The sequence below is a fragment of the Apodemus sylvaticus genome, chromosome 4 (genome assembly GCF_947179515.1).
Source record: "Apodemus sylvaticus chromosome 4, mApoSyl1.1, whole genome shotgun sequence".
Lineage (NCBI taxonomy): Eukaryota > Metazoa > Chordata > Mammalia > Rodentia > Muridae > Apodemus > Apodemus sylvaticus.
Window position 1 is genome coordinate 66,640,949 of NC_067475.1, and position 143,037 is coordinate 66,783,985.

Below are 143,037 nucleotides of genomic sequence, written 5' to 3' on the forward strand. Positions count from 1 at the left end.
TTGTATGCAAACAGAAGCGCCTGTATACTTTGTATATCTTTGTATATGTAACAGGAAAGAGGCCTGGGTACTTCCTGTTTTATTTGTAAAACCTACCTCTGCCTTTCTAGCATGTACAGATAGAAATACGTGCATCTTTGGAAAACTGTACTCTGTCTGGAGCACGCTTTCTTCGACATTATTTGATTTAGGGTCCACGGGAGTTATTCTTCAACTCTGTAAATGGTAGATAACTGGTAACTTTGCAGAATAATTCTTGTCTGCGGACATGCAAATCCTGCCCCCTTGTAGTACAGGTGCCAGCGCCTGCTCTGCCCTGCTGTGCGCTCTCACTTCAGTACTTCTGACTATCAATGAGTCTGTTCTTTGGATCCTCCTGAATAAGTTATAGATAGCATCTGCCTAGTTCCTTCATTGATTGAGTTTAATCAAACCTCTGGTTTGTGTTCGTTTAAATTTGTGCCACGGTAGAGATTCTACTTTCTTTTTAAATTCCCCTTTAATGGAGCATTCAGGCTTTAGGTGGTCGTGTCTGTTCAGCCTGAGGTCAAGTGTAATGGAATGGGCCCCTCCACATAAAGGGATTCTCTCTGGGTCAACTTTCTGCTGCTGCTTGTTGAGAAATCAAAAGGAGGAAAGGATGTCATTGGGTAATTATTTGAATCCTTGTTCTGTGATAGAGCCTTGCTTCCACAGCACCTGAGAGCACCTTCTACTACAGTTCAGAAAAACCTGACGATAGAAACATTGACCACACTAATTAAAAGAAGACGCCCTCAGCTCCAGCAAGAGAGACTACTACTGCCCGGTGGATGAGAACCCTAGGTGTGGACCCAGCTTGATGGCTAATTAGCAGTGCCATCTTAACCAAGTCACTTGGCACCCTCAGCCTCAGATTCCTTAGCTTTGCATTTCTTTAAGTCAATCTCTCTCTCTCTCTCTCTCTCTATCTCTATCTCTCTCTCTCTCTCAAGGAAACTTGCACACAGTCCTAATTTGCAAAGGAAGGCACAGTCCCAATTTGCAAAGTGAGGCTGCATCTGCTTGGTGTCCAGTCCCCCACCAAGGTGGCCTCCAATTATAAGGACCCCATGGAACTCTAAGGGTTCTGAGCTGCATAACCTGAGAGACAGAACCACCACGACCCTTTGGCCTCCTCCTAGGGTTACGATGTTACAGTCAATTATTTTGTCTCTGGGTTAAGAGTCTGAGAGAGAAAGAGAGAAGGGGGGACAAAGAAAAAGAGAAAAGAGCTTTCCACTAGCACTGAGGCAGGAGGATTTTATGTTCAAGGTAAACCTGGGCTATACAATGTGAGATATCCTGGCTCGTAAAACCAAAACTAAAAAAGCAAGCAAGACATCCTTTCTCCTTTCCCAGCTGGTCCATCCTTTTCATCTCTGTCCTTTTCCAATCTGCAGGCCATCTCTATTTATCTCTGACCTACAGAGTCCTTGTTGTATCCTAGGTTCCCTCAATTTCTGTGACTCGCAGGATGGCTTCAGTGCAAACGTATCCACTGTATTCTAATAATCTGATTACCTGCTTGCTCTAAGAAGGCGAATCCCCTGAGTCAGAGAGTCGAGTTCTGTCCTCACCTTTGCTCCTTGGGCCCAGCACAGCTCCCGGTCCTTTCTGAGCTCAGTACACCAGCCCCAGTTCTCTCCCCCATTCTTCCTTCTCTGCCTCCCTCAGACCTCAGCCTCAGAACTTCAGGCTCCCATGCACAGAACTTGCCTGGCAGCTGAACCCTTTACACCTCCCCAGCTCTTCAAACTCAATGGTCAGGAACTGAAGGTGGCTTCTAGTCAGTAATCGTGTCTTCCTCCTTGCAAAGTCTCAGGTTATCCATGGCCAGAACAGAAATTCCTGCTGCTTCACTTTCTTTTATTCCCACTTCGAGCAGACATCATACCCTTCAGTTCCCCTTCTGACGAGTCTTGATTCATCTGTTTTTCCATTTCCACAACTGTTGCTCTAATTCAGATCACAGGGGTAACGTCATTCTAGTGACACTCCCAGCATGCCAACAGTTGCAAAACATAGCAAGACTCCCTTCAGTCATTAGCTCCCTTGGTGTCCATCCTACTCTAGTCAGGAAGTTGAAAGTTAGAAAGAACCATCCGGGCTGGTGAGCTTCATAGCTGACAATTTGGTTTCTTCCTAATGCTAGTATGGTAGCTGTACTGGCTAGTTTCATGTGTCAACTTGACACAGGCTGGAGTTATCACAGAGAAAGGAGCTTCAGTTAGGGAAGTGCCTCCATGAGATCCAGCTGTGGGGCAATTTCTCAATTAGTGATCAAGTGGGGAGGGCCCCTTGTGGGTGGTTCTACCTTTGGGCTGGTGCTCTTGGGTTCTATAAGAGAGCAGGCTGAGCAAGCCAGGGGAAGCAAGCCAGTAAGTAACATCCCTCCATGGCCTCTGTATCAGCTCCTGCTTCCAATCATGCTTGAGTTCCAGTCCTGACTTCCTTTAGTGATAAACTGCAACATGGAAGTGTAAACTCAATAAACCCTTTCCTCCCCAACTTGCTTCTTGGTCATGAAGTTTGTCAGGAATAGAAACCCTGACTAAGACAAATTGGTACCAGCATAGTGGGGTATTCCTGTAACAACCTGACCATGTTTTGGGGAGGACTGTGGAAGAACTTTGGAACTTTGAGCTAGAAAAGCTGTGAAAAGTTCTGTAGGAGCTTGGAAGACAATGTTACGAACAGTGCAGAAGATGGAGGCCTGGCTTGTGAAATTTCATAGGGAAGATTAAAGACTCTTAAAGTGGCCATGTTTTGATTGTGAAGATTCTGTGGTTTTGGTTAGCTGGGGCTGAAGAATCAGCTATAAGTAACAAGATACCAGAACCACTAAAGCAAACCTTTGTGTTACCGGGCCTATTGATGCTGGTTAGCTGGAGCTAAGAAATTAGTGGTGATTAAGAAGAGACCAGCATCACTGAGATGAAATCTTCTTGGAAGTGTTTTCTGAGAGCACAGAGAGTGTGTTCCAGAGATATCCACAGTTGTATTTTGTGCTGTGACTGGACTTGGTACTGTGTAAGAGTCACCCAGATGGTACTGGTTTTGAAGGCATGAAGGGGTCATGAAGAGCAGCTGAGGCTCTTGGCACAGTGAGAGGTCACAGAAGGCCATTGGTGAGGGTGCAGCTTTAGTTGCAATTGATGGCCCAGGACTTGAAGGGGTCATGCATAGAAGCAGAGGCTTGTCACCCTGATGAGAGCCTATGAGAGGCTATTGGTGAAGCCTAATTACAGTGGAAGATAGCAGTGTTTTGGAGATGCCAGTACCATGTGATGACCACCAAGAACAGCAGCAGCAGTGGAATACAGGCAGCTGGAGCCTAGAAGACAAGCTGTGTGCTACAAAGGGCAGAGCTGGAGAAGTGACCCACGCCCTTGGAGGAGCCCAGAATATCATGAGTTGGATCCCAGACATTGAACCACTGGAGTTTGAGTTTTGCTTTTGGTTGTGACTGTGTCCTGTTACGCTTCCCTCTTGAAGGAAGAAAGTATTTTAGTGGAGCCCACAGTTGAGAGACTTTGAATTTTTAAAAGACTTTGAATTTTAAAGATATTGGATATTTTAAGGTGATTGAACTTTTAATATGTAAAGACTGTGGGACTTTTAAAGTAATTTAGATCTTGGGGATGAATAAGAAAGTAAGGGTTGAGGCTTAATAGTGATGTGTTTGTGTGTCAAGTTGACAAGGGGTCAATTGTACTGGCTAGTTTCGTGTGTCAACTTGACACAGGCTGGAGTTATCACAGAGAAAGGAGCTTCAGTTGGGGAAGTGCCTCCATGAGATCCAGCTGTGGGGCATTTTCTCAATTAGTGATCAAGTGGGGAGGGCCCCTTGTGGGTGGTTCTACCTTTGGGCTGGTGCTCTTGGGTTCTATAAGAGAGGAGGCTGAGCAAGCCAGGGGAAGCAAGCCAGTAAGAAACATCCCTCCATGGCCTCTGCATCAGCTCCTGCTTCCAATCCTGCTTGAGTTCCAGTCCTGACTTCCTTTAGTGATAAACTGCAACATGGAAGTGTAAGCTCAATAAACCCTTTCCTCCCCAACTTGCTTCTTGGTCATGATGTTTGTGCAGGAATAGAAACCCTGACTAAGACAGTAGCTTAACAGTACACCACCCTGGAGACGTTAGCCAATGCTAGGTCCTTCTGTCTATCTTTCCCTTTGGCTTCCTTCTGCCTATGACACTTGGGTTTTTTATTTATTTTTTTTCAGAATATGAAAATTTATTACTGTGTTTCCATTGTCAATTTTATGATCTTGGTCGTTCCTTCTTGCCTTTGTATAGAGCCAAAAGAGACACATTGGCCACTTTCACCACCTTAAAGCGGACTCCGGGGATATCACCTACAGCATGACCTTTCCGACCAAATCCAGCAACCAGAACTTCATCGTTTTCCTCAATGAAGTTCAAACAGCCGTCATTGGGCACAAACGCTGTGATCTTCTTGTCGTTCTTAATGAGCTGCACCCGGACACATTTCCTGATGGCAGAATTAGGCTGCTTGGCCTCAACCCCTACTTTTTCCAGCACAATTCCCTTTGCATGAGAGGCACCCCCAAACGGATTGGCCTTCAGGGCTGTGCCCAAGTGGGCTTTCTTGTACTGTTTATCATGCCACTTCTGGTCCCGTCGGTGACTGCGGAGCTTCCGGGCAGTACGGAGACCACGACACTTGCCCATCTTGCCGGCGCCACGGGCCCAAGAGCGGGCTTTTTATTTTTAATTAAAGTCTTATTGTGTAATTTCTACTTAAAGCTCTTCATTATTTTTCCTTTGCTTGGTGATACAGTGCCAGCCTGGGAATAGGTCGTGAGCCTTTCATCACCTTCACCACATTAAGCCGCTCTCTTCTTGCCACTGATGCCCCTGGCTTCATTAAGCAATCTGGGGAGCTGTACCTCAGTATCATCCATCTAGATTTGATTTTTTCTTTCACTCTGCCTTGCAAATCCCTTTCCTCACCTTTTGCCCACCTTTTTTTCCTACCCGTCCTGACGCCATGACCTTTTAATACAGTTCCTCGTGTTGTGGTGTCCCCCAGTCATAAAATTATTTCATTGCGACTTCATTTCTGCAGTCTTGCTACTGTCATGGATTGTAATGTAAATATCTGATGTGCGGGCTATCTGCTATGCGACCCCCCAAGGGGAATTGAGACCTACAAGTTGAGAAACAGGACCCTAACCAACCTTAGACACACTCCAGGTCTCACCTCCACGGAACACATGATAAAGCACCCCCATTCCAGAGCACGGTGTGTCTTCAGTCTGTGCCACTATTGCTGGACACTATGACTGCCTGCGTGCTTTTCAGGGGAGGAGGCTGCCTGATTGATTCCGCAATACCCTGGGTCTACTCAACAGTGATTTATTAGTGGACGCTCCCAGACAGACTAGGTAGAAATAAGGGACACAGGACTGGGCAAGGGTCCAGCCTCATCCAAATCTTAGGAAGGGCTCTCAAGCTCAGATCAGACCAGATATGCCCCAGCTGAAGTCATAGAACAAATGAGGTTTGGTTCTTTCCTGTTCCAACCATCAGTCACTGGCCACAGCACGAGCTGACAGTGTTTGTGGTGAGAAGGGAAACACAAGTCACCCCACTGGAGAGTTCTTGTTCTAGCAAAGGGAGCAGCTTAGAGACCTTAGCAGGCATGGGTGTCACCACACAATGGGAACGATCTATACATCCATAGCCAGAATACATCGCCCTTGACAGCTAGCCAAAGGAACGAAGGGCAAACATCTTCATCCACTCACTCTCTGGTTCTTTTATGCCCTGCTTCATGATTTCTCCAGGGATTGAACTCCCTCATTCTGCCAGTCGTGACTCTGAGAGGCCTCTCCATTTTTCTCAAGCTTCCCCCAAGATCTAACCACTTCTCAGGGTTTTCTAGCTTGGGTGATTCTAGTTTCTTACCTCTTGTGTTTTGTTAAGAAGTAGATGAAGGCCTGGTGAGATGGCTCAGTGGTTAAGAGCACTGACTGCTCTCCTGAAGGTCCTGAGTTCAAATCCCAGCAACCACACGGTGTCTTAAAACCATCCATAATGAGATATGATGCTGTCTTCTGGTGTGTCTAAAGACAGCTACAGTGTACTTACATATAATAATAAAAAATAAATCTTTAAATAAAAAAAGAAAGAAAAATACCAATTTAGCCAGGCAATGGTGGCACACATCTTTAATCCCAGCATTTAGGAGGCAAAGGCAGGTGGATTTCTGAGTTCGAAGCCAACCTGGTCTACACAGTGAATTCCAGGATAGCCAGGGCTACACAGAGAAACCCTGTCTCAAAAAACAAAAAAACAAAAATAAGTAATAGATGAAGCCAGGTGATGGTGGTGCACACATTTAATCTCATTACTTAGGAGGCAGAGGCAGGCGGATTTCTGAGTTCAAGGCCAGCCTGATCTACATAGTGAGTTCCAGGTCAGCCAGGGCTACACAGAGCAAGCCTGTCTCAACATCCCCTTACCCTAAGAAAGAACTCAATGAGCATGACTGTGGTCATTGATGTTTCCACAACTTAATCTATTTTCTAAAGATTGATTCTTATTAATTTTATTTGCATGCATGGCCTGTGTACACTTGGAGGTTGGAAATGGGTATTAGAGTCTTAGGTCCTGGAGTTACAAGTAGTTGTGAGCCAACTAACAGGTGAACTCTGGTCCTTTGGAAGAGCAACATCTGTAGCTGCTGAGCCATCTCTCCAGCCCTTCCTTTCTTTCTCTTTCTCTTTCTCTTTCTCTTTCTCTTTCTTTCTCTTTCTCTTTCTCTTTCTCTTTCTCTCTTTCTTTCTTTCTTTCTTTCTTTCTTTCTTTCTCTTTTAAATTGCATTTGTTGGGTATCTTGTTGCAACAGTGAAAAAAGTTAACAACTTCCCCTTACCACTCCAATATTAGGGAAGCACCAAATACACACTTTTCAATGTCAAAGGCTTACCTATTATAAGGCAGTGAGTGTTCTCAACCTACGGGTCAAGACCCCTTGGTGGGTCACAGGTGCACATGAGATATTTACATCACAATTCATAACAGTAGCAAAATTACAGTTATGAAGTAGCAGCGGAATAATATTATGGTTGGGGTCACCACACCATGAGGAACTGTATTAAAGGGTCACAGCGTTAGAAAGATCGAGAACCTCTGCTGTAGGGTTAGGGACTGGCTGCTCAGGCTCTTTCCTGGAAGCTCCTTGGAACCATGTGGAAGGGAAAATATGGTTTCAGAAGAAGGTTCTCTTCTCCAGTAAGCCTGTACCCTTGGCTTATTTGTTTTTAATTTTATTTTATTTTGAGACAGGATTTCATGTATCTCCAGTTGAACTCAAGCTTCCTACATAGCAGAGAATGGCCTTGAGCTCCTGATCTGTTTCTACCTCCTGGATGCTAGGGTTACAGGTGTGCACCCTCATACCCGGATTGTGCAGTTTGATGCTGGGACTTCATGCCCACTAGGCAAGCACCTAGCTACATCCTCAGATCATTCCCCAAGCAAAGTTTCTTTCTGGGGAAAATTCAAATTAACCAGACTCAGTCAAAAGCTGAGCCTGGGGACTGGTGAAAGCACCTCAGAGGGCCAGAGTGACAGTCTCAGCTTAAGCAGCTCAAACCGCCTACAACCCCAGCTCTGCAGAACTGATACTCAACTCCAGCCTCCGTGTGCACCTCCCCCCTGCCCCGAGACACAGACACACAGACACACACAGACACACAAACACACACACACAAACACACACGCATACACACTTTAAATTTCTTTAAACCAGTTTTTTTTTAAGTTGAGCTGTAAGAGAAGAGATTGCGTCTAGGTCTTGTTCCTATTTACATAAAACTAGTAATGTTTCACACTAAACTGTTACACGTGCTTTCACATACAGTATCTTATCTGACACATATATGCTCACACACATACACACACTTTTTTAAGTGAAAAATGAATTAGTGTTCTCATTTCACAGAGAAGGAAGCAGATGTCTAAAAATGGAGAGACTCCTTTAAGGCTACACCGCAATAACAGGATGCAGGAATTGAACCCAGGATTTCTGGTGCCACCTATGAAGGTATTTCTAAGAACCTTGTGGTGTGGCTCAAGGTCGGTGTGCCAGGCATATGCATTGCCTTTTTGTTGAGTCAATTGCCCATGCCTTCTGGTACTCATGGCCAATGTTCTTTTTCTTTAAGTAACAAGGAGTTACTTGGTCTAGGTTGTTAGTTAATACATTGTGGGGTCAGGAATGTTGGTTTAGCTCCCCCAGAGTTAACGCACATATGTGTGGTATGGGGACACTTTACTGAAGGCAAAAACTACCAATCTCCTCAGACATCTGTCAAGTCCTAGGCTAGGACTGGAGAGGGTGGGATGGAGAGGAAAAGGGGGAGGGGGAGAGGAGAAAGAGGAAGCAGAGAGAGGAAGAGATGGAGAAGGGTAGAGGGGAAGAGAGAAGAGGGAGAGAGACAGAGAGGGACAGAGGAGAGACAAAGAAACAGACAGAGAAAAAAGGGGGGCAGAAACCTTCAGCCTGCCTTCTGCACTTTGTGGGGGTCTCCTGCCCACATCTGCTTTTTCAGGTTCCAATCCCAGCTCTTGTTGGGGAATTCCCTGCTGACAGGCGGGGGAGACAGACCATTGGGCCCCATCCTTCCTGTCTTCCTCAAAGGCTCCCACTCAGAAGGGTAGGCAGCCATCTGGCTTGGTCCTGACAACGTGGGGACTGACTGCTGCTGCACATAGACCTGGTAGAGTTGCCAACACATGACCACCAGAACCGTGGGGGTTTCTACGGCAACCATGGGGCTGAGGGTTTGAGAAATGTGGAGGGTTGAATCCTAGAGGAGCCAGGCCACTGAATTTAGAGAAAAAGAGGGGGTGCAAGACCCACCCTGCCCAACCCACGGAAGGGAGCAGTGTGTGAGAGAGGAAGGCAAGACAGAAGTTTCCCCTTGTGAAGAAACTGAAGCCTTGAATTAGATAGATAGATAGATAGATAGATAGATAGATAGATAGACAGACAGACAGACAGATATGGATGGGTGGGTGGGTGGGTGGGTGGGAGTGGATGGGAGAATGTAGAAAGGAGAGTGACCAAGCAGTTTGGGTGCTGTTAACAAAGTGCTCAGTCAGTCAGAGATGTGTTCGGCAATCCACAGAGTCAGTGATGGCTGTGGTAGACTTGATGCTCTCAGAGATCCTGCTGGTCCTGAATGCCCTTATCAAAGGTAAATTCTACCTTGTGCAGGGGAAGGCATTGGAAAGGAGGAGAGAGGTCCTCAGGAATGAGGAGGTGAGGGACAGCAGCAGGAACTGCTAGGCACGCCTCCGTGTCAGGGCAGTTCCCGTTGCCGCCTCCAGCACCCTCACGCCTCCCTTTGGCCTGTCTTCACAGACAGTAGAGGTGCCGATTTGGAACCCTGGCTTTGGAATCAGGACTGAGGGACCCAGAGCCGCTGTTTACAGAGTGGCTGATCCTTATTGGACAAGCACTTATCTTCTCTCCAACCTCAGTTTCCTCATCTACAACAGAACACCAGAAAGGCAAGGGCTTTGTTTGCCTTAATCACAGAAGTAGATATTCTAGAGACTCGTGATGTATCTTCAAATATATCTGTGGATAAATCAATAAATGCATAAAGCCAGAATAGTCCTGTCGCACTCCAAAGGCCAAGAGCCACAATGCTAAAGAGCCGGGACCCTGGAGCCCGCCTGGCTGCACTGAAGTGGGGTTCAGGGGCTGTGGGGTGGCTCAGCAAGTTAAGTCATTTGCTGTGAATAAGGACTTGTGTTCGATCTCTGTCACCTGCAGTAGAAGAAGAGAAGCAGATCCCCCCAAGCTGCGCTCCTACCACACATACCACAGCATGAGCAAGCCATGATCACACACATACACAAAAAATATTTAAATGCTAGGATTCGGCCATTTCCCATCTCTTTAACAAGGTAGATAATCTTTCTGTTTCCTTATTGGTAACATGGCAACCCTGACAGCACATTTACCCTAAGAGGTTGCATTGAGGCTTAAAACACTTTACTATAACTAAAATACATAAAGCCATAGCTGACTGAATATGGTGTCCCACACCTTTAATCCTGAGAAACAGGAACAGGCAGATCTCTGTGAGTTCAAGGCCAGCCTGAGCTACATAGAGAGTTCCAGGCCAATCAGGGCTACACAGTGAGATCCTGTCTCAAAAACAATTGCAACAACAAAGAATCAAAACAAAAAGGAAAAAAAAACCCCACATATCTGGGGCTGGAGAGGTAACTCAGTAGTTAGGGCCCTTGCTGCTTCTACAGAGGATCCCATGTGGTAGACCACAACCACGTCTAACTCCAGTTCCAGGGTGTCCAGTGCCACCTTCTAACCACTGTGGGAGCAAGGCATGCACAGCACACGGGCATACATGCAGACAAAACTCTCACATACATAAAAATATACCTGGCTATGTATTTTAGCTAGTGTCACTATTGTAAGAATGTACAGGCTCTGCATGTCATGTTGACTCCTAATCGTCTCAACTACCACACTTCAGCCTGCTCTGGTAAACTGGAACCGAGCAGTATTAGTTTCAAATGTAGAGAATACTTTTCAGCAGCTGCCTCTCAAGCAGCTGAATGCCAGCTCACACTAAAATGCAGGCCATCCCGTTATGTCTGGAGTCATTGCGACCTTTCCAGCCTTGCAGGATGATGACAAAGCCAGGGATTTGCCTTCCAGATTGGCGCAGGCGCAGGCGCAGGCGGTGGGGGCGGAGGGAAGGAAAGCTCCCCAGGAAAACTGCTGCTGGCGTGAGTTGAATGAGCGAGTGGGAGCCGCTGACGGTCGTCGCGTTCAGCGTAGCCGCAGGCTATAGAAACAGACTCGAGACTTGAGTAAGAGCAAACAGGAGAAAGCAGCGCCGTGAAGCCGGCTCGAACTGGTTGTTAATGCACCAGACCAATTTCTTCAGTACAGCTACTTCCACGCCTGGTCAGAGGGGCGGGTGCAATTCTTCAAGAAGTATTTACTGGTCTGCTCCGTTTCCCAGCGCTGGCAAGAGCCGGGTGAGAAAAGGGAAGGCTGGCGGAGGCCCTGGTTCTTGGGCTTACGATCTCTTGCTGAGAGAATCCATTAGATACTAAGGCAGGATTGTTTATGGTTATACCCGCAAACAGCTAACTGCAAGGATCCAGTTAAGCAAAGAAGACATCACTTCATTTGTTCACCCTTATACATACAACATTCATTTACAGACTTGTATGTGCGTGCATGCATACAAGTCTGTGTGTGTGTGCATGCATGTGTATCTATGTGCATGTGTACACTCAAGGATGCACGACTGTGTGCATGTGTGTATGTCTCTGTGTTTGTGCTTGTGTGAGTGTGTGTTTTACCAAAGAACAAACCCAGGTCCCTGCACCACTATGCTACTGTCCCACTGTATTGCTTTTCTGGAATGAGATTTCATTTTGGGAAGACTATCCTTGAACTTGCTGTGAAGTCCAGATTGGCTCTGAATTCACCTTTGCATCTATCCATCTCCATCTCAAATGCTGGAATCACAATCCTGCAACTCCACACCTGAATACAAACTCCTCCTTTACTTACAAGAGCTCATTAGTGAAGCTGTGGCACAAGGCCATGTCTGGTATTCAGTGTGAGGACGCTGGCCGGCCGGATTGTGAGCATGTTCTAAGAGGCTAGAGGCCGGGTTGGTGCTCACAGGCTGAGAGTGGCCCTTTTGGGGAGAGTGTCACTGTGTATCCCTGGCTGGCCTGGAACTCACCATGGAGACCAGGCTACTTTGGACTCACTGAGATCCTCCAGCCTCAGCCTCTGAGTGCGGGGAATAAAGGCAGGTGCTACCAAGCCCAGCTTGCATTTTCTTGATTAAGGACTGAAGTGAGCCCACTGGAGATGGTGTCATCCCTGGGCTGGTGGTCCTGCGTGGTGTAAGAAATCACTCTGAGAACATGCGCCACGAGCAAGCTTATAATAAGCAGAGTTCCTCCTTGGCCTCTGCCTCAGCTCCTGCCCTGACTTCCCGTCATGATGGACTAGTCCATCATGTAAGAATAAACCTGGGTTCTTCTTTGATGAGATAAAGTTCTTCCTGGGTTGCTTCCCTTTGTTGCGTTTCTCGGAGCTGTAGAGAGCAAGCTAGGACAGAAAGCCACTTAGAGAGCAGAAGATGGAGGCTGAAAGAAACCCAAGGATGTGAGCAGGGGTGGGGGATAGGAATTGCCATCCTCTATCCCCCCAAACACCGCACTGCCATTTATAAAGACCGGATTTTGAGAGAACTGCTTAACAGCGTTTAATACAGTCTGATGGTGTGCAAAGAGGACAGTGGAGTGGGGACACCAATCCAGATATTTCTGTAGTGGTAGCACGGTGTACACTTTGGTAGAACCCACAATGCACTTCTCCCTTGGCCCTCTCAGGACTCTGTGGCATGGTTCTGTGGTGACCAATTTACAGGTCCGGCAGCCCAGGGAAGGGAGCAAACACTAACCTAAGAGTGTTTGAAAACCTGGGACTTCTCCCCAAAAGCCTCTGAGAGAAAAAGCAAGCCTCCTGCAAGTGAATTCATGCCCTCCCCCATCCCACAGAGGGAGGTGTGGCTCCAGGGAATAGGGTGTTAGCAATGCCAGCCCACAGGTGCCGGTGAAGGCTCAGGCTTCAGAGGAGATCCCACAGGAAAACAGAGCTGCACCACCTGAAAGGGTTCCTCTGGGCTTTGGAAGGGACTTCCCACCGGGAGCTGCTTCCGGGCACACCGCACCAAGCCTTCCTTCCACTGGGTTCCCGCATAACTTCACATAAAGCCTGCTCCAAAAAAGCAGTCCTCTGATTCCCGCTGAATGAATTCCTGGCATGCACTGTCAGAATGTGAAAGGCAGGTGTAGCTCCCCTGATGTTTTGAGTAGGTACTTGTTCAAATCATGTAACCTCTCTAGGAATGGTTTCTGAAAGGAGTGGTGTATAATTTCTCCTCTGTAGCTGTAGTGAGGGGGTGGATTCTGAGGAGGAAATACTGAGAAAAGAGGCATGGAAAGAGATGCTATCCTGGATCTGAGCCGGAGAGATCAAAGGACGGAGTGAGCCTCACCTCTGGAGATGGGAGGCTGGAGGGTGGAGGGGTGGGGTGGGGGTGGGGTGGAGGGGTGGTGGGGGTGGAAGCCAGTTAGGGGAGGGGAGAGAAAGGAACTAAAGGTGTGTGGGAAGGGGGAGACACGGTTTTAGATTCTCCAGAGGATAGCTGGGAGTCCGGGCTTCCTGAAGATGCTTTTCAGGATGTCTATAGGCTGCTCCTCTGACCCTCCCTCCCCCCATCTCCACCCCCCAGCACCCCACCCTTTACGCTTCAGGTAGCAAGCGCCTTCCAGCCTCTGGGTACTGGTTTACTCTCTAGGGCATCCAGCCTCTTGCCTTTGTTCTACCTCATGCAAGTGCCAAATGCCCCAGAGTCTGACCTGCAGCCGCCTCCACTGGTAGGTCTCAAACTCTAACATCAGAATCGCTGGCAGGGCACAATGCTTGTAGTTTATAGACAGAATCTCAGGTAGCTCAGGCTAGCTTCAAACTTTGGAACCAAGGATGACCTTGAACTCCTGATGCTCCCGTCTCCATCTCCCCAGGGCTGCGATTGCAGGGCTATACTACCACTTAATCCGTGCTGGGAATCAAACCCAAGGCTTCCTGAATGCTAGGTAAGCAAGTGCTCTACCAACTGAGCTCTGCCTACATTGAAGGATGCTTTAAGAGAGTTTGCTGGGCGAGCCTCTGAGAATTTACACTGCTGATAGGTACCCAAAGGATGGGGATTCTCATGATCTGAGGACCCTAGCCTCTACTGTCCATTCAGCCTTAGTCATCCACTGCCCCCCACCCCACCCCCGTTGATACTGTAGCAGTGTTTATGGGAAGCTGTGAGCAGCCTGAAGATAGGTATATACTAAGTCCTTAGCTGTCTCCTCCACTGTAGCGAGCTTACTCAGAACAGGGATCCTCCTGCTGGACAGATCACAGAGCATGATTTTTTTTTTTTAAGGTACCATTAATGAAGCAAGGAGATCTGTCTTCAGGAACATTCCACTTTTTTTTTCCTTCCAAACCTCAACCAACTTCTGGGGCTGTCCAGCCTTTTCTTTCCAACAAACATATGTCTTCTTTAAATCTACGAGCTCTCCCATCTGTCTATCAAACTTCATAAGTAATTCTTTTATAAGAAGTTTGGCAGAGGAGAGAAGTGAGGTAATCAGTCTCTGCAGAGGTGCAGGGCCCCAGAAGGCCTGGTATTGTCTTGAGTTAGGAAGAGAAAGGCTTGAGCTTATTTAAATACCCATGGAGAGAAGCCAAGAAGGAGGCTAATGTGGGAGAGTGGCAGGGGCCCTTGAGGAGCCGGATCCAGAGCACAGGGACAGAAAGAGCTGCTCCCACCAGGGCAGGACACATGGCCGCTGTTGGGAAAGAGAAAGATGGGCTCCGACGCAGGAATAATGGGGCTGTAGACTTTAGGTGACTCCCAGCTCTAAGTCCTCGGAATTAAATTGCCATAGTGTCACTGGCTTAATATGTCACCTCTGCGTGGCAGAGCTCTAAGCCCCAAGAAATGAATCTTCCATGAGAGTCTCTCAGGCTGGAAGATGCCTGCCAGTGGAACAGCAGGGACTCCCCAGTGGCCCAAAGGTAGGATAAATGCACCCAGCTGTGACAAGGGGGGGGGGGGCCAGAGCAGGGTCTCATGCCAATGGGTGCTGGGGTCAGATTCAGAGTCCTGTGTAAGCCCCAAACCCGGCTGTCCGGCCCAACCATTCACACTCTAACCACTGAAAAGTGCAGGGAGCAGGGGGAAGGCACACGAGGGAGTGAGAACAGCTTTGTCCGAACCCCCAGGACCGGAAGTTGGGGTGTCATGGTCTACCCCTGACCCCCCACAGAGTCCAGTCCATCTCTGGGGCACCTGGACCTACAAGGAAATAATAAAACTCTAACAATTTGCCAGATACCTCCTTATCTGAACTGGCATGCAAAGAAGTTTCTGGATCACAAATGCAAGTCATACCCTTCCTCCTCCCCCTCTTCCTCCCCCTCCCCTTCCTCCTTTTCCTCCTCCCCCTCTCCGTCTTCCTCTTTCCCCTCTTCTTCCTCTTCCTCACTATCATTGTCTTTATTGGATGCCAGGGACCATTCTAGCTAATAGAAATACTTCATTTTAATTTTTACATGGTTTTCCTGACTATAAAAGTAACAGATGGTCAGTGTTTAAAAAGAAAAAAAAAAAAAAACTCTATAACAAGATGTGTGTTCCTAACCTAAGACAGACTAATGGGATGTGGTGGAAGGGGGAACACCAGATTCAGAACCCGTTGACTCACACAAGGCTTCCTTTCCTCTGTTTCCATATTGCTAAACGAAGGCAATGATGCTCCCTCACCCCCACCCAATGGTGCTCCCCCCGCCACCAGACAGGGTTTCTCTGTGTAGCCCTGGATGTCCTAGAACTCTGTAGACCAGGCTGGTTTCGATTATAGAGCTCTGTCTGTCTCTGCCTCCTGAGTGCTCTGATTAAAGACGTGTGCCACCATGCCTGCAACTTTTGCTTGGTTTTGTTTTACTTTTTTTTTACGTTTTAGTTCTATTTTAAAGTAATATGCATGAGTGTGGACGTCTGGATTTAGAGGTTATGTGCCCTAGAGTACAGGTTTCTGAGGAGACTAGAATAGGGAGTCAGACTCCCTGGAGTTAGTGTCACACACAGTTGTGAGCTACCCAACTTAGGAGCTGAGCTAGGCTTCTCTGCCAAGAGCCATTCCTCCACCCTGGAAACAACAGTTCTTGGAAATTTGAAGTAAGATGAGAGTCATAAAGTACTGCCGACAGCACTTGGAGCATGTCTGCAGACAACGTAAGATGGTCACTATTGAGGTAATTGCTGATATTTCAGACCCATCTACATAGCTCGGGTCTTAGGAGTAAGCAACCAATGGTAATAACCCACAGAACACTTTTTTTCAGACTTTGTGCCGGTGACTTTCATTTCAACTTGACACAAGATAGAGTTATCTGAAAGGAGAGAGACTCAGCTGAGAAAAAGTCTCCATTTGATCCAACTGTAAGGCATTTTCTTTTTTCCTTTAAATTGATTATTTATTTTTATATCATGTGCATTGGTGTTTTGTCTTCATTTATGTCAGTGTAAGGATATTGGATCCCCTGGAACGGGAGTTATAGACAGTTGTTAGCCACCAAGTGGGTACTGGGAATTGAACCCAGGTCCTCTGGAAGAGCAGCCAGTGCTCCAGCCTGTAAGGTTAGTTCTTAATTAGTGATTGATGAGGGAGAGGGCCCAGCCCATTGTGAGGGGTGCCATGCATGGGCTGGTGGTCCTGGGTTCAGGAAGAAAGCAGACTGAGCAAGCCATGAGGAGCAAGTCGGTAAGCAGCACTCATGGGCTCTGCTTCAGCTCCTGCCTCCAGGGTCCTGCCCTGTTTGAGTTCCTGTCCTGACTCTCTTGGATGATGAACTGCGATCCGGAAGCTTAAGCTAAATAAACCCTTTCCTCCCCCAGGTTGCTTTGGTCATGATGTTTCATCACAGCAGTAGCAACCCTAGTTCAGTCAGACTAGTCAAAATGTACACAAACACACATGCATACAATTTCACACGTCCTCTTCACTTGCCAAGTATTACGGACCACTCTCACAATGATCCCATGGAACTGAGGCTATAGCTCTGTGGTACAGTGCTTGCTTAGGATGTGCAAGAACCTTAACTCCATCTACAAGTATGGACAATTACATAAATAATCCTAGAAAAGTGGACATGCTATTTTGTCTTTGCCAAAAAGCGTCTTCACATCATAAATGTTCAGAGGAGTCAACTGAAGGCTGCTAAAGTGTAGAGCATGGATCAGCAGCTTTCTCTGCAAAAGACCAGGCAGGAATAGTTGAAGCTCTGCAGACTGTATGCTCTCTGTTGCAACTACTCACCTGTGTGGAGAAACAGCCAGAGTCAACACTTGGATGAAAGAAAGCAGAGAAATCTTATAGCCTTAGTTTTGGAAATTGAAATTTGAGTTTCATGTAACTTCTGCATCATGAAACACTACTCCTTTGATTCTTTTCTTTCACAACCATTACTTAGCGATCTAAACACTATCCTTAGCTTGTAGGCTGTACTGTGCAAAAGGCACCAGGGTGGATTTGGCCTGAGGATGAATGGGAGCAAAGCTACCTGCCCTTCTGGAACCGAATTGAGGATTATAGAAGCGGCAAGTATAAAAGTGATGTCTTACAGTTCCCTTTTTTCTTTTACTCCTTCCTTCCCCCTCCTTCCCTCCCTTCCTTTATATTTTATTTGTTTATTTGTTTGTTTGTTGTTGTTGTTGTTGTTGTTGTTGGTGGTGGTGGTGGTGTGTGTGTGTGTGTGTGTGTGTGTGTGTGTGTGTGTGTGTGTGTGTTTTGAGACAGGGTTTCTCTGTGTAGCCCTGGCTGTCCTGGAACTCACTATGTGGACCAGGCTGGTCTTGAACTCAAGAGATCCACTTGCCTTTATTGGAATTAATGGTGTTCCACCACTGCCAGGCTGGAAGCAATGTCCTAATTCGGCCTCTGTGCCTTCTCATGGGAAGTGCAGGGTCCTCCAGTTGTATGGCAGATCTGTTGAAACCTGACTTTTACATCATACATTCGCAAGCTCTGTGAAAGGTTCCCCAAACTCCCCAGAGAAAAAAAGGCGGCTTCTCCTCACTTCTCTGTACCTCTTTTTGGTTCTAGAAACAAACTTCTACTTTCCCCCAAATTACTACCAGGGCACCGTAGTGAGAATTTTAGAATTTTGGTCTCTCTCTCTCCCTCTCCCTCTCCCTCTCCCTCTCCCTCTCCCTCTCCCTCTCCCTCTCCCTCTCCCTCTCCCTCTCCCTCTCCCTCTCCCTCTCCTTCTCCCTCTCCCTCTCCCTCCCTCTCCCTCTCCCTCTCCCTCTCCCCCCTCTCTCCCTTTATCTCTCTCTCTCACGACCAACTTCCCTAAGGACCCCACCTCCTCACCCCCACCCCAGGGAGACGGAAGGGCGACCCCCCCCCAGGAGGCTTAAAAACCTCTGTGCCAGAACTTGACAGCTGGGTACATGGACAGGAGTGGGCTGGACACTTGAGGCCAGAAAGCAGGGCAGAATAGACAAACCCACTGTCTCACTGACCCACATGCGACAAACGCTCCAGCACCTTAAAGCTGGAGCTGCGGTCACAGGAAGGGTAAGCGTGCCCCAACCACTGCCCAGGATGGGTAAAAGGAATTTTGGTTTCTTAAAAAAAAAAAAGATCACACACACAGAGAGAGAGAGAGAGAGAGAGAGAGAGAGAGAGAGAGAGAGAGAGAGAGAGGAGGGAGAGAGAGAGAGAAGAAGGGAGGGAGAGAGAGAGACAGAGAGAGAGAGAGACAGAGAGAAAGAGAAATATTAGAATATGTTTTTGTTTTAAACACAGGTGTGGGGATATAGGACTGCTCCAAAGCAGCTGACTATGATTTGCCTGTGCTATAGCAAGGGTGTGATTTTGCCAACTGCAGATAGTTTCTGCAATTGTGTGATGTTTGGAATTCTGGGGACTCTTCAAAGGTTATAGAGAAATTCTAGGGCCCAGAGAGGTGGGATGGGTTGTTGTTTGTTTGTTGTTTGCTGTTGGTTGCTGTTTGGTTGTTTGCCGTTGGTCAATATTTGTTAAGCAGTAGTATGCAAAAAAGAAACAACAATATGAAGAAATTAGATACTGCCAAGATTAAACTTGCCCAAAGGAACTTGAAGTCCCTAATCAGCAGGAAGTAGAGAGTATTGCCCCCTTTCCCCTCTATCCTTTTTTCTCTCCTATCTAGTGTCAGGGGATTGAAAGGGTGGAAGAAAGCAGAACCCACCAAGTAGCTAAAGTCTGCCCACATGCCACAGATTCCTTGTAACAAGTTGCGGTTCTCAGCCAAGGATCCGGAAGTGAGGTGACAATCAGTGAGCTTCTCCCTCAGTGTGGGTGCCAGACAAGGAAGCAAGAGAGTTGGACAAAGAGTTGGAAGGAAGACTATACAAAGGACCCCTCTTCTCTGCCCTTCCCCTCCCCTCTCCCCTTTTCTCTCCCCCTCTCCCAGGACACTCCCTTAGAACAAAAACACTGCCTTACTCAAGGTAGTTCCTGGCAGCAACCTGGGCATAATGATTTTGATTAAGAGGCAATGACAAGCATTTACCTAACTAAATTCAAAACAATGCTTTTGGTTCAACTTTTAATGTATCTTTCACCCTTATGAAAGATACTCATTTCATTGCAGGGTAAAAGATGTGATAAGAAAGGTGAATTTCCTTTCCCTGGCTTTTGTCCCTTTTCTATCCTTATTAAACTGTGTTTCACAGAGATAATTGCATGATTTCCATTTTGGGTGTCCTGAGGTCAAGCAACCTCAGGTCCTGAGGAACTAGGAAGGAGGCTAGAATATTTTGGGAGCTTTTCTCTCCTGGCTATTGTATAGAGCAGAACGACATGAACCCTTGAGCCAGGCTGGTCCAAGATCCTTCTATAAGTACCCATCTCTCTCAGAATGATTGTAGGTTGAACTCAGAACTTTGACTTAGCTGTCAGTTAGTTGTAGCTAGTGACCCGGGTAGCCATTATCCAAATAGCCCTGAGAGCCCCGAGAGGCCCAGGTCAAACCTCAATCCTTTTGGCCATTCAAAGCTGCTGTAAGCTCATGTTCAGGGCCATGATCAACCAACAGAGGTAGTCTTTTTTTCTGGCTGTCTCCTAGAACTTCTGGAGTCTATTGTGTCTCCTCTTATCTGGTCCCTTGGGGAAGTCGCTTTGTTTGCCAAAACCAGTCGCTCCCTCTGGTAGCTAGCTATGCCTTGCCTTTCTGATCTATTGAGCAGAAAGCATGTTCCAGGGAAAGAATGTTACAAACCCAGGCCATAGTGAAGGTGGTGAGTTCTAGAGTATGCCAGCCTTACCTTGGTTAATATTGTAAGCCTGTCCCAGGGTTTTCCACACTTTGTTTCACAGGAGAAGAAAAAAACCAACATGGCGTTTCTGACCAAAAAGTCCATTGTATTATTAACCGTACATTTACCTTGGTTATAATAACATGTTAAGAGCTTCATGTTTGGGTTACTTCACAATGTTCTCCCTCAGTGGTATGTATGAAAGTACACCTGTCTTTGATGAAATTTGCAAACTCCAAATTACTATTAGTTAGCCTGTCCAAATAGCATTACCCGCATGAATCATCCTCACAGGACTTGAGCAAAGCTAAATCTCTCTGCCCTTTAAGTCTTTATCAGGGCTTTTGAAAGTCTTCTGCAGATCTTTAGTAGGAATTCAAATTATCCAGAGTCTAGTTGGCCAGAAAGACAGCAAGATAAAAACTACTTAGGAAAAAAATGGCATATCAATCTCATGGGCATTGAATCTTTTGGCTGACATAATTCCTTACTCAGTCTACCCTGAGTGAGGCTGTTCTCAGTCTTTGTAGTTGATGAGGAATGGAGAAGCTGTGTTCACTTATGCAGAAAGAAATATTTTTACCTGCTTCCTCTCGCTGGGGCTTAGTTTTCTGCATCTCTGCTTAAAACATATTTTTAGTTTACTTGTCTTCTTATGAATATTTTCTTTCTTTTTTGTCTTTGGAGTGTGTGTGTGTGTGTGTGTGTGTGTGTGTGTGTGTGTTTGAGACAGTGTTTCTCTGTGTCTGTCTAGGAACTCACTCTATAGACCAGGCTGCCTTTTGAACTCAGAGATTCACTTGCCTCTGCCTCTGCCTCTGCCTCTGCCTCTGCCTCTGCCGCTGGAGCACTGTGACTAAACATGCGTGCCATCACCTCCTGGTGAACATTTACCTTTTTATTTGCTTGTATAAACCATGGTTTTCTATCTCGTCACTTTCTGGAAGAGGGACAGTGTAGCATAGTTTTCCAAACATCTGGTCCTTCTTGATTCCACACCAGCACGTTCAGCCGCTTGTGATGCTCTTTATTGATGTGTAACCTAAAGAGAAGACAAAGTAATAACTTGCAAGGCCTAAAAACCATGAGTTTGAGCCAGGTAGTGGTAGCACATACTTTTAACCCCAGCACTTGGGAGGCAGAGGCAGGTGGATCTCTGAGTTAGAGCACCCTGATCTACCTAGCACATTCCAGAACAGCCAAACAGCCAAGACTACACAGAGAAGTCTGGCTTCTTTCTTCTAAGACACTTGGCATGGAAAATATTTTTCCTTGAATGTTTACGCTTACAGACTAGAATTCAAAGGAGGAGCTAAGGTCTCTGCAGTTGCCTGTGGTCACAGAAATCTATGGCAACATAGTAGCAAAGATCAGGGGATTGGGGTCAAACAGAACCAAGATCAGGGGATCGGGGTCAAACAGAACCAAGTACGAGTCCCTCATATTTATGAACTGTGTGACCTCGGGCTACTCACTGATAGCATCTAACATTTGCAGATTGGTTTGTGTGCTCTGGGCACTGAGCTAAATTTGCCAGATGCATTCATTACCTCACTCCATCCTTAAAATAATCTGTAAGGAAGGTGGCAGCAATATCTTCATTTCACAAATGAAAAACTCAAAGCTCAATGGGTTGGGCAGTTAGTCCAAAATCACAGACACTAGGTTTCAAAAACAAAGCATTCAATCGCAGTCCTGTTGATTATACTCTGCTTACAAGCAAGAGTTGTAGGGACTGAATGGATGACGCACTTCAAGAATGTGTCTACACATTCCTATTGCTGTTCCTATTCTGTAGTGCTCTCTGTTTCGTTTGTTTGTTTGTTTGAGACGGGATCTCCCTATGTAACCCTGGCTAGCCTAGAGCTTACTATGTAGACCAGGCTGGCCTCAAACTCACAGGGATCCACATGTCTCTGCCTCTCAGTGCTGGGATTAAAGATCTGTGCCGTGACGCTGGGCCTTGTGTAGTATTCTCACTTCACATCGCCCACTAGTGTTTGTCCAGCACTGTACCATGTATAAAGATAATTTGTACAGTCAGCCACTAGAAACTGGCTTGGCGACATGACAAAGACAGATGTACAAAATAAAGCCAGGCGGGGGAGACGGCTCAATGGGTAAAGGCACAAGTCACAGAAAGCCTGGTAACCTGAGTTCTGTCCCACAAACCCACTTAAAGGTGGAAGGAGAGGACCAACTCCACAAACTTGTCCTCTAACTTCCACACATATGCTATGACATGCACAACCCATGTGTGCATCGCATGCACGCATGCATACCAACTGGCACGCAATCATAATAAATGAAAAATTAAAAATGTAGCCTGGGTCATTTGGTTTGTAAATACTCTTTTAGTCCCAGAATGCAGCAACCCTGTACAACTTTCAATCCGTGTGTGTGTGTGTGTGTGTGTGTGTGTGTGTCTGTATAATACCCATGTATTATTATGAGACATGGCTATATTCTTAGGTGTATTCTAGTCCTATCTGCCTTTACATTGCTTCCTTAGCTTGGCAAATCTGAAAACTTTTTTTCTTAATTTTCAGCCTGATTCTCTCCTTTCTGTCAGACAGCTCTCCTTCCAGCGATGTGGAGGAGCGAGAGCCCATTTGCCTGACACCCACATTCTTTCCCCAGCTAAATATATATGCTGGTATGTAGACGTCAAATTATAAATGGACTTGTTTTGGTTAATTTATAATTTGGGTGTTTGGAAATCTGAGGATTTCCCCATGTTCTGAGTGGGACTTGAGTCCCACAAGGATCCCAGAGGAACCTCTGTACCAGATGTAAAACCAGGAAACCCAATGGAGAAAGATAAAGCAGGAGTCCCTCTTTCTGTTAGCCAAGGACATTAGGGCTGAGTGAAGCTTACTGAGCCTGCACTAGGCACAGGGTTTGACTCCAGGCACTGGGAGGTGGAACTAAGGTGATCTCAAGGTCATGGTCAAGGCGCCTGCTCTACAGAACAAGTTCCAAGAGAGCACACGCGCACATGCACACACCCCTTTCTAGTCTTTGTTTCAAATAAAAGCTTGTCTTTGCTTTCCATAGCCCCTAAAAATTTTCTCCATCTTAAGGATGTTCTTCATCTTTCTGTTATTTTGAGCAGCCTCCACATTAGAACTCGCTTACACCAGAGCCTTCTAAGTTGCCTGCTTCCATCTTGTTCCTCTAAGCTGAATGGCTATTTTATATAAACTAGCTACTTGTAGCAAAGTAGAGTAACAAAATAATTCACACTGCAGTAGGAATGGTTGATTCCCTTTACTTTCTTCACAGGTATTTGCATTTTAAAAAGACTGTTTTCTATGCAAATGAATGTGTAATTGGTGAGAATTCTCTCTGGTGACCCACAGCAAAATAAAGTAGCAAACGCCCATTAGACAGAAGGCATTTTGGGGAGCAGTGAGCTATAAGCTAAGTAGAACAACTGACCAGCCACATGAGCACTAGCATCCCTGTCTCCTACCCAAGAGTCTAGGGCCTTTGCTCTTGTACAATACTTAGCATTCAGAGATGCTATGAAGTACTCTTAGGAACATTCAACATCTTCATCCAGAAAACAAGCCCTGAGAGCCCATCCCTTTTTCTAGTTGTTTCACATGTGTGTGTATGTGTACCTATGTGTGTGTATGTGTGAATAATGTGTGTATATGTGTATGTTCCTATGCATTATGTATGTACATGTGTATGCATGTATCATGCGCAAATACATTTATGCATTTATGTGTATGTATTATATGTTTACGTGTTTGTGCATGTATTTATATTATATGCACATGTGTGCATGTGTGTGTGCATGTGTGTATGTGTGTGCATGTGTATGTGTATGTGTGTGCATGTGTGTGCATGTGTGTGTGCATGTGTGTGCATATGTGTCCATGTGTATGTGCATGTGTGTGTGTGTGTGTGCATGTGTGTGTTACTATTGCCATTACTACCATCTACACTTTTGCAGGTGTTTTTACTTTTTTAAAAAAATTTTGAAACAACGTTTTGTTGTTGTTGTTTAAAAATGGACAGCTTTCTGGTCTCCAGAGCCTTTCTCCATTGCAGGGCCATCTATGACTGGTCACTGAAGGTTATGGTGACCCTTTATGCAATTACTGTCCAGGAGGCCTCATTGTGTGCTGTGAGTCACCACTGCTCAGAAGTGCAGGGTGACTCAGTAGCCTATTAGGGAGAGGTTAGAAACTCCCCTAGATTAATGTTAAAGGATCCAAACCCATGGTCCAGGAAGAAACAGTGCACTTGCTTGGGCAGCCAGGAAGCCTGGCGTGCCTGATTATGAGGAGCCCTGGAGACTGTGGGCTTCTCCAGCGAGAGAGCACAGTGTGGCCAGGAGGGCTGGAGCTTTGCAGTCACATAGGAGCTCAGTTTTAATTTTACTTCTGCTCTACTGTGGTCTCAAGGCACTACCCACTTTCTCTAAGCCTCATTTTAAAACATATTTATTTTTATTATTTTAAAATAATGTATTATAATAATAATGTGTGGAGAATATATGAATATGTATGCATAGTATGTAAAAATAATGTATGGTGAGTTATGAATATGTGCACATGTACCCAAAGAGTCCACAAGAGGGCATCAGGGCTCCTGGAAGTGGAGTTGCAGTTATGAGCTGCCACATAGGTGCTGGGAATAAAGAGCCTGGACCCTCTGAAGGGCAGCCATCTCCTCTCCAGTTCCATCCATCTGTGCCATGTAGTGTGTGTGCGCGTGCGTGTGTGTGTGTGTGTGTGTGTGTGTGTATGTGCATGTGTGTGTATGTGCATGTGTGTGCACCTGTAGTGTATATAGACACATTTTCTGGCCTGGTAGTACCAACACACAGGAGGCAAGGCAGGTGGATCTCTTTGAGTTTGAGCCCAGCCTAGTCTACATGCATAGTGAGTTCCAGGCTAACTTGAGCTACATAGGGAGATCCTATCTCAAACAAAACAAAGAAATCTATCTGTAAGTGAAAATGGTTCCTCTTAATTAAAATTACCTTGTGATATAAATGCTTGGGCAAACGTTGAGAAGCAGAAAGGTAATTATAATTCCTATCACCATCATGATTGTACATTGGCATCCAAATACACACTTCCCAGAATTGGTAAGAATGGGGACCACGCTAAGGGGAGAAAGCTACAGGGCACAGATGTGTTTGTCATGTTTCAGGCAGGGACAAGCCGTTTAGCTGGGTCGCAGCCTGTGAAAAGTCACCCTTACTTCTGACTGTGCGCCTGTCAAGGGAGCAGTCATTTGTGTCCACACAACTTCCACTTTGGAGAAGAAGATTCTGGGGAAGGGGCCCAAGTGACCTTCATGCAAAAACAGAGCTCAGGCTGAGCCGTGGTTCAGCAGGACAGCCATGTAGGCCTGGCTCTGTGAGACACCACGGAAGCCAGAGGTATGAGTGGGGTGACCCTCTTGTCCCCTTCCCTCTCTCCACCAGCCGTCCTGTTTACAGGTTCATGCTGCCTCCAAACCTTTGTGACCCTCATGTCCTCCATGGGTCCAAGCCTTTCTCTGCTGCCTCATGTTCATGGCTCGGTGTCTGCACTTCCATTTCTTTTCCTCTTTCTTTTAAAGCAGCCTCAGCCTCTCTCTCTCTCTCTCTCTTCTCTCTCTCTCTCTCTCTCTCTCTCTCCACACACACACACACACACACACACACACATACTTTCCACCTCCTCCCTCCACACTAATCACATTCCTGCTTGCTCTCTAGCCCCGTTCATTATCCTACCTCACTCCCCTTCATTCCTAGAAAACAGCTCCCCCGCACTCCCCCTCCCCTCCCCCTCCCCCCTCCCCTCCCCCTCTAGCTCATGCCCACCTTCCATAAATTCCAGCAGCCTGGCAATCAGTAACTTCAGCATTACACCTCACAGCTCTCTGACTTTATACTAGTTACTACGCTCCTCGCTATGGCTAAGATTTGGGCTGTGGACTAGGGGTGGGGGCGTGGGGCTTCACTTTAAAAAAAATTCTGGGCACAAGTTGAACCTACAGTTAGGTTGACTCCAACATTTCCACGGTTATTTTTTTTAAAAAAATCAGTAGCTGGGGTCTATGCTCTGTAACATGGTGAAAGACGATCCTTCAGGGGACAACGGGGAAGAAGTAGAAGAGGAAAACACACACACACACACACACACACACGCACACACACACCCACCCCACACAAATATAGGATATATATATCCTAACCCGGTCCACACAAACATTAGCCCTGGGTCCACCCACAGCATCTCCCCACTCCCTCAACTCCAAGCTCAGGACCTTGGCTTTTTTCCCTTCTGGGTCGTTCATTACACTCCTTCTGAGCTCAGATGGCCTGAGTCTGTGTGTGTGCACACATGTGTGGCCACTTGCTGGCTTTCCAAAGGGCTCACCTCTCAACTGCCATTTTGCTAAGGCACCGCTCCTTCGGATCTTTCTCTCTCTCTTTCTCTCCCTGCCCCCAACTCAGCCTGAGCCTTTCCTGTCTCTTAACTCCACCAGTGCAGCAGCAACTCGCTGAGCTACTGGCGTGCGAGTGAGCGAGTGTGAGTGTGAGTGTGTGTGTGTGTGAGTGTGAGTGTGTGTGTGTGAGTGTATGTCTGCGTGCGCAGCTAGGCCAAGCCTGCAAGCCTGCCTGTCACTGGAGAGTTTTAGTTTGCATTCAGAAGAAAGGAGGAGGGGAGACAAGAGAGAAGGAGGAAAGGTGGGGGGGGGGGAGGAGCAGTGAGGGGGTGCGGAGAACGGAGGGAGAATGTCTTGTTTGTGGCTTGTCAGCAATTGCTTGAGACAAGCTTCCATGTGTGAAAGCTACTTGGCATGAATGCCTGGGCCGTACCAAGTGTCACCGCAGCAAGAGGGGGAGACAGAAGAAAAACAGATCAGACCAGAGCAGACAATAGGCCCCTAAAGTGTTCCCCCTAAGTTGCTTTGATGTTGTCCTGGTGTCTTGATACCAGGAGGCCAGGGATTGCTGGAAAAGGGTCTTTTTTGTCCTCGCTCACTTCCCCTCCAGTTTCTGCAACGATTCTCCAGAATCTCTGCTCATGAAAAAGGTAAGCACTCTAACAATTCCTTCTCCCGTGGCAAGCTTGCTCGCCCGTGCTGGGAAGTGGGGGTCTCATTCCTGCGCTGCTCAGGAGAAGCGCTTGGGTCCTGCGATTGGAGCTGCTGCCGCTGTGCCCCTGAAGTCTTTCCCAGACGCTTAGGGCTGGGATGGCCCCTCTTTCCAGGGAACCCCAGTAACACGATCTGTGCCTCTGGGTTGGTGGGGGGGAGAAGGGGTGGAAGGAGGATGGGAGGGTGGAGGGCGGGAGGGAAAAAAGAGAGAGGGAGAAGAAGCCTGGAAGAGAGGAAGAGAAGGGCAGAGCCCTATTTCGGAGAAGCCCTACCCCGGAGCCCAAAGAGGCCTGGGGAGCTCTGCGCTGCGCCTTCTCAGGCTGAGCGAAGCTGTCTGGAGCTACAGTCAGTGACTGCAGAGATTGCATGGCGCTTTGTGTGTGCGAGTACGCCTGTGGGTCTGGGTGTGTGTGTGGACCTCCCACACACTACCCTGGCGTGTCTCATAGTGAAGGGGAGGTACCCCAGTCCTGATCACCCAGCCCAGACTCGTAGGAAGAGAGCGGCATGGCCGGCCAGAAGGGTGAGCGAGAGGACTGGCCCGAGACATCCGCAAACTTTTCCAGTTTCGGGGAATTCTCTGCTCCGAGACACTATAAAGGAGTTCTCGGGTGCTCCGGGCCTCAGTTTACCCAATCTGTGAAAGCGGGAGAGCTGACTGGGGATGCTGCATGCCTCCCAGGGGTAAAGCCAAACAGAGCAGCCCACTCCATGTAACTGTGTGGTGAAATCTTCTGGCTGGCAATGCTGTGGAATCACAAAGTGGAAGTGTGACCATTATTCCTGATTATCGCCATCATGACGATAAAACCATCATTAAAGACACCGGGAGACAAACAGACCAGCGAGCACAGATCAAGTGTCTGACCATTTCTAATGAAACAAAAACCCCTTTCCACCTGTTGGCTTCTGTCCTTTTCTCTTGTATCTTTTCCTTAGATTTATTGGCCGATTTGTAGAGAGAATAGAGTGGGAGGGGTTTCCTCCTCCTTCATCATGCATATATATGTATTTAAAGGTCAATATAAGATTCTCAAAGGGAAAACGTGCCTCCTGTTAAAGCTCTTTATTCAAGACCTTGTGTTTTCTGGCGCTGGCAGGGTGTGCGTGCACATTTGTAAACTACCTTGGAGGTTAAAGATTTTTATTGTGGCTTTTAAAGATTAAATGAGATTTATTTACAATTGCCATTTATCAGAGAGTAAATATCAGTGTGGAGGGGTAAGAATGTGACGGCTGTTTATTCTCTGGTGGTTTTGTGAATAAAACCTTTTGCTTTCTTAAAGTGGCGTCTCAAGACCTGGGAGGAAGGGAGGCTGCAATCAGTATCTAATATCCATCTTTCACATGGTTGTTTGGAGAAAAAATGTCTGCTAATGTTTTTGAATTGTGGATTTCTTCTGTCTTTACACGGTTCTAGCCCTCTTAAAATTCCCTGAGGGCTTTTGCTTGCCTGGTTTTAGGTTCTCTGTGGTTCTGTTTTACTGTTTGTTCAAAAGAGAAATCTGTGGAGGTCTGTGTGGCTGCGACCCCTTCTACCCTAACTCAAATGTTTCAGATGGTCTGTGATAGCCCAAGATGGAAGCAAAGAGCCATCCCTGGCTAAGAGGATTTGTGCTCTTCCCACAGAGACCTGGAAACCTGGGTGTTGGGTGTGGGAGAGGGGGAACGGCACTGGGGCCTCCATCTGGCACGAAGGGCCCAGAACTTCTTTATTCTATTTTAACGTCTTACATCTTCAGGCTTAATCGTCATCTGCTGTGAAGAGTGAGCTATCCAGCTCCCTATGATTTGTCTTTGGCAAGCTTCTGGGTCCAGATATCTTTTTTAAAATGTTAGCATTTCAGAACTGCAAATGAGATGAAAGGTTACTTGTTGTGTTTTCGGGTGAGGGTGACGCCGACTGAAACACAGGGTCCCAAGCTCCATGAGGGTTGTCACGCCGTCCACTCCAGCCTTGGCACTTGCTCTAGTACACGTGAGTAGGCAGGCGCCTTTCCCCGTTCCACTCACGCACGCACGCACGCACGCACAGGGCTCGGCCAGCACCCTCAGGTTCACATCACCACAGGACACAGACACAGGAGGCGTTGGTTGCACCGCTGATTTGCATCGAGCGAGGTTTTTGAGGATGGAGGAATGTGTGAGGTGCCCATGCCCAGGCGACGTCCGGTCTTGTTAGTATGATCCACATGAGACACAGAATCACACAAACCAGTAGTTCCAGCACTGATAATGCATATTAAACAGCACATAGGCATCACAATGCAGCATAAAACTGTAGAAGTTATTGGCCTCCCAAACTGTCGTTTCTGTCCACGTGACTGAGGTCCGCTGTTCCAGTCTCACAAAGCCCAAGAATCCCAATGGCGGAAGAAAATGCCCACCCCTACCCCTGCACCTTGTACACACGGTACACGAGAGACAGATAACATCTGTTAACCCTTATTTCACACTTGTTGTGAGCTGGCCTCTCTAACAGTCATTATCTGGGTAATTGCCTTCCCTGTAGCCTCTTTGTGAGCCCTAGTGGGTGTGGAGGACTGTGGTCAGTGAGGTCCCCTTTAGTTCTCCCATGGTTCCTGGGTTGATACTAAAGACTGAGCTACAGGAAATTCCACCATTATTACTGTCGTTTTGGAATTCCAAAGACAATGTTGCAATAAAATGGTCTTCCCCACCATAGTTAGATAGAGAGCCTGCTATCTAACTGTACAAAAAAATCTTACCCAAAACCAGTTCAGCCAATCCCATTTGGGGTCAGGTTATTAAACTCTTACTGGTGATGTCAGAAGTACCCCTACTTCCTCTTTAGAGCCTGCCTTGCAAAGAACACACACCCATGCTGCCAATCACTTTGAAAGAGTCGCTTAGCGCTCATCCTAACATCTTCCCCTCCGTGTCTTACTCTAGTACTCAGGGTAATGTAGTCTGCAGGGCTGTCAACTTGCTTCATCTTTTTAAAAGATTAACTTAATGGTTTAAAAAGAAGACAGACATGCCCTCCGCCCCACCACCACCGTACACACAATCACAGGTTCGGTGCCTACATTTCAGGAACCCACACACATTGTGTGGTTAAGTCACGTCACGGGCAAAATGAGAGTCATTTCAATGCACCCGGCGTTGATGCGCAGTGACTTGCTCAAGCCCACGTTGTAGCAGCAACCTAAATCAGGAGCATGTCGCGGCTGCGTTTGGAACCTGTGGATTAGGTCTTCTCTCTCAGCAGGATTCATCGATTCGATGTCTTTGATCACTTCCGGACACGCTCCCCTAGGCGTGTGTGTCACCGAGTGTAGTGGGACCTGTGGGGGAGGCAGCTTGAGTTGGCACTGGGGAAGAGTCACCCAAAGAGAGTAAGGGAGTTGAAGGATGAATAAAAGGGGGATCTGGGTGGAAGAGCTATGTAGCAGGCAACCAGAGAGCAGGTGCACAGGCCAACCTCCCATCCCAGAGAATACAAACAGGCTGTTCGGACATTTTAAAATGGTCTGTGTACAGACACGTGTATTAATTGCCTCTAGTCACACTACATGCAAAACCAACACCGTGCAAGGTGTTGCACCTAAACTCGTTAGTCACAAATGATGTTTTTGCATGGAGTTTTAAAGAAGGAAATTGGTGGGTCTTCTCCCTACAAGAGGTAAAAATATAAGATATAAAGTGGAAACATCATTTCCATTAAGCTTTGTCATCTCAATGCGAACTGAGACAGATGCTTAGCCCTCTGCCTTAGCAGCTCTCTGGAATAGATGCCGTTGTTAACCTCAGGTTATATTTAAGTAAGGTTCTGTGAGTCATCCAAGGAGTGGTAAGGTAACCCCAGGGTGAGATGGCTAACCAATTAAATGGTCCTGTTACGCCAGCAGTTTGGGTTGTGACCCCTTTGAGGGGTTCTGGGGTCTTCAAAGATGACCCCCTCAAAGATGTTTACATTGCACATTATAACAGTAGCAAAATTACAATTATAAAGTAGCAACAAAATACATTTATGGTTGGGGGTCACCACAACATGGTAAACTGTAATAAAGGGTTACAGCCTTAGGAAGGCTGAGAACCACTTTGTTAGAGCATCTCCTCAAGAGATGGGAAACAGAAATGAGGGCCATACAATTCAGATCGAAGGCTCTGTGGTGATAGGACAGATAGAGCCTTAGTTTGAGCATCCCACCCCCGACTTTTTATTTTATTTTATTTTTTTAAACAAAAGAACAAAATTCTAGGGATTTTTAACAATAGTTTTAGTTCATCAGAGAAAGAGATTCCTAGTCCTGACCTCACAGTGACATGTTTTCTATAAAGGGCGTCACACCAGCTTTTGGCTTGGGTTTAAGAGAACCCTTGTTCTTCCACTCGGGATTCTTGTTGGAGTGGAGGATTTGGACTAAGTCATATTTATTTCTCCCTTCAGTTCTGCTAGTTAGTTGTTTCTCTGATTCTGTGAGCAGGCTAATGTGACAGTCTAGCCATCTACATGAGGCCCGCTTCAGGAGCTGCGGTTGCCAAACAAATACAGCGGGCTTTGTGGATATATAGAATAAATGTATAATACACACATGCACCCATACAAACTATATTGACATTTTGAAGTGAAAGCACGTTAGGAAAGAGTGGAATTTTAATTTATGGATTGCAAGAGAATTTGCCAGTCAGCATGCAGGCACATGTGCAAGCGACTGAAGAACCATTTTCAAAAGAATAAGCTGTTTTGAATGCATGTCTTCCTGTATAATAAGTATGAATTTAAAATGGATGGGCACTGCGTGCGGCTCTTAGCTTCGCTGTTCTCACACGCTCTCTCATGGCGACCCCGCTCCCTTCCTTTTTGTATTGTGGTCATGTGCTGTTTTGAGGGTGCAAAGGACCCATTTAAGCAACTGGAGTGCTGACTGTCCATGCTATGAATTCTTACCCACTCTGCTCTGGAACATGGCAGACCTAAGGACAGTCTTTATCATATGCAGCTCACAAAATGTTCGTGTGGAAGAAGAACCTGCTGCTAAGTCACTTGCAGATTGTGTGTGTACCTGTGTAGTCTATATGCCTCGCTTAGGGTGTGAGTAACAGAATGATGACTGAGATCCAGACAGAGGCTAGAGAATAAATGTTCTTTTCATTCATTATGTCCCCTCCATGAGTAATCTCAAGAACTATGCATTTAGAGTTGGACAAACCTTTGGAAGATATCATTTAAAATTTTTACATGATAGTAGCTCTTTTAAAAAAAGAAAGGGTTATCTATTTTATTTATACACGACAGTCCATAGCAACTGTAGCAGGTTGAGAGCCACCATGTGGTTGCTGGGAATTGATCTCAGGACCTCTGGAAGAGCAGTCAGTGCCCTTAACCACTGAGCCATCTCTCCAGCCCCCATGATGGCTCTTAATGCAATTTTGAGAACCCCAGAATAAATTCTTCTACCACATTTTAGGAATATCATCTTGCTTGTGGCAGGGGAGCCCATTTCAAGTCTATGTTGACAGTTAGTAAACCAGAAACTCTTTTAATTGGTCCAATTTTTATCTGAAAAAAAATATAGTGTATAAGATATAATTACTTTCTAACTTAGAAAGGGGATTTGAGGAGCGTGTATAATTATGTTTTACTTATTCTTTTATTCAGTGTTGTTAAAAATTCCTAATAGTGCATTTCTTGTTTATTTCGTAATCATCCTAAAATGTACATAATAATAGAAATATATTAGTGACTTCAGAGGCAGAGAAGCTGGGATGGATTTATCCGCGAGTGTTTTAGGCAGCATGATTGTACTCTGTAGACATGTGTAGAATATTTAGTTGTTGATGGATGCTAACAGGGTAATAAACAAAAAACACTCTATGTATCCCGCTGCTCAGGTCACAACAGCCGCAGTCCAGGCAGTAACCAAGTGCTTTTATGTCACTCACTTGATGATTAAAAATACCTTGAAGTCTAAAACTTTGGAGAGCTTTTATAATTCCACAAAAATAAATAAATAAATAAATAAATAAATAAATAAATAAATAAACCATAAAGACTCCGTTTTGTTTTTCCTGAAAAATAAAGAAAGAACCCAAACAGCCATGCCCCACTGGCTAAGAAGGGAAGCTTATGCCCCTGAGGCCGCTATCCTGTCTAGGTAGGCTTGCCTTTGTTGTAGACGTTGGCTGGGGCAGCTAGGGGAGAGCTGTTACTAGGCGTCTTTGGGCACGGAACAGGCTGAGTGGATGGTCAGGAGTGTGCTGGCTCTCCTCATGGCTGGCTGGTGGTTTACTGGAGGGAGGACACAAGCACTCAAGGATCCAAGGCTGCATAGTTAGAAAAATCAGGACTTGAACTGGCATGTCAGAGCCCAGGATCCCTTTGCCTACTCTGTCTTCTGCTTTGTCTTTTTCAAACTAGATCCCTAGACCCAAAGCTACTGCATCCCTTCTGGACCACCTAGGGAGGGCATGTACTTAGGCAGTCGTGCCCTGGGTTCATCTGCCTACACCCTTAGTCTGTTGTATCCTCAAGGGTCGGGATAAGATTTTAGACTTTGTACCTTAATGCCCAAGGCAGGGTGAAACAGAACAGGGAGAAAATCAATGCTGCTTAATAAACAATTTTCATTAGGAATAGCATCTTACGGCACTGAGGAGATGGATCAGTGGGTAAAGTGCTTGCCTTGTAAGGACAAGGAGCTGAGGACCCAAGTTCAGATCCCCAGCACCCATGTAAAAAGCCGGACCTTGTAATATGTGTCTGTAGCTCCAGCACTGGACTGGGGTGTGGAGGGGACGGGTGGAGCATGTGGAGATAGGTAGCTCTCCTAGGTTCTCTGATTCAAAAAATCGAAAATCCAAGGACTTTCTTTTGGTTTTGTGAGAGATCCTGTCTCAAGAAGAAGAAAGGTAGAGAGTAGTAAAGACTCTTGACAGCCACCTCTAGCCTCTACATGCATACACACGGGTAAGTGCACCTTCACACACAGGTGCACACACACATCCATCACGGACACACAAAAAGGGGGAAAACACACCTTCTGAATAACTTTTTAAAAAATGATTTGTTTAGTTATATGAGTGCTCTCTTTGCATCCAGAAGAGGGCATCTGATCTCATTACTGATAGTTGTGAGCCACCATGTGAGTGCTGGGAATTGAACCCAGGACCTCCGGAAGAGTAGTCAGTGCTCTTAACCACTGAGCCATCTCTCCAGCCCTGCTTACAAATAATGTAACCAGCCAAGTGTGGGGGGACATACACCTAATCTCTGCACCAGAGAGGCCGAGGAGGTGGATCTCTGTGAGTTCAAGGGCTGCATAGTGAGACCCTGTCTCAAAAACCAGAAGAAGAAAGTAAATTATTAGTTTGAACAAATACAAAAGATAATGGAAAAGATATGAAATCATCAATGGTGTATATATCTCATCAAAAAAAGGAAATGTCTCATTTGGTATTCATTCTTTTACAAAAGAATGTCACCAAAGAATGAATTCCTCGTTCGTCCTGAAGTACTGGGATACCCCAGCCTATCTTTGTCTTATGGCTATTGCTCTAGCTTCTCGTTCTTGAGACTTGGAATTCCTGCTAGGAGGGTTTTTTGTTTATTTATTTTGTGCATATGAATTCTTTATCTGCATGTATACCTCTATGCCAGAAGAAGGCATCAGACCTTGTTGTAGATGGTTGTGAGTTAGCATGTGCTTGCTGGAATTGAACTCAGGACCTCTGGAAATGCTGCCAGTACTCTTAACTGCAGAGCCATCTCTCCAGCCCCAAGAGTTTATTTTTTATGTCAAAAAAAAAAATTGCCGCTCAGTGCGATGGTTACCCTTTCCTGATGCTTTGTAGGGGCATTTACTGATATTTAGGCAGTAGCTAAAGAGATGTTTCCTGAGGAAGTCAGACAGTAGCAAGGAGAATGCCTGGCCTCCAGACATCTGGACTATCAGAAATAAAAAAGCAATCTGTGCTTTAATTTTCTAAGCATAGGTGTAAGTGCAGAACCCTTCAGACAAGGGCTTTTAGCTGCAAGGAACTGACTCAGTCAAGTCTCCTCAAGTAAAGGGGCATTCATGGTGAGGATGCTCACAGCCACGTGGACGTCAGAACTGGATGCCTCTCCAGGACTGTGCCAGCCCCGAGGACAGCCACCTGCCAATCTCAGCATCTCCCTGCTGCTTCTCTGTCTCCTTTGGTTCCCTGTGGCCTTAGGCTTTTTGCTTTATTACGAGAGCACCTTTTAATTTCATAGCTCTTTTTGCTGACGCCTAACTGTTACTTCTTAGACTTTCCTGCACTCCCGTGTCCAGCTTCTAGGAGCCTTGCCCCCTCTGTGGCGTCCTGGTTCACAGTCTTTCGGTTGTACTTTTCCTGATGACTGCTGTATTCTCTCAGAGTCTTTTCTTCTTAGAGGATCCAGTTGGTCCCTTTTATCTTTTCTTTGTCAAGCCTGTACTTCTTGGTTGAGTGTGGGTATAGTTGTTTGAGAGTTCGAAGTTCTCCCATTGTATACAGAGGAGGGAGGAGCAGAGCTGGTTCTGTTTGATGTAAGCAGAGAGGCTTTTTGGTAGAAACTATGGAAGGGCTCCCTTGCGTACCGTGTGGTTGGCAATGACATGTTTGACATATCTAATATAAGCCCATTATGAGAGTCTAAGTTAAGAATTACCAGGTTATTAAAAATTAAAATGTTTCATCGATGGTAATTAGTATAACTGTGATAAGGAAGCCATGGAATGAATAGCAAATTCATAACCGAAGAAGAAACGGGGAGACGAAAGGGAGTTAGAGCTGGCCCTTGGGTATCACGTTGTGTGCTTGTTAGACAACAAGAGTCAGCCAGTGGTGAGTGGGAGCTTGTGTTGACACGGACCCCAGAGGCTAGCTTACAAAGCACACAGAGCCCTGGAATTGAAGACCAGGGGGACAAAGAGAAATATTAAACTCTGTAGGGAGTTTGGGTCTGCACGTTCTTCCTGTGTGTTTTCCCCTAGGCTTCCTGTGTCTCTTCCTGATCCTTTTTATCTGAAGTTCTGAACAACCTGAACTGAACCGGTGATTTCAACCGTGGATAGATCATTCTCTCTCCAACTCACTTCACTCCCCTGTCAAGTATGGACTGTAGTAATTATTTCAATACCTGATAATATGAGTTAAATTAGATGGGACCATATCTTTAAAGTGAGTAATATATTACCTGGCATTAATAGGTCCTCGTTTGATTGTAGCAATTACTCTAATACACAGAAAGGAAGGAAATGGCGATGAGATAATATGCCGAGGAAAATTTCACTTGTTACATCATTGACTCCTTGGAGTAGCCCCGAGAGACTTGTGTTTCTCCTTTATGAATGAGAAAACAATAACAATGTTTCTGAGGACGTAGCTTAAGGATGGGACATTTTTCTAGCATATACAAAGCCCTAAGTTTGACCCCCCCAATACCCCACCCACTCCCGTAACAACAACAAAAGCCACAAGAGGGAAAGAGTATATAATTATTTGTCATGAGCCAAATGAGCTTAGCTTAACTTTTTCATGCACTGCTGTTATTTGATATTTCCGTGTCATAGTTGAGGATGCTGAGGTCCTGGGACTGTAATTTGCCCAAGGTCCCACAACTAGTAAGTGATAGTCACAGCTGCAGTCTATGTCTTTTAACAACTAGTAAGTGATAGTCACAGCTGCAGTCTGTGTCTTTTAAATCCAGGCAGTCTGGCTCCAGATGTTTCCAGAGTTTCATATAACTGAGTCACGGTACAGGTCTTATTAAAGGTGCTAGTTCAGGTCATTCCGAGAGATGTGTGCGGACTGAATGCAGGGCTGTGGTAGACACACATCTGGAATGCGCGCCTGAATCCGAGTCCTGTGATGCAATAGGCAAGGGTGACTTCTGGACGGGTACAGACAATTTTAAAAATAACTTGAACATATCAAAATAAGGCCTCTGAGATCCGAGGAAATGGTTTAACATACGTGTGAAGGACATCTGTTGTATCAGGCAACCAAAAGTGAGCATGATTTGGTGAGGAATTAAAGATGAGTAAGGCTTGAGCCCCTACCCTTAAGATGTGTTCATCCTGGAGGATGGAGACAGATAATGGCACTAATTATAAATCGTATAGCAATGGACCGAAGAACTGCAGCAGTCAAGGGAGAGACAGATTAATGTGGCAGTGATGAGAATGGTAGAGGAACCGGGGAAGGCTTCATGCAGGAGATGACATTTGCAATTGTCCTTTAGGGACAACTTTGGAAGTACCAGAGCTTTCTATAATTTCTTTTTTCCTCACACTAGTGATTTTCTAAAGATAGTATTAAATAGATAGCTTTATATCGCAATATAGTACTCACAGAATATGTATGCAGTGTTTTCTAAGATTAGGTTCTTTGAGAGAACATGGAGAAATAGCTACTCTTAATACTCATATGACAGTATTGGTATTTCCCCGGTCTGCACTTATGCAGATACCTATTAATGGAGTCAGAAAATGGAATTGTCCAGTCTGTGTTTTCAAGGTTGTGGCTCCAAGGCTGTGCCACAGCTGCCCAGGGCCCAAATGGTTATTTGCATGTTCTCAGTAACACTAAGGAAGTCCTAGGGAAACCCAGACGGGCCCTTTGTCTCTTCTTCCTTCTCCTTAAGGTTTATTTATTTATGAGTGTTTTGCTTGCATGTATGTTTGTGTGCCATGTGTCTGCCTCAGAGGTCAGGAGAGAGTATTGGATTCTCGGAAACTAGAGATCTGGATGGAACTGTCTGAGCTGCTATGTGAGTCAGGGAAACCAACCTGGGTTCTCCTTCAAGAACAAGTGCTCCTAATCACTGAGCCATCTCTCCAAGCCCCCATTTATCTGTTCTTTGATTAGAGATTTTAGTTTGTAATTAGAAATTCCCAATTTTCATTACATTTAACACCAGGTTTTCCGGATTTATTTTTTAAGACCACACCAATTTGAGATATCCTGTGCTGTCTCCATACATATACTTGTGATTGTTGATCTGCGCCTTGTGGTTGTTGATTACATTGAGTTGCTCTGTCCCAGTCTAGATCAAAGAAGCCGCCACACAGGCAGCTGCTGCATCTGGTTTCAGTTCCCTGGCATATTCAGTTCTGCACTGTGAAACAGAAATGCCAGAAAGAGCTCTTGACTGGCTTGGTGGGTCCTCAGTTCAAGCCTCTTCTCCCCAGACTTTTGTTGATAAGCAAGTATACACTTCCTTCTTCCAAAGACCCAACTCAAAGGCTATGTTCCTCAGTTCTTAGAGGTAGAGGAGCTACAGTACCAGCGTGCCCACGTTATCTTCCAGTTTCTTTCGAGTGGCCATCGCAGGTTCATGTATTTATTACCACAGATCACTTATAGATAGTACAGAAAGGAGCTGGTGTGCTGGTTAATTTACTGTCAGCTTGACACAGCTCCAGGAAGAAAGACCCTCAACTGAGAATACACCCCCACTGAATTGTCTGTAGGCAAGTCTATTGGGTATTTTCTTGATTAATGATTGATGTGGGAAGACATTCCGGGCAGATCCGCTTCTGGTCAGGCCGTCCTGGGTTGTATAAGAAAGCACACTGCTTAAGTCATGGGGAGCAAGCCATTAACCAGTGTTCTTTCACAGCTTCTGCTTCAGTTCCTGCCTCCAGGTTCCTTCCTTGACTCCCCTCATTGAGGGACTATGACCTGGAATCTGGAAGCCAAATGAACCCTTTCATCTCCAAGTTTCTTTTAGTTATGGTGTTTACTGAAGCAATAGAAAACACAGCAGGATTTTAGGTTCTATGCATCCCATAGACCACAGAGCCCCAAAATGGTAGCCTTGACTAGCAAGTGCTATTCAAAATTGCTTATTGAACTCAACCAAATTGAATTTTTGCCTTGGTTGTTTGGATTTGGGCACAATAACTTGGATGTCTGTGCTTCGTTTCTCTTTAGAGGGAAGAAGTATTGCAAGCCTATCATGGTAGCTCATATATTACCTGTATTGCCAGCATTCGGAGGCTGAGGCAGGGGAATTGCTGTGAATTTGAAGCTAACCTGGGCTATTTAACAAGTACCAAGCCATCCTGGGCTACAAAGTGAGACCTCTAGTTACAAGCAAATAAACAACAAACAAAAAATGTCAATGACTTTAGGATGAAAGAGATCACACGCTGTTACCATTTATTGTAATTATTATTAATAAGCGTCAACAAAGCAGTGTGAAGTGATAAAATTACTTCCTTTGCTTGCTTTTGCAGGCAGAGTTGGAAGGCTTGATAAACTAACTGGCCCCTTCCATCTTTAATATCTATGATTCTTTGAAATCTTATGTAGACAAGTGCAAGCTAATGTACACTGGAAGGAACAATTGAAGCAGCTCATCCTCGCTGATGGGCTCTGAATTACTCTACTTGTAAGTGCTCAGGAAAAAGATCTCAGATTCATTGTGGATTGCTCAATGGAGACATCTGCTCGCCGTGCGGCAGCAGTCAGAAGAATGAATGAGATATAATAGGCTGTATTAACTTTGAGAATGGAATAAAGAAGAATGCAGAAAATAATATAGTGCACATAATTTGGCATTGACTATTTCTGTAATTACAATAAAACATTTTAATGATATACATTGATGTTGTGACTTCACCTTAAAATCAGAATTCAGCACCGGGTCCTTTCATTTCAAAGAAAACAAAGCAGAATTATAAAGGATCCAGAGAAAAACAACAGACCCTCTCAAGGATGCGCAAGGGACTTGCCTATGAAGAGGAACCAAAAAGACGAGGACATTTTAATTTGGGTAAAGGGGGGTAGTGGTGGATGACATTGTATAAATTTATTTAAAATTAATGAAAGTTTCAGAAAATTGCTAGAGCTAGCTTCTGATTATCCTTGGTAATGGAAGTCAGAGATAGTCAGGATAATTGAAATCCCCGATTATCTCCAACCTTCATTTTAGCCATTAGCGGCAGCATCCTGCCCCGGCACAGTCTTGACAAATGAGTAAAAATGGGAAGCCCAACAGCCCAGGGTTTGTGAAGCGGACAGCCATGGGAAGGGCAGCCTGGGGTAGTAGGCTACTGTGCAATATGCCACCGGGAAGCCGGAATCCAGTTCCTGCTCTCAGTCTGTCATCTGCATAACCCCATGCCTAGCGCTGCTGGAAGATCTAAGTGGGCTGCCTGGGAGCGGTGGTGAGCTACACCGCTTGGGCAGTGGGGCAGGGCTGGGGCAGTCAGCTTGCCCATTCGGCACGCCAGCCTCGGGATCCGGCATGGCTCCTAGCTCCCAGGTCTTACTCACTCTAGTCCCTCCACTCAGCATCCTGCTCCTTATGCTCTTTGAAGGTGATTTCAGGTCAGGGAGAAGATGCCGTTATCCTCAGAAGCATCCTTCTCGACCCTGGTGCCTGGGGAGCCTGGAGGGAATTTTGCATGTTGTTTTCATTTTATTTTGCGATCCTCATACATAATCTTCCCAAAAGTCCACCAAGGTGGGGAACCCTCCTCTCCTCCTCTTTCAGATGTAGACCCTGAGGCACAGGGGACTTGTTTTAGGACCATGGCTGTTACAGAATAGAGATGACACTGACGCTGCTGGCTCGGTTCATTTACAGAGTTTAGAAAGCTCATTACGTGTGTCTGATTCAGCCTTTCCTTAGCCTCCTGGAGGATCCTGTGTCATTCCTCAGCATTCAGTGCACGACTCACCCTTCCCTCAAACCCTGAGCCTTCTCCTCGCCTAAAAGAGCAGCATGTCTGCCCAGGCACCCCCCACATCGTAGTTCTTAACATATATTACTAAGTACAGAAGCCCCTGAACCCAATTCAATAATAGTCAACTCAAATAATTCAAACCCAATGCAAATAATAATCAGCGGTTTTCGTTAAGCAAGCTAGTTAGGACAGCAGTCATACAAAATGACGAAGTCATTCTGTAAGTCTTTATTTTAGCTTAAAACTTCCCTTGGGATTTTGTTGTGGGCCAAAGCTTTGTTTTTACAGTTCAGGATTTCCCATGAGAACCCTGCTTCTCTTGTTTGTTTTGTTTTGGTTTTATTTTGTTTTTTTGAGACAAGGTTTCTCTGTGTAGCCCCAGCTATTCTGGAACTCACTCTGTAGACCAGGCTGGCCTCGAACTCAGTGAGATCCACCTCCAAAGTGCTGGGGTTTAAGGTGTGCACCTGTTGAGAATCCTGATTCTTAATTCTGTGTAAGATCCAAGCATTGAAGTTTTCTCAGTCTTCTTTGCTTGTTGTTTTCAAAGTAGAGTAATATCTGAAAGAGACTGGAGAAACAATCAAGTTTTCTTTCAGATGCTGACTCTCCCACACTCCTGATGGCACACCGTTTAATTTTAATTGTGTGTGTTGTTGGGAGGGGATGATGTGTGTACATGAGTGCACGTGAGTACACGTGTCCCAGGAGGCCAGAGGCATCAGGTCCTCCAGAGCTGGACTTTCAGATGGTTACAACGCGTGTAAATAGGGTGCTGGGAACTGAAGTCTAATCCTCTGCATAAGCAATCTGCCCCCTTAACCACTGATTTTCCCTGCTAGGCTTTTAGCAACCCACTTTAAAGGCCTGTCTCATACTTAAAGTTATAGACGTGGTTTCTTTCTTGCACCTATATTTCATTATTTCAAGTACATTTAGTTAAATCGTGTTATAGTAATGCAAAGAACCAGTGCAGATAGTCTGCAAACATAGACTCTTGATGGGCAGGCTCCTGCAGCGGGCCATGTCATGGGGTAACCTTTTGTGAGCAGAGGCAGCTCGGCGTGCCGTGAACCTTCGACGTGGACATCGAGAGGCGATGGAGGCCACCGATGATGGATCAGCCTTCACTGGAAGGTGCCCCAGATCATCATGGCTTCTGTGACATACTTCTGCCCTGAAAGCCATTTCCCTGAAGGTAGTAATTCCTTCTTTCACTTTCTGTAGTAATTCCCAGAACCCAGCTTGGTGATGAGTGTGTATTGAACCATTAGTGAACACTGACTAACCAGCCAGCTAACAGGCTAAACCAAAACTCAAATAGACCACTATATATCCTCTGGTGGGAATATACCAAGCCTCGAGCCACTGCGTAGAAAGAGCTGGCGAATGAATTTCAAATGTTGCTTCAAGATTAGCTCATGTATACTTTTCGATAGTTAAATAATGTAAAGCAGATATTAAGGAGTGGATTCCGTGTGATATGTAATTAACCTAGGTAACTCACCAATGTAAAATAACAGCAAGGCAACGCCTGATAACATTTCATAAGGGATTAGGTGTGTTCTTACATGGTGAAAAATCTGTACTTACAACACGGTGACTGACTACAAAAAGCCTCTGTGGTGATTATGTTCCGGGCCAGGCCAGGTCAGGAAAAGCATCTCCCCTCCCGTTGCGTTCCTGCAGCATCCAGCTTATTCTAGGCTTCTGTGGCCAAGTGAGGCATCCTGAGCACAGGAGAGAGAACTCAGACCTGAGGGATATTAAACTTGACAAAGACATTCTGTGGTAGATGATTGGTTGGGAAGATGGGGGATAGAGTGTTGGTGATGGCAAGTAGAGCCTGTTTCCTAAAATAAAACTAGATAACACATTTAGGCTTGTATGTAACAAATGAGTTTCAATTTGAACCAAAATATACTGAGCGAGTACAGTTGGGACATTACAGAATGTTTACGTGGCCATAGGAGAAATGAGAGGAGAAAGCCTATATATGTTATGTGTCCCCACACATGCTCATGTGTGCAGAATAGAAATGCTTGTAAGATTAGGCGGCTGTGATCTTTCTCAGCACTTTTCCATCCTGGGGATCTGCAGGCCGGTTTCAAAGATTAGCTCTGGAGGACCCATCTTTCCTTCAGGAGGCTGGGAGGTGGTTCTCTAGAACAACAGAAGTGGGATTAGCACTGTACTGAGTACTCCTTGGGTCCGGTCTGTAAACAGTAGCATATTTTCCTTTGAATGTAAATGTAAATGTCACTGACTTTCTTTTGTCTTTGAGGCATGTTCTCGCTATGTAACACTGACTATCTTGGAACTAACTATACGAACTAGGCTGGCCTTGAACTCACAGACCTCTACCTGGGTCAGCCTCACGGGTGCTGAGATTAGAGGTGTGCGCCACCATGCCCGACAACACCGAGTTGTTTTTTGGTTTTGTTTTGGTTTTTTTTTGCTTTTGTTTTTTTATGAGAACTGTTGAATATGCTATTGTGAAAGAAGAAACCCCACTATCAACAAAAATGACATGGATGCTGTATCTGCTGTCAATATTAGGATGTTTGAATTCTTGACTTTAGAGCTACTAAAATGTAAAAAAACATGCATGTTAAAGTCAGTGAAGTATGGTATTTCGCTTAATGCCCCCAACAACTGCTAGTCAGTGTCATGTGTGGAGGAAGAAAGTGAAGCTCAGAGAAGTCAAATAATTTGCTTCAAGTCAAACATCAGAGCAGGTGTCTAAACCCGGATGCGATCAAATCCATCTCCAAGACCTGTTCTTCCTCATAGCCCCATGCCACAGACTGAACCAGTATCTCCCCAGATCTCAGAGATACCGCAGCAGCAGCAGCAGCAGCAACAACAACAACAGCAGCACCCCCTAATATTCTGCCAAGAGCATTTCCTTTTGGATCTGGCTCCCAAACACCTCTCCTCTGAGGATGGTTGAACGACATGTGAGCCTGCCCGGGCTGTCTAGGGCTGGAAGGGAATTCTGAGTTCCTGGGGTCTGCTCTCCTGGTCAGAGCCTGAACTCCTGGTATTAACACCTCCCTCCCCTGGGATCCCTCCAGATCGGTGAGAAGACTGGTGGGGACAGGCCACTCGGGCAGCTCGGCGCCCCTTTGGCAGGGTCCTGGCTCTGTTTGTGAGGCACACAGTCCGGTTTCATCCATATTAGCAGTGCCTGGCACGTCCCGTGTTTGGGAATGGGTGTGAGGTCCTCTTATGGCTCCTTCTCTCTGGGAGGCCATGTCTAAGTTCCTCAGAGGCTGTGGTGCAAAGACTGCTTTCTCGCTGGCCGGCCGTTGTGCCAATGCACCTGCTGCTCCCCATTCCCCTTGTTTAAAAAAAACAAGGTCTGTGCTCTCTCGGAGTGAGCGTTGTCGCCTCGCTACCGTGGGTACACTCTTCCCTGGGTGCAGCCTGGGAGAACACTTGTTTGTTTTGTTTTTGTTTTTGTTTTCCAGCATCTCAACTGAATGTATAAGTACCTGCTCCCCTGGGTGGGTGAACTTCTCCGTGTCTCTGTCTGTGTCTCTCTTTTCGATCTGTCCATATGCCTCTAGGTAGGCAATTTGGACTTTAGAAATGAAATGTATATGTTAGATTTAAGCTGTTTCTGCTCTTCTCAATTTTGAAATTAATTTTGTGAGAATTGACATTTATTTATGTTTAATAGTGTGTGTGTGTGTGTGTGTGCATGTGTCAGAGCATGTTTCAGTGCACATGGACACGTTGAGTGTTGGTACCTGAAGAAGCCAGAGGGTTCTGGTCCTCTGGAGCTGGAGTTACTGGTGATTGCAACTCTCATGTGGGTTCTGAGAATCAAGCTAGGCCCTCTGTAAGAAAGGTATCCTCTCCTAACGGCTGAGCCCGGTTTGACATTTTTTAAAAAAAAAGATTTATTTATAAGATGTATATAAGTACCCTGTAGCTGTCTTCAGACCCACCAGAAGAGGGGGTCAGACCTCACTACGGGTGGTTGTGAGCTACCATATGGTTGCTGGGATTTGAACTCAGGACCTTCAGAAGAACAGTCAGTGCTCTTAACCGCTGAGCCATCTCTCCAGCCCCAGATTTGACATTTTGAGAGTCATTTGTTGTGGGTTTGCTTGCTTGCTTTTGATACCCATGTTTCCAATTTTGTAGCATTCTTTTTGTTGTTGTTGTTGTTGTTGTTGTTTTGGATTTGGTTTTTTCAAGACAGGGTTTCTCTGTATAGCCCTGGCTGTCCTGGAACTCACTCTGTAGACCAGGCTGGCCTCGAACTCAGAAATCTGTCTGCCTCTGCCTCCCAGAGTGCTGGGATTACAGGTGTGTGCCACCACTGCCCTGCTGTAGCATTCTTTAAAAAAAAAAAATTTAGTTACTTTTAACTTTATGTATGTTAATGTTTTGCCCCCCCCCCCCCGTGTGTGTGTGTGTGTGTGTGTGTGTGTGTGTGTGTGTGCACTCTCCACATGTGATGTCCCCTGGAACTGGAGTTACATAGACAGTTTGTTAATCACCATGCAGTACCAGGAATCAAAACAGGGTCCTCTGGAAGAGCAGCAAGTACTTTTAACTACTGAGCCATCTCTCCAGCTCCCAATTTCATAGTGTTCTTAAATGAGTTTTTTTTTTTTTAATTCCGTCAGCAGTTTAAGTGTCTGCTTTGTAATGAGACGCTTAGCAAAAGATCATTTCTGATTTTTATCCTCTAATGACCTATTCAAAAATCTATAGCTTTAACCAAATCATTGCTGTTCAAACAGAGCAGGGTGGGCTTGGGATGTAATCAGAAATCCTGTAGGGGCTAATTGACCAGATCACCTGATTTCACCTGTCATTCAATGTGGCCCCACAGCTCTCTAGCCAGTTTGAAAGAATGGCAGGTATGTTACATCTCACATGCCACTGTAACTGGCGTGCAGCCTGAGTGCAGCTTGCGTGCACCCTGCTTGCACCGGGTGTGTTTTCCTGATTTAGCTAGATGTCATAGCTCGATCAGGACCACCTCTACTTCCCAAATGGTAGGAAAGTACTTCCGACCCCAGTGTTGCAGTAGAGAGGCACACCTTCCCCAGAGAATCAAAGGCAAGAGAGTAGACACCTCATTCATCTCTAAGAACAGAAGCCAACACTCACCTTCCTGTTGATGTCTCAGAGATACAAAAATTGTAGAATATTTCTTGAAAAGGATTATTGTAGAGATTCCTGGGCTGTGGAACGATAGTTGGGGTCTGTAAAACCAGGAATTAGGCTGGTTGCATGCCTTTAATCCTAGCACTCAAGAGGCAGAGGCAGGTAGATCTCTTGTGAGTTCAAGGCCAGCCTGATCTGCATTGTGAATTCCAGAACTGCCAGAGCTGTGTCATGAGACCCTGTCTCAAAAAACAAAAGCAAAAAGCCCCGGGAATTAGGAGCCAGAGAGGAATCTGGCAGAAAGCTGCTTGGTAAACTTTTGGAAATATATCTTCACATACACACGCAGTGGGCACCTTCTAGGAATGAGTCAGGAAGGGTGTCCTTTGCTAAGTCATGCTGATTAAACTGCAGATTTCAGAATAAGTCACTGGTGTGAAACCAGCGGAATGGAAATGAGTGTAAGCACAGAAACTCCATCTATCTGATGAAGCTTGATCGGCAAGAGAGAGTCAGCGTAGATGGAAGTCCAAGGTGAGACGTCTCACCCCTGGGAATTATCAGCTCGCAGGCTTCTTCCTCCTGGAAGGAGTTATCCTGGGATGATCTTTGTCTCCTGGAATGAGTGTTTTAAGCTCTTAACAAGGAGTAATAACAAGGAGCCTTCACTCCATTGGTTCTTGAAGATTCACAGGCATAATTAATAACAGGTGGCTTGCAACTAAACAATGGACTAGAAGCACGTGTGATTTAGAAGGCAACAGGGCTTCGTGGCCTTACTGTCTCATTCATAAAAGAGTCGAGGTCTTTGTAGAACGTCAAGGATGGCCAACGAGGAAAGCCGAGGAAAGCCGTCAGCCTGCCCCTGGGGGCTATCCTGTGCAAACACTGGAGTCTTTGCTTGGTGAAGCTCATCAGCACCTTTCTTCCTAAGTGAAGTCGCTTAAGATAAATGAACTCTGCAGTTCCATTGATTGAGGTAAACCCCAACACACTAACTCAGGCTTTCAGGAATGCTAACACAAGACTGAAGAATCAGGGAATTAGCTGAAACTTACCTTTTTTTTCTTGAAAAGGATTTGCTCCACTCAAATTAATTGCTGAGGGAATGTTATTTTTGTTTTACTTTTTAAAAAAAATTCAATGTGAGTGCTCTGCTGCACATACATCCCCAGGCCAGCAGAGGACGTCAGATCCCCTTAGAGATGGTTATGAACTACCAATGTGGTTGCTGAGAATTGTACTCAGGACCTGTGGAAGAGCAGCCAGTGCTCTTATTCAGTGAGCCAACTCACCAGCCCCAGTAAATGGTTTTACATTATTTCCCATAAACCTACCACATTGGATTTGAAGCACTGTGAGTAGCAGGAGCCACAGACATGACTCTGTGTCCTGGGGCACTGTGAGCACGCTGTGCTATTCTTGGCCACTCCCAGGTGACCTGTTCTGATAGCCACTCCATGGAAACAATGGAGAATTATTTCCATGCTTATTTGTGTACCATGGAGCTCTGAAAACACCGTTGTCAGGTTTAAAATGTTTCCTCTTCTCATTCCCTTATGATTATTCAGTCTTCTAAAATCATCAAATTGAGCCAAGGGCCCAAAAGATGAATTTTAGGATCTTTTTTTTCTATTCGTCCATTTGTTGGCCCATCCATTTACCAAGAACCTCCCAAATGCCACACTCTAATGGGTACTGCCGGTCAGGAAGAGTGACTCCGATTCTGTCTCCATGCTCAGGAAGCTGATTTAGGAGGGGTGGAAGACATGCACACAGACAACTCTGACACCAGGAAGAATCTAGCAAATGCCTTAAACAGGTTCAGGTAAAAATCCTTCGGGAGGTCCACGTATGATCAAGCAACAGCAGAGGAAGCAACCAGGAGAGATGGTGTCACTGGACTCCGGGGAATGCATGGCACGTCGGGATGCCGACAGCTGTAATTGGAGGAACTGTCAATGCAGAGCTAGAAAATGGCACAAGGACAAACAAGCCACACTCAAGACGCACAAGTCACTACAGCGTGGAGAGAAGTGGATGGACTGATTTGGGGATCTATTCGTTCAGGCTTCTCAGTGCAGGGTTAGAGAGGTGCAGTTTGGTTTCCTGGGTGCTGGAGAGCTGTTGAAAGTTCTTGAGCAGGAGAGACGACTCAAGCAACCCTTTCTTTATTCAAGGGCTGGAATCAGGCTGCTGGCTGTACAAAGGAAAGTCTGCACTTCACTCCATAAACACTTTTGGGGCACTCAAGAGATCCAGCAACAGATTGCAGGGGTGGGGGTGGGGATGCAGGCAGGTAACTGGCAGCGTGGTGATGCTCTTACAAACCTCCTGAGCCCTTGTGCACACGCGTGAGTCTGGACAGAGGGTGGCTGGATTAAGAATAATCTTTTTTTAAAAGGCAGAGTCAATCTCATTGTTCACCTGTTTAACGTCCAAATGGCCCTCACTGCATTTAGAACAAAATCCAAACTCCTTCCTACGGGCCTAGCATAAACCCAACATGACCTGGGTCGGCTTGGCTCTCGCCTCATCCTTTAATTCTGTGTTCCAACCTCAACCGTTCAGACCCTTCAGTCCCTCAAGTGCACCAAGCTCATTCCTGCCTCTGGGCCTTTGCATGTCTTATCATCTCTGACCAGAACATTCTGTCCTCAGAGGTCCCCACTGTCACGTCTTCTGAGAGGTCTTTCCTGAAGCATCACGCGTCGTCACGGCCATTGCACACAGATAGTCTGCCGCACGGTTTCCCTTCCTATTATTCTTCTCAGAATCGCCATATACAATCTGCAGTAGGTCAGTGTTTAAGAACACTAACTGCTCTTCCAGAGGACTTGGGTTCAATCCCCAGCACCCGCATGGCAGCTCACAACTATCTGTAACTCCAGTCTTAAAGAGATTTCACGCACTTCCTGGCTTCCACAGACAATGAGTGGACATGATGGACACACAGACATGCAGGCAAAACATTCATACACATGAAATGAAAGTCAATCTAAAAACACAAAACAAAACCAAATGACAGTGGCAATGGGGGAAAAAAACCACCGAGCATAGCACATTCCAGGTACTTGATAGTTAATCAATAACTGGATCAGAGGGAGCTGTCTGTCAGGGAGTCTGGCTTTGCGTATGGGCGCACGTAATACTCAGGTAAACTAGGCAAAAAGTACTCTGGAAGGAGACGGGCAGGGCCTGGGGACAAAGTCTGACATCATTGCACAGAGAGATGAAAAGCCAGGAGCAAGGGGCCCCACCTGTGGGTCCCTGATCTATCAGCTGCACCTGCCCGGTCCCCGATCCTATCTGCAGCTGTTTAAAGCCTGAAGGGCACTTTCCCCTTCCACGCCCAAGCAAAAGCCCCTTGTCTAAAGAGGATCTTTTCCATACTACCTTCTCTGAAAGCAGTTTCTGCAGGTCCTATTTTAGAATCCACGAGAATCTGCAGTGCCTAAAATGGTGTAAAATATTAATAACTACCACTATGCCCTGGGGTTTCACAGTGTCTCTCCATTAATGTATCCCACTGCCATCTGAGATTGGAAGCAAATGGGCCCCTGGTTTTGCAGAGGAGGAAACTGAGACTCGGACATATTAAATCCTTCGAAGAGTGTCAGGTCTGGTGCTCGTTAAGCCTGAGTGGCCCCAGAGTGTGTGCTCGAGCACTCTGTAGGGTATTCAGGGGGTGGGGTGAGGGACAGGCTCTTCTTTTTGGTGGCACTGTGACCTTTGGAAACAACCAGAAGCTCTGGTACACACTCTGGCTCTGTGATCTCAAAGGAGTCTTGACTCAATAGCCAGACACAGGAACGCAGGGGATGCTGGTTTTGTTTTGTGAAGAGCCACACATAATGGGGGCTTAACTTTTTCCTCCCTTCCTTCTCTTCCAAGAGACAAAACCAGTTCTTGATTTCCTCAGGCTTTGGTTATCTGTCAGAAAGCTCCCAAATCCCGAGACTTTCCTCATGCTTCCTAGTTTTATACTTAAGCATATTTTATAATGTGTTGCCATTTCCCGGATGAAGGGCTGCGGGGCTGGGGCTGGGCCTGGGTGCTGAGGAGTCACCTGTCTGTGAGAGAAACTGGAGGAAAATGAAGTCTAGAGCTTGCTTCAAAACATTCCTTCCCTGCTCTTTGAAGTCTGTGGCCTTAGGCAAACATCTGAGTCTAGATTTCCTCATTGTAAAATGAGAAACTGTTACTCAGTTTCCTACCTCACAGAACCATGCTGAAGTTCAGACCACACCCTAAGAGACCACTAGAGAGCATAAAGTTATACATAGTTGCGAAGAACCTGTTATCACTGTCTTCATCACAAAATGAGAGAGAGAGTCCTCTTTAGAAGACCTAAAACAGTCATTGTGAAACAGTCATATTTGAAATTACCTAAATCAAACCCATGCCTCTGTTCCTTCCTAGAAACAGTTCTCAATCCTTGGTGTTACCCTTTGCTCAGTGTACCTGGTATCCCGCTTAAACAAAGCTGATGTTTGCCCTGAGGTATGATAGTCGCTGGCCACACATAATCATTTATGTAAAATAATTAGGATGAATTAGATTAAAAATCAGTATCTTAGCCACATCGCCTTCATTTTCAACATTCAAATAGTCTAATGTGGTCACTGACCACTATATTGGATGGTACATATAGGGAATACATCCATGTTTGGGAAAAGACAGTTCTGTCAGGCAGACAGACGTGAGCTGATAGCGGTCACAGAATCCAGCCTGCTTGCTCCTCAGTTGCCGGATCCCTTCCATTCACTTCTCACTGGCCACTTTATCTCAGTCCTGTCCTAACATAGTGAATAAAAGCAACTTGAATGAGGGATATTGGAGGGGACAGTGGCCATAATAGTGGGGAAGGTGTGGCATCTGGAGCATGAGAGACTGGTCGCAGTATGTCTGCGGCGAGGGAGCAGACTTGTGAGTGCTTGTGCTTGCCTTGTGTTTTTCTTTCTTCTGGGACCTCAAGGACAGTGTCACCCACATTCAGAGTGGGCCGTCCCTTTTCAGTTAGCCCTCCCTGGAAACACCCTTACAGAAGCACACCCAGAAGTGCGCCTTGCAGCTGACTCTAATTCCAGCTGACTCCCATCGGATTGACACGATCAACCATCAGGACATCAGCCATTGTCTTCCAAGGAAGCCTGAAGGGCTGGCTTTGCCCACTCCAGCCCGTGCTTCTCTCCACTGATCCCCACTGATGTTCTCGGGGTCTCAGAGGGAGTGGCAGAGGCTTCTGTCCCTCTCACTGGACTCCTGACACCACCTGCTCAGGAAGAAATGTTGCCTGAGACCATTCTCACACAGGCCCTGTTTTGCCAGGGGACTTCCTTCCTCACTCCTGGCTACATGTGGCTGCTGAGCTCTTACCATGTCACCATGGAAACAGGCGGGAAGGTGAATGTACCCACCCTCACTCTTGCCTGGGCACCTCTGTGCCCTTGTCAGCGGCTGCTCAGACAACTGCGGTTTTTGGTGACTTGGAATTGGGATAAATTCTCCATCCCCAGCTCCGTCCCCTGAGACTGGCCTTGCTCCTGTCCACACATAAGTTCAAGTCATGAAATAGGGGATCATGATGCAGAATGCCAGGAAGCTTGGGATGGGCTTGTTGTCCTATCCTATGAGTCAGGAGCACATCCAGTGTGGATATAAAAGGCTTTTGTACTGAGATCTTGGCACATAGTAGGTGCCTGGAGAGTTTCATTCTTTCCTTTCTAAATAGATCACTTCTATTCCCATCCTCATCAACTGCCCATTCCTAGATGTGCCACACCAAGGATTTAGTGGTGACATAGATGACCAACCCAACACTTGCAATTCCTTTCAGTTGCTAAAATCTCAAATTAGTGTTCCTTAAAAAACTTCTTATCCCTAAAAGTAATCCTCACCGAGAGTCCACAATCAAATGACCAGTGTACTATGAGCAATAAAGAGTTGGGAGCCATACATAGGAACTCTTGGGAGGCAGAGGCAGGCACATCTATGTGAATCAGGATGGTCTGGTCAATACAGTTCCAGAACTACACAGAGAGACCGTGTCTCAAAAATAAACCAATAGAAAATAAAAAGAAAATGTCATAAAAGTCTATTATGAAGCATTGAATGTCTTGTTGGTATAAAACCACATCAAGAGATAACAGCACACAACTTGTTAGTTAGTAGATATGCCGGAAACATTACTATTTAGTTACTCTAGTCTTCCAACATCGATCTGGACTGACTGGCTGCCTGTAGGGCCCATTCTTCATGGACAAAAATGGATGTTGGGGCCTGAAGGAGATTAACTGATTATTTGTACAGGCAGTGCTGAGTCTTGGCTGTAGAGTGCTATTTTAATCCTCTTGGGGGAGGGAGCTTCAAAAGAAGAAGAAAAAAGTTAAACTTCCTTGGGTGAGGTTCCTCAGAAGGAGGTCATGAAGGTGACAGGCTCTGAACTTAGGTGACACTGGCTACCTTCATTTCGGTGCGTTGTGTTGATGGTGTGTATGTGTGGTGATCTGAGGGGAAAGCCAGGGCTATTGCATCAGATGACCTCATTACCTCGGCGGCTTCTATGGGGTGTATAAAATCCCACCTCCTGGGAAACAGAGACCTCAGAGGATGCTGAGAGCATCCTCTTCCTTGTGGGAAGGATTTCCACTTCTGAGTGGATGGTGCTTGCAGTTTTATTTCACTTCACCAGGGAGTAACAGCTTCTGGTTTTCCTCCTTGAAATTAAGAATATATGTGTTTTATTTTGATATTTTTGTGTGCCTGCGTGTGTGCACACCAGCCCCATTTTGGATTTGGTTTTTTCAAGACAGGGTTTCTCTGTGTAGCCCTGGCTGTCCTGGAACTCACTCTGTAGACCAGGCTGGCCTCGAACTCAGAAATCTGCCTGCCTCTGCCTCCCAGAGTGCTGGGATTACAGGCGTGCGCCACCACCGCCCGGCTTTTCTCTCATTTTTACGGAAAGCAAACTGCTCCCAGCCTTCCCTCCTCGACGCTCACCAACTCCAACAAGTGGATTTTTGAAACCCATTGGCTGTGGTAATGAATTCTTATACAGGAGAGCTCAGACAGTATGAAACTTAGGAAATCATTCTCTGCAGAGAAGCGGTTGCTCTTGTTTAACTTCCGGAGCCTGGGCTTACTATCAGTCCTACTGCAGTAGCAGTAACATCCGTAGGCTTAGGAAGAGCCTTCTCTACCCTGGCCTGTTTTTCAGAAGCATAGATAACTTCCAACATATCCTAATTGAGTTGACATTTCACACATATTTGGTCTATGCCTAAGGGACATTTAGGAGGGAGAAACAAAATGGAATCCATTCATTTATTTCTGAGTCAAGTAAAAGCCATGAGAAAAACATTTTACTTAAAAAAGAGAGAAAAAAAGGAAGAAAGAAAGAAAGAAAAGATTCAACAATTAATGGTACGCAACTTTTTTTTGAAGTGTCAAACTTGTATAACTGACCCTCCATGGGAGAATTAATGTCTAACTCTGGGGAAGAAGGAAAGTGTGTAGGGAATAATGAGACCAGAAGTGAACGCAGGTAGTGCCCTTGCCCCGCCCCGCCCCACCCCCACCCAGCAATCTCAGGAGCCAATCTCTCCTCCACCTAAGGCAGAGCTCCCTTATCTGCTAAAGTGGCAGTGCAGGTGACCCTCTCTGCTCAACTGCTAGCTATCTGTTTCAAATGGAAGGTTCCAGGTAGTTCTGGCAAGTGCACTTTGGGAAAGTACGTCACAGACACACGAACCATCAGAGGCCTCCGCTGAGCTCCTCTCCGTAGCAAGGCTTGCCGCCCCTTTCCTAAGAAAGCTCTTGCAAGCCGGGTGGTAGTGGCGCACCCCTTTAATCCTAGCAGGGGGGCAGAGTCAGGCGGATTTCTGAGTTAGAGGCCAGCCTGGTCTACAGAGAGAGTTCCAGGACAGCCAGGGCTACACAGAGAAACCCTGGGGGGGGGGGGGGAGAAAGCTCTTGCAAATCAAGCTTTAGATATGCTAATGACTCCACCTCCCCAGCCGGCCAGTGCCTTCTTTGTACTGCATCCAGGATGTCTCCTCTAGACCTATTATAGACCTCAGTCATAGGATAACCATGCTTAAGGGCAAAGCATCGTGATCAGATCATCTCTGGAGACAGGTGGCCTCGAGAACTCTAAGACACTTATAGTGGCCTTTTTTTTGGAGGGGGAAAGAAAATAAAGACTAGGTGTGAAGATGATTTTCCACGAATGTAAAGACTCTCCGAACAACCTGGCCTTGATGGCTGGTGGAGCCTGTGGCTGGAAATATCCAGCTAGACGCAGTTTCAGCAGACCTTTACTGCCTTCTATGTCAGGTGTTACGTTGACCCGTGTCTGCCTGGAGAGCCATCTGTTGGTGAGCAGCAACGGAAGCTTTGCAAACCGCCCACAGAGAGCAGGTTGAACGAAAAGAAGGTCTTAGGGTGGAATTTGGGGAATCCTTGATATTTAATTTAAAAGGCAGAAGCTTCGTAAAGGTGAAAGAAGGGAGGAAAAAAATGTTAGTGCCCCTGAAGGCGTTGAAGAATCAGTGCTGCAAACCTTCCAAAGAAGTCAGGCAAGACACAGGCTGGAAGGCAGACAGGTTGCAAGGCTGGAAGGCAAGATTTGGGCTGAAAAGCACCTCATAAGTTTGCCTGAAGCCATTTGTTTCTTTAGCCAAACCAGTTTCTATGGAGTAGAGTGAGTGTGGTTTTGCATGAACTTCTTGAGTGCTGGGACTACACTTCTTTTTTCTTTTTTTAAAGATTTATTTATGTATTATATGTAAGTACACTGTAGCTGTCTTCAGACACAACCAGAAGAGGGCGTCACATCTGCTTGTGGATGGTTGTGAGTCACCATGTGGATTTGAACTCAGGACCTTGGGAAGAGCAGTCAGTGCTCCTAACCGCTGAGCCATCTCTCTACTCTTTTCAGTCCTTCCCTGGGTGCCTAGTGGTCAGGACGCAGCTCTCTCAAATCCTCCCATGTCCGCTCCACTTTTTGCTCCTTTCCCTCATTGTCTCTCCGCCTCATCCACATTCAGGGAATGCATTACTCACTGGTTTCTAATCCGTGACTCCTATACTTTCTCAGAGGTTCTTGTAGCCTTTACCACTGTCTGGTTTCCTGAGCACTGCTCACCTCTCTAGGGATCCTTACAGTTATCCCTGGGCACTCCGACCTTGCTGTTTCTCAGACATCGTCAGCAAAGAACAAACAAGCAAAGTCAAAACAAAACAAAACAAAACAAAAAACAAAAAAACAAAAACAAAAAACACCACACACACACACACACACAGAGAGAGAGAGAGAGAGAGAGAAGCCGTGTTCATTTTATTTTAGAAAAGCAGAATCACCACCCTGATTCCCTTTCCCAGTAAGTTAATAAACACCACCTTTCATCTAGTCCCTCAAGGTAAAACTCTTACACTAACCATCTGAGCACTTTCCCCTCTTAATTTCTACATCCAAATACTCTCAAGAAACTGTTGAATTTACCTGGGGAGCATATCCAAGTTCGTCATGCTCTTCTTCCACATAGTGCTGCACACCTCTTGGAGGACACCTTACTTTTAATCTTTGCATAACCCTAGTAACCGTGCCTATCATCACATCCAGAGCTCATCATCACATATCATCAGTGGAAGGAATGCTAGGACCTTTTCTGTTTGCCTCCTCCTTCCCGGCCCCTCCCGGCCCCTCCCCACCCCTCCTGATCTGATCATCCTCTGTTTGTACTTCTTCCGCTAGCTCTCTGAATGTCTGCCAACCCGTTCCCTTCGCAGTCCCTTAGTGGGAGACATGCAACTTCTGTTGGAAGAAAATTAAATGCACAAAACCAACTACTTTTGAATTTTCTCCTTCCTTCATCCTCCAGCAGAGAAAACCAGCTATCAGATAAGAAGGACCCATCACCTGCTCTTCAGGGAATGGAGGTGGGAGACAGTCACCAGAGAGCAGTTACTCCTTGTCAAGTACATGATCCTTCCCCTCCCTCAGAATAGGAACCCAGTGTCCACTGAGCAAACAAATAAGCGAATAAACAAGAGTGTGGATGCTGAGGAGAATCCGAAGAACCTATGTCAAAGAAGAGCCAGCCTCATACCATCATTGAGAACATTCTAGACTGTTTAGGAAGACTCATTTCAACACTGAACCTTCAGATAAAGCTCTTTAATAGGGAAAGTCTAGCCTGTTGGTCCCAAAGGACAGTGTTGGCTATGGATATTACTTAAATAATACCGTATCCTGTTTAATATTATTAATTAGTTTATTTAATAACACATTAATAATACTAGATTATACTTAAATAATAGTAGATATCCCTGGGACAGACATGCTCTTTAAAAGAATCCTCCAGTCATGAAGAAACCCTGCCCCCACTGAGGCTCATTCTGGCCACATGGGAGGGGAGAATAGCCAGGTTAACTTAACCAAACCCTCCCTTAGGCACGCTTTGCAGTGGCTTGGTTCTGAGTATTTCCCCAGGCTCAGGGGCCCTCTGCTCTTTGGCATGTTTTCACGGTATAAGAAGCCAAGGACCTCTGGCTATATTAAGGAATCAAAAATGGTGCATTAAACCTCTGTCTACGTATCAGAGCAGTGAGAGCTGGGGGCACGGCTTGATGAGCCACCTTATAAAAGGTTTCCTAATCTGCCAAAGCAGTTATTTATTTATTTCTTTTTCATGCTCTTAAATTAATCACCTAATAGATTTTAAGGCTTGTTCTTCAGAGAGCTTCCTGCCCTCTTTCCAGATTCCTTAAAAGCATACTCTTCTTCAAAGCTCTGTGCCCAAGGACTTCACCTGCCAAGGCCGCTCATTCTTCTAGGAAGGATGAGAACCAACCCTTGTGAACAGCAGAAAAATGAGTCAAATCCTTAGTTCCCATTGGTCTGCTCGTGTACAAATCTATCCCCCGTGGCGGGTGGGGGTGGGGGGTCCTACAGAGGCCAAGAAGATACTTTTTTAAGATGCACTGTCCCCCATGGTACTATCCAACAAAGATCCTATATGTGGTATGTGTGTAAACATGAATAGAGGCACATGTGTGTGGTTTAGTGTTAGACTGGGATGTCAGGGTGTTTGTATGGGTGGGGCATGTTATTCCCTGTAGGATGGCACACGTATCAGACACACAATAAAGACTTCATACTTGATAAATATTGCAGGCTTTATAAAGACGAAGACTGCAAGCCCTTCCGTTGCAGGGAAGGGTGAGGGCAGTCCATTGTAATGGTGACTCGGAGGGTTCTGCTCCCAGCCTCAGCATTCAGTAGCAGCGAAGGTTGTTTTTATTTTTAAGTTAGTTACTTGTTGAGGTCTCAGCTTTCTTCTCTTGAAGGGGGAGTGTTGTCGTAAGGATGCTGTCAGAAAGGGCCTGTAGGACACTCAGCCAAGTATGTAAGGAGCGCTGCTTTTCCCAGGAAGGAGAAGTGGCTTCCTCAAGTTGCATAGCTGGTTAGAGAGCAACCTGAAATTTAGCCAGGTTTCCCAACTCTGTGCCACCTGTCTTCTGCTCACTACCACAACCCAGGAAAGAATGCAGAACAGGTAAAAGCAGAATTTAGCTCAGATCTTGGTACTGCGGTACCCATGGGGGGGGAGGGAATTTAAAAATTTTATATTACTTTATCAATAGGTACCATGCACCAGGCACTCCCCCCATTCCATGCTGGAGACGCCGTTCACCTTCCCTGAAGCACCCCAGCTTATTAATCCCTGTCTTAGGGAGGGAGAGGGAGGGCTAGGCAGCAAGGGAATTGTGCACAAACCTCAGTCTGTGTGCAGAGCCCAAGCCCAGTGTGCTCTGCCCTGTGGAGATAGAACAGGAATGCAGACACAGATGGACTAGAACTGCAGGTGAGCGGGAGCCAGAATCAGGCTGCAGCGGATGGCCCTTTGCCACAGCCTCTCTCAGTGGCTGCCGTTTCCAACACATTTGTGGAGGACTATGGTAAGCTTTGAGTGGCTAGGGCTTGTTTCCCCACGTAGGATAATCTGGGAAGACAAATGAAGAAGCCATTACCGTCCCGTCCAGAATTCCATAGAACCCACTCTGAACGCACCTTGATGTCAGGGAAAGGTGCTTTATTTCCAGAATGAAAAGCCAAATAGTCCAGGAATGATAAGATCACCCTAGTTTTCCTTATGAACTCCTAGAAGTCATCTTTGTTGGTATAAATGAGATCATTTAGCCTAATTAGTTCCAAGCTTAATTAGCAGTAATTATCCCAACATGGGAGTAATATCCGAGCAGGAAGTGCCGAGTCCTCGATTAGATAGATCTCTAATTGGTGTTACAATATTGTAATTAAAGCGTGTTTGTACGCCTCTGCCGCAGCACGCGATTTGTTTCATGTCTGATTAAACAGGGAGGAACTGCAGCCTTTGAAGGGGCCAGAATTTTAGATCTGACTCGTGTGACATATTAACCCTGTGACTAAAGAGATTTGGGACCTGCTTTTGTGGTCAAGGTGATAGTCGGGTATGCTGGGGGAAGGACTGTATTCTTCCACGGTGGCTCTGCTCCTCTCTCTCTCTCCCATGGTGCATGTGCAGAAAACAGAAGTATCTGATTGGAGGGTCGCTTTGTAAGGGTTGCATTTTTAGAGGAGAGAACCTTTTTTTTTCTTTTCTTTTCTTTTTTTTTTTTTGGAGACAGGATTTTCCTGTGTAATCTTGGCTGAAACTCACAGAGATCCCCCTGCCTCTGTTTCCTGATTGCTAGTATTAAAGGCATGGGCTTCCACCACCCAGAGAGAAGATTTTTGATATAACTCAAGGAAGGCTGTAAGAAGAGGAGTGGCAGCTATCATTTATTGGGTATTTACTACAAGCCAGAAGCTGTGCTAACTGCTTTAAATATCAACACTCATTAAAACTTCAGAGGAACCCCCTGAGATAGCTTATTATAATCCCCATTTCAAAACAAGGACCTAAAAGGGAGGACGGAGCTTTCTCGGCTTAACTCTGGGTTGTCACTGTGGCTGCGAGTGAATGTCACCCTTCAGGCTGCCTCTGATTCCCAGACCGGGTTAGCTCACACAGCCAGGCAAGGTTCACTTCCCAAACAGACCAGATTAATTCCCAGAAAGAGACATGGTTCACTCACCCATATAGGCCAAGTTAACTGACTCCTGCCAACCAGCTTAGCTCCCTGAAACAGACCAGGTTGGCTCTCCATACAAACCAGGGCAGCTCCCTAATACAGAGCAGGTTGGCTCTCCTATGTAGAGCAGTCTAGGTTCCTGCTACAATGCTGATATTTACAGATGAGGTTAACAAATGCACACAGAGCAGGTTACCTCTCCCACGTATACCAGGTTAGCTCCTCCATGCAGATCCTTGGTATTCTTTCACTCTCTTTTCTGTCGTCCCCACAAAATCATGTCATCTCTGCTCCACTGCTTCCTGTGTGCCTGGCACCTAATACAGTGATCGTCAACAAATGAGAACCAAATCAATGATCAGTCACCCCACATACTAGTCCTGCCTTAACGGATTCAAACCCGGGCCTGCTGTTCTCTTGTCTGGTTCCGATGATTCCTTCCCCGAGCAGCAAACCTGACATTGCATTTCCGGGTAGCACAACAGTGATACATATGCGTCTGGGGGAAAGGGTTGGAGAGCGGAAGTCTTAATATTTCAAAATGCTGTCTTAAAAGCCTTTTAGGAGATCCTTTAACTTCTCATTTATGTTTATCTGCTTAACGCTTCAACTTTATGTTACAATTTAGGGCTATTTTTTAACCCATATCTAATAATTGGTAATTGAATCTAATAGTCCTGAGAGATTTGGATAAACCAGATAGAATTGATGTGTCTGCACATCACCGCAGATGAGAGTCTGCAGAGTCGTTAAATGTCCCTAGCACTCTCCACTTTCAGGCATCGGTAGTGACAGTTTTTGACACGTTTCATGAATATTCAGTTATCATGATCAGCGACACAAAATTCTCAGGAATTTTTTTTCCACGTTGATTTTGCTAGATGTTTAAAAAACTGTGTTACCTGATGCATTGTGGAGGAAGAGGAGGCTGGATTGGGATGAAGGCAGGAGATTTTAGAGTTTGGAAATCACTGTTCTTAACTTTTTTTTTTTAATTACTCAGTTAATGTGTGTGTGCATGCAGGTGCACATGCACCATGGTATGTGTATGGAGGTCAGAGAACAACTTTGGGGAGTTGGTTCCTGCTCATCTCCTCACTGGGCCAGCAATCTCTTGTGGTTGGTGTTACTGTGCTGGGTATCCCAGGCTTGCTGGCCGTGGTGTCCCAGATCTTCCCGGATCTGCCTCTCATCTCAACATGGAAGATCTGCAGTTACAGATGAGAAGCACCATCACACTCGGCTTTATATGCGGGTCCAGGCTGACATTCAGGCTGTCAGGCTCAACAGCAAGCACCTTTGCCTGCCGTGCTGGCTCCTGCACGGCATTGCTGTTTAATCTCCGTCCCCAGTGAAGTGTGTTCAGAGACTAGGGAATTCAATGATAACTTTTGTTTAAAACATTTACTTATTTTTACTATGTGTTGCTTAGGATGCCCCCAAACTCCTGGAACCAGACAATTTTTGCTTCAGATTCTCAAGTAACTGGGACTGTAATTACCCACCACTACACCTATCTAAAACCACATTTTCTCAACAATGAATAACAAAATCTGGTGTGTGTGAATACTATCAAGATCCACAGATGCAAAGAAAAATGAAATCATAAAATTTTCAGGAAAAGAAAGAAGGAAGGGGGAAGGAAGGAAGGAAGAAAAAACCTTCCTTATATGGGATCCTTATTTATAATATATACATGTATTTAAGTAAACATGCAAGTAGCTATAGTAGAACATGTAGAATGGAAGACAAGAAAGGATAATTTTTAAAAAGACAAGGGTCACAGAAATGGCTCAGCAGTTAAGAGCACTAGCAGCTCTCCTGGGGAACCAGGATTCAAGTCCCAGCACCCACACGGCAGTTTACAACTGTCTGCAACTTCAGTTCCAGGGGATCTGACACCCTCTGCTGGCCTCTGAGGGCACTGCATGCTCCTGCTGTGCAGACAGGTGATATGTCTGTCTCATATAATCTCCCATATAATCAAATCAAATCAATTAGAAGCAGAATGCTTAGTAATGAACGCACATAGGCAGTATACTTCCTGTAAGTCATCTGGATGGTCTCTCAAGGTGTGACAGGCTGACATTGCAGAATACCTTCTTAAACAAGATGCCTGAACTCGAGTCCATGAGTGGCTGTTACCCTGCTGCGAGACCTGGATTTCAAATTATGTCTCACACTGACTATTCCTCCTATGAGAGGCAGTTCTTTGTTAGCATTTAAAAATTTACTGCATTTTGTTCTTTAAATGAGAATTTTAGCTATTCAAACTATAGCATGTGAAGACTGTTATAAGTATTCTTTAAATATAAGTTTGGAAACTCTGAGACCACCTGAGAATGCTGATGTTTGTCTGTTTGTTTTTGTTCCTGAATTTCAAAGACTAGTGTGCCAGGAATCTGCAAACATCAAGAGATTTTTTTTTTTTGTTTTCACTTAGCATCATAATTCTGAGTTGTATCATTGCTGATGAATAAACATACTTTTTAAGTGAAAAATAAAAACGCATTTAAGAATAAAAAGATTAACATCTTAGTAGATATATACTTACACAAAGTAGAATACTCACAAGGAAAGTAGAGACCCATCTTCCATTATATAAGTGGTTCCTTATCCTCTGTGCATATGCTAATATTATATATTTGGTCGGGGAAGAATCAGCTACTGAGCCTTAGGTCTCTTACAGGCAAGCCCTTTAAAACTATCTCATACCCCCCAGCCAATATATAGGTATTAGCTTAGCTGGGGAGGGCCCAGGACATCTGCCTTCTAGACAAGTGCTGTAACACTGAGCCACACACCTCAACTTTTGAAGAAGCAACAAAGTTCATACTGAACTGACAGGTAAATTCACTCTTTAGTGTGGGCAAAAAACAGAGAGTGAGCATGATACACTCACTACACAGGAACCAAAAGCACAAAAGCTCCTAAAGACATTTTTTTTACAAAGCGAATGTGAACCATTGTGTTGACACCTGGCATCTAGGGGTGCGTTTAGATTCAGTGCTAATAAGTAAGAAGTACCACTGCTCTTGTGACAGTGGCGTCATCCAGGGTGGGGTCTGAAGTTTGTTGGGTTTTTGTTTTGATTAACTTCAGGATGATGTTTCTAGATGTTTCTCTCAATACTGTCTGGCCATAATGAGGCTGCTTCGATCACTGTTAGCAACTTCACACACTCCTGGTGTAAAGATGGATCTCAGGGATCGATTACCATCACAGAGAAGTGTCTGTTTATACAAAGGCCATCCTCAGCGCATTGTTTTATGGGGCCAGAGCTTGAAGGAGTCACAGGAAGCTAGGAAGCTCGCAAGCTGGTCTGAGCACAAAATACACACAAGGCTTTCTGCAACAATTACATGAAAGTTTGGGATTGTTTGGGCTCTTGAAAAACCATGTTAGTAAAAAGTTGTATTTGCATGTTGACAAGTAGCAACGTGGCTTAAATTCGTGCCAGTTTGAACATGATAGGGCACCCATGCAGCACACTAGCCAAAGTCATTGTCGGATGTATAATTATGTTTAGGACTTATTGAGTCCTGAAGATGCCACTGTAACTTTAATTTTTTCAAACCTTATTTTCAATGATGGTCCTTAAAGGCTTTAATCTCCCTTTTAGTCCATCACCCACCAGAGGTAATAGAAAAGAAAGGAAGGGGGTAGAGGTGGGTGGGGCGGGGTGGACTTGTTTAGAAAGGTTCTTTGGAACAACTCCCATCTGTGTTGTCTGGAAACTGGCAGTTCAGTTCACAGGTCAGCAGTGGCAGCTTGATCCACTCACAAACATTTCAGGAATCTATCAGCAATCCAGTTCATTAGAGTCTGGATAGCAAGCTCGAGTCAGCAGCAGTGCCACTACCGAGCAGAGACAGTCAGGCCTCAGTCTTGGCACAAGTCAGCAGGAGGGGCCATGAGGAACGCCAGGAGACTTCCGAAGCAAAGATCAGTGAAGACTGGAGACCGACAAGCACTGCACAGCTAGCTCTATAAACAAGCCCAGCTCAGCCCCGTCACTGTCCATGGAATTCTATTTATACACCCTCCAAACATCACGTGTGCGCCACGGGTCTTGCCTTAGCACACGCTTCTGTCTCAGCTGACGTCACTGCCCATCAGTCCCAGTCTGAGGAAGCAGCAAAAAACTGCAGCACACCACCAGAAATTTTTTTTTGGTGAGTTTCTCTCTGTGGAGTCCCAACAAATGCAGCTGAACTACACAGTGTAAGGTGGACCAGTACACGCGTGATATTAGCCAAGAATCCTTCATCACGTGTCCTTTCCTGTGTTAGCTTCAGCACAACACCCTCTCTCCTGTGTCTGCTTTAGCAAAACTTTCCTCCACGAGTCTGCCTTTGTCTTTTACCTGTGTCCACTTCAGATAAATGTTCCTTCACGTGTTTGCCCCAGCCAAATACCATCCAACACAACTGGCTTTCAAAGAACACGTAAGTTTCTACTTCACGCCAGCCCTTAGGAAGCTGGGTGGTCTGGTGGTCCTAAATGATCTCGCTTATAGATTAGATATCTGCTTGCTCTCCCTGTGACTTTTCGTTTTATCTGTGGCTCCATGCGTGGAAGTTGACTCTAGAGTCTGACACTTTTTTTGGTAACTTCAGAAAGCACTCATGGCTTAGCAAAGCATGACCTTTATGGGATGAAAGGGGATGTGGCAGAATGCTCTGGAAGCATCGTCTCAGCTCGATGTTACTTTTTATTTTTATTTTAAATACTCTTTAATTTTAATTTTATTTATAAAGTATTATAAGATATTTAACCATTGATTATTTATTATTAATAAACAAATCAAATTTTTAAAATATTTTTTAAAATGTTTAAAATATTTTTATTTTAAAAATTGCTCCATTGTGTGCACCAGTGTATTTTGTGTCTTCATTTTTGGCTTGGAAAATATAACTGACTGCTGGAATAGGCAGGTTTTAGACTAAACACTTTTTTTTTTATAGTTAATGTTTTAATTTTTTTTAAAGATTTATTTATTATATGTAAGTACACTGTAGCTGTCTTCAGACACCAGAAGAGGGCATCAGATCTCTTTATGGATGATTGTGAGCCACCATGTGGATGCTGGGATTTGAACTCATAACCTTTAGAAGAACAGTCAGTGCTCTTACCCGCTGAGCCATCTCTCCAGCCCCACAGACTAAGCACTTTTAACGTATACACTTCTAAACACACAAATCTTTTAAAAGGTCAAGTTTTGGATTTGCTATGTAGAGCTTGATTTTTGGCTTTGTCTTATTGAGGCAAGGTTTCTCTGAGTAGCCCTGGATGTCCTGGAATTTGTTTTGTAGACCATGCTGACCTCAAACTCAGAGATCTGCTTGTCTCTGCTCCCCTAGTGCTGGGATTAAAGGCATGTTGCCACCACACCCAGCTCTAGGCCTTGAATTTTCAATTTGTATCGATATTCTGGGCCAACTGCTGTCTAATGCCACTTTTGGAATTTTCTGATCCTACCAGCTGAGCTTTTAAAAGATATGTGTATTGTGTGTGTTGTGCATGTTTAAATGTCTTCATGACTCTAATCCTTAACATGACTATAACCAATATGATGGATGGATCAAATCCTGACTGTATTAGTCAGGGTTCTCTAAAAGAACAGAACTGAGAGAATAAATATATACTAAAAAGAGCCTTATTATATTGACTCATAGAATGTAGTCCTAGGTAGTCCGGCATTGGCTGCCTCCCACTGGAGAGGTCGAGAAACCCTAACTCCAGAATGCTGGATGTCTTAGCAGCCCAGATCTGATGTTGAAGGCTTGGAAGATTCTGTTGGTCTTCGGATCACAGTGGAACCTTGAAGAAGTTCATTCTAAGCCGGGCGGTGGTCCCCATACCACACCCTCCAACTTTCACTAAACTTAAAAATCTTCCTTCTCTGAGACCTTAATACAATTTTTTTCCCCTAAGTTATACCCTCTCTACATTCCCAGGCAGTGTGCTGTTGTTTTTGTTGTTGAGACAGGGTCTTTCTGTAGCCCTGATTGGCCTGGAACTGAGATATCTGCCTTCTTCTGTCTCCCAAATGCTGCGAATAAAGGCATGCGCTCTGTGCTCCGGCTCCAGCTCCGGCTCCGGCTCCGGCTCCGGCTCCGGCTCCGGCTCCGGCTCCGGCTCCGGCTCCGGCTCCGGCTCCGGCTCCGGCTCCGGCTCCGGCTCCAGACAGGTTTTCTCTGCTGTCACAGTATGTCTAAGGGTCAGCTTTTCCCTCTTGATGGCTAATGGCTACTTGACTTCAGTTCCTCCCTTAGACAATAAATTTGACTCAGCTGTCCTTAGAGTAGGGCCTGGTGATGATGCTTACTGGCCTTCCTCCCCTCTGTGTCCCCTCTGTGTCCCCTCTGTGTCCCCTCTGTGTCCCTTCTGTGTCCCCTCCGTGTCATATGCTTTGCGTATACTAGGCATTCCAAAGATGGCTGTTGAATTGAAAAACGTTTGTGACAGTCTGCACGTATCACTTTTTTTGGGGTGGCGGGGCTTGAGCTGAAGAAACCTTTCTGGACTGACTCATGTCAGACTTCCTCAGAGTTTGTGGGTTGTGTTCACTGATGTGATACTTGGTTTCTTATTTGTTCTACTTATTCTTTCTGAAGTGTAAAAGAACCAAGATTTGGAGTGAGGAAATTTGGCTCCATCTCTGCTAAGTTACTGTGGTTGGGACAATCATTTAATTCCTTTAGGTTTGATTTTTAAAGTTTTAATCCAAAGGATGGAAGGAAGGGCAGAGGGATGAAACAATATGATACCTAAAGTCTTCTTGCGACTCAGAATTCTGATTTTTGGCTCAACCCCTAGTACCGCCAGAGGGAAAATTCTGATTTGGGGTATATTGGCTCCTTGAAGAGGTCATAAACCTCTCCAATGCAGACTTCTCTTTCTGCCATGTGAAAGAGAAATGCCCTCAACATAGATGATGTTTAATAGATTCTTCAAATCTGCTACCCCACCCCTCTAATAAGGAAGTTATACCAGAGGAGGGACCTGCTATCCCACAGGGCCTCTCGGATACAGTCTAGGAAATGCTGGGCACCCGGGGCCACCTCACAGTGAGACTCATGTGCAAGGCACACTGGTGAGCTTTGGCTTTCTGAGCAGTTGTGTTTATGGTTGGTGCTGCTTGCCTCGGTGAGATCATTACCCTCAAGTAATGAGAGCTGCGTGTGACATGGTTGAAATCATGTCCCTCGCCTGAGATGGAGAACTCACGTGAGGCTGAGTGGGGCCCATTATCCCAACAGCACTCACAGGAATGCTAAGTCTGGCAAATATGAACTGGAGAGCCGCAGCAGCCATCAGGAGCCCTGCCTGCCACCTTGTCACTTTGGGGTGTTTTCTGGTTTTGTTTCCCTTGGCTTCAGTATCGCATTTATCTCTCCCTCCATTCACCCTTCTTCCTCTTCTGAAGCAAACACAGCACTCCCCCGTTTCCTCCATTCGTCTAGACCTAGAAATCCCGATGTTCTCATTCATCCCAGAGCAGAATGTGTTCCCTTTTTACTAAATGATGCACAATCCGCTTATTCATCGGTTTGCCTCTGTGCCCCCGCCTGGGCATTGAAATCACTCTGAAGACGACGCTCCTGCAGGCAGCTGCGGGTGAAATAGATGGGCTGGGAGAAGTGCTCAAAGCTTCTGCTGCTGTCTGCTGGGCTAGCTTTCCTCGGAGGAGGAGGAGGAAGTGGCGCTGAGGATGAGCCTGCGTTGGTGGGAGAGCGAGGGACCTCGGAGGGAAGAAAGCCCAACTCACATCTTCATAGATATAAAGCAAATGCTCAGACGGAATGGGGAGGAGTTGTGGTTTGGGTACAAACCGCAGAGGAAATGAAGGACATTGCCACTTTCCAGATTGTCCTTTTTAGATTTAGGCAGCATTTAGGGAAAGCCGTTCGCCCTACCCACCTCCAGGAGCACCAAGCACAGCCGTCTGTGGTCTTGTTTAGACTTGTTGTTTAAAGGATAAGCTATAAAGTGTATCCATTCCTACACCTGTTGTCTTGAAGGAGAAAGGAGAGGATTGGAGGGCTCCGGAATGAGGTGGGAGGAAAAGCCCTCTTCCCCTGTGACCTCGCAGCGGCCAGCATTCCTGGCCACTCCCCTTTGTTTTCCTAATAGAGACCTTCGGACTGTTTTGATTTGGTAAAGGTTATTAGTAGCTCTGGGTCTTTTATTAAGGGGTCTATTGTGTGCTTTTTTTCTCCCCCTTGTATTATTTCTGAGTAGTAGGTGTTATTACTGCTACTTTTTTTTATAGGTAAGAAATTAAAGCCAAAAGGAAAAAAAAAAAAGAAAAGGAAAGGGAAAAAAAAAGAAAGAAAGAAAAGAAAAGCCAGCAAGTCATCCTTTGATCTTGAACTTTGTGCTCGGGTGTATTTGAAGGGAACACTTGAGCTCTGCCTTGCCACTTTCAAATCTAGTTTTAGAAGTATTTCAGGCATCAGTGTCACACCCTTGAAATTCAGGTTTCAAATGTGGATAATTACAAAGATGACCAGGGGTGAATTATTGAACCCATTTAAGCTGCATGTGAAATTCTATGTCTGCCTGTTATGACAACCACTTGAGCCTCTTTATTGGAGACTTGTTAGGGCTGCATGAATGACAGACGCACTACCATCATACTGCCCTGAGTCCAGTGAACTCCCCAAAGTGATGCCCAAGCCTCCCTCTGTGTTCGCCTTCTGAACAAGCCTGAGAAATGCTAAACTGCCCGAGAAAACCGTCCATTCCTTAAATCACCCTCCCCACTCCTGTTACTCTCCCTCTTGAGAAAAAGGTACATGGAGGTATGTTAGTTAGCCCCCAACGAGAGAGCCCATGATTCTCAACAACAAACAAAAGTGTAGGCTGTTGAATTCCACTCCTCTGAAGTCTGAAAGTGGGAGTGGTGTTTGGGCTCTATTGTTCTGGTACTGCAGTAGGAAAAGGAGTATTCTAAGCCCCCGGCCTCCCTGTGCCCAGGACCCAGGACCCTGGACCCTCGATGCAGCCTTGCCTCAGGCTGCTCTTTCTGGACGCTTTCGTTCACTGGAGGGCCAGTGGCAGATTCCAGGCCTCAGCTGCTTTTGATCAATCCCCATCCCCCATCTCCCCCACCCCCACCTCTTCTGTGGTGATTTTGCAAGAGTTTTAGACCCCGGTGACTCTCCTTGCCTGTGTCTGGTTTTGATTGCAGTTTTATCAGGATTGTGTATCTAGCTGAATTTGAAAAGCTTTTCTTTATTTCTTCCCTGAGTGTTCTATACCAACTTCCAAATCTGGATGGTTTTCCAGATTTTTTTTTTTTTTTAGATATAATATTTGTTTATTTTCCTGCTGACAAGAGTAAGCGCCACTCACAGTAGAGAATTAGAAGAATCAATAAATGAGTAAATTGAACTTAAGAAGAACTTTTTAAAAAGAACTCTTAAAAAGCAAATAACCTGAGTTGGAAATGAAACAGGAAAACATCCCTGTTGGTGTATGTTTGCAAACCCACATGTTTGCCAAACTGGCCTAGAAATGGAAATATATTTTGTGTCCTGATTTTTTTCCCTGAGCACTTCCTTGAATACCATAAAGATTTATATCTATATAATATTCCACCTCGTGAATGTACTGAGGCTTAGTGTATTAAATACCAAGACTCGCTTTGGTATAGGGGTTAGCAAAATGGCAAAGGAACAACAGGCTGGTTTGTGTTGTGCACACCTTTCCCCCGCTTTTCCTCTGTCTACATGCTTACCAAAGTATGAAAGGAAAATAGCATTCCAGAGCACATCAGAGTTGTGTGGTATTCATGAAGGCAGCGCATCTGAGGCTCAGTCACGTTTCTTATTTACATACTGTCGTTGGTTGGGTTTGCCACGAAGACTCGGACCTGCAAGCTCCAGGTCCACCCTTTACAGAAAGCAGGTTACTGACTTGTTCCCAAGCACGCAGTCTCCCGTGCTGCCCATGAGAGTGTCCATTTGGTAACACACACAGTAGGTGGAGAGCTGGCCCTGACTGTGTGCAGCCTGGCTCAGCGCCTCAGCACTGGATAAACTGAACGTCTGGGCTTTTGCTCCAATCTTAGTGCCCCCATCTTGGAGGTTAAAGTAGAGGTTGGATACCCAGTGTCATCTTCAGACACACTAGAGGCAAGCCTACACTACCTGAGACGGCGTCTGAAAAACTCAAATATTTACTGTGTGTTCATCACATGCTAAGTGCCCATGAAAAATGAAATGTGGGTATATTTTCTTGCTTATTAATTATAAGCTTTTTTTTTTTAACACATCTAAGTGATTTCTTTTTCCTGTCAATATTCTGCACGAAATGTTAAAATTAGACTCAGGCTCAGGCCCATTTGTACTTTATTTGTATTTTTTTGTCTTTTTAGGAATTCTTTTCTTTCTTTTTTGAAGATGCATATATATATATATATATATATATATATATATATATATGGAGAGAGAGAGAGTACACTGTAGCTGTCTTCAGACACACCAGAAGAGTGCATCAGATCCCATTACAGATGGTTGTGAGCCACCATGTGGTTGCCGAGAATTGAACTCAGGACCTCTGGAAGAGCAGTCACTGCTCTTAACCTTTGAGCCATCTCTCTAGCCCCAGGAATTCCTTTCTAAAACTTTAAAAATGACACGTATTTATGCACGTGTGTGTCTGTATGCATCCTCATATGTATGTGGGTGCTCGAATGCTATAGTGTACATGTGGCGCTCAGAGGGCGACTTTTGGAACCCTTACGAGGTGAGTTTCAGAGCTGAAACTCAGGTGACCCGTCTCTGCAGCAAGCGCTTTTACTCGCGGAGCCATCTCACCAGCCCAAGAGTTCTTTATATATTAAAACGTTAATTAATTTTCAGTCGCATTTGTTGGAAAAGCTTTGTTCCCATCAGGTCCCTGCCTTTTAACTTTGTGATATTTTTCACATACAGAATTTTGCATTCATATGAAATAAAATCCGATTATTTTTTTCTTTGAGCTTATTCTAAGAATATCCATCTTTCCCTGTGGCCGAGTTTACATCAGTAGATACCTATATCTCCTTCCTTTTATTTTAATGGACTCATTTTTTTATGCCCATTTATGACTTCAGCTCTGGAAGTTGTGCTAGATGAGATGAGATCTTAAGATTTACACCTGAACAGGAGAACCATTATTGCAATATTATTTGTTAAGTAATAAGTTTTTCACTTATATGCACCTCTGCTAAATTCCTGTGTCCTTGATGTGTTTCTGCCCCACATTCCAATTACTGTCAATCTTGAGTGTGTATGTGTGTGTGTGTGTGTGCACATGAGTACGGATCTGTGAGTGTTTGTGAAAGAGTATGTGTATACACATAGTCATTGCTGATCCCTTGTGATACATACCTTATCTTTCTCTGTTAGGGCTACAGCGGGCTCAGACTCAGGCTAGAATTTTGGATTTATGGTTTGTTTTCCAGCTCCTCCCATGTGGGGGTGGTGGGAGTTGCCTCTTTGTGTGACTGTTGATTCTGATTCTCCCATTGTGATTGTGAGTTTCAGTAGCACCATCCCTCCCATTGGTCTGTAAGTCTGGAATGTAGTATAAACTTATCTACGAAAAGTACACAAACTATCAGGAGCAGTCCTACGCAGCCAGAGATAGAACAAGGGCCAGGTCCTTACATACTTGAACCAGGAGCCACTGGGCTCATTCACAACCCGTCCAGGTGATAAAGGTTTGTGCTTCCTACCTCACAGGTTAGAGGTTTTCTGGCCAAACAGCATCAACCAGCATAAAAAGAGCAAATCCCACGAATGGGCTCCCAGTAGAGCTGTTACATGATGCGGAGCCCCTAACCTTCTGTTAGCGGCTCACCCCAACCTGCCCCTGGTTCACAGTGGAGTTATTTCATTTACCAGGTGTGAAAATTGGATTTTACCACGGAGAAGGGGAGTTATTACCTACCAGGTCAGGGGAGCGGAGCTTGTGATGGATTTAGTAGGAGAGCTTTGCTATGCGTGGAACATATAATTAGAGATGTGCTTCTTCCTTTAAAACTGAACTTGCTGTCTTTGTCATTTTAGTAGTGGATCTTCTTCTTCTTCTTCCTTCTTCTTCTTCTCCTCCTCCTCCTCTTCCTCCTTCCCCTGTGTTTCTGTCTGCCAGCTACTCTGCTTGTAGACTGCACACATCCTACCTCAAGTCTGAATATTTTATAGTGCACCATTCTGCCAAGAGCAGGACCTCAGGGGTCTGACAAAGAATGTAGCTCTGGGGTGGAGGTTGCCTGTGGTGGGTCTGTGGATATTAGAGGCATAGCAGGATTCTGAGCAAGGGAAGGGATGATAAAGTAAAGTTCATGTTAATTAATTGCTATATAGTCTGGGCCTCAGTTTGACAAACGTATTAGGGTCACTCTGAGACCCTCTAATGAAAGAACTCAAATCAGGAGTTTAGATTTAATTACTTGTTGTTAGAGGCTATATAACTCAAAGTTAGTGCCTGGTTAACTACATTTGCTCTTTAAAAAGACACCTTGTTTACTATCTTGGTGAAGGCGGCTGAATTTATCTTTGTTTAGCATTTCTAGCACACTTCGCTCTCTCTCGCTGAGAGCTTTGAGTTTATTTATGTGTGTGCATCGGTTGCTCTTTGCAGCACTCCCAGGAGATGAGTGGGTGATAAGTTTTATTATTGCCTGGATTTTCAACAAGAAAACAGACCAACTGGGAGCTCCTGAGAAGAAAAGGGGGAACTCGCCTGAGTTTACAGCCCACAGTTCCTGCCTGCCCTCTTGTTAGAGGACCCTTGACAAAATGGTAATAGGTTCAGCCTGTGTCCCCTGTCATTGGACCACCTGTGCCCAAGCCCACATCCCACTAATTACAGCAGGATGCTCCCCCGAAATCGAAAGTATGACTTACTGGGCCCTCTATGCTGAACACTTCCGCCTAATGCACACGTCTTCCTTTCTGAGCACCTCAGCCCCTGCTTTCCTCCTAGAAGAACCCGTGTATTCCCAACACCCATTTCCACTCTCTGATGTTACCTGTGACTCAGCCTTCCTCCCGCTTCCTGTACTCAGTGAGGCACATTTCTCCTTTCCCTTCCCTTCCTCTGCCATTTCCACAGTCCACCCCCTTGCCCTTACATGGGCCCGTGGCGTGAGTGAGCTGAGTCTCTACATACTACGTCCTAAATTGCACTGCCCCCTCAAATCCTGTCATGGCCATGGTGATCCTTCTGACTCTGTTCCTAACCCCTTCCCCGCCCCGCCCCGCCCTGCCCCCCACCCTGCCCCCCACCCTGCCCCACCTTTCTTGTCAACCTTCTAGGCAAAGAGCTACAGGAACAACCAGTAGACTTCGGCAAGCCCACTTTGCCCACAGAGGGTCTGACTCAACAGATCTTCACAGTTTGGAAGCTTTCAGTTGAACCAATTGGCTCTCCGCTTTTGGAAGCCCGTAGCACTCTGGTTCCGTTCATGCCTGTCTCATCAAGCCAGGATACACGTTTTGCCAACCCTGTCCCCACTTGTTGAAAAATTTCTCATGATAAATTTAAGGACAAATCAAATGTATCCTGCTCCTGTAAGAGCCTTCTGGTTGTCGGGGAAGGGTCGGATACGAAGCACTTGATGTTGTGCTCCAACATATACTGCGTGCGCTCCTACATCTAGTCCCATCTCTTGTCTCATCGCCCCTCCTAACTCTAAAACTCCCAGAATCCACACTGGAGGCTCCGTTTAGGGTGTCTTCAGGAACTCTGCGGACTCAGCTTACTTCTTGGATATATTTATTACCATGCTAGGTTCGTCATCCTGGTCCCAGGAAGCTCTAAGTCACTCCCTTGTGTGCTTCCTGGACCGTTATGTCCCAATAGAGAAGCCAACAACAGCAACTAACTTGTATTTATCTGTTTATCCTCAACCCTCAACGTGGAAGGCGCAGGACCTAGCACGGGCTCAGCTGACTCCAGACTCGGCCCTTCTAGAACACGCGGGAATGCCCACCTTGCCTCCTCAGCCATCTCCGGACCAAGCTGACTTTGTCTGGGAAAAGCGGGTTTTCCGCTCTGTCTCTTTTGAACCTGTTTTATCTCCCCTGCTAGACTGCAAACATCCTTGAGGGGAGGAACCGAGGAGGATGGATGGGCTCTCTATCCCCAAGCCTGGATCCTTCCCTTGGCCGCAGGTCAATAAACGCTTGTTTAATTGAATTGTAGGATGCTGCGCTCAGCTAGCTGCTAAACAACCCCATTTAAGGGGTTAACTAATAACACTCAGAGAAGTTCTTCTCCTTCGGGGGCATTTGCATTTTAATGGGAATCTTAAAAACCCAAAGGGAATGTTCTCTAATGGTGGGATCTCAGGCATTGGGAAAGGCTTTTTTTTTTTTTTTTTTTTTTTGGTAGTCGTTCAAGATGGGGACAAGAAAGGTTCCCCTACCCTAGGGTCATGGAGGGCTTTTGTGTAATGGGACCCCAGTCTTGTAAAGCATATGAACAGAAATATTTTAAGTACTTAAAATTAAATACATGCTATTAAAAACTAATTATAGTGAAATACAACGTTCTAAATAAACAAACAAAATTTGCAATATAATAATATGTATGCTTCTGATTAAGGCATTAGTAAAGTCTGCACAGGTCCAATAACTATTGTAATATTGTCATAGTGATAACTAGTTATGGTATTTGGATTATCTGTGATTTTATTGGCAAAAAAAAGAAACAAAAACCAAAAAACCTAGACTGTTCGTTCTGCCTTGGTCTGTTATTCACCTGAGGTGGGGGATGGGGGTACAGGGGATCCACCCTACAGGCTTGTCCTCATAGCAGACTGTCCACCGCTGAGCTGTAGTCCCAGCTCTGTTACACATCCATGGCTGAGGGAAATGAACTGCACAATTCACCTCAGATTCTCTGTGAGTTGCTTCTGTTCTCAGAGTCCAGTACTGGGACCAAACAGCTTGATCCCAGAGTACAGCAGGGTCGTCTTGGTGACTGAAAACTGAGAGGACCTATCATTTTATTGCTGGGGAAAGACTCCCTAACACCGGTGTGATTACTAGTTTGGGTGTAAGTACTTTTGTAATTCTTTTAACAGCAAAACAGAGACAAATTTTCAATCCATTCCCAGATAATCCTGTATGTTTACTCACTTAGAGGTGACCTTCCACAGGCAGATGTTCCCCAGGTTTTGGGGTGGGGGTAGGGAGGGAGTGTGCACACACCCTCCTCTCAGTGAACGAGGGCTTACAGCTTCTAAAACCTTTTCTATTTGGGACTTTTTTCATCTGATAAATTTGTATGTCACCCTGGATATGTAGGTCTATAAAATAGTCATACAGCTTAAACATTTACTGGTAATTTATCATAAGAATATATTTTAAAACAGTTCTTTAATATGCATATAATTTTTACCATTTATTAAAGATGAAAGCAAATTTGCATACTAATGAGATTGATGTGCCTGTTTATTTTTATATAAAGAATTAAATCCTGGCTGAATATTTGACACTGCAGGATGTAGACCCTCCCCAGTGCTTTTCAGTGTTGATCAATATATTTGATTTTGTTATTGTCAATGCTGAGAACTCCACGTCACTTAAATATTCAGTAAATAATGGCAGAGTATGTTTAAGGCCATTTTGGTCAATCTGTCCTCATCTGAAACCAAAATTCATTTAATGACTTTTTATCATAAACTCAAGCTGCTCAGGCAGGAGGTTTTCAGAGGGTGACACGCTTTTTGTTTGAGATCGATGCACAGGAGATAAATACAGCAATGGCTGTCTTCCAGTTTTGCTCGGTACCCTCGAACTGCAAGTACTATGCTGTTTAGGAAGAAACCACACCAGTTACTAAGCTGTTACTATGAGGACAGTCAACTAGAGCTAGATTTTTTTTTTCTCAAATTATTTTCCAAGCAAACAGCAAAATCCACTTTTCAGAGTCTGACAGATCAAGTCACTTAAAGTAGCTGGGCTGTGGTGGTATACGCCTCTAGTCCAAGCACTCCTGGGAGGCAGGGGCAAGTGGGTCTCTGAGTTTGAGGCCAGCCTGGTCTACAGAGTAAGTCTAGAACAGCCAGGGCTACACAGAGAAACCCTGTCTCGAAAAACAAAAACAACAACAACAACAAAAGTTACTCAAACTAAAAGTTTGAGGATATAATTTTAACAAGTTCCAAAACAGAATGAAAATTGGTATGAACATCTGCATGCCTTTGTATTATACAGAAATGACATTTTCTAAGTGTTCCCAACTAAAAGCAACAGATAATCTGTATACTTCTACCTCTCAGGCTAGCAAAGAAAGAGATAACATTATTATACTAAATACTTACTGAATTAAGGGCATGATTAGGACTTTCTTAAATCAAATGTAGTCCTGGTCAAAGTTACACTAACTTGATATTTACATGTCAAAGAATGACAGTAGGAAAGTAGGAAAAGGTTTTCCTTTCCTTAAACCAAAGATCAGAAATCTTTGTGTGTGCAGGAAAAACCACTGCGGTTGGTCCATAACAAACATACAAGGACCTGAACTGTGAGCGGAGGTGTCAAGCCCCTTTGTTGGTATCACGTGATATGGGCGGGACAGACTAAGCATGTTTTGGGGATTAGTTGTGGTTGTGCCTTTAGAAACCCTTCACTACTGCCAATGTTTTGGTGACACCCGCCCCCTTCCAGCTATGCTGTAGTAGGCCACAGCCCACACTTTACAACGCCGGGGCTTAAAGGATGGATATAAGTGAAGTTTAATAGGAGCTGGTGTGTCCTTACCTGGACGATTGCATCTCCTCCTTAAAACTCTTGCTAATGATTATATGTGCCTGTACGCATTTAACTATTTACTATCGTGTGTGTGTGTGTGTGTGTGTGTGTGTGTGTGTGTGACTGTGAGTCTGTTTGATCTGTGTATACAGTTGCATGGGCCTACGTGGCCATGCAGAGACCAGAACAGGCCATTGAGTGTCATTCTCCGTCACTCCACCTATTCCTTGGAGGCAGGGTCTCTCACTGAACCTGGAGCTTGTGTTTTCTCAGCTATGATGCAAGTCAGCACAATGCAGACATCCTCCTGTCTCCACACACTTCAGAGGTCAGGTTATTGGCCTTAGGCAGCATGGGACAGCCAGGATGCTGGCATGTTACATGGGCGCCAAGATGTGGGCTCTGGTCCTTCCGTCCTTACGAAGTGTAGCAAGCGCTCTTGACTACTGAGCCTTAGCCCTTAAATCATGGTCTTAAAGACAGTGACACCGAGGGAGTCCCCTGGGGGGGGGTCTTCTTTTTTTCTTGCATACCTCATCCAGCCTGTCACCTCTGTGTTTCCAGACTCCTCTGTCACCTCCCCAGGGTCTCTTCTTCCATGTTCAGTTGTTCACTTGTAAGTCTAAAATGTAACTCTGTTTCTTCTTAAATCATCTTCGCTTTCCTAAAATGGCCAGTTCCTTGTGCTATCATCCACATACCACAGAATGTATACACTTTGTGCAAATTAGCCAAGGTTGTCATTATGTGGCTCTAGAATACTTTCTTCATAATCTCTGCTTGTCTATAGTTAAGAGATGCAGAGATGCAGTTCGGTAGATGATTACATACCCAGTATACAAGGCCCACGGTTTTATCCTCATACGAAATAAATAAATAAAAATAAGAACATTACCAAGGTGGTCCATCCTCATTCCTACCCACACTAATCACTTTCTATGTGAATTTTTATTTACTGGGCATTTCATATAAGTGAAATCAAGTAACATGTAGGTCTTTGGTTTTTTGTTTGTTTGTTTGTTTTTATGTATATATCTTGCCTCTTTCATTTACCACAGTAATTGTAAAGATACATTGATACATTTATACTCCAAACCACAGATAAACCATATTTGGTTTACACATACATCAAGCAAGCATTTAGGTTGTTTGCACCATTTGACTAAGAATCACCCTTAGTGATTCTTAGTTTAGTACCATGGTACTACACCCTTAGTGTAGTACCATGATTTCACTTCTCCTAGGAAGAAACCTAAAGGTAGAGTTGCAGGGTCACAAGGAAAACTCAGGCTTAATTCCCCCCCACCACCATCCAGAAAGGGTTTCTCTGTGTAACCCTGGAACTCAATCTATAGACCAGGCCCTGAACTCGGAGATCAGCCTGCCTCTGCCTCCGGAATGCTGGGATTAAAGATGTGTGCCAACGTCGCCCTGCCAGGTTTAACTTTTTAAGAAGCAAGTAAACTATATTCAAGGTGGCTGCATCATTTTATTTACGTTCCTATATGGGGGGGGGCAGAGAGAGAGAGAGAGAGAGAGAGAGAGAGAGAGAGAGAGAGGATGTCTGTCTTCGTCAACACTCGGTATAGTGTACTTCCTTTCACTGTGGTGGCATCTCACTGCAGATCGGGATATGTTTTCAAATCTTCCCTTTCTGACCACAGTGCCTTCCCTATCTACTAGTTCCTAAACTAGAACATTCAGTGTATGTTAGTGTTGTGTGTGTGCTGGGCCAGCTCCAAAATGGCCTTCTTCCTAGCAGGGTCTTCCTGCATCATCTCCTACGAGGATACCTGACCCTAGACCTGTATTTCGGCTGCTTTCTTTGCCAGCTGCTCTTTCTGCAACCTTCCCCAAGCTGCAGGTTAATAGTTAGAATAGCAACGTGCAAAGGGCAGGCGTGGGTGTGGCACCAGGAAAGTCTCGGCCTTCCCTGCAGCAGCCCTACATAGTTCCATGGCCGTGAGCTAGTCCTGCAACTTCTCAAAGCCCGGTTCTCTCATTAACCTCCCTGCGCCTCCCCCCTACCCCCACCCCCGTTTTCTCATGAGCTAATAATAGAAGCTGAGTTATAGAGTTGTTCTCTAATAGAATTAGCTTAGAAAGCCCTTAGCATGATGCCAGGTAGAGAAAGCACTCAAACCAGGGTTGGCTTAGAGTGTTAATGACTGTATTATTATAGCTTCTCTGAAGCTAGCTGTCTCCTGGTCCAGTCACATGATTTGCATAAGGATCACATGTGGCTGTAAGTGTGGAAATGCTTGGAAGAATACTATGCAAATGTCAGCCGCAAAGTCTCCCTTGCTCAAGGGTTAGGTGCTATGGGGCAGCAGCTAGAACACAGGTTTTGCCACCAGCCTCACATTTAAGTCTTGGACCTTCCATGCTATTTAACAACTGTGAGGTCTGAAAAAGTTATTTACCCTCTCCAGATTGGTTTGTTCATCTGTAAAATGGGTGCACAGTTAGAAGTCACAGCCAGAGGGATGCCATAGGAAGGAGGCTGCAGCACAGAGTTGAGTCAACTGTATGTAGCCTTCTCAGGTCTTCTTCTTTTTAATTAACAATGTATCTTTTCTATGCTTTCCCTAGATTGTTTCTTTTAATTAATTCTCATTGCATTAAAAAAAAAAGTTTTTTTAGGTAGACAGCGATAAGGCTTATGCTGTTAATCCCAACACTTGGGAGGCAGAGGCAGGCAGATCTCTGAGTTTGAGGCCAGCCTGGTCTATAGCGCAAGTTCCAGGACAGCCAGGGTACATAGAGAAACCCTGTCTCAAAGAACCAAAAAAAGAAAAAAAAGAAAAAAAAAAGAAAAATTTTTTCATTTGTGTTCATACATGTAAGTCCGTGAGGATGTAGGCCCTATGGGCAGGTGCCCTTGGAGGCCAGAGGAATGGGTAAGATTTGAAGCTAGCCATTGCAGGGAGTTGTGAGCCAATTGAAGTGTACACTTAGGTCCTCTGCAGCGAGCGCTCGGAGCTGCTGGGCCACCTCTGCAGTTGTCTCCCTGGCTGTGCTCCCTACTGACCCTAGCATGTGTCAGACAGGCTGCAGTGGCGACAGAGCCAGCTCCGACTCAAGCTGACTAACTGGCTTTAACCTCAGCTCCACACTTCCGGCTGTCAGCTTCAGGCTAGCTACTTCTCCCAGAAAAGCAGTTCATACCTCCTGGGGTTTCCTGTGTATTAAATAAGATAATATAAATTGTCTGAGCGAGTGGTTGGCCCGTGCTAACTGCTCTGTAATGTCAGCTGTCACTCGGATCATTTCTAACGCACTTCGTCTTTCTTAGTTTTTGATTCACAGCTACACATCTACTGTGTTCTTTTCCGGTGTCTGACATGGCACCTTGTCTGTCCCTCCTGGTCATCTTTTCTTCTTGCATCCACCAGGTCATATTCTTACAAGGCCATTTTAACCCCTGACCCTTCAAGAAACTGTCACTGCTTTCCCCAGACTCCCCACTCAGGATTCGTTTTCCTTTTCTCTGGAAGTCTGTGGGGTTTTTTGTTTGTTTGTTTGTTTTTTCTTTTAAGCCTTCCTGTAATTCATTTGAGGTCTTAACTGTTATTAAACATTTTTTATGGTTGTTTCTGGAACTGAACTACACGATTTCTTCAGCTTCTATAGCTGTCTCTCTCACTCCTGCCTAATTTTCCTTAATGATCAATGGTAAAAGATTAAACATGTAAAACAATAAAAAGTTCAGTGCAGGGTTCTTCAGCCATCTGTATATTGCACTCAGTTCCTGAGAGTCAAGACCTCTAGCCTGGCCCAAATGGTTTATTCTCAAACGCAGAGGGGAGCAAGGCATGGGTGATGAAGAGCCCCCAAGATCAAGGTCAGAGCTACTTTAGTTGGCAAAACTTGCCTTTCTGGGCACTAAAGAGCTTGTTTTTGTTTTCCTCTGACTTCTTGGCATCTCTCTGCAATTTCAACCCCTTCCTGCAGTCCCAGAAGGGATGGCTGCCCTCCGAGCATCTCTCTGCCTGGCTTCAATTTCTGAGGGAAGACCTCTAGGTTTCAAAATTAGCTTTTTCTTTCTTCCCACAATATTCCTTTGGTGCGGTCTGCAGCCTCAGAGGATATGACTATGATCAGATAACTTCTTAGAATAAAGCAGAGTTAACCCTTTATTATGCCCACCCCCCCCCCAGGCTTGAGGGAAGTCCAAAGGTATTTCTTTCTAATGGCAGAATTTAAAGGATCAGGCCAGGAGCATTAGAGATATCTCCTCCCCTCCCCTCTCTTTCTTTTGGTTTTTTGGAGACAGGGTTTCTCTGTATAGCCTTGGCTGTCCTGGAACTTACTCTGTAGAGCAGGCTGGTCTCGAACTCAGAAATCCACCTGCCTCTGCCTCCCAGAGTCCTGGGATTACAGACATGCGCCACCACCGCCCGGCCATTAGAAAGATCTCAATGAGTAAGGATGGGAGTAAGGATGGAGGGAACATTGTGGGGGATTTCTCAGGGCCCCTAAAATCTCTCCCTCTGACCCATCCCACTTTGGACAAATATAACAATAACCAACATCTATTGGGTAGTTATTTTGTCTACTTTGGGCAGTATACACACTATCTGTACATAGCCACTCATAGTCACTTATTCCCACAGTGCTTAATGAAGAAAACTATCATCCTTACTCCATACCAGGAGGTCTGGCACAGTCAAGTTCTTTTCCTAAGATCACGGCTTACTGACCACGAGCCCCTCCGCCCAGAAGTAGCTTTCACCAGATACGAATTTTGGGAAAGCAAAGGAGCGCCCTCTCTGAGGAAAACCTAGATGCCATCATAACAAATATAAAAAGTGCCCTGTGTGGGACACTGCATGGAGGGAGGCGTTGGCTGAGCCAGCCGTCTGAACCTCTAGTGCCTCTGCCACACTGAAGCAGGGTTTCCTTAGCCCTTCCCCTCAAATAATGGCTCTCCTCTGACTGCCATTTTGCTTTCTTGCCTCTGCGCTGCTACTTGCTTCTCGCCCTCTTTCTTGCCTTGTGGCTATTTATACACATCGTCACGCAGCTGAGCTCTTGCCCATTGCTGAGTCCTCTGCTTGGCTGACTCCTACGCGTTCCTTACGATTCTGCTTGCGTCTTTTTGCATTAAGTCTCCTGTCTACCTAGATATATTTCTTTTGCATGCATTCAGTATGCAGTAGTTATCCGTATCAGTTATTATAATTGATTATAAATGTTTACTTATCAGAATTTCTTCTAACTAGACTCCAGATCCCAGCATCAGGGAGGGAAAATGCCTTATGTTTCCCTTTCTATTTTGAATTTTTAGTATTTTGCAGGAGGCACACAGTGGGCACTTACTCAACATTTTAATTTTTAAATGAAAGAACTGTCCAAGTCTGGTGACCTCATTCCCAGGACTGCACATCCCTTAATACACCCTGCATTTAGTAGACCCTTGATAAAAAACAGCAGGGATATGTGATTCAAAAACAAAACAGACACCCAGGCGGTGGTGGTGCACGCCTGTAATCCCAGCACTTGGGAGGCAGAGGTAGGCAGATTTCTGAGTTCGAGGCCAGCCTGGTCTACAGAGCGAGTTCCAGGATAGCCAGGGCTATACAGAGAAACCCTGTCTCCAAAAAACCAAATCAATCAATCAATCAATCAATCAATAAATAAATAAACAGACATAAATGTCTGCTCTCATACTTAGGTGTAGGTTCCAGTTGTGATGTAAAGAAGTGAATTGAGTGAGGAAAAAAAGGGGAGGGTGTTGCCTGAAGTTCTTTCTTTCTGTTTGTTGTTGTTTTGTTTTGTTCAAGATGGTTTCTCTGTGTGACCTGGCTATCCTGGAACTAGCTCTGTAGACCAGGTTGCCCTTGAACTCACACAGATCACCTGCCTCTGCTTCCTGAGGGCTGGGATTTAAGGAGTGTGCCACCATTGCCCAGAGTTTCCTGGCTAAAAAGTATAGTCCAATATCCAAAGTCAGGTCCACATGACTCTGAAGCCAGTATTATTCCATATTGTTAGGTTCTCAGAGTAGACGAGTACCAGAGAACCAAGGGGCCTCAACACGGGTCCTGTCTGGAGGAACAGGCACTGTGTAAACTGGAGGACATGTGGACATCTTTAGGAAGTCGTGTTAGGAAAGTGACTGACAAAGAGAGAGCCTGGAACCAGGACTGCTGTCCAACAATCCCCCCTTGGGAAACAGAAAAATAATAAACGACTAAAAAAATAAAAGGGATTTCTGGCTGCTGGGGCTAAGAACACGCAGAGCAAGAGAGTCGGAATTACCCCCAGTGTGGGGCTGAGTGACAACACAGAGAACTGAGAAACGTGACTTGACTTTAGAAGATGGCGAATTTGGTTTTGACCTCTCCGTGGAGATAAGCTGAGTAGCTAGAAATACAGCAACAAATTCAAGGGAGGCTTGAACTAGCTAGACTGGGGGGGGGGGAGGGCAGGGGATACTGGTCATACGCAAAAAGAGATGACTGAGCTTGGGAGAAGAGTCAAAGACCTTAGAAGCATCTACAGTCTGCAGTGAGGGACACGCAGAAGAGCTTCAGTCAGTAAAGAAGACAAACCTAGAATAGCATCTCTGTGGGAACTGAAAAGGCTGGAGGAGAAGGCTAAGGTGGGAAGATAGTTACTGGTGGGTCTGGCAGCTGGGATGGGCTGGACGCGGAGGATGTATTGATAGCCTGGCTGGAGTATTTACAAACAAAGAAACCACTGTGTGGGTTGTTTTTTGGATGGATTAGGATGAAAAAAAAAAGGGAAAGAGGGAATCACTCTAGGATTTTACTAAAGAAAGAGATCCAGGCCAAACAGAAGGCAAAAACATCTTTGTCTGGTTTTCCCAAGGCGGGATGAAACAAGACAAACCTTACGGTGTAGGAGCATGAGGGACCGCACTTGGCATAGTTTCTATGGGAATGACACAGACAGCAATGAGAACATACAAGGGTCAGTAGGCAATACTGAAGTTTAATTTATGTCTCATTGAGTTCCGCTTGGGATCCATTTTCCAGCTTAAGATGGTTCTAGTGCTGTCTGGCAGCCCACATATGGAAACAAAGTCCTGTTACACACGGGGAGCAGGGACTCCCACTGCCCAGCCGGTGGTCAAGGGTTCAAGGGAGGCTGCCTGGGTAAAGACTGTCACCTGCGTGCCCACTGTAATGCTCTGCCACTCCACAGACACTGAAGAGACTGTGTGAAAGGGAAGGGCCCAAGAGCAAAAACTAAAGAGTCTAGAGAGAGAACAGGAGAGAACAGGATTGTTGAGAAATGCGGGGAAGGTAACCAAATGAGTAGAAGCGAATCGATGCTTGGGGAAGCAGTTAACAAAGAAAGTGAAATAACAAATTAGTGGAACTTGGCCAGGGAGAGGGAAGTGGGACTCTAAGGATAGGTATGAGGAAGTAGTATGGAAATGGAGGTTAGAGCCCCATGGGAAAGCCCCTGCCACCAGGCAGGCTTTAGTCCCTACCTTTAATGTTCAGCACTGGAGAATGGCTCAGCAGTTTAGAGCACTGCTGCTCTTCCAGAGGACCGGGGTTCGAGTCCCAGCATCCACATGCAGGCTTAAGACCATATTTAACTCCAGCTCCAGGGATTCCCAGCTCCCTCTTCTGGCTTCTGAAGGCAGCAGGCACATGTGGTCTGTAGACACACAGGCAGGCTACATTTCCAATCGCACTGCCCTTGTTGTTGTTTGTTCGTCTGTTTTTCTGTATGAAGATGAGGACTTTTGGGGAGAAATGGGTGAAGCGCATGGAGCACTTAGGTTGTGTCAGGTTAAGCTGTGTGGACTACAGTCAGATTGGAAGAGGAGGAGGGGAGCTTCAGCCGTTTAGAACTCTGGGACAGGGCAGGTGGAATGTCACACCACTGGAATCTTAGGGAAGTCCGATGAGGAGGCCAGAGGCGGGACCACAGAGGTTGGAGCATGAGATAAAGCAGGGTGTTACCTACCAGGGGATCTGCCTATCACCCCATGGGACCATCAGGACGTTGTAAGTAGGACTGTTCCACGCCCACTATCTGCAGACCATGGATCACTCCAGAAAAAAATACAGGAGGGAAGGCGAGGGAACAGGGACTCCAGCCTCAGGAAAAAGACAGCCCTCCATGCTGTCAGGCAAAGATGAAGCTCTGAGATTCTTCTGTGAATTTTCACGGAGAGCCATTTCTCCTTCATGGCAGCCTAAAGAAGAAATATTTGAGGCCACCTCATCACTGGGCAAGTGACAAGAAGCCATTCCATGCTAAGCCTGCATTTTTCAGTCAGTGTGACCCTCAGTGGCATTCCTTCAGCACTGAAATTCACCAGTTTTGAACAGTAAGGAGGATAATGAATGAACACAGCGAGAAGAACCTATGGGCTTGCCGAGGGCCCTGACCCCGGCGAGAGTTTGTTAGGAACGACTGTAACGCTGACCCCGGCGGGCTGAGTGGCTCAAGCTTGCTCAGGTTTAATTCCACGGCTCCTAAGGTAACTAACTGCCTGTTCTCTCTGACAGTCACTAATACTGTTGGGAATGAGCAGTTCCTAGGAGTTAGGACTGTGCTGTGGTGCACTAGACTCAAATCCTAGTTCCTCACAGCAAGAGCAATCTTGGCAAATCATTAAATTTCCACATCAAAACTGTCATCTAAGAGCATGGAGAGATGGCTCAGTGGTTAAGAGCACTACTGTGCTCTTTCAGAGGACCCGGGTTCAAATTACAGCATTCATATGGTGGCCCACAGCCTTTTATAACTCTAGTTCCAGGGTGTCTGACAGAACCCTCTGTAGACACTGCAAACAAAGATACATGCAGGTAAAACACCCATATGCGTAAAAAATTAAAAAATATGTTTAAAAAATCTGTAATCTAAGAAATAAGATGGATTCTTCTCAATTATAGTATTTAGGCATGCTCATTAGGAACTGATACACAAGAGCTTTTGTCCCTTTAAGTTGGAAATAGGTGTCTATGGCCAGGTGTTGTTGTTGCACACCTTTAATCTCAGCACTTGGGGGGCAGAGGCAGGCAGATCTCTTGAGCTCAAGGCCAGCCTGGTCTACAGAGCCAGTTCCAGCACAGTCAGGCCTACACACCATAACAGAGAAATGTTGTCTTGAAAGCCAAAAGAAAGAAAAGAAATAGGTGCCCTGATGGAGAAGCCTGGTCTGTTGAAGAGCTGTCAGACTTACAGCATCCCGGCCCGGAGGCCACTGTGTGTTTATGGTCCTTACAAGAAGCAAGATTCAGTGGGAGGAGTCCAGCTCAGTCTATGAAAAGCCTGTATTTTTAGCAGTTTTGCCATTTGGAGGAAGGAGGATTTCACAGAGTTACTGGAATACCAAAAAAACCATCATGAGACGTCTGTTTACAAGATGCTTTTTGAAGAGTATCTCCGTTATCCACTAGTGTGTATACACGCACAGTCTGTCAGGCCCTTCAACACCAAAGGCAGGCCTTTGTCCAGTGAGGGCAGATGTGCGGATGCTAGAAAATTCAGAGAGCAAACACTCTAGTGAAAGAAACTATTGAGCAGAATATATGATATTTTAAAATGCATTTCTGTCCTGTGTGTAATATAGCTAAACTAACATTACTGTAGAGCTGCTAACCTTTACATTTCCTGATTTTTTAACACACTTAAGGTCTTGTTGCTTTTGCTTGTAGCCTAGTGTTGTGCATGTGATCCTTGTCTTTATTTTCCTTCCAATTCAGTAAATAATTTTTGAACTTTAACACATGGTTGCAAGAGAGTTTAATGCCTAGCAAAGAGCAGTTGAGTTGTTTTGCTTTTTGTTTTGTTTTGTGTTAAGTATATTATTGTGACAATCTGCCCTTTAGCTTGTTGACCAGCAGCGCCCTGAACTGGAATACCCGAGTCATGCTGGCTGGTGTTACGTCAACTTGACACAGCTAGAGTCATCTTAAAAGAACTCAATTGTGAGCGTGCCTCCATAAGATTTAGCTGTAAGGCATTTCTTAATTAATGGTTGATGGGAGAGAGCCCAGCCTATTGTGAGAGGTGCCATCCCTGGGCTGGTGGTCCTGGGGTCTAGAAGAAAGCAGACTGAGCAAGCCATGGCAGGCAAGGCAGCAAGAAGCACACCTGAAGTTACTGAATCAGCTCCTGCCTCCGGGTTCCTACCCTGTTTGAATTCCTGTCCTGACTTCCTTCAGTGATGAACTACAATGTGGAAGTGTAAACCACATAAGCCCTCTCCTCCCCAACTTGCTTTTGGTCATGATGCTTCATCACAGCAATAGAAATTCTAATGAGGACAGAAGTATTTTGGCACTGGTTTTCTCTTAGGAATACAATCTATATGAGCCGAGACCCTTTCCCTTACATTAGCAATACCAAATGTCTCTTACATACTTCTAGTTTGGTTGTCTTTCCTCATATTCGCACGTGACCTTTTCTCATGCCTCTTTTACAGAGGTTCTTAGATATGTGAAATCTAAAATTTCTAAAGCCAAAAGTTGACAGCTCCCTCCCCTCCCCCCAAACCCTTCAATTTCTTTTCTTACTTGGACTCCATTTGCTCTCTGGTTTATATCATTTAGACCTACCTGAGTCTCTTTTAAATTTATAAACTCAGTCTCCAAGAGAAAATATCTTGCCCTAGTTGTTCAGATTCTAAGCCAGGGAGAAACTATATGGGAACCCACATGGCCAGTTGTGAGTTTTGAGTAGATTGGAAAGTAGTGAGTGAACTTTATTATTTAGGGTTCTATTATACCATCCTTTACAATAGCACTGTTCCTTACAAGGGCACCACAAGAAAGGTTCCCTACTTTATAGAGAGAAGGAGGCAGTAGTGGCTGTCCACGTAGGTCTTTTGGTTATGTTTCTTGCTTCCATCTTCAGGAAGACTATATCCATTCTCAAGTACACAGAATTCACTTAACTATGTTAGAAACGCTTTGGACCAGAGCACAGAGTTGCAGGAGCATCTTTAAGATCGACTCCCGCAAGTACAAACTCAGAAGATTCGTAGGGTGGTTTTGTGTGGAGGGCAGGCAGTAACGATGGCTGGTCAAGGTAGTAACACCGGTCCCACAAAATAAGGATAACAGGAATCTCAGCAACGCACATTAACCAAGATGTGAAAAAGTGCAATCTAAAGAGCTAACATCTAACTTCACAAGGATAGTGCTGAACGCGCCGCCCTCGAATTCTCAGCAACAAAGCTCTTCCAAAAAATTAAGGGAGTGATACTGTAGTTGAGTGAAGACCTGGGGCCCAGGGCAGAAGGTGCTCTCTGGAAACCATAGGTAGTGCTGGCCAGGCAGGGTGGGGCGGGGCAGGGCCCGAGGTGAAGGAGACCCTGCTCTAGCCACAGAGCCAGCAGGACCCCAGAGAGTGTTCTGGGAAGAGGGAGAAGAGTGAAAGCCGAGGGGCCCTGCTTTCCAGAGAGAAGAAAGCCCTCATTGGCAAAGGTAGAGCGGACACCGAGGGGCGGATGGGTGGGCTGGTAGCAGCAAGGCGGAATCGCAGTGTAGAGGTGTGAGGAGGTGGCATGGAGACTGGGGACTAGGCCTGGCCCTGAGCGGCGGGAGAGCGAAGGAAGACCGGTTCCTTCTGCAGCTCCCAGTGAGTTTCTGTCAAAGATGGCCAAATTCCACTCTGCCCTTCCCCCCTCCCGCGCCTTTTCTAATCCCTTTCGGTGGCTCCTAGTACTGCTGGAGGCCGTGGGGAGTCTGGGTGAGTGAGCGCCGGGAGGAGGGTGAGGAAGGAAGAGAACCTCCCCGCCACACTACCCGCCCCGTGGGTCCTGCTGGAGGAGCTTTTGGTTGAAAAAGAGGGTTCTGTGGCTTTAAACCGGGGAGTGGGCGTCACCGCGGGGGGGACCCGGTGACTAGCCGGGGCGGGGTTGGAAGGGAGGGGTCATGCAAAACAGGAGGCGTTGCCGTCGGGGCGGGGCTTCGTGTAGCGCGGGGGCGGGGCCCTGGGTGGGCGGGGCGCGGGCGGCTTCTCTTGGGCCAGGCGCGGGAGGGGGCGGAGGCCGCGGCGGGCTGGTACCATCGATCGCGTTCGGGGAGGGGGACGGGTGCCATTCCCCCGGAGGGGGCGGGCCCTGGCGGCGGCGGGGCCAGGGCCCCATTCCCCGCCGGGCGGGCCGGGGGAGGGGCGCGCCTCCTCTCGCGTCCGAGGCGGGGCCCGCGGTACCTTTCGTGGCACTGTGCAGCCGGGGGAGGGCCTAGGGGAGGGGGAAGGGGCGGGTCTGGGAGGGGGAGCCGGAAAGGGGGAGGCGCCGGCGGACAATGGAGCCTATGTGTGCCTGCGGGAGTGGGACGGCGCCGCCGCCGCCGCTGTTGCTACCGCCGGGGGGAGACGCTGCGCTGCTGCTGCCGCTGGTCCCGGCCCCGGCCCCCCGGGGCTGAGAGCAGCCCGGGACCGCAGCCCCTGTCCGCGATCGCCCCTCCCCCGCTCCGGCCCGGGGTAAGTGGCCCCGGGGAGGGGGAGGGGCGGGCCGGCGCGGCGGGGGCCGGGTCCGCGTGCGCGTGTGGCCGGGGGCCTCCCGGGTTCTAAAGGAACCTGTTGGGGGAGGCGGGGGAGCCTCGGAAGCTGTGGAAGAGACCCGGGCATCTCTCGGGGTTTTAGAGGTTGTGTCCTAAAGCTGTGCTTGGAGAGGTTACCTGAAGGGAGATGACCGTTTCGGGGTCCTGGGATGGAGGGGCGATGGAGAGGAAAGAGCGCGCGAAATTAGGAATTTCTGGTTGAGTTTGGTGGGGTCTGTAAGACCCCGAGATACGTAGAGGGGAGAAAGGGGACTCCGCAGGCCAGTGACTTGTTGAAGGGTTGGGGGAGGTGAAAGCCTAGAGGAATGTCTGAGTTGTAAAGGGTTCCAGCAGGTGAGTTGGCGACGTTTAGGTCACTGTGTCATTGTGGGGGTCGTAGAACACACCATTGGTTTTCAAATTGGAAACCTAGAGGCTAGCTGGCCTTTGAAAGTTGCAAAGACTATTAAGATGTCACTGGTAAGTGTTGGGTGAGCTTGGTGAAATGGAGATAGCCTAAGGAAAACAAGTCGCAGAGTTGGTGAGTCCAAAGGGAAGGACCAACGCCTGTAGTAGTATTGCTGGGAACTTTATATTAAAGCTGCCAAGGATGAGAAAGCTTGAAATCTGTCCTCCAAGAGCCTTGGTCTGCTGGAGGTAAGGAAGAGCGTTTTTTAAATGTTAAGAGTGATCCTGAGGCCAAGATTGGAGTCAAAGTCATTAGATAGGGTAGGGAAATGCAAAGACGCCTCCTTGGAGATAGCCCAAGGCAGGATGCTATTGATGCAAAGTTAGACTTTAGTTAAAGCAAGCACAAGTCAACCCCTGACTTCAGTGGCCATGTAAAAAGTCAGTTTTACAGTGCATTTGTTAGCATTTGGTATACTGTGGAATTAAGTGGTTGTTTTGATGACAGAGATTTGGACTCTTGTGTAGGGAACACAGTAATGAATTAGTTATAGCAGGTAAGAAGAGTAGGTAGTAAAATAGTTGAGACATTGGAAGGTAAGACTGTTTAGAACCCGTGACTTGGAAGTTTTTCAATATGACTGTCTGGTTGGTTTGAAAGTTTTTGACTGGACACTAGTCATTGGGGAGTTTATCATGAAGAAATGTTTGTGTGCAAATCTGATAGACCTGGGGACCAGTAACCAGGCTTCTTTCTTCTCTTGAAAAAGACCTATACTATTGATAAGGATGGATTAAGAAGAGATTAATTAGTTTAGGTGTTGCAAACATGCTTTGAGGAATGAGGGCCCTATTAACTGGCTGGTGCTTTGGATAAGTTGAAGAAATGTGGAGCTGTGTGTATGACATTGATAGCTTTATGACCTAGAAGTTGGATATTGAGCTTTCAGAGTCTTTGTAATCAATGTGCTGAATATAATAGTTTCAACATAGATGATAGATGAGTGGGAAAGTCACTGGCCTAAAGATGAAAGCACAATTTCTGTATAGTTTTCCATTTATAGGACAAGTATCATGGAACTGGTTCTTGAGCAAAAGGAGTTTTGTTCTTGATTCTAGTTAACCAGCACAAGCCAAAACAAACAAACAAAAAAAACAAAAACAAAAAAAACCTTATATACTTCGGAATTTCTTCTATGAGGTATTTCCCCAGGGCCTTCAGAAATATGTGCTGCTGTAAACCCCCCAAAAATGCTAGGAGGAAAGATTCAGGACTTTCACAAGCATTGTAACCAGCTGAATGTTGGGTGGTAGTGCCCTGCACAGTGGTGAAAGGCCTTGAACTTGGAATCAAGATGTTAGCTCTTTGGATGACTTACTCCGAACAAATCTCTGGTGTTTTCTGGTGTTGCTGCTTATGAAGTGACGACTGCCCACCCCAACCACTCAGGGCTGCTTTCCAGTCCAGCCCGTTAATGGCTGTCCAGAAAGTTCTTTGAATGCCTCTGAGGATGAGTGATTATGTAGTATAACTTAAAAAAAAAAAAAAAAAACCACACTTAGACTTAGTATGGTTAATTAAAGATCGAGAAGGGATGTTTTGTACACTTGTTTTGGTCTGTTGTCTGAATTTAGGGTTTTATAGAAATTTTGAAAGATTAGTGTTTAGCAGGAGGACAGTGATTTTGATGGTAATTGTAAATACTGAGCAAAAATTGGCCCCAAGCCTGAGCCGTAGATGCTGGCCTGGGCTGCAGGCACCCTTGTTGTGGCCTAAGGCATAGTTCTTGGTTCCCTGCCTGGCCAGTCCTCTCCAGCCATCGGGTAGTGTAGGTAAAGCGGTCTATTCTCTCTGCCTTCACGAATGTGATGGCAAAGTCTCTGGAAGTTTTTCTTGTTCTAACTCTGGGGTTCTTAGTGTTTTTCTGTCCCAGCACTCAGGCACTGAAACGATGCCACGTCCCATCAGAGAATGCTTCTTAAATGCACGAGATGTAAGACACAGGAGTACAGATGAGCTGTCAGTGTTCGTGGTGGTGGGGTGATGCGTGCCTCTGTCTCACACTGAATAGCGTCTAGGGAGGCTGGGTTAGAAGCAGTGATGGGGGAAGAGCATGTGTCATTATATCAGCGAATCTTCGACTGATGTGACACGGTGCTGCTGGCAGCTCAGTCCCAGCATTGCCAATGCTACACCCACTGTTGAGGGCTGCGCTAACTTCGTTACTTAGAGATTAGTCAAAATGATGATCCATGTCGTTCCCTGAAGGCTCCAAGCCACCTCTCCTCTCCTGTGTACAGATTCCTTGGGAGCTGGGAATCATGGAGTTAGAACTACCCTAGACCAACCGATTCTGATTTTTTTTTTTTTTTTAATTCTGTGATGTTTGAAAGTTAACTTAAGGCTGCTTACACTTTGGGCTTTGTGAGATATTTTTAAGTATCTCCATTATGCTAAGAACGGATGAAGAGACCACATGAAAAACCAAAAGCCCTTTTGCAGCCTGTGCAGGCCTGGCCATTCCTGGTTGTACAAAAGGATAAAAACAAGACCTCATAGGACACTTTTGTTTATTTTGTTTTTTCCAGGTTCCCTAGTCGCCATTACATATGTGGTTCCCTAGATATCCTCTCCCTTCTCTCTGACTTGTATTTGATGTTTTCAGGGGTTTGCCTTCTTTTCCCATTTTTGACTAATTTCTTTCTTCTCCCAGGTGTTCGCTTGGCCACATCACAGTGGGGAGTGGGGAGTTTTCCTCGGAGTCAGTGTAAATTTGGATATGAACTTTTCCTTTCTTTCTTGTCATCTTAGGACTTGGATGTGGGACTAACTGGTGTCACGTCACATTGACCTAACCATTCCTGTGTCACGGTGAGGTGACAGTTCTCCTTCTCTGTAAGCTCCTCCCGCCCCAATGTAGAAGACAAAGCAGACTGGACATCTTAAAAGGTAAAAACTTTACCTTAAGCTGCAACTTCTGGGACTTAAGCTTGAGCGTGTTGAATTTTTGTCTCTGGGGCTTCTGATAAGGTAAAAATGGGCTGCTCTTATATTTTTGTTTGGGAGCCTAGCCATTAGCAGCTGAGCCATCTCTCCAGCTCACTGGGCTGCCCTTGATTCTAGAAGTTTCCCAAAGTGCAAGTCATTAAAGCAAATGCAAGTCACAACTAAAAGTGCCGTTGCCCTGGGTTTTGTGTGACCTGGGCCTTGTGCTTGACTCGCTGCAGAAGGCTGAGGAGAAAGGCAGACAGGGAGAAGAGAAGCTGGTGTTTATCGTGTCCCCTTGGGTTTGGGAACGTGAGCTAAGAGGAGCAAGTGCACTGTAATATGTCGATCAACCACATTTGTTGGGTTTTGCAGGGTACCAGGTGCTAGGATGGTGATTGACACTGTCCTCCGGGAGTTCCCTGTCTAATGATAGCAGTGACACTGTTTTCGAGATGTTAAACAGTAAGGATAGTGCCAGGGCCCCTGGATGATGTACAGGGGAGTAGCTGGCAATCTAGAAAAACTTCACAGAGAGGGGTGGGTGTGTACAATGGTACCTTGGGAGCTATTATCCTTAAGGATGGCACTTTGAACATTTGAATTTTGTCAGAATTCTTTAGCTTAATATGAATTTTTGTTTCCTTAAAGTTTAGTAGCCATTGAAGGGCAATAGATAGCATTTTTGCTCTGTGGATGCTAAAACACGCAGTAGTGTTTTGTGTGAACTGAGGTTTTCTGCATGTGCCCACTGAGTCGTTTGTCCTCTACAGTCTAGAGAGAGGTCGGCTCTTCCTTTTGTGTGCCTGAAGAAGCCGTTTTGTTGTTGGCACGCCAGAAGTTAAGAATGAGCTAGGAATGGAATCTTAAGACCTTTTAGTTCCACATTCTATGATGCTGTCTGTGCCTTTTATGGAGTAGTGGTCATAGCGCAGAAATGAAATTTGTTAAACATGACATAGTTCTAATAAACTTGACTCCTTGGAGCAGGAAGGGGGAATGCATCATGGAAAGAGCTGAGGCTGGAATTTTGATTCTGAGCTCAGTCAAATTAGTTTGTGACTTTACTTGAAACTTTGGTAATCCTATAGAGTGCCCTTTTAAAGAGTCCCTAAATAATTTGGCTCTCAACCTTCTAGAACTTTGTTTTCCTTTGAAATCACAAAACTAGCTCCTGCAGTGAATGGCTCAGCCCGTAGAGGTGCCTGTGCCAAGTCTGACCATTTGAGTGACCTCTCAGGGCCAGAACACTTATGGTGGAAGGAGAGTTCTGACCCCAGCAAATCTTCCTTTGACCTCCACATACGCACATGCTTGCACACCAGATGAAATAAATAAATAAGTATAATTTGTTTGGGTCAGGTGTTATAATTCTAGTCTATAGGCACTGATGTTGGAAATCTTACAGGCTACCAGCATTCCCCAGTTCAGCACTTCACTCTGCACACAGTAGGTGCTTAGTAAAAGCACAGGGTTGTTCAGTCCTAAGCTCCTAACAAGATATGGAGACACATTTTTCTTGCCAGCTGTTGCTGCATAGAGTTGCGGCTGTGCAGGGGGAGTAGGGGTGAGCGACCCTAAGGTTGTAAATTCAGACGTACACCTGGTGTTTTGTCTATTTGTACCTTCAGTGTCCAATCTCTGTACTAGGAAGATACATAGATGCAAAAAATGTGGTCTTTCTCTTTTTTCATTAAATGCCTGGAAATTTCAAAAGTAGAAAAGTTGATCGTATTTGGACTTACTCTCTCCCCCCAAGGGCCTTGAAATAGCTACATGTACTCTCTACATCCTTTAGTAGTTGGTTATGTGCATGTAAGATGGTAGTCCCCCATTATAACCCCAGAGGAAGTTGGAAGCCGATTTTCTCTTAAGATGCTCAGGGTTGTTACATTGATATTGTTGGTGTTTGCAGACCTGCTTTGGAATGCCTACCCGCTTGATTCTTTTCTAGGTGAGGGTCACCTTTGAGGAAGGCACCCTGACTCCTCACCCCAGGATGAAGTCTGCAGTGTCGTGACCCTTGGGGTTTCGGTGAGTAGAGGCAGATGGTACCATGGGAACATGTGCCTGTCTTGGGAGTGAGAGCTTTACACAAAGCTTTAGCTTTTTCTCAACAGTTGATATTTTTCTTTCAGTCTCTCGGCCCTGGCTCCCCGCCCTAGCCTCTAGCAACTACCATTTTCTTACCTGCTTCTGAGTTCAACTTGTTAACCGGGGATGAGATCACGTGGTATTTGCTTTTTTGTTCCTGGCTTATTTAATGTCCTCCAGATTCATCTGACAGAATTACAATGTTTTTCTTTTTCTTTCTTTCTTTCTTTTTTTTTTTTTTAAAGCCAAATAGTCCCAGTGGCAGGGGAACTTGCCATAGTTTTTACATCTACTCAGTTCTTAAATCGTCAATGGATAGAAGATGCTTGGGTATATTCTATATCTTAGTTGTTGTTAAGAAGTGTGCAGTAGCTGGGCAATGGGGGCACACACTTTTACTCTCAGCACTGGGAGACAGAGAAGCAAGCAGATCTCTGAGTTCGAGGCCAGCCTGGTCTACAGAGAGAGTTCCAGGACAGCCAGGGCTATACAGAGAAACTTTGTCTCAGGGGAAAAGAATTGTGCAGTGAGGAGCAGATGTAGTGGCTCAGGTGCTTAATCCCAACCCCGGGGAGACAGAGGCAGGTGGATAGATATCTGAGTTCAAGGATAGACTGGTCTCTATGGAGAGTTTCAGAACAGTTAGATTACACAGTGATACCCCTGACTCAAGAGAAAAAAATTAGCTTCTGTGAGGATGCCTCCTCGACATACTCATTTCTGTTTCTTAAATAATAGTTTTTGAACAAATACCTAATGTTCTAGGCTCCTTAGCAAATGCTAGGAATGGAGGAAAGTAAGTTAGTCGTGGTCCCTACGTCACGGAGCTTAGAGTCTAAGAGGAATGCTATACAGGTGATCCCATAATGGTTAGAAAACTTGAGGAAAACTCTGCAGAAACCTGAGGTGCTCTGAAGACCATGATGAAGGATTTCATGTAAGTGGGTGGTTTTAAGGGATCCTTCTTTGAAGAAGAAATACTTGACCTATGACTTTATGTTAGGTAAGTGGAAGAGGCATTTAACTGCACAGGGAATAGTTTTGGAAGGAAGACTATATTAAGGTGAATAATTCATGCCCAGTCCCGTCAGTTTTGAGCCATCCAGGGAGGTGTCAAATAGCTGATGTGTTTGCAGACTTGCAGAGCACAAGCCAACCCAGATGTGTGAATCTGGGAGCTGTCAGCACAGCAGGAACTCACCGAAGAAGAAGAGAGCCCAGCGTGGACCGGTGTTGGAGTGGGGAGAGAGGGGACTCAGGATGTGTACACTCGAGGAGTAGCTGGGGAGACAAGAGGAATGGGCAGATTAAGAAGGAAGGAACAGCTTGCAAAACTCGCCACGGTGTCCAACCTTCTGCTCTCTAGTGACGACATTGTCATCTATAGAGCTCCTGCTTGAGAACCACATAATTGAGAGTTTTTAATTGAACAAAAAAGTCATGTAATGTTTTAAGTAGGTTTTTATTTTTATATTGGGCTACCAGTACATTTATAGCTACCATGTACCACACCCGATAGATGATGGAGTGAGATGTTACACCAGGCGCTGGGGGGGGACCTCACAGAAACTGGTACTGTGGTCTGGGGACGGAAGTCGATTCCTATGGCGGAAGGTGAATGGCAAGAGAACACTGCACCTCCTGTCACGTTCATAGAGAAGCTTGGCTCTGAGGGGAATAGAAGCCTAAACTGGTTTTGGTTCAGTTAACTTTCTTATTTCTTTTCATTTATCTGTTCACTTTATGTGTGGCTCTGTATGGGGAGGGGTGTTGCCATGGCACAGCTGTGGAGTCAGGACAGCCCCCGGGACTTGGTTCTCTGGGCGTGTAGGTCTCAGGGATCAAACTCAAGTTGTCAGGTTGGTGGCAAGTACCGGAGCCCTGTTTGTTTATTTTTTTTTCAGTGCTGAAAGGACACTACTGTGGTTCTGAATGGTAACTGGAAAGGGCTGATGGACACAGCAAATAGAAGGGATGGCAGAGAACAGAGTAAGAGCCCTCAGCAGGCAGTGTGGCCCTGGGCGTGAGCCGTGCCGCCTGTTGGTGGACTGCACTTTGAAGAAAAACGATTGGGTTCTGTCGTTGTTTGTTTTGAATGTAATGAAGCAAAAACGGATGGGTGCTCTGGGAAAAAGGTTTGCAGGTTTAGTGTGGGGATGTCCCTCTTGGTAAAATGTCTTCTTCCTCTTTAAGTAATAGCCAGGACCACAGACGGGAATCACAGCACTTAGGACATAGAAGCAGGAAGATCTGCAAGTTCTTTGTCAGCATGGTTTACATTGCAAGTTCCAAGCCATTTAGAGCTATAGACTGAGAACCTGCAATAAGACAGAACAAACAAAAGAAAACACCAGTAAGCCACAGCTGGGGTTAGAGAGGGAGGGAGGAAGATGGTAGGTAAATAGGAGCAGACGGAAGAGGTACAAAGAGGAACCTGGCAGGAGGAGCCCATGAGAGTTAGTGTAGCCCTGCTGACGGACTGACCAGCCCGCTTGCCAGTCGTGGCATTGCAATGTGAAGAATGCATTTCAGGCTTCGGGCTTGGGCCAGACACCAGCCCTGCCACCAGTACGGTGAGCAGTCATGTCATCATTAAGATGCGGCAGTAATAGCTGCCTTGTGGGGTTGCTGCGTGTGTTGGCGTGTGTGTACTGTGCTTAGAACAATGCTCAGGGCTTAGAAGTGTCAGGTTTTCTGGAAGAGAATCATGGGAGTAGATCTGAGGTATGAGGAGCATTCGTCTTCCAGAGAAGTCCCTCTCGCTGTGATGATCTTGTCAAAGACCTCTTCCAGTTTCACCTGTTGAGCATAATTTTATTCTGCATGGCTGTCATAAGACATTTGGTAGTTTTGGTTCGGTTATTCTCTCAGAGTGGCAATGTAAAGTTAGGCCTCAGCTCACCTCTCTTAGGTAAGGAATCAGAAGCCTGGATTTTATTCTCAGTCCTTGCATGGGGCTGAGGAAGGACAGACAGGGTCTGAGAACACTGGTTGGCTAGAGCGGCCATTTGTGTGTGCTTGAGTGTTCTGGTTATTCCAGTGGGAAATACCTGTGGATCAAGGTCAGGCACATTGAGAGAGTAAGAAATGGCATGTGAAATACCTTGAAAACCAACATGTTTTATGTTTGTGGTATCATTATTAGAAATAATCTTTACTACCAGCTCATCATAAGTGCCTGGCAGATTAGTGAGGCAGTTTGATATCTGTGATGTATTTTGCATTGCCTTGCCTGGGAAGAAGAGTACGGTACAAACGCCAGGGGTTTCTGTTCTAAGTCACTATCTACCGTAACACCTACATGCTGAGAAGTGTAGAGAAACCAGAGAACTTAAAATAAGGTTCTTGTCTTCAAAGAGCACAGCCTTCACAGCGAGGAAAATACGCACAGAGGATTGCTGAGTGCCAGCGGCTGAGCGGTAGATGCAGTCAGAAAGCACCACAGGTTACAGCAGCATGTCGAGGTGATGACTGCTTTCCTCTGCCTGAGGGAAACCTTGGCTGAGTCCACTCCGGGCTCATCTGCTGCTCCTGATTTACCAAGAAGATTTAGTAAATCTTTAATAAGATTCCTATTTTTATTAAGAATGTAGAAAAAGGTTTATGATCTTAATTTTCCACATTTGACAACTATAGTCCACCCTGCAATTTAAACTGTTCAACAGGAGGAAAAAAAAAAAGACAGAGGGTGAGAGGGGTAGAAACATGACCTTAAATATAATTAAGATCAACATGTTCTTAGGACATAAAACTGTTTTAGAATATCTTCTCCTAGCTCTCCTTCCTGCCTCCTTTATTTAAAAAGGAAAATATGTAATTGTGTCTGCTTGAAACTCTATAAATCCCCTTCACTGGCACAGGTAAAATAGTTGGGACCATTGTGAATGCCTGATTGAAGGGACTTTTGCACTTGACAATTCTCACACAAGCACCACCTAAATAATAACTACAGATCCTCCTGATTGAGACTCTCAAATGTGTGCAAGCTCTGACACTTGGGCTGTTTCTAGCTTCAGCCACCAAGAATGTACCTGACACTCTCCTCTGTCAGTCCCATCCTTGGTCAGCAGGTAGAGCGGGAAGCACAGGTCATGGTGGTTACAAAAAAGATGGCCACGCAACTCCTGGGGTACCTGTGACTTGGAGTTTACCATGTTTCCTCCCCTGCCATCCAGGCTTCCCCACATGAAAGGTTTTTTTTTCATTTGTTCCATAGCCAGCTTTGGTAATATTTTATTGACCTTTATGCTTCAAATTAGCCTTGCAAATTGGCTCAAAAATTATCTTAGCCTTCAAAGAGACTCCTTTACCTTCAAAACTGTGGCTCATTGTTATGCTTGTCCATGTCTCTGTCATTAAGGTGAGGACACAGTTACAAAATCTGCATAATTTAATAGAAGAATCATGGAAATTGGGGGGGCAGAACTGATTGTATTGATATTAGCTTAATGTTTGTTTTTAGAAGAGTCTCCTTCAGTGCCCCATCACCCTCAAGCATAAAAGTAAAAGCATCGATTATTTGCTACATAATGTGAAATTGGGATGGGTTTGTTATACATTTCTGCCATTCTTTGCCCTCACCGCCCAGTGTCAGAGGTCAATGCCCAGTGGTCTCAAAACATTATTTGGAGGAGGGGGCAGACAGCCTAAATCTCTTGAGACTGTTATATTCAGAAATAAACACAGGGGAGAATAATAAGATTCATATTTTTTATTAAGAATGGCAAAATATTAAATCCCACTTCTATCCCATAAACACAAGTTGCTTGGATAGGAGGCCTATGTGCTGATCAGAAATTCTTAGTCCTTTCAGTTGCTCAAGCACCAGAGGTAATGGCTGCACGAGGACTTTTCTCCTTTATCCAGTGGGAGCACAGGCTGCCCGGCTGGCTGTTGTCCCGACAATCCTATAGAAAGGTGTTTTCTGTGTCTGCTGTCACTCTCACCTCTTGCCTTGTGTGTCCTTCTCCTGTAGTGTGCCCTGGAGATGCGAGATTTTCCTTCAGCAGCAGGAGGCACACACTCAGAGAATGCTGGAACTTCAAGGGGGAAGGACCCACTTCCACAGCAGAGAAAAACAAAGAGGAAAAAGGCGACCAGGCAGCCAGCGCTAAGGGGCGCACCAAGCAGGCAGTGGGCAGCCGCCTCTGCCCCTAGCAGCTACTTGTGCTGTAGCCCGAGAGGAACTCGGGGAGCCCGTCCCAGTTAGTGACCGAAAGCTCAGGATTTCAATCAATGCATCCCAGTAACCCTAAAGTGAGGAGCTCGCCATCAGGAAACACACAGAGGTAAGAGGCAAGGCCTCACTCTCACCCCTCGTGCAGGGCACGTGGGCACCACACACACTCATGGCTGCATCCGCGTGTACAGTTAGAAGCAGAATGGGCACACAGGGCAAAGAGAGGAAACTTGCTGAAGTAGTAACAAGTGCGATTTTTCTGGGCTACTCTCTCTCGGCCGCCATTCCCATGTCTCCCACCTGTACCATTTCCCCACACTTTCAAAACACAAGCAAGAAGGACCTTCAAGACCAGCCAGCACCAGCTGAGGAATCTGAGGCATAGAATAATGAGCCACCAACGACCACCTAGAGCCCTTGCTGCTTTTCTCAGTACCCGGTTATTTAAAAGAATGTTTGGCATTTTCCCTGGGGGCAGAGGTTGCCTGCCCTGCTTTGGTGCTGGGTTACTGTTAGAAGGGATCTGGACACTGGAGGAGTTCCCTAACCTGACAGCTCCAGTGGGTTTCCCTTCTGAGCTCCTGGGCCTGCTGGCTTGGTCTGTGGAGGAGCTAGGTTACAGCTGTTCCTCGTCATGAGCCTGGGGGTGGTAGTATTTTGATCTTAACGATGTCTGTTTGTTTACTCTGAGCTAGTCTTAGTGTGAGAGTCACTTTCTATGTACATAGAAACGGTTGTCCTTTATTGACAGAAGCCCTAGAGATAGGTCCCCATGTGACTCTCGTGTTCCCGAGACCTGGAGGCCATTCTGTTTGATCCTCCTCTCTGTCGATAGCTCTCAGATGGGAGCCAGGGTGGCAGGACAAGCATGAGGGCAGGGTGCAGTGTGGGGCAGTTGTTCAGCACACAGGGGCTCCTTAACCCATTACAGAAACATGAATTTGTACTGACCATATCTGCGATCTGATCTCTCTTTATTGTTTGTTTCTTTTAGTAGCCCTAAGTCAAAGCAGGAGGTGATGGTCCGTCCCCCTACAGTGATGTCCCCATCTGGAAACCCCCAGCTGGATTCCAAATTCTCCAATCAGGGTAAACCGGGGGGCTCAGCCAGCCAATCCCAGCCATCCCCCTGTGACTCCAAGAGTGGGGGCCATACCCCTAAAGCACTCCCTGGCCCAGGTGGGAGCATGGGGCTGAAGAATGGGGCTGGAAATGGTGCCAAGGGCAAGGGGAAAAGGGAGCGAAGTATTTCGGCCGACTCCTTTGATCAGAGAGATCCTGGGACTCCAAACGATGACTCTGACATTAAAGGTATGTCTACAAGATCTTTGAGACTCAGAGGGAAGTAGGTGTTCCCCGGGGAAGGCTTCTAACATTCAGCCGAGGCCAGAGGCTGCTGTCAGTGAAGTGGGAGAGGAGGTGGCAGAGTCTGGAGGTCCTGCAGGTTACGATAGACCACTGCTTCTCATTTTTCTCCTCATTGAAGGAGAGTCTAGAGCACTTTGTTGAGTTCTTGCTCTTGAAGGTGTGTGGCTTGATCAGATATGTTATAGCCCTAGCCCATGTTGGTGAGCATGGTTTCTGGCCTGCACTGTGGTCCCTCAAGCAAGCCAGTAGCTTCAGTCAGCTGTGTCTGCGGCCCACACTGGAGCAGTTTCTCTGACATTCCTGCCTTGGAGAAATCCTCCAAGACTTGGGTTTTGTGTTTTCTGGGTGCCACTTTGCCAGACTGACAGACACAAGGGGAAGCCTTAATGGCCCTGGCCCTGGCCCAGAGCTGTCACAGCTGATTTCAGTGTGGCAGGAGTGAGTGGCTACCAGATGTGGTGGAAATTTGGCAGGCACCACAATGGAACTCGTCAGGGAAGAGTATTGGTACGAGGATTTGGGCTTTTTTTTCTTCCTACAGTAAAACTAAAGAAAAAAAAAAATTCTTAATGACAGGGCCAGAATGTGAAGTTACTGTCTAAGAAGTGAAAGTGAGATCCCTCAGCCCAAAATGAAAGAGCAAACCTGAGGAATCCTCCCTGCCTCTCTCACTTCCTTTCTCCCCTCCCTTTCAGAAGTGTTCTTGGGGATCCTGTTATGAATCCCAGCACTGCCCTGGGTTCTAGGGGTGCAGACAATGGGACAGATAGTTGTCATTCTCAAGAATTTGAGGGCACCCAGACAGACATACGAAATATGATAAATGCTAAGTTACTAGAAGGGAGCTATGAGTTTGATTACCAGGGGCATCCTGTCATGTCTAAAAGGTTTCAAAAAGGGTGCCCGATAGGAAGGAGGCTCATGCTAATGTGTGTGCTGTGGACAACAGAGGACAGAGGAGTGGCGGACGCATAATGAGTCATTTAGGGGAAGTATCTGATATATATGAGAAGAAGAGATCATTTCTCTTAGCAAGGAACTTGCTCTTGAAATTTTCAAGGTGGATTTGTGTTGTGATGATGCTATAAATGCTAGCAGGATGGCTGGGAGGGAGGAGCTGTCTGTTCTCACCATGACAGCGAGTCTTTCATTCTTCTAGAATGTAATTCTGCAGACCACATCAAGTCCCAGGAGTCCCAGCACACGCCACACTCCATGACCCCGTCAACTGCTACAGCGCCCAGGTCTTCCACTCCCTCCCATGGCCAGACTCCTGCTCCAGAGCCCATACCTGCTCAGAAGACGCCAGCCAAAGTGGTGTATGTGTTCTCTACTGAAATGGCAAATAAGTAAGTGGTGGCTGTGTCCCAGCCTTGAGCTTGCCCGTGTGTTTTGAGACCAGAGTTGTTGTGCTGCGTTGTCCAGGGGTGGCTACTGACAGCTTCCTTGCCTGTGCTGGGAGAGGGAGAGTAAGGTTATGTAAACACAGGTTGAATGCACAATATACAAGTTTCTGCAACCTGCATGTCCTATTTTAAAAAAAAAAAATACCCCAAACAGTAAATGTCTATAATAGGATAATGAGAAAATATAGGAAGAAAAATCTCTGGAATTCACCAAAAGTAGCTACTGTGAACATTTTGCTCTAATATTCCAAGTTGTTAGATGATGTAATGAGTTTTTGTTTACTTACCAAGAATACCTTCATACACTTTTCCCTCCTCGTTTACTCCCAAGGTCAGATGTGGATCTTCACAGTCTTACTCTAGCTCTAGGTGTTGGGATTTCATGTCCGACTTTCCTAGGTGGCTTTGAATGAGAACTTTCTATGAACCACCTAACTAGATTTGTCTTGGGCTTTTTGGTGTGTTTTTGGTTTTTTGTTTGTTTGTTTTGCTGTTGTTTAATACCCATATAGGCATTCACTCATGACCATCTTCTAACTTCAGACATTTGATGGTAAATGATAAGGATAAATAATGAAGTGTGTTTCTTTTGATTTCTTCTCATCCAAGGTTCCCAGTGGTCCTTTACCCCCATGGGGTTATTAGTCTAGAATTGCAGCTCGTGGAACAGGAGCAAATGCTAATGCGTTGTCTCGTCTGTCTTACAGGGCTGCAGAAGCTGTACTGAAGGGCCAGGTTGAAACGATTGTCTCTTTCCACATCCAGAACATTTCTAACAGCAAGACAGAGAGAAGCACAGCCCCCCTGGTATGTGGTTTAGACTTGGAATGATGGCACCAGGGTTCTGCAGAGCCTGAAAAGGTGGCAAATGAAATGGAGAGTGAACTACTCTCAGCGGCACAAGCAGTGGTCTGGGTACTTCACTCAGTTCTGGCACCGTGAGGTCTTAGGCATATCATCCGACTAGCCGCTTCTACTGGAAAAGGCGAGAGAGCATGGAAGAAAGCCAAGCTCAACCTAGTGACACCAGGATTAGAGTCTAGTGACTCTCCAAATGATTATTTGTTTTGAATCAAGGCCCATTGAGTATTTTTTTAATTGCTTGAAATTTTCTGAAGCTAGTCTGTTTCCTTTCTGGATTGTAAACAGCCAGTATAAACTACACTAGAAAAAAAGTATCTCTCTAATCTTATAGATTTCCACTTGTAGTCAAAACTTATTTGTTGTGAAGAGGCATTGTACCAGATGCAGGGAGTGAGTAGAAAGTTCTAGACAGTCTTTCCTTTCAAAGAGCATAAAGTACAGTTCTGGGATGATGGGTCTTAAACATGAAAAACCTTGAATGACAGTAGATGATGAATTATAATTCAAGATAAATTAGATGGCCTCTTGTCCAGCATGTGTGTGGAAGAGGGCTCCATCTCCAGGGCACAGCAGCACTTGGGGTTTCCTGGATTCAAAAAAGGTGCTTCCCAGTCCTGCGCCCCTCAGCTACTCAGTGAAAACCCAGCCTTGTCCAGGCTGTGCTGCAGGGCAGCCCACCGCTTTATTGACGCTGTGACAGTTCCCGACACAGCAGTCACCTCTGCCTTATCTGGTACTAAAATAAGATTGGAATAGGAGTTTAGGGAGGATTGGTAAAGACTGATTTGATTGATTTCTCTGCTGCAGTCAATTTATGAAATCAGTACCCACCTGCATCAAACTCATCGAGACTGGGAAGCAACACCAAATTGAAATAGCAGCTAAGCAGAGGCGTCCTCCGCCAAGGAATATCAGATATGGAATATGCTTTTGATGGTTCAGAACCACACAGATTCAGATCATAAACACATATACGCTTATAAATGAAACACAAACTGTTCTATGCTTAGATGCCCACAAAGATTCAGGTACACTTTTGCCCATAGGCAAACATTCCAGCTCAGCTGAGAGCAAAACCAGTGGGCATCATCCCAACACAGTGTCCATATTGTCGGTGACGGGCCTTTATCTAGGATGCAGTAGAGCAGCGGTCCTTAATAAATGATAAGCAGTCATCCAACCTGTTAAAAGGGACAGCCTTGCTGATTGGAAAAAACAGATCTAGAGACACTGTGAGCTAGACAGTCTCGGATTTCTCCACAGACACTTCCTGCCTTCAGATTAGCTTACTACAGCCAATATAAAAACTCTTATCAAATACAGAATCAGTGATCACAAACTGAAAACAGAAACCAGAGGCGCCAGGCCCATGGAAACCCCAGGAGGAAGTAAGTGGATCCTCGCTGTCAGGAGGCGTGGCACAGAGCAGGCTGCTGTCCTTTCCTGCCGCCCTGACTGGCTGAGCACAAAGCCACAAGTGACTTTTTGTTTCCTTCTTGTGGAAACATCAGCCCTTTTGATTGATAATGAGAAGTCTGTATAATCAGGAAACAGAAAGAAGGTGTTGGGTAAAACCTCCCACATGCCAAGGAACTAATCTTTCCTTAAATCAAAAGTATGTGGTAGACGTGTAATCTCAAACCTGTTCCTCAAAAATAGATTCCCAGAGGTATTCAGTAGAGTAGCTGTTGCTTGGCAAATTTATGAATTTATTGAGCCTAATTTTCAGGAAGGGAAAGAAGGGTTGACATAAGGTTTTTTAAAAAAGACAGTTATACGGGGCTGGAGAGATGGCTTAGTGGTTAAGAGCACTGATGGCTCTTTCAGAAGGTTTTGAGTTCAATTCCCAGCAACCACATGGTGGCTCACAACCATCTGTAATGGGGTCCAGTGCCCTCTTCTGGTGTCTGAAGAGAACATTGGTGATGTACTCATATGCATAAAATAAATTTTTTTAAAAAAAAAATGGTTATCCACAAGCAGTTTGAAAGGAAGTATTGCTATGGGTTTATGTTCCTGGGATACAACTTTTATGTCTTGTTTCTTTAATTGTCCTTCTGCTCAGTTCACCATTATGATACAAAGCATCTTATTTGTCTTCAGAACACACAGATGCCCGCCCTTCGGAATGACCCTAAACCTCTCCCACCGCAGCCTCCAGGTCCTGCCAGCCAGGACCAGAACTCTTCCCAGAATGCCAGACTGCAGCCAACTCCTCCCATTCAGGCACCAGCACCCAAGCCTGCGGCAGCCCCGCGTCCCCTGGACGGGGAGAGTCCTGGGGTAGAAAACAAACTGATTCCTCCTGTGGGCAGTCCTGGGAGCTCCACTCCACTGCCCCCAGATGGCACTGGGCCAAACTCAACACCCAACAATCGAGCAGTGACTCCTGTCTCCCAGGGGAGCAATAGCTCTTCCGCAGATCCCAAAGCTCCTCCGCCTCCACCAGTGTCCAGTGGTGAGCCTCCTCCCCTGGGAGAGAACCCGGATGGCCTATCTCAGGAGCAGCTGGAGCACCGGGAACGCTCCTTACAAACTCTCAGAGATATCCAGCGTATGCTTTTCCCTGATGAGAAAGAATTCACAGCAGGACAAACAGGGGGGCCCCAGCAGAACACTGGGGTTTTAGATGGACCTCAGAAAAAAACAGAAGGGCCGATACAGGCCATGATGTCTCAATCCCAAAGCCTCGGTAAGGGTCCTGGGCCCCGGACAGATGTGGGAGCTCCGTTTGGCCCTCAAGGACATAGAGATGTGCCCTTTTCTCCAGATGAAATGGTTCCACCATCTATGAACGCCCAGTCTGGGCCTATAGGACCCGACCACCTGGACCACATGACTCCCGAGCAGATAGCATGGCTGAAGCTCCAGCAGGAGTTTTATGAAGAGAAGAGGAGGAAGCAGGAGCAGGTGGTCGTCCAGCAGTGTTCTCTCCAAGACATGATGGTCCATCAGCCCGGGCCCCGGGGAGTGGTCCGAGGGCCTCCCCCTCCCTACCAGATGGCCCCTGGTGAAGGCTGGGCGCCTGGGGCAGAGCCATTTCCTGATGGTATCAACATTTCACATTCTTTGCCCCCAAGGGGCATGGCTCCCCACCCCAACATGCCAGGGAGCCAGATGCGCCTTCCTGGGTTCGCAGGAATGATAAATTCAGAAATGGAGGGGCCAAACGTGCCCAACCCGGCATCTAGACCAGGTCTCTCTGGAGTCAGTTGGCCAGATGATGTGCCAAAAATCCCAGATGGTCGAAATTTCCCTCCTGGCCAGGGTGTCTTCAGTGGTCCTGGCCGAGGGGAACGGTTTCCAAACCCCCAAGGCTTGTCTGAAGAGATGTTTCAACAGCAGCTGGCAGAGAAGCAGCTGGCTCTCCCCCCAGGGATGAGCATGGAGGGTATCCGGCCTGGCATGGAAATGAACAGGATGATTCCAGGCTCCCAACGTCACATGGAGCCCGGAAGTAACCCCATTTTCCCTCGGATACCAGTCGAGGGTCCTCTGAGCCCTTCCCGGGGTGACTTTCCGAAAGGAATGCCTCCACAGATAGGTCCTGGTCGGGAACTTGAGTTTGGCATGGTTCCTGGTGGGATGAAGGGAGATGTCAATCTAAACGTCAATATGGGATCCAGCTCTCAGATGATACCTCAGAAGATGAGGGAGGCTGGGGCAGGCCCTGAGGATATGATGAAATTACGCCCTGGTAGCTCAGAAATGCTGCCTGCCCAGCAGAAAATGGTGCCCCTGCCATTTGGTGAGCACCCTCAGCAGGAGTATGGTGTGGGCCCCAGGCCGTTCCTTCCCATGTCTCAGGGTCCAGGCAGCAACAGTGGCTTGCGGAATCTCAGAGAACCAATTGGGCCCGACCAAAGGACTAACAGCCGGCTCAGTCATATGCCACCACTACCTCTCAACCCTTCCAGTAACCCCACTAGCCTCAGCACAGCTCCTCCAGTTCAGCGTGGCCTGGGGCGGAAGCCTTTGGATATATCTGTGGCAGGCAGCCAGGTGCATTCCCCAGGCATTAACCCTCTGAAGTCTCCTACAATGCACCAAGTCCAGTCTCCGATGCTGGGCTCACCCTCGGGGAACCTCAAGTCCCCCCAGACTCCATCACAGCTGGCAGGCATGCTGGCCGGCCCAGCCGCTGCTGCTTCCATTAAGTCCCCTCCTGTCTTGGGGTCTGCTGCTGCTTCGCCTGTTCACCTCAAATCTCCATCACTTCCTGCCCCATCACCTGGATGGACCTCCTCTCCCAAACCTCCCCTTCAGAGTCCTGGAATCCCTCCAAACCACAAAGCGCCCCTCACCATGGCCTCCCCAGCCATGCTGGGAAGTGTAGAGTCAGGTGAGTAAGCTCACACCCTCACACCTTATGGCTGGAGGTTGCTCCAACCTGAGTTTGTATTTTATGGGAACTTATCTCTTGATTGAATAGTCAAAGCAGTGACCTTTGTCAAATTTTGTTGCAAGATGCATGATTGTCATTGCTTGCATAAAGTTATTCACAAGCACCCTGGCAAAGATTACATATAAGGGACTGGTGAGAGGCCTGAAAACAGACCTACGGCGATGGACTTAGTTCCCTGAATAGTTGACATTCGCATGCGGATACATGGCAGTGCAATGGCATGGTGACTGGTTAAGTGTGGCTCCCTACAGCCCTGCAGCCACCCACTTCAGCGGGTTAGCATCCAGTCAAAAGAATGGTCAGACCAAGCCCTAACCAGAGGGAGGCCCCTGCTCTGAGACCCAGGACAGTCCTGTTTGTAGCAACTGTGAAAACTTAAGCTCCTTGGTAAGCTGCTCTAGTCACACGTCAGCTACAGTTTGTTTCAGTATTTTCTTCCTAGGAGAGGCTCTGGCTTATGATGGTAGTTTCCCGAATTGGGACCAGAGGTGGTCAGTGAGGTAGCCTGGGGTGTTAACTACCGGGTTGGTGACATCTCCACTTGAGAAACACTGGAATCAGAATAAGGCAGGCGATTTACCCTAGCAAGCTAAAGTATCTCTCTGTGGGGTGGCACTTCACCAGCACAGTCGAGTGGAACCGCCAGCCGCCTCAGACATGTTTGTCATGGAAATTAATCAAGAGTTTGTGCAGAGTGATGGGGTTTGTACCTGACGTCAGAGTACACTCCTGTCTTGTTGGCATGCAAATACCTGAGTCGAATTCTAAATTACAGTTGTCCAAGGAGAGAAATCCACCTGTTCAACACCCTTCTGTGACAGTTATCTGTAAGCCTTCTTTTCCCAAAGACTGAGCCAGTATTTCTAGCACATCCCTGGTCTGCTCATCCTCACCCCTGCCAATCCTTTACTGCTCCGTCAATCTGGCCTCCCTCTGCACATAGAGCTTGGCTGGAAGACTGACCACTGCCCCAGCTCTGGCGACACTGCCTGTTTATCTGACTTGTTCTTGGCCTCGTCGGGCCATAGCCTAGTGCCCAGCACCCTTCAGGAAATAGCTAATTCCCTGCCTTACTTTGCTCTGTCCTCTTAGGTGGCCCCCCACCTCCGACAGCCAACCAGCCTGCCTCGGTGAACATGCCCGGAAGTCTTCCCGCGAGCACACCTTACACCATGCCTCCAGAGCCCACCCTTTCCCAGAACCCACTCTCGATTATGATGTCTCGAATGTCCAAGTTTGCGATGCCTAGTTCCACCCCATTATACCATGATGCCATCAAGACCGTGGCCAGCTCTGATGATGACTCCCCTCCAGCTCGCTCGCCCAACTTGCCATCAATGAATAGCATGCCAGGTAAGACGCGAGCTGGCACAAGGCAAACGGGAACTTTGTAAAGTGTTTATTCAATAGCCGTAGACCTGCAGAGGTGGAGATTTAACAAGTTGAAAAATGTGCCGGCCAAATTTCTATGTGAAGTGCCTGGCCTACAGGATTGATGCTCAGTTAGGGTGGTTCTGAGTCTGTAGAAGCGTGGGTGTGGTCAGTTTGGTAGTGTTGATCTCATCTTGTGTATGGGGCGCCTTTAGATTTTGGCTCTCCTGCAGCAGTGCTACACAGCCTTCTTTTTCATGTGCTAACTGTACTTTGATTTCTAAGTTTCTGGGAAAGCAGCTTCAGACCTCAGGTTTTTGCCCCCTGTTCTATCTTCATTCCCTCCTGAATTCACTCCTGCCAGCCTCACTAACAGGAAGTGACGTGGAATGGTGATGCTGATCATCAGAGAAGCTGTGACTTCTCAGCCATGCGTATCTGCTTCCCCTTTCGTTCTGATTGTTAGGCATACTGCTAATTTCTCAGTTACCTACCCAGTTAGCACATGTCTGTGGTTGTGAGGATCAGCAGCCTCACCGTACTTCATTTTAATTCCATAGAGAACACATGCTTACATGTCTCAGAGCCCGCAGCAGGATTGCCGGTGTTCCTTATTGTTTGGAAGTTACTGTTTCTTTAATAGTTTTATAACCTGGAGCTTTGATACCCTCTTTACAGCAATATGAAATAATACAAAATTCCACTTGAAGGATAAAAAAAAAGACCTTTTTGGTTTCCTTCTTGAGATTTGTGCTACTTGACCTTGAGAGATTCAATTAGTCCTTTATCCAAAGTAGGCTACACTTGAGCCACCCAAACAGATCCTATTCTGTATGAACCGTCTCCAATGAAGAAGACCATGCTCATCTGAAATTTAACTAAGACCTTTTCAGAGGAAATATGTCCCATGCTATCTTTAGTCATACAGTTAAAGGCTTGGTGATGCATTGTCTGCTTCCTGGTGCTACTGGCCTGTGTGCCTCCAACCGTGTCACCAACTTTTGGTGACAGGGATTCTGTATTTTTCCAGCACAGTGCACATGTGATACATAATAATTTTTTTGTTAGTGATTCGTTATCATTTTTGTGATTTGCTTTTGGTTGAGTTGATTCCTTTAATGTCTTTATTTTTCTAGGAATGGGCATTAATACACAGAATCCTCGAATTTCAGGTCCAAACCCAGTGGTTCCGATGCCAACCCTCAGCCCGATGGGAATGACCCAGCCACTTTCTCACTCCAATCAGATGCCCTCTCCTAATGCCATGGGACCCAGCATACCTCCTCATGGGGTCCCAATGGGTCCTGGCTTGATGTCACACAATCCTATCATGGGACATGGGTCCCAGGAGCCTCCGATGGTACCTCAAGGACGGATGGGCTTCCCCCAGGGCTTCCCTCCAGGACAGTCTCCTCCTCAGCAGGTTCCATTCCCTCACAACGGCCCCACCGGGGGACAAGGTAACTTCCCAGGAGGGATAGGTTTCCCAGGAGAAGGACCCCTTGGTCGCCCCAGCAACCTGCCCCAAAGTTCAGCAGATCCAGCACTTTGCAAGCCTGGAGGCCCAGGGGCTCCTGACTCCTTCACTGTCCTGGGGAACAGCATGCCTTCCGTGTTTACAGACCCAGATCTGCAGGAGGTAATCCGACCTGGAGCCACCGGAATACCTGAGTTTGATCTCTCCCGCATTATCCCATCGGAGAAGCCCAGCCAGACACTGCAGTATTTCCCTCGAGGGGAAGTCCCAGGCCGCAAACAGCCACAAGGTCCTGGACCTGGGTTTTCACACATGCAGGGGATGATGAGTGATCCAGCCCCTAGAATGGGATTAGCATTGCCTGGCATGGGAGGCCCTGGGCCAGTAGGAACTCCAGACATTCCTCTTGGTACATCTCCATCCATGCCAGGCCACAACCCAATGAGACCACCAGCCTTTCTCCAGCAAGGCATGATGGGACCGCACCACCGGATGATGTCACCAGCACAATCCACAGTGCCCGGCCCAGCTGCCCTGATGACCAATCCAGCTGCTGCTGTGGGCATGATTCCTGGCAAGGATCGGGGGCCTGCTGGGCTCTATACCCACCCAGGGCCTGTGGGTTCTCCAGGCATGATGATGTCCATGCAGGGCATGATGGGACCCCAACAGAACATCATGATACCCCCACAAATGAGGCCCCGGGGCATGGCTGCTGATGTGGGCATGGGTGGATTTAGCCAAGGACCTGGCAACCCAGGAAACATGATGTTTTAAGCTGCTACGATTGGATGTGCCGATCCTTGTCAAGATGAGATTCCAGGTCCTGTGAGCTGCTTTGACGGAGCTCCAGGAGTCCTTACTGTTGGTCATGCAATAGGAGAAGAGGGACCCGGGGCTGCTTTGAGGGAGGAGGGAACCAAGAATGTATGGATTTACCGGAAAACAAATTATCCATTTAATCAACAGGTGTGTTTTTTTTAAGATTTATTTTTTAAAAATTATTTTTGTGGACGTGGGGATCCCGTGATGGCACCTACTTTTGGGAATCCATAGCCGTGTTTGAGAATCGCCATCGGTCAGTCGTGCGTTGTGCCGTTCTCTGTTTACGTCCTTTGGACTGGCTTCTCCCAGGATTCTTTTCTGTTTTTTGACTTTTGAGTTGGGCTTTATTTTGTGTGCCTGTGTGTATGTATGCATGTGTGTGTGTGCGTGTGTGCGTGTGTGTGTATGTGTGTGTATGTGTGTGTGTATACTGTACTATATTGTAAAAGGGATTTTAGCAGAGACTTTAGTCTTTGGGGCAAGAGCAGAACAGGAATGCTGGTGTTTACTTTAGATGGAGAATCCATCTTCAGACCTTGGACTATTTTCTTTCAACTCCAGTGTATAGAAAAACCAAACTACGACCTCAGAGCAGAGTATTAATGAAAAGCACAAAAAAAGGAACTGAGTTCAGCGAGGGGTGGGGGGAGGGGGGACATTTTTCTTTTTTAAAAATACTGAAGCTTGGGGCGTTTGTTCTTCAGTTCGTGTGCTCTTCAGCACGGTCTCTCTCCGCACACAGACCCACCCTCGCGGTTTCCATCCTCTCCTCCTTCAGTTCCTCGGTTAAGTGTGTTTCCTTCCTGTGACCCCGCTGGTGACCCTCTCCTCCCCCCTTCTCTTCCCCTTGGCAGCTGCAATACCCGGGTTCTCTGGGGTTCTCCCGGGAAGCCTCGCCCCTGCCTCGGGTTCCCTCTGGTCTCTCGTCCCTCCCAGCCCTCCCCCCCACCCCTGTGTACTCCTGTCCCTTGCCCACCTTGTTTCTTGTTCTCCTTTTCTTAGGAATTCCCAAGTGAATTTTATTAATGTGGGAATGGAACCGATGCTAAAAGCTATCCAGGATTTTGTTTTTGTTTTAAATTTTGTGTTCCTTCCCTTTCCTCCCTCTTCCCATGCGTGAAACGTTCTGTGTAATCTTCATTAAATTTGGTACAAAACCACTCACCAGAGCTGTGGTGTCAGAAAAATAAATATATTGTTTCTTACAAAACTGAACTGCGTTTTTGTGCCTTGGATTCCTGTTTGCTTCGTAGCAGGGCCATTGATTGCTGTGTGACGGGAGCCTTCGTCCTGGGTAAGCCGTAGAGATGGGGAAGGAGGGGGCCTCTTGGGAGCATCTTCCTCCTGGAATGCATTCTCTGGAATCCAGTCACAGGAGAAGAGCAACCCCTCCTCACAGCTGATCTCTAGAGCAGCAGTTCTCAATCTCTCTAATGCAGTGACCCTTTGACACAGTTCCTCATGTTGTGGCCCCAACCATAAAATTATCTTTGTTGTTGCTACTTCATAACTATTTTGCTACTGTTATGAAGCTGGTTTCCAATGGTCTTAGCTGACCCCTGTGACAGGGTTATTTGACCCTTGGCAGGGTAAGCACTGCGGTAATCAAGACCTGGCCTTCACTGGGTTCCTTAAGGCATAGATCTTCAGTTATTTAAATAAGCCCTGAGACCTCCCTGGATCTCCCTGACGTGAGATATTACCACACCTACACATCCTGTGTCTCGACTAACCATGAGACTGGTCTTTTCTGTCCATCCTCCACCCCAGCCTGCCCCTGGTCACCTCTGCTAACCACACGGTCTGTGCTTCCCTCTGCCCAGGCCCAGCACGTGACGTCTCTCCTGCACAGTCTGCACTGAGGAACTCGGTGCTGTGTCCCTGTGCAGTTGATCTTGTTCAGGCGAGCGGACTCCTTTTGAGTTGTAAGTGTGAGGTGCTCGGGGAGTGGGTGGGTGTCTGTGCACATTCATTCTTAGGAGGAGAAGCTGGGCCAGGAGCAGTGGGTCTGGAGTCAGACCTGTACAAACTGGACTTAACTGGCGTTTCTTCACACTGTTAACTGTGAATGCGGCTCTCTCTGACAAATGCTTCTGAGAGCTGCTTCCGCCTTCGGCTGTAGTGTGTGCTCAGGAGCCTCAAACAACAAAAAGATGATGTGCACACTGGGGGATCCATGCCGCCAGTCCCCTTGGTGTGTGCTTTCCTTTAGTTTTTAAGAGGACCTGTGAAATAAACCGTAATCGCCTTTACGGAGGGGGCAGTAGAGCCCACAAGCTTAAGAAGTGTTTTATTTTGATCTGCTGTTGATCCTGGAGAATACATTTTATGTTGTAAAGACATTAGGCTAGGAAAATGATTGGGATTCATGAATATAGCCGTGCTTGTCCTGCTGTCTCTGGCCCTGAATTATGTTCTGCAGAACAGGGTAAGAAGTCTGAGGAACAGGAGATGAAACCTTCAAGGGACCCGACAGGCCAGCTGGGCAGGCTGGGCAGCCCCACGCTTTACTGCGGATACTGGTACTGCAGCCACTCTGGTGGAATTTCCTCCCATGACTCCTAGCCCAGGTTGATCTAAAAGCCAGTGTTCACTTGAAGGGGCAGCGAGAGATGGGCAGCAAGAGGTGCGGGGACAGCCACAGCCTGCATGGGGGCAGTGGGTGTGTCACTCCTCCCTGCAGCCCCCTGCTGGAGGACTTGGAGTAGTGCAGGTCAGCAGTCACACTTATGTTTTCTCAGGACTTGTAAACCTTCCTTGTTCCTCATCAGCATCTCTCTGCCACAGGGCATCTCAAGGCCCTCTGTTAAGCCACGGTTATATGAGGTTTAGATGTAATTGGTAAATTAATAGGATTGTTGTAAAATCCCATTTTTGAAAGATTGAATGTATGGAAAACTTAACAATGTGATGTTTTTAATAAAGAGTGGCAAAGATGTAATGGTGACATGGTGAGGGCTCAGCTGGTTCCTCCACCCAAACAGTTTGAGTTTGAATGGAGAAAATGAAATCATAGCTTGTTACTTTCAGGACTAAGTGGTGTGTGGTGGGTCATAGCAGTTTTTAAGGGTTGGTAAGGACTATGTAGCATTTTCTCCAAGATAATGTGATAGAAAACAAGTCTATAGCTAGAGATTAAAATATGCAGATATATAACAGTAGTCCTCTAATGTAGGGTGTGGCGTGAGAAATTTAAACATTTTGTGTGGCACAAAGGTGTTGAACCCAAGGCCTCACATGGTACATGGGCAATCTACAATTAAGCTCTGTATCCTCAGGCTCTGTATCCTAATATTTAAACCATTTCAATGTTTGAAGCTGCTCTTGAAACAATTGATCCTTTTCTCTCATCCTTCCTCGTCATCGTTGTCGTCGTCGACGTCGTCATCGTCAGTGCTGTAAATTCAGTTCAGTGGCACGGGCCAAGGTTGGCTTCTGGGATGTATCACCTGTTCAGGTAGATGGGGACCCAGCATAGTCCAATAAGGAGGCTATCACTTTAGCACTCTTAATATAGCGGTCCCATGTTTCCATTTTACCCTAGGCTCCACACATTATTTAGGTAAGTGTGACTGTGATGGCTAAGTACAGTCATGGTGCTCCACAGAGACATGGGTCATGCTCCTCTGATTATTTTCTTACCAGCAGCTCGGGCAACTCTGGGAAAGATGGCTTCTGTGTTGTATTTGAATGTTGTCTGCGTTAGTGATTTCTTCTTCTTTTTTTTCCTTTTCTGGGTGCTTTTAAAGTGCTGAAAAGAGGCAGGAGTTAGCCTTAACCCCAAGACTCATTTGCTCAGCCAGCGCTGACAGAGCACCTACTGATTGTGCTGAGCCCAGGATAAAGAAACTGTAAATCGGTTACAATACAACCTGGTGGCTACTGCAGAGCAAGTGGGAACAGAAAAGGAACAAACAGCTGGGAAAGGAAGTTTCTTCAAAGGAAGGGTGATCTTTGAACTGACTCTTGAAGGAGGGAGGCTTCCTGGAAGACGCACTGGAAGAAAGGAAACAGCAAGAGCCTCTTTGAAGGAAGGCAGATTAGAGAAGATGTAGAGAGGGGCTGGATCACGCAGACCCTGGGGTGGCACGCTAGGACTTGGAACTTAAATTTTAAGCAAGGAATCCTTACAAGTAGTGCCCTAAAGTTAATTGACCTCACAAGGTTAGGGTTTGATGCCCAGTACCATAAGTATAACATTTTAAGCAGGGAAATCGGGTGATTGGATCAGCTTCAAAAGTGTATAAGGTGGGGTGTGGGAGACAGGCCGGGCAGGAGAAGAGAGCCACGGGAAGACACGGGTAAACACCCATGAATTCTATAAAATGCCCCCCCCTTTTTTTGGGGGGGGGTTGGTTTTTTTGTTTTTTGGATTTGGTTTTTTCAAGACAGGGTTTCTCTGTATAGCCCTGGCTGTCCTGGAACTCACTCTGTACAACAGGCTGGCCTCAAACTCAGAAATCCGCCTGCCTCTTCCTCCCAGAGTGCTGGGATTACAGGCATGTGCCACCACCGCCCGGCTAAATTCTATAAAATTCTAAACTAATCTCTGCTTTAAAAAAAAAAAAAGTCCGATTTCCCAAGTTTTTCATTGGTACTGCCTCTCTTGTTTCTAGTTTTTCTATAATTGTTTCAAAGTCACATAAACTCTTAGTTTTAAGACAGTCACTAGAACCTTAATTTCTTGGTAGACTCAAAATAACACATTTAAAGCAGATCATTAATAATGAATGAATAAACAATCTATCGTTTGTAGACAGCATTTCTTATTGGACGGAGCTAAACGAGAAAATAATATTACAAGGGAGATGCACTATAAGGGTCATAATAAAAGGCACTCTCCTCTGCCTCGTGCTCCTGTCAGGGCTCCTGCTATGCGGGAATGTTTTCTGCCTCTGTATGAGTGACCACACTTCAGCTCTTAGCTTTCTGATTCAAGGCATAATTGTGCTTGGCAAGCCACAGTGCTAGGGAAGGTGAGCGGATCCCTGAGCCTACAAGACCTGGCCAGCTCAGAAGTCACTGAGCCTCACATATACTCAAAGCCTGGGAAAGCCTGGTTATTTCACTAAGCACAAAAGAACAGGTGTCTCTTGCAAAAGTACTTCTTCAGGGCCCCGAACAATTAGGAGATGTCCCATGGTGTCAAAGTAGAAGTTAGTCTTGCTGGGAGGCTAAAGTACAGCTGTGCTTACTGGGGGTGGGTGGGGGGTGGTGCTCAGTGGCAGAGGGGACAGCACGGGGTTCTATGTGGCTCGAAACACTTGCTTGGGAAGCAGCCCCCTGCATTTCTTGCCTATTCCGGGCCGGTGAAGGCATATAGTTTATAATTCTCTTGTTATCCAGTGTTCAATTAATTAGTGTGAATTTATGTTTTCAAGATTTCGTTTTATTTATTTACCACAGGAGAAAGCTCTTTCTACTAAAGTCTCTTGGGGGAGCCTGTGTTTATTTCTCTTCTTCACCGCACTTCCACTTATTTCTCCCTTCCCACATAGATGCTCGCCCCTCCACTACCTGGGGAGTGACTTTCCCTGGAGACTCCCACAAGTCAATCTGTGATCCAAGCATTTGCCTTCCCACTGTACACTGAGGGCTGCCTTCCAGACCCTTGCTAGAATCTGAGTCAGCCCCTTTTGGTTCAGGCAAAGCATTTGGTTACAAAGGATTGCGGAGCACTTGGATCTGATTTCCAACCACAGAAGATCTCCCAGGTTTGGACAAAGTTATGTACAATGGTTGTCAGTAGTTGAGCTACTATAAAGTTTTATGATTTGGGGCTGGAGAGATGACTCAGCAGTTGAGAGCACAGAGGACCAGAGATCAATTCCCAGCACCCATGTCAGGTGGCTCACGACCACCCATAACTCCTTGCACCTATATATTACCCCTGACAACATATCCACATAATTAAAAATATTTTTTAAAGTTTGATATAAGCATACAGATTTATGTATATAACTATGTAAATAATTATGCTTCTTGATTCTTTGAGACATCATATGAAGTATGTTGAGCGTATTTGCCTCCCACATGGTAGAAGAAAAGAGCCAGCACAGCAGCTGACCCCTGGCCACCACCCACACACTGCAGTTCGCCCTCTGCCTTGAAAGCATTGCTAAACGTCGGCAGTCAGGACTGAGTGGCGGGAAGGACATGATAGGCCTAGGACCTATCTATCTACAGGTTCTCGTCTCCATTAATAGTGACAGATCCACGGGTTCCATATCTTAGACTGTGCCTTAGATCCACTCACAAAGTGGTTGGTTATTCACATAGATTTCATGCCACTATTGTTCCTTCCGATGGGCATATCTTGTTGGGTCAGTTGTAGTCTGCAGGGTTCAGACCTTGGTAAGAACGAGGCTTGCTCGCCTTCAGCCATGGGCATCGCCCCTTCCAGCACCAGGAAAGCCAGCCAATAAGGGTGAAGCTTACAGGTCAGCGCCAGCTTGGTTTTTAAATATTATTTTTAATCCTTTGCTTTTAACAAACTGTCCCATCCTCTTGTGTCTATTTCCAAAAAATATTTCTTAAACTCACACACTTCTCTCCCATCACCTTAGCTCACCTTACCAACTTTCACATGGTGCTAGTTGTATTGCTTTTAATTTTAAAGGAAGTTATTGTATATGTATATGTGTGTGTGTGTGTATGATGTGGAAAACTGGGGAGAATGTATGTCACAGCATACATGTAGAAATGTATGTCTACATTTGTATGCCACACAGGACAGCGCTGTGAACTTGGCTCTCTCCTACCTTTCTATGGGTTCTGAGGATCAAACTCAGGTCACCAACCTTAGACAGCAAGTACCTTTGCCATCTCGCCATCTGTTTGCTACTGTCTCAACCTCTACTTTCTCTTATCTTTCTATTCAGACCACTTTCCATATTGCAGGGATTAAACTTACATACACATAGAGAGAACGATACACACACACAGAAACACACAAACATACAGACACACCACATACACACATAATTCAGCATCACAGAACTTGTTTATGCCTCTTAGCAATAACTTCTGAGAGCCACTTTATGAAGTGAGGGACCTGGTCTCTCTTGCTCCTCAGTTGTTCACTAGCACCTAGCATCTGGTGTCTGCATTTGACAAGAGATCAGTAAATATTTGTTAAATGGACCAGAGAACAGAAGGATAAGTATGAGCACGGGTGGCTAGGGAGTATTTCATGGTGGTTGTGATACATGGATTGGAGCCCGAAACGAATCGGAAAGGGGATGCACAAAGGCTCAACACGGCTAAGGGAAAAGAAGTGGGAAAGAACAGGTCAAGGCAAGGAAGCCAGCTGACATCAAAGGGTCAACTTAAGTAATGCAAACCAGTTGAGTAATAGAATATGGAGTTGAAAAGATGGAAGGAAGGACAGCCTCAGAGGCCAAGAGATAGGATTGCATCTTGATGTGGGAATCAACTGGGATGCGCTCTTTGGTCTTTAGCAAAGCGATTATTGGTGCACTGTTCATAAAACGAGCCGGGCAGGTACATGCAGAGTGAACAGGGTAAAGGCAAAACGGAAAGAGCTTACAGTGGCAAACTTGGGGCTGCTGGAAATGACGTGGAGAGAAAAGGGTGAACATGCCAAGACGTCATTAGATACCAGGAGAAAGGAAAAGTCGGGCAGGAGACGGAAGCTTTGAGACTGAGCAACTGAAAGATGACAGAGGAGATTCAACTGCTGCGTGGAAGTCACGTGTGTCTCCACTGAAGCCCCTCAGCAGCACAGGCTACTCCATGGGTAACACCAGTTCCAACAGATGTTGAGAAAATTCCACATAATGAGTAAGGCTTCTGTGGTGGTTTGAATGAGAGTAGCCCCTCATAAACTCATAGGGATAACACTAGTAGGAGGTGTGGCCTCTCAGAGGAGGTGTGGCCTTGTCGGAGGAGGTGTGGTCTTGTCAGAGGAGGTGTGGCCTTGTCGAAGGAGGTGTGGCTTTGAGGTTTCAAAAGCTAAAGCCTGGCCTATTGTCATTCTCCCTGCTGCCTGCCCATCCAGATGTAGAGCTCTAGGCTCCTCCAGCACCACGTGCCTGCATCCATGCTTCCCACCATGATGATAAAGACTAAACCTCTGAACTATAATCAGAACCCCTAAATTAAATGCTTCTGCTTATAAGAGTTGCCATGATCATGGTGTCTCAGCAATCGACACCCTTACTAAGACAGCCTCTTTTGACTTTTTTTTTTCTTGCCTAAAAATGGGTCCCAATCCATTCTTAGGAATACATACAGAGCAAGGACTGTCCTTATGTCTTATGCCAGCCTCCTGGGTAGTAAAAATGGCCCTGAAGTTCCTCCCAATTATCTCTGTCCCATAAGCTTTCCTCGTTGGGCTGATCTCCCCAGGCCTCGCAGTTTCTCCGCATCCGTTTGCACACTGCGGGAAGTGCTCTCACCAGTCTGCCCCTACACTGAGGCAGCAGCTACCTCAGCTCATCTCAAGCTTCACTGAGATCTACTGTCTCTTCGTTTTGAGAACCTCAGAAGCTCACCCTAAGATTCTGTGTGTTGACTCTTTGTCATTTTGTATTCAAAGGGAAGTTGTTCTGATTTTTTTGCAAGTGACGAAAAGACCCAGAAGGATCCTGATACTTTTGAGGCTTTTGTTTTCTTTTACTCACATTTAGTTTTGTAGTAAAAAAATAAAAAAAAATGAAAATGAAAATCACAGCCTACAGTTTACCACTTTAACCATTTTAGATCTATGTGAAGATGCTATGCATTCAGTACATTCACCTCAACGGCATCTGCACTGGCTGTTTGTCATCTTGGCGCAAGCTAGAGTCCTCAGAGAAGGAGCCGCAAGAGAGGAAATGAATGCCACGTGAGATCCAGTTAGTGACCGGTGGGGGAGGGTCCAGCCATCACCGCACCCACAGTGGGTGCTGTCCCTAGGCTGGCGGCCTGACTTCTATAAGAAAGCAGGCAGAGGGAGCCAGGAGGCCGCATCCTTCATGCTTCTGCCCAAGCTCCTGCCTCCAGGCTCCTGCCTGCCTGCTTGAGTTCCTGTCCTGACTCCTTTGGTGATGGTTGGGTCCTGGGTAAAATGCTAAGGCCTAGGTAAAATATTAAGGCCTAGGTAACAGTTACCTGGCTAGCCTGGTATCATATAGAAACTGTTTCTGTTCTTACTAGGAAACATTCTAATGCCAAGATTGAGTGCATATTCTATTATGTTTTGTGCCCTTGGAAACCAATCACAACAGAAGTCAGAGGAACTGTTGTATATAGTTATCCACAGTAAGCTTGGACTTGAACCCACCACCCAACAGCATTTCCTGTATCTATATATAAGTTTTTATGGTATAAGCTGCCCCTCGGATGGACCTCAACATAAAAGAGACACTTGCACCAATGTAAGAAACTATTTGGAATTTTGAAATAAGACTTACATTTTGTGTAGTGGTCAAGTAGAGTTTAAGTTCCCAAGACTTCTCTGGGAACTGACGTCCTACTTTGCAGAAATGTCAGCTATGTGGGTAGCTGACATCCTGGTTGGGAAGTTAAGACATGAATGTTAGACATGTCCCATCCTGGCAGTTAAGTCCCATCCGACAAGTTAAGGCTTGACTATTAGAGAAGGCAAGTCTCCTGCCACAGCTGAGTGCCCCAACCAATGGGAGCAGGTTGTGTACAACAAAGATATGTTCCCATGGAAACCCCCTTATCCCTAAGTCCTGATCGGTGGAACAACTTAGCAGAGATGTTTGTGGATTTGGGGCTTAAACTCCCTGTAGGATCTTAACTTGGAGCCAAGGTTCAGCTCCGGAATCTGGACCCTGGCCCTGGTCGACCAGTCCTGGGCTGTATGCTCAATAAACTGTCCCTGTCTCACTGCAGTCGGTGTTTGTGTGGCTTGTGAGGCGATTCCTGTACCCCAACAGTGATGAACAAAGATGTGGACGTGTAAGCCAAATAAACCTCCCCTCCCCAACTTGCGTCTTGGCCTTGGTGTTTAGTGGCAGCAATAGAAACCCCGACTAAGACAGCATCCATCCCCACCGTCTGTCTCCAGAGATTCTCCAAGGTAAAGCCTCAAGCCGCACATGACACATCCACCGTTCCTGTTCCCTGGACTCTGGCGCTGCCTTTCTACTGTGCTTTTTAGGAATTCCCCATAACTGTACAATAGTTGTGATTTTGTGTCTGGCCTGTTCCACTTAGCACGTCTTTAAGGTTCATCCATGCTGTAGATGTGTCAGAGTTACGTATCCTTTTAAAGCCTAATTGATACTCCATTATATGATATATATTTGTCTACCCACTCATTTATTTATTTTTATAAGTGATGAAATGAATTATCCCAATGCCCATATTTCTTTTCTAAAACTGTTAGAGCTAATCTTTACATTGACATCAATTTAGCCCTTTATCCAAATGTTAAATAAACGTGTATAATCATTATACATTTCCTTACCTAGTTCATCTTGTCCATTTACCCATCAAATAATTCATTCTCTGTCTTTTTGTCTCTATTTCTGTGTCTCTGTCTACCTCTCTCTCTCTCTCTCTCTCTCTCTCTCTCTCTCTCTCTCTCTCTCTCTCTGTCAAGCAAGGTCTTGCTATGTAGACCAAACTGGCCTGGAGCCTTCAACCCTCCTCTCTCTTCTTTCCTTCCTTAATTTTTTTCTTTCTAATTTATGTGTGTTTGTATGTGCCATGTGTGCATGGTTGCCTGCAGAGGCCAGAAAAGGGCATTGTTATGGGCCCTCGAGTTATAGACAGTTGTGAACTGACCTACATGGATGCTAGGAACCTAACTTGGGTCTACTGGAAGAGCAGTCAATTAAACTCTTAACCACTGATCTATCTCTCCAGCCCCAGGATTCTTTTAATCCCTACCTACAAGGCTAAGCATTTATCCAGTAATAAACTGATCAGAGGTGGTCCTAAACCACTCCCACCAAACTCAGAGTCTAGTAAAGAAGTCAGAGTGTTTACAAGTCCCGACTTGGTGGGAAAGAGGAGGCTGCTATTATCTAAGCTAGGTAACGTTCCATGAACAGTGTTAGCAAATCTTCCATCCGTTGGCCTCTGAATCCTCAGGAGCAAGAAAATCATTTAAGTTCCATCTCAAAGGATGATTACCGCTTTCATTCCTGGTGCTCACAGACTTTTCTTTGTGGGAAATAAGGCATCACCAGTCTTAGGTTCAATGGTCCATGGTGGACCTTAACAACTGAGGGCATCTTTGTCTTTGTGCTTTTGCTCCCTGAGACTAGAACTATGTCTATCTTGGTTTTTCATGTGTTGCTGTCTGACACAATTCGTGTGAGTTCTTTATTTGTCTTGGGGTATTGTTCATCAGATATGAAGATCCGAGCTCATTAAAAGAAGTCCAGTGCTCTGCCCTCAAGTCCCTAAAACTACCACCCTTATATCCATGTGCATTTGGCCATTTCAGCCTGAAGAACAGAGCGCTTAGGTTGGAGAGATTTATAAGGAAAGAAAAGGATTTGGAGTTGTGCTGGTTCACATTTCATCAACTTGACACAAACTAGGGCCATCTGTGTGTGTGTGAGGGGTGGCGTAGCCTCACCTGAGAAACCACCTCTGTCAGACTGGCCTGTAGGCAGGTCTGTGAGAACTTTCTTAATAAATGATTGATGCGGGAGGGCCCAGCCTGCTGTGGGTGGCACCACCCATGGACAGGTGACTCTGTGGGGTATAAGAAAGGAGCTGAACATGACCCTGAAGAGCAAGTCAGTATGTGGCATCCCTCCGCGGCCTCCACAAAGGCTCCTGCTTCCAGGTTCCTACCTTACTTGAGCTCCTGCTGATTTCCCTTCATGACAGACATTAAGGTATAAAATAAGATAAACCCTTACTTCCACAGCTTGTTTCGGTCATGGTATTTACCACATGGGTAGAAAGCAAACTAGACAGGAATTAACTAGCTTTACTGGGATAGGGCCCCACACTTAAACAGCCTCTCTGTCAAGTGAGTATCCCCCTGGCTCTCGCCTTTGGGTTTTGAGGTAGGGTCTTGTGATGGAGCCTGAGCTTGCCTAAAATTTTCAATCCTGCCTTAGCCTCCAGGTGCTGGGGTTGTAGTCTGGGCCACTGTTCTGGCTCCGCCATAACTTGCGCATATAGACTGGGCCTGTTTCCGCCTTCACTGTCCCCAGAAGAAACCCTTAGTTTTCCTCCCCACAGGACTCTAGCCAGGTTTATGGCATCCTCATTAAAAGAGAGGGAGGCCCAGGAAGGGGCTCATTAGGGCTTAAGTGGTGTGAGGTGATGTGTTACCCACAGGTGTAGGGAGGAGGACGGCACATCTGGACTGCCTGTGGAGATGAGGACTCTCTCCATGAAAGTAGAGAACAGAAAGCAAGCAGAGGCTGAGAACTAAGCCCGTGACCAGCAGAAGGGACGCAAGCTCACGGCAAACTATGAAGATGTTCCCGCCACTTCTACCTCTAGACCGGCAAGGAAGTGGCAATTCGGGTGGAAAGAGTCGGCCATTAAAGCAGCTAAGGAAGCACTAGATTGCAAAAAGCCCAAATGGCGGGGACAGTGGCTTCAAGAAATAGATGAGGCAGCCTGGGGCCAGTGCCCTCAGGAATCAAATCACTAACAGAGGTTCTTAAAAGTGATTGATGCATTCCTCTTCCAGAGAGCAGTTCTGGTAGAGCAGAGAAAACAGAATTATGGTGTGGGCACATGTGTGTGTGTGTTTGTGTGTGTGCATTCGTGTGCATGCAAGTGCATGCAAGTGTACGTGTGTGTGTGCCTGTGTGCCTGTGTATTAGCTACTTACTCTGCACGTTTTGTGAACTAATAGGTTTGGCAGTAAGCACCAGGCTAGTGCTGGAAAGTAGATGGAAAAAGAAAGGAAAACTGAAGCAAGCAGAGTGTGAGACAACAGAAATACTGTTTTGAGAGAAAAGAAGGGGGCTGGAGAGATGGCTCAGAGGTTGAAAGCATTGACTGCTCTTCTGAAGGTCCTGAGTTCAAATCCCAGCAACCACATGGTGGCTCACAACCATCCATAATGAGATCTGATGCCCTCTTCTGGAGTGTCTGAAGACAGCTACAGTGTACTTACATAGAATAAATAAATAAATCTTGAGAGACAGAGAGAGAGAGAGAGAGAGAGAGAGAGAGAGAGAGAGAGAGAGAGAGAGAAGAAGAAGAAGAAGAAGAAGGAGGAGGAGGAGGAGGAGGAGGAGGAGGAGGAGGAGGAGGAGGAAGAGGAAGAGGAAAAGGAAAAAGAGAAGGAGAAGAAGTGAGTGAGAAATTTTTCTCACCCACTGAGTGAGAAAGATTGGATAATAGAATTCCTGCCACCTTCAGCAAAGAAATCACAGGTTGGAATCTGGGCCCAGGGTGGAAGACACCAGACAGCAAACGGAGCAAGTGTCCCCTGAGGCAAAGGAGACAGAGTTAAGGGAAGCTGCGCTCCAGAGGACAGTGCAGAGAGAGGTGTGGCAAAAACCGAGATCAGATGGACCCTCAGGTCTGATTTTGCCTCTCTCCGGGTGCTGATGACAAAGACGTTTTGGTGAAATTGACATCAGATAACACAAGTGTGTATGCTCGGGGTTTAAGCATTTCTGGTTTTTTGGATTTGGTTTTTTCGAGACAGGTTTCTCTGTATAGCCCTGGCTGTCCTGGAACTCACTCTGTAGACCAGGCTGGCCTCAAACTCAGAAATCCGCCTGCCTCTGCCTCCCAGAGTGCTGGGATTACAGGCGTGCATCACCGCCCGGCGGTTTAAGCATTTCTGAGTTACTGCAAAACTTACAATGCAAAGACAAGATCTGAAGTGGCCTCAGCAGTGAGTTCAAAGGCTCACAGATGCTTCCCTTGTCTCTGACACCACACACACTCAAGCACACACACACACACACACACACAACCCTACTTTTGCTTTCTCAGAACTGCTCTCAGGGAGAGCATCTATCTTTTTCAACACTGTGCCTCCTGGTGGCCATCTACTTCATGATAGGACCCAAGGGTGACCAATGCCAGAGCAGCTCTGACAACCCCAGCATGGAGGAGAAACTGGAATACCTGGAAAATCAGGTCAGATTGCTCAACATTTGCCTGGAAAGGGCTCTCAAGAGCCTGAGCCAAGGACAAAGGACAATGAAGGTCAGCTGGTGCAGGAGCTGAAGACTCCAACTTAAGATCTCGGGAGATTAATTTAATAAAAGAATGGTAGCAAGAAAAAGAAAACAACTGTCACTATCTCAATAAACTGAGCAGGAACATGGTGCCTAGTGACGGTATTTCCCATGGTGCTTCAGTCTTAGGCGCCTGCTGGAGAAGGAAACAATCACTCATGTAATCAGTGTAAAATTGTTGCTAGAGGAAAAGCCGTATTTGTTAAGCAAAGGCTACAACCGTATTAGCTGTCTGGTCAGAGAAATGTGTCTGTGCATAGAACAGAAATTAGTTTCCCCAAGCACTTAAACGCTTCTATTTTTAAGGTTTTTAAATAAAGGCAGGGTGAGGAAGAAACAAGTCCCACTGAGCACTACCTCCCTTGGCTCCCCGTGTCACCCTCCATGCCACCTGGCTCTGTAGCCCACGTTCAGCTCCAGCCTGAGGGTTCTAGCTGGTGCCAAATTGCGCCTCTTCTCTCCCAGGATTGATTGAAAAGCCTCTTGCTGCTCCGGGTTCCCAGAGATAGTACTTCAAAGCCACGAAGAAAGGAGGAGGTATCAGAGTAGACATTCCAGCACAGACAGGTGAAGCCCTGACCGGAAGCCATATCCCCAGGCTACGGTTTGCTCCCTGCCATACGGAAGCCTGACCGAGCCCCAAGCGGGGCAGCTGAGGCACCGTTCCTGCGGGTCAGGCCAGGGTCACCAAATTCTCAAGCACCTCTGTGTCCCTCTTTAATGTTCAGAATCATCAGATTAGAGGACCGAACCTTGTTCCCGACCACATGAAAAGCAAAAGAGGCTGTCTGACTCAGGCTTTCCAGGAGGATAAAGGACGCCGTGAGATCTCAGAACCATAGACTCTCCGAGTGAGCAGACACTGGCCAGGGTGTGACCCTGGCTCCATGCCAGTGTACGCTCACCGTCCTCCAGGGACACCGCCCTCGGAGGTGGCCCAATTCATCCACGCGCAGCTCTGATTCTTTCAAAGATTTCCCTTCTACTGATCTCCAGCCTTTCTATCCTGTCACTTGTAGGTACTTGTCTGAGTGTGTCCTCCAGGCCCACATAAGTCATACATTTGATTTGTTTGGGACGACTCAGCCCCTTTGATTCTTTCCTCTTGATGGTGGCTCTCTGGTTGATGAATTTGTCCAACTCTGCTCTCACCCTGCCTCTAAGATCTAAGCACAGTTCTCTGGCCATGTGGCATGCTGTATAGCACAGGGCAGGACTATCAAACCCTTCCTTCTGGGTACCAGATGACCACTGCACACTTAGAATTCTGGGGACCACATCACAGTGAACATCATGCTCACAAAAGCCTCTGTCAACTGTGAGAAACTGATATTTGAGGATCTAGTATTAGAGCCCTGTATTCAATAGCGTTCCAGTGGTGTTCACAGGAACTCCCTGATGTGCGTATTACCTGTTAACTCACAGTCACCCTGGAAGACCCCTTCCACTTTTGTCTTTGGTAAATATCATTACTCCAAGCTCTACTAAGTTGTGTTTTAAGCAAATCATGGAATTCATGTGAACAATGAGGAGGTAGCCTATGAAATAATGGGAATAATGTGGAATACGCCTCCAAAGAACACAGACGACTGAACTAACTGCTTTAGGCATTAAATGCAATCAGATTACATACTGAGCCCTGCTCTGCTCCAGGTCATGAACTATGTACAGCAGGCGATGCATTCAGCAGCACACAATAATCGCAAACCACACAGGATGCCTGCCTGCAGAAGAGATGGGATGATTTTAAAAAACAAACAAACAAACAAAACAAAAACCTTAAATAAATGCAAACATTTCCTGAGTGTTTCCCATGTGACAGTATAGTTCTAAATTCTGTCTTTATTCTTGATAAAACTTCATGTGATGGACGCCATGACAATTCCCGTTTATAGAGAAAGGGCACAGAAGCACAGACAGAGAAGTCGCCATTTTCTCTGGGTTGCACAGATCCCAAGAAATGGAGCAGCCACTGTCCATGTAAAATTCTGAGGACCATGTCATGTTATTGATTCACATGAAAGGGACTTCTCACTAAAACCTCTATCCAGTTGTGGGATTAGGTACCAGAGCCCGTGTACCTAACCAGTCCTTCTGCTGCACCTGTGAAAATAAACACAAGCTCATTGTTACACAAACAGATGCTATCATGTGTGAGTGAGACAACTTTTTTTTCTTTTTTTAATTTTCAAGATCACTGTGCCGTCACACCATGTCTTCCTTCCCTCCCTGCAAGCTCTTCCATGCCTCTCCCCACTCTCTTCCAAATTCATTTGCCTCCTTTTGATTTATTGTTATTGCGTGCACACACACACACTCTCACACACTCATACACACACACATACACACACACACATTCCTACATATAACCTGCTCAATCTGTACGTATGTTCTCAGCACTGACTACTACTAGACGACCAATCGGTGTGCTCTTCCGGGGAAGATCTGAAGGAAGAGTTTCGAAGATGGGGTCTGAGGGACAAGGACAACTTTTCACAGTCTGGGAAAGGATGCCTGTGGTGAGGGGTGAGGCTAGAGGTAGGTAGGGGATTTGGGTTACAGACATTCACCGCGTTCAGAACCTGCTGACCTGCTCCAGCGTCCTGCCTCTTCACACGCATCTTGTTCACAGAAACACGAAATGCTTGTACCTAGGAGGCCTTCCCGATTCTCCTACAAGATCCAAGAATATTCCTTCACACTCCAAGCAATGCCTTGTTCACCAGGGTTCACATAGAGCAAGCCGCACTGGCCAGGCAGCCACGGTTCAGAACCCGCGGAATCTCCATTCTGCCGTGTGACCTTGGCCTGGTCACAGCCTCGCTCACTTTGTCGTCCCCATGGGATTCGTCACTGCTGGATAATATCACCTTATTTCTAGAGCTGAGCTACTGAGGTACTAAGAGGGGACACTTTGACCCGGGGAGCGGTCGCTCTTGCCGCCCCTCCCCCACCGCTCACGCCCTTCTCCCTCCGTGGCCCCTGGAGAGCTGTGTCCACCCGGATACGGATGCCTTTGGCTTCGGTTCCTAAGCCTGCCCTGGCTGCTCTCTGAGCTCTCGGAAGGCCCGCTGGCTTAACCCCATCAAGCTCTACTTACGCGAGTGTTAGACAGCCCTTCCCTTAATTACACACTCAATCAGTTCCTCCCCAGCTCATCCATTTGTGGTCTCTGAGCATCCCCAGCTGCTTTCCAGACGTGCCACCCTCCGGCTGAGCCTTGGCCGCCGCTGCAGCTCTGGCTTTCTGAGGCCGCGATGCCAAAGCTGAAAGCCTAGCCTGCTATTTCACACCCTATTTCCTTCCAAATTAATTCTCTGATGAATACTGTCCTTTGCTGAGACTCAGCGCAGGCTGTTTCCCTACATCTTCCCCTTACCTTCAAGACTTTTAATCTCTCCCAAATCCAGATGTCTCTCTGAGAAGCCTGTGGAGGGGGTGGGGTGGGGGGTGGGAGGTGGGAGGATGGGGGATGGGGAGGAAAGCCCTGTTTGCTACCAAAATATAGAAAACAACCCTTCCATCACCAGCCAGCCTCGGCACACTTCTGCGGGTATAATGAGGCCATATCTCTGATATCCAATTATGTATTTGCCTTCCCCTAAGCCAGCGCCCTGCGGAGCAACGCGGTGTCTGGGCATATAGTAGCTGTTAAAGTCTGGCGTCTTTCAACCCCAAACGTAAGAAGATATGGATTCCAAATCTGTATTTGAGCAGCTAGCTCATTCCAAATACTTACACGGTAATTGCTTAACACCTCCCCACCCACCCAGTCCTCAGCAGACAGCATCATCGCCCTCACAACACACAACAGAAACGTCAGTGTTCCCAGAGTCGCCCAAGGTCCCAGGGCACAGGAAAAGCTAGAATTCAGGTCCCTGGCTGTCAGCTCCAAGCATGGTAGGTGTGTGTGTGGGTCATGCAATCCCAGAACACTGTAACCCCTAGTCACAGAAATTGTGCATGTTAGTGGTATGCCAGCACCAAGCGTAGTGGTCTGAAGATTCTGTAGAGCAGGGAGGAGCACATAGACTTCTCTGGAACAATTCGAGCAGGGCCTTCTGGTCATTTAGCACTTTTTTTTATCTTAGGAAGAACTTCACCTACTTAAGCCTTATGACAATGTGAGCCTTAGACACACCAAGAGGAAGAAGTCAGATTAGATCCCCTTTACAAGTGAAGATATGTAAATATTTTTGTTTGTATAATATATAATATTTTGTTTGTATTTGTGGTGCCAGGGATCAAGCCGCAGCCTTGTACATGCTAAGCACATGCTCCACAGGTAGGCCACACCCTAGTTCCATGTGGCTCACCAGCTAACTGACTTGTCCAAAATTAGACCCACAATAAAGGCAGAGAGGAGGACTGTAACCAGCTTGACAGAACCCCTCCGTTCTCAGACCGTGTTTAGCCTTCGCTTCATAAATATCCATTGCGCCCTCTCCCATTTCTTCAGTGAGCGCCACTTCTCAAAAATCAGGTAGGGAGAAAGGAGAAATGAGAACAGCTTTTTGTTGGGAAATTCTTTTCAGTTCTCTGAAGAGGCTAAGGCGGCTAGGCCTGGGGAGTCATTGGCCGCTAGAGGGCGGGGCCTGAACAGAGCACAAGCCAGGTCCCCAGAGACCTGCCCTTCTGGCCAGCTGAAATGGGACTCAAGCTTTTGCCAGGCATGCCCAGGACACACCACCCTAGCAGCACCCTTACCCCACCCCACTCCTGGCATGCAGCAGGCACAGCAGTGTCTATTTTGCAAGCCCTTATTGCACAGGCCTCCTTTGGGGGCTTCTGAGGTGTCCAGGAAATGTCCCCAGAAGCTTCTAGCTTAGCAGGGTGCCAGGTATCCCTGTAAAAGACTGGAATTCAGGTTTCTTAGAAAGACCACACCAGGCCTGTGCGTCTGGTCCTGGTACTTTGAGGACCACGGTGTCAAGCTGAAACTTGTGCTCCTCGTCTCTGGGTTGGGTTCTGGTCCCCTGCTGCTGTCTCCTCGGAGAACTTCCCTTCTCACTTCCTGGGTGAGGAAACTGTGTGGAGAATCTGCACATAACTGAAGCAGAGACTGAATTTACCTAATGTGGTGATTTCGTTTCATTGACTAGCAGAAGAGAGTCCCTTAGGGCAAGCCTTGGTCAAGGCCCTCAGAAAGTTCTAGCAGGTGGGTCCATGCAGGTTACGGCCTCCTTGCTTGAACCTAGCTATGGCAGGAGGCAGGGAGAGCTGGAAAAGAGAAAGTCTAGGGAGGCCCGGCAACTTTGACACTCTTGAGCAAGCCATCTCTAGGATTTGTTTTGTTTTGTTTTGTTTTTTAAGCAGCATTCTTGGACTTCCAGAGGAAGGAGTTAGGGCGTGGAACAGGGGAGGAGCCATGAAGTCCCTCCACTCACATCCTCCTCCTTCCACACCTAGGCCAAATTGCCTGCTGGGCAAATAGCAATGTCCCTGTCTCCTAGATAGGAAATCACAAGCTCTTAGAGGTTCTGTGACTCCCCTCAGTCACACCAGCAAGGAGGGACAGAGTCAGGGTGTGACTGTTCCCTCAGGTGTGCTGCCTGCAGAGGGCTAGGGGACTCAGGAGAGGAAACCCTCACAGGTGAAACTATAGTGGGAAGCAGGGAGAAATGGAGAAACGACACTTGGGGCACTTTCTGTTCGCTCAGTAGAGGCTCACACCTGAGACTAGGGAATAAACAGTAACTAAGCGTCACCATTGCCATTTAACTGAAGGGAAAATAGGATCCTTGGAAACAGAATTTGAACCCGGCTACAGCCTAGGTATTTCCCTTTGCTCCAGCCTTCCCCCTAGTGGCGAACAGGGAAGCGTGCACACAAGGAGACAGTTCTCACTTCCCTGGCTGCTCAGAACACCTTTGCTGAAGTCTGTGTCCTACCAATCCCTGCACTTGGCTGTAGACTACAATAACATACAAGACCCATAATGAGTGACCAGTGTCCTACGTGGAAGTGACCAACATAAACAGATTAGCAAGGACTGGACAAGCAAAGGCAACATGTGTTCAGGGTCAGCGGATGTGTGCCAAGAAGAAAGAGGCCAGAAAAGTGGAATTTCCTTTTTTAAAATATAGTTCTCAGGGCTGGAGGGGTGGCTTGCAGGAGGGATGACTAGGCGTGGGGCGTGAAGGCAATTGCTGCCAAGCCTGGCGACACAGGTTCAATTCCCACCTGGTGGAAGGAGGGAACTCATCCTAGCGCGTTGTCCTTTGAGCCCCCACATGTAGACCGTGCCAGACACCCGCCTACCACACATGCAAAGTAAACAAATGTAATAATTTACAGACACATCATCTTTACCTGCCTGGCCATGGAGGTGTGTGAGAAACAAGGCTAAGAGGGCAGAACTCACTGAATGATGGGAAGCAAAGATATGAATCATTAGGAGGCCACACCAGGGACTTAGGAGGGTGACTGTGAGTTCAGGAAAGTAGTGACAGAGAAGGGGACCTGCCACTCCAACGCTCCGGTATCTGAGCATGTGTGAGAGTCTATTGCTGACTCCTGCAGTCCTCCACTGTCCCCGCACTGTCCTGCACTGTCCCTGAACTGTCCCCACACTATCCGCGCACTGTCCTGCACTGTCCCCACACTGCCCACACAATGTCCCTGCACTGTCCCTAGTGTCCTGCACTCTCCTGCACTCTCCTGGCACCTTCCCCCACTGTCACTGCACTGTCCCCTCACTGTCCCCGCACTGTCCTGCACTGTCCATGAGAGATAAGGGATGGAGACGGAGACAGAGATGGAGACGGACGGAGACAGGGATGGGGACAGGGATGGGGACGGAGACGGGGATGGGAACAGAGACGAAGACAGAGATGGAGAGAGATAGAGAACTAGAAACCAAATTAAAAAAAAAAAAAAACACCAGAATGCTGGAAAGCTGAGTAAGAGACTGAAAACTGGCTACTGGATTTGCCAGAGGTCACTGACGATTTTGACAAGGGCTGTGTCTCCATGGAGTGTGGGCGTGAAAACATAATAAGAAGAATCAGGGGTGGCAACTATTTTTGAACAGCCTTGCTAGAAAGAAAAATGGCATAGCTGAAGGAAGGAGAGAAAATTTAAGACAGCAGATTTTATAGCTTATTTATATGCTAATGGGAACACAGAATAGGAAAAGAACACTAACCCTACCGATATAGAAAGGCCAGACTGGAAGGCTGGCCTGGGATGGGCAGAAGGAAGGTCCTTAGTAACCAGAAAAGAGGGGAGGGAGAGGAGGGGGAGGGGAAGGGGGAGGGGGAGGGGAGAGGGAGAGGAGGAGGAGAGGGAGAGGAGGGAGAGAGGAGGGGGAGGGGGGAGAGGAGGAGGAGAGGGAGAGGAGGAGGAGAGGGAGAGGAGTGGGAGAGGGAGAGGAGAGGGAGAGGGAGAGGAGGAGGAGAGGGAGAGGAGGGGGAGGGGAAGAGGAGGAGGAGGAGAGGGAGAGGAGGGGGAGGGGGAGAGGAGGGGGAGAGGGAGAGGAGGGGGAGAAGGAGAGGGAGAGGAGGAGGAGAGGAGGGGAGGGGGAGAGGAGGGGGAGGGGGGAGAGGAGGGGGAGGGGGAAAGGGAGAGGAGGGGGAGGAGGAGAGGAGGGGGAGGGGGAGAGGAGGGGGAGGGGGAGGGGGAGAGGAGCGGGAGAGGGAGAGGAGGGGGAGAGGGAGAGGAGGGGAAGGGGGAGAGGAGGAGAGGGAGAGGAGGAGAGGGAGAGGAGGGGGAGAGGGAGAGGAGGGGGAGAGGGAGAGGAGGAGGAGAGGGAGAGGACGGGGAGAGGGAGAGGAGGAGAGGGAGATGAGGGGGAGAGGGAGAGGACGGGGAGAGGGAGAGGAGGAGGAGAGGGAGAGGACGGGGAGAGGGAGAGGAGAGGGAGATGAGGGGGAGAGGGAGAGGAGGAGGAGAAGGAGAGGAGGGGGAGAGGGAGAGGAGGGGGAGAGGGAGAGGGAGAGGAGAGGGAGAGGATGGGGAGAGGGAGAGGAGGGGGAGAGGGAGAGGAGGGGGAGAGGGAGAGGAGGAGAAGGAGAGGAGGAGGAGAGGGAGAGGAGGAGAGGGAGAGGAGGACAGGGAGAGGAGGGGGAGAGGGAGAGGACGGGGAGAGGGAGAGGAGGAGGAGAGGGAGAGGAGGGGGAGAGGGAGAGGAGGGGGAGAGGGAGAGGAGGGGGAGAGGGAGAGGAGGGGGAGAGGGAGAGGAGGGGGGAGAGGGAGAGGACAGGGAGAGGGAGAGGAGGAGGAGAGGGAGAGGAGGGGGAGAGGGAGTGGAGGGGGAGAGGAGCTGCAACACAACATAGCCCAGCAGAGTGCTGCAAGATGTGCACACTTCTTGGTTTTGCTTTCTTGGTGAAATAAGGGTCGCAGGAAGCAGCAGAGCGAGAATGGACAGGACATGGTAGACAAGATGGAGAGATGTAAACAGATTAAAAAACCAGGCTGATTTTATGACAGAACTTACAGCACAGGAAACACTAGCAGGTCCTTGGTTAGCAGCTAGAGGAATGGCGTTAGCGCCTTCCACTCAGGCCGGGCAAGCAGGAAGCCCATGGGAGCAGGGTTAGAAGGGAAAAGGGATTTTGTCATGGAAGATTCTGTCCACAGGACAAGCGAGTGGACATGACAGTCTAAAGCTGAGAATGGCTGGCTTGGGCTCCCCGTCTGAGCCGCTGTCACACAGACAGCAGGAGGAGGGAGGCTTTCCTGAGGGCTTCTCACTCTGAGAAGTTGGTGGTTTGATATCATCTTATTTAAAACTAATCTGGGAAAGAATGGGAATGCGGACAGGGAAGCAGGATTACCAGCAGCTGTGGGCATTCATGGGCACCCAATCAAAGGTGGTGCTCAGCACGGGCACCCGATCAAAGGTGGCACTCAGCACAGGCACCCGATCAAAGGTGGCGCTCAGCACTTGGCCAGGGCCCTACCTTTTCATTGTTATTCATGTATATTCATTATATTATAATAATAGGCTTCATAGATATTTTCATCCAATCATACCATGTTTGTCTCCGCTTACCCTTTCTGCATTTCCTTTTCCTATATAATCCTTTTCTAGTCTCATGCTATCTATCTTCAGATCTATTATAACATGTAAAAAGACATATACACTCTAAGACCCACATGCAACAAAAAATTCGGAATATGGCTTTTATGGTTTATTTAATACAATGCTCTACAGTTTGATTCATTTTTCTGCAAACAACATCACTTTGTTCTGTAGATGTCTGAATAAAATGCCTTTGTATATGCATGCCACATATTCCTAATCCATTCCTCCATTGACGGACATCGAGTTTGGCTCCATAGCTTAGCTGATAGCGAATGGCACAGAAAACATTGGACCCACAGGTGTCTCTGAGGCATGCTCAGGGATTCACCTCAGATGTACAGGGTTAGGGTTAGGGTTAGGGTGAGGGTGAGGGTGAGGGTGAGGGTGAGGGTTAGGGTTAGGGTTAGGGTTAGGGTGAGGGTTAGAAGCTGCATTATACGGCAGATCTAGCTTTAGTTTTTAGAGGAACGTGTCCGAGATCTCCACACGGACTAGCGTTTGTCCCCAACAGCACTGTCTCTGGGTTCCTTTCCCCACCTCCTCCCCAGCATTTGCTGCTGGTTTACTTAATTGCAGCCTTTCTGACTGGGATGAGATGAAATCCCAGTGTGGTTTTCCGTTTGTGAGGGTTAGGGTTTTGAGCACTTCCCCCCACCCCCCTTTTACTTCAAGGCACTCAAACTTTACTGTTTATGTGCTTGCCCACATATTGAACTGTTTGTTTATTGCTGTGATAAAGACTGAGTCCAAGGCAGCGCATAAAAGAATGTACTTAACTGGGCTTAGGGTATTGGAGGGTGGAGTCTATGATGGCGGAACAAAAGTATATTAGTAGGAACAGCTGAGGATTTTTTTTTAAGATTTATTTATCTATTATATGTTAAGTACACTGTAGCTGTCTTCAGACACTTTTTCTTCTCTTTCCAGCCCCACTGAAGACAATGTAGCTGTCTTCAGATACCTCAGAAGAAGACATCAGATCTCATTACAGATTGTTGTGAGCCACCGTGTGGTTGCTGAGATTTGAACTCATGACCTTTGGAAGAGCAGTCAGTGCTTAACCATTGAGCCATCTCTTCAGCCCTGAAGAATTCTTAAAGCACCTTAAACTGCAAGTAGGAGGTGGGGGAGGGGTGTCTTTTGGAACCTCAAAGTCCATGCCCAGTGACACATCTCTTCCAACAAACCACACCTCCTAATCCTTCCCAGAAAGTTCCATCAACTGGGTACCAAGTATCCAAACATGTGAGCCTATGGGGCCATCCTCACTTAAACCACCACAGAGGGTCATTAGGTGTGCGTTGGGGGATAGTGTTAAATTTCTCTTGAATTCTTTAGAGGTGTTGGTGCCCTATCAGACCGGTGCAAGTTTCTGCCCTATCTGCTGTTTCTCACTGCTTCTTCTCTGAGGAAGCTTTTTCATTTCATACAATCCCCTTTATCAATTCCAACTTTTTCTTGAGCTAGAGTCCTTGTCAGGAAATCCCAGCTCGTGCCTCCATGTGATGTCTCCCTCTAAGAGACCCTGAGTCTCAGCCCTCCAATGCCCTCCAATGCCACTGCTCCCTTTTGATTTTTGTACGAGGTGATAGCTAAGAATCTAGTTTCATTCTTCTACCTGTGAATATCCAGTGTTTGTAGCAGGAATTGGTGAAGTTTGGCTTTTCTGGTGTGTGTGTTTTATTTTAGTCAAAAACTGGGTGCCCATAGCCACGCAGGTTTGTCTGGGCCTTCTGTTCCATCCCATTCATTGGTTTATGCGTGGGTTTGTGCCAGTACCATGCTGGTTTTGATGCCACGGCTCTGTAGTGTACTTGACGGATCATGGGACCTTCAGTACTGCTTTTTCCTTAGTATTGCTTTGGCTATTTGGGGTCTTCTGTGCTTCTATAAGTTTTAGGGTTTTCTGTTTCTGTGTCTTTTCTGTTTCTGTGAAGATTTGTCACTGGAGTTCTGAGAGGTTGCAGTGGATTGCTTTTGGTAATATGGCCATTTTCACAGTATTAAAACTGCAGACCAGTGAACACAGGAAGTCCTTCCTCTAGTGTCTTCAATGTCTTTAGTGTTTTAAGGTTTTCCATGCAGAGGTCTGTTCTCTGTTTGCTTTCTGTTGTCGTCACAAACCAAGCCCACAAGTGTCTTGAGAAGGAAGGAGCATATTTCATCCTATACTCCCAGGTCACAATCCATTGTGGTGGGAAGGTAGGAATATAAGCAGAAACCATGGGGGATGCTGCTTATCGGGTTTTTCCCCTCTAGTTACTGCTCAGCTGGCTTCCTTATACCACCAGGACCACCTGCCTTAGGGGTAGAACTGCCCGCAGTAGTCTGGGTCCTCCCACATCAATTGACAAACAAGACAATTCCCCACAGACTTGGATACAGTCCAATCTGATCTGGGCAATCCCTCAACTGAGATTCCTCCAGGTGACTTAGTTCTGCCACACTGACAGTAAAATCTAGTCAGAACAAGGTCTTTCATTTCTTTGCTTGGTTTTCTTCTTAAACCATTTTTGTTTTTGAGGCTATTGTAATCAGAACTATTTCCTGTTTTCTGTTATAGTTTTTATAACAATATAAAAATTGCTGTAGATGTCTGAATGCTGATTTTGTATCCTACTGTGCTAAGTGTGAATTAGCTGTTTCCCGGGGCAGTCTTAGGTCTCCTAGGTATAGGACCGTGCCACCTGCACACAGGATAATCTGGCTTCTTCCGTATCCGTGTGCCTTTCTTTTCTTTCTCTTGCCTTATGACTCTGGCTAAGGCTTCAAGCACCATATTGAGCAAGTGAAGTGGACATGGTTGTCTTTTTTCTGACGTTTCAGTTTTTCCTTTACGTATATTGGTTATAAGTCTGTTACAGGCAGCCTTTATTGTGCTGAGGTAATGTTTCTTCTATTCCATTTCTTCAGGGCCTTAATCATGAAGGGATGCTGGACTTTGCCAGAGGTTTTTCTGTCTATTGAGATGATGATATGATTTCTTCCCTTAAGTCTATATATATTATGTATTGTATTTATTGATGAATGCTGAATTTAACCCTAACTACTACTCCGGTGTCAACTTTGACCCTGACAGAATGTCCCCAGAAGGCTTCTTGGTTTGTCTGTGTAAGCCCTACTAGGAGGAGCAGGTTTGTTCCTATGTTCAGAACACTGCACATAATACACTGTCCTAGCTTAAGACACACTGCCCTGTAAGCCACAGATTACTTATGTTTCTTTCCACTGAACTGCAATAACTTGAAGGTAGACGTCACTACCTTTCTGATAACTAGGGCTTAATAGGGCCTGAGTAAAGTTGATAGAAGAAAAGAACATGAAGTCCCTCAGTGTCACAATTCCCCAGGCTCACGCCAATGCTTTGACCTTAGAAATCATGCCATGAGGCTCATGGAGAAATGGCTCAGTGGTTACAAGCAGTGGCTACTGTTTAGGGGAAGTTTGGCTTCCAGCATTCCCAAGGCAGCTCACAGCCATCTTTAACTCCAGTTGCAGGGAATCTAATACCCTCTTCTGAATTGTGTAAGGCACCAGACATGTAAGTGGTACACAGACTTACATACAGGCAAAACATTCATAGACATAAAATAAGAAATCATGTCACAGAGTAGAGAACCCCCCCCTTTGATCTCAACATGATACTCTTTTTTATAAAGGCACTTTATTTAAAAATCAACTTGTCTGTGTAAACAAGTCACTCTCCAAGCTCCATTATCTGTGCTTGGGAGCAGAGTGTTCGGTATTTTTCTGGGCTTACAGAGTAAACTGACATGGTGTTCAAGAACTTGTCCAGTGGACACAGCTTGTCGGGGCAGCCCCTGGGTACCTGCTCCTGTAGAAGAAACAGAAGTCAGCAGCTATGCAGAGAGCTCCACCCTCTACCCTCAGTTGAGCCCAGAGTCTCACCCACATAGTATGGATGAGCACATATGTAGTAGCCCGGAAGACACCTCTACCCCGAGTTCCCAGAATAAAAAGCATTGCATCCCGACTGCTATCTAGATGAGAGGCCTTAGCAGAGTTCTGGCCGTGAGCTGAAAGCGCTAATAGTCCCACCCCTGCAGAGTACACATTCCTTCTCCTGGACATCAACAATGCTGGGTCAGCTAGGACACCAAGACATCCCTGTGACTTCCTAAAATGGGCCTCACAGTCAGGAGGTAGAGCCTGGTAGACACACTCAGGAGAGCTATTCCTAGGAGGAGCCCTATTCCTAGAGGAGATCTATAACAGAACTGAGTTGTGACTATGTTGGACCTTGCTACCACAGGCTGACTACTGTCCTGTGCTCACAGGATTCAGACAGCTGAGCCTACTACTCTATTGGGCCTGACGAGAGACACATGATACTACACCAAGTGTGCAGAGTTGGGTGCCTTGCCACCACCCACTCCCGCCTCAGAGATCTTACCTTCCCATTGTAATAGAGCTGCACAAACCACTCCTTAGATTCTTGGTGCTGGTAGAGTTCCATGGTCAGGTCAACAGCAAATGGGGGCCATTTTTGGTCAAAAATCCCCAAGGCCAAGAGCATAGGCAGGAGCGTTACATCATGTGTCGCATAGAGGTACATCTTTCTGCAAGAAGGAAACAATTCTCCACAATTGCTCACCTTGGGATCAGGATACCAGGAGGCCAAGATGCCTCCTCTGAGTAAAACACAGCAGCTGTCTCTGAAGCAAGGGGCAGCTAGCAGTCAGCTGAGCTGGTGTAACACTGCTCTGGAGCAGATGGCGAACAGCCTCTTCCTACTCTCACATCTCAAGGAGAAGAACGACCCCTGGGGCAACTCTCTTTGCTTCTGCCTTCCTGCCCACCCACTTACTCCTCCCCTGCTGAGTTCCAGAGAAGAACCGTCTGGCCCACCTCCCTTCTTCCTCTGGGTCCTGCCATCCCATGACTGATGTTCTCCTACTCTAGGCTACATGAGTGTAGGAGGGTAAGCCCTGCTCCTTGCAGGCTTGGAAATTTTAATTAGTTTCAAACATATATTAAGCTGCTTGGTTTTCAACACACATCCCAAGCAGCTTTAGTCAGTGATAAAGAAGCCATTTTATGGTATTTGCTTGACACCAACATTTCTCTCCTCAGCATGGTCAAGGACTTTACTGACTCTCAACCTAGGAGACCAGCACAAGGGGAGTGGCAGGAGCAAACAGTGTAGGAGATGCCGTGCAGATGCGTGTGATGGCCAGAGACGGACAGGCATGGTTTACTGTTAGAAATGCTGCTCCAAGTTCCAGGCCTGCTTCTCCCTTAGGAACTCCGCTCCCTGCACCTCTCACATCCACTGTAGGCTTTTAGCTGTGTTACCTCAGACGCTCCCTTCTCTTCACACCCTGGCAGTACCTGAACATTAAGGAGCATCTAATTGAAATGCAGGTTCTGCTTGGGCAGGACAGAGAGGGGCCTAAGACTCAAACAAGTCTCCAGGTTCCGATAGTGTTGCCAAAACACAATTTGCTGAGCTAGTCTCCAGGACATATGACATTCCAAATCCAGGGTCCCAGCCTGGTGTCCCAGGGTCCTAGCCTGGTGTCCCAGGGTCCTAGCCTGGTGTCCCAGGGTCCTAGCCTGGTTTCCCAGGGTCCCAACCTGGTGTCCCAGGGTCCTAGCCTGGTGTCCCAAGCTCTGTGGAAGTGGGGATGGAAGCCCATAAGCTGTTTCCAATGTTTCAAAAAGTACAGTGATCATACTTAATGTACACCAAATGAAAAATTCAAACCAAGTCATTATTGTTTTGGACTATCAAAATATCAAACCAGTGTGGTACTAAAGTATTTGACATATACACAGTTTTTTTTAAAAAGGAAAAGAAAAATAACTTTGGGGCATTAAAATAAAACCATTCTAGGAAAGCCATGCAGGAAGAAAGGTAAACGGTCATGAAGTGCTTGGGGGTGCATGGCCTTGTAAGTACCTGCAGCCGCTCACAGCCTGGCTTTGGCGCATACTCTCCCTCCCTGCAGCCAGAGGCCCCGTGGCTCTCTGTGGCCTAAGCACTCACTGTGCAGGGTACCTGGTTTTGCCGGGTGGGGTGGTAGGGTCCACAGCTTTGAGCAGGTTTCCCTCCAAGATGTGTAGGAATGGGCCCACCGCCATCTGGATACTTTCCCTGTGAAGCATGAGTAACATTTAAGCACCCGGCAGGCACTCAGCACCCAGGCGAGGGGTCAGTTCTGCCTCCTAGGACCTCAGGAGCCCAGTCAGAGGAGGCGAAGAAAAGACAAGTAACCAGGGAACACGCAGGGCGGGGGCAGAAATGGCTTCACATCAAGTTTGAGGGTTCTCTGTGAACAAAGACTTCCAACAAACACATCAGGATATAACCCTAGCACGAATGCAGCCAAGATGGAGACACTCGGGGAGTTATAAAGGAGTAGGCCCTGGGCTGGAGAGATGGCTCAGAGGGTAAAGCCACTTACTTCTAAGACTGTTAGAAATAGGGAACCCGCCGGGCGGTGGTGGCGCACGCCTGTAATCCCAGCACTCTGGGAGGCAGAGGCAGGGGGATTTCTGAGTTGGAGGCCAGCCTGGTCTACAGAGTGAGTTCCAGGACACCTAGGGCTATATCGGGAAATCCTGTCTCAAAAAACCAAAAAAAAAAAAAAAAAAAAAAAAAAAAAAAAAAAGAAAAAGAAAAAGAAATGGGGACCCCACAGAGTGGAAGGAGGCTCACCCACATCAGTACACATCATACACATGTGTGCACATATCTTACACATGTGTGTACACATCATACACATGCATGTGCACACATCATACGTACCCATGTACACGCATCATGCATATCCCCATGCACACATCATGGTACACACATCATGCATATCCATGTGCACACAGCATACATTTCCATGTGCACACATCTTACACATGCGTGTGCACACGTCATACATATCCATATCCACACATCTTATACATGCATGTGAACATGCACAATAAATACATGTAAAAATAGAAACCAGACAAACCCCTACACCATGAGGAACGGAAGAGCGAAGCTGGGAGAGAGGGGGAACAAGCAGAAATCCCGAAGGCGCTGCGCGTGCAGTGAGGAGGAGAAGGAGGAGCGCCCGCTGCCCGAGCCTCCAGCCGCCTCTGCCTTCTGGAGCTGAGCCTGAGGACTGTCTTCTTCAGTCCAGCTCAGCTCCCATCCCTTTCATTCTGGGTCATCCTGTGACCGCAGGTGACAGTAACTCAACTCTCACAGCACCGAGCAAACCAAAGAAGGCTGCCAAGTGGCAAAAGAATTATTTGTTGCTGTGCCTCACACTTTTTATGTGTGTGTTGAGGGAACTCCCAAAACTAAAACACAACCTAGCACTCTTAGGATTCTGAATACCTAACTGCACAAAGGAGCAGAAGGCTGTAGTGACTGGTGTGAGGGGCCAACCTCTACACGTAGCATGCGCCTGCCAGGTACTCAGGCCAGACACACCAGGCGGCACTGCGACGTTGTGCCATTTGACCGTGAAAAAAACATCAGTTTTATGAAGCTGATATAAATAGAACGAACAGTGGGGCAGAAGACAGAGTGCTGTGGTGTGGCCAGATACAAGCTGCCTGCCCGTCCTCATAGAGTTTACTAGAACATGACCAGGCCCATTTGTGTGCCTGTTAGCCATAGGTGCTTCATGATGTAAGTCCCAACAGACCAGGCATGCCCCACAGAGCCTGAGGTATTTACTGAACACGTTTATGTGTCGAGTGGCAGGAGGGAGGGTGGTTTGGCTGCAGCCCTTGTGCATGCCCAAGACTAACACACACACACACACACACACACACACACACACACACACGCATGCTGACTCCAAGCCAACCTGACCAGGGGCTCTTTTCTTATACAACAGGCCCTGGGAATTCTTGAAACATTAACTGTCCCCTCCCACCACAGTCCCAGATTATCCCTTCACTTTGGCTTAACGGCTTCCACCCAGTGCAAACTGGACGCTCGTAATTAGAAAAAGAAAAGCAACGGGCATTCCAGAACAGAATCTCAAGTACCAGCAGGATGCAGCAATTTGGTCAGAGGATCTGGGACCAAGTGCTATCTCTGCCGCCTGCCAAATGAGCCCAGAAAAAGTAGCCAGTCTCTCTCAGCTCAGTCCTTCTCCCTCTCAAGCAGTGACAGGGATCAAGGGTGGGTTCTGTGGACTCTGTCCAGCTCCTTTACCTATAAAAGCAGCCAAAGATGCCTCCCAAGCAGTGAGAACAGGGAATTATTTGTAAACTGACCCAAGAGCAACAGAGGGTAACATAACCACGCCTCCTGCCACTCCCTCCACCTCAGGCTTTTGCAAAGTAGAACAAGAGTCTGGCACTCTGGGCTCTATGTGACAGGAAAGGAGGCACGGGTCAAACCCCAGTAAGAGCAGAGGACTGAGGGCAGGCTAGCCGCACAGAGGTGCCAGCTGACAGCTGACGACACATCCCCGCCCCCAGCATGTCTACACACACACAAGCCCACACACAAGCATACCCCTCTGGTGCTGACTAAGGACCTGCCATGCCCCCTCACCTGTCTTCCTGCTGCAGCATGTACAGGGCCATGTCCACCGCTCTCTGCTCAATCAGCTGGGCGAATCTCTTTAGGGCCGGGCAACTCAGAAGGCTGTGCACCTGCAAGAGTCCCTGGTGATGTTACAAGAAGACAATTCTTGCCTCCTAAGGGCACCGATTAGCTTCCATCACACTGTAGCAGGCGGTTTCTTCCTGGGGAGCCTATGTTCTCAGGCCCTCTAAAACTGTTTCTCTAAAGGCACAGTATTGCTCTTTCTTTGTTTTTTAAAGATTTATTTATTTTTATTTCACAGACACTGGTGTTTTGCCTACATATATGTCTGTGTAAGAATGTCATATCGCCTGGAACTGGAGTTACAGACACTGTGTGTGCTGGGAATTGAACCTGGTCCTCTGTAAGAGCAGCTAGCGCTCGAAACTCCTGAACCATCTCTCCAGCTCCATACAGGCACAGAATTGTAAAAACTGTTCCATACCCCATGATGGCTCCATGTGCTCCAAGTTTTAAAAAAACTAACAATTTTTTAATTTTTAATGACGAATACAATATATGTCAAGGAACTGACAATTTGACCAGATTTTTATTTTCCTAAAATGATTTTAGAAACTGTATGCCATATAAATACTTTTCATGAACCCTTGCCACATAACCTTACAGTTACTGCACGGAAGCACT

At 46.5% G+C, this 143,037-nt stretch overlaps 3 protein-coding genes and 1 non-coding gene across 8 annotated transcripts in view; 1 reads left to right on the forward strand and 3 right to left on the reverse strand.

The window, feature by feature from the left end:
* Nucleotides 1-4,243: 4,243 nt before the first annotated feature.
* On the reverse strand, nt 4,244-4,743 carry LOC127682186 (40S ribosomal protein S23-like). Its single transcript, XM_052178578.1, has one exon. The coding sequence runs from the start codon at nt 4,714-4,716 to the stop codon at nt 4,285-4,287; it is 432 nt and encodes a 143-aa protein (XP_052034538.1). The 5' UTR covers nt 4,717-4,743; the 3' UTR covers nt 4,244-4,284.
* Nucleotides 4,744-26,792: 22,049 nt separating this feature from the next.
* On the forward strand, nt 26,793-111,869 carry Bcl9 (BCL9 transcription coactivator). 5 transcript variants are annotated; one of them, XM_052179671.1, is made up of 11 exons: nt 88,017-88,212; nt 91,492-91,629; nt 93,620-93,699; nt 98,735-99,047; nt 99,933-100,249; nt 101,466-101,655; nt 102,420-102,519; nt 104,680-106,918; nt 108,074-108,334; nt 109,489-109,812; nt 109,975-111,869. In XM_052179671.1, exons 4-11 carry the CDS (start codon nt 98,995-98,997, stop codon nt 110,604-110,606), a joined length of 4,116 nt encoding a protein of 1,371 aa, XP_052035631.1. In that variant the 5' UTR covers nt 88,017-88,212; nt 91,492-91,629; nt 93,620-93,699; nt 98,735-98,994; the 3' UTR covers nt 110,607-111,869. The 5 variants fall into 5 exon arrangements, with proteins under 5 accessions (XP_052035629.1, XP_052035631.1, XP_052035628.1 ...); XM_052179669.1 differs by lacking the exon at nt 88,017-88,212 and adding an exon at nt 26,793-27,046 and having other exon boundaries at nt 109,489-111,869; XM_052179668.1 differs by having other exon boundaries at nt 109,489-111,869.
* Nucleotides 45,408-45,487, reverse strand: LOC127683956 (small nucleolar RNA SNORD71). The gene has a single exon (XR_007977715.1). It is a non-coding gene; the product is annotated as a small nucleolar RNA SNORD71 (small nucleolar RNA).
* A 25,611-nt stretch (nt 111,870-137,480) lies between the features above and the next one.
* The window catches only part of Acp6 (acid phosphatase 6, lysophosphatidic), a 17,486-nt gene continuing 11,929 nt past the window's right edge, over nt 137,481-143,037 (reverse strand). Inside the window, exons 7-10 of the mRNA XM_052179674.1 lie at nt 142,360-142,460; nt 139,861-139,956; nt 138,253-138,418; nt 137,481-137,673 (exon numbers count right to left, since the gene is read on the reverse strand). Of these exons, the coding sequence (XP_052035634.1) occupies nt 137,536-137,673; nt 138,253-138,418; nt 139,861-139,956; nt 142,360-142,460 (501 nt within the window). The 3' untranslated portion in view covers nt 137,481-137,535. The remainder of the gene's footprint in view (nt 137,674-138,252; nt 138,419-139,860; nt 139,957-142,359; nt 142,461-143,037) is intronic.

Excerpts from the sequence above, each read along its gene's own strand:
- LOC127682186 (XM_052178578.1), bottom strand. The coding sequence starts at position 4,716 with ATGGGCAAGTGTCGTGGTCTCCGTACTGCCCGGAAGCTCCGCAGTCAC.
- Bcl9 (XM_052179669.1), top strand. The coding sequence starts at position 98,995 with ATGCATCCCAGTAACCCTAAAGTGAGGAGCTCGCCATCAGGAAACACA. Across the intron at positions 101,656-102,419 it reads TCTACTGAAATGGCAAATAA|GGCTGCAGAAGCTGTACTGA; the intron begins GTAAGTGGTGGC and ends TCTGTCTTACAG. Across the intron at positions 106,919-108,073 it reads GCTGGGAAGTGTAGAGTCAG|GTGGCCCCCCACCTCCGACA; the intron begins GTGAGTAAGCTC and ends CTGTCCTCTTAG.